The sequence below is a fragment of the Microplitis demolitor genome, chromosome 4, assembly GCF_026212275.2.
Source record: "Microplitis demolitor isolate Queensland-Clemson2020A chromosome 4, iyMicDemo2.1a, whole genome shotgun sequence".
In the NCBI taxonomy this organism is placed as follows: domain Eukaryota; kingdom Metazoa; phylum Arthropoda; class Insecta; order Hymenoptera; family Braconidae; genus Microplitis; species Microplitis demolitor.
In genome coordinates, this window is record NC_068548.1 from 23,499,789 (window position 1) to 23,639,513 (window position 139,725).

A 139,725-nucleotide genomic window follows, 5' to 3' on the forward strand; every position below is an offset into this window, starting at 1 on the left:
GACATTACACGTCGTCTCGTCGATGTATTTAAAGTCCTCGAGTTTCTTCCGTTTCTCATTCCTGGCATGTTTATATACGCTACCTTTTTTTTATGCTTCTCATATATATATATATGTATAAATATATACCAGCCTGAGTACTCTCGTACTTTCTATCCGAGTAAATAACAATGAGGATACCGTATAAACACGCCTCACTTTTGGTTATCGCGGGTACATTACATTTTTTTTCCCTCTTTATTTCATGTTGACAGAATATCATTAAACTTTTTTTCTACCCACGTTAATGTCAGCAGTTTTTAATATTTTCAGACACACACATAACAGGAACTTTTTTTTTATTTCTAAATTTTTCTAACGAAATTTAATTAAACATTTACATTTTCCGATAACTCGCGAGCGGAACGCGAAAAAAAATTTTTTATTAAAACCAGGCTACGTCACTGTTAATAACACTCGATATTTAAAATTCTTGGAGGCTGTACAGAGATTTTTTAATTTGAAAAAATAGAGTGGGGGGGGGGGGAAGAAAAATATTAATAGGAAAATCTTAGCCTTGACATTTATATCAATAGTGTCTTGAATGTCGGCCGAAAACTCCGATAATTAAAAAAAGTATGAGAAACGAGCTGGGGTTTATTAATAACAATAAGTGAAGTAAGTAAATAAAAAAAGTTGATATCGAAGTACGTCACATGCAGACATTTGGTTGATTTATTTTTGTTTAGGCGGAACTGATAGAAAACCGATAATCGACTGTAAAAAATTGGAGAAAAAATAAATATCCAGTAAATAGGTGGAGTTTTTTTTTGTAAAAGAAATTTAATAATTCTGGGAAAAATTGACGTGAGAAAAATAGTCCAGATTTACGTAGATCGGATTTTTTTATGATCTAGAAAAAAAAGTAAACTTTCGAAGGGTAAAAATTCGAAAATTCAGGTTTTGAAAAAATTTCAGGACTCAGTAAAAGTAAAAATTTTAAAAATTTTAAATTTCAGATCTATGTAGATCTGAAAAAAAATAGATCTACACAGATCTTTAGAAAGATCTATTTTTTTCTGGTACCGAAAAAAAAATTGAGATCTATAATTTAAAAAAAAGATCTTAACGTTTATCTAAATCAGATCTGGTTGAAATGAAATTTTTTATTCTCGAAAAATGTAAATGTAAATGAAATAAAATCGTGAGAGAAATATTTAAGTCGAATAATATTATTTTGAAATGTAATAAAGCATGTAAATGTCAGGAAAGCAAAATAGTGATGATAATCGTGAGATTTGAAGCATTTGGTTAGCAAAATTCGTCGAGGGGCAACCACATTCTCAGTGGCATTGCAACTAAGATAAATATCAAAAGAAGAAACAGGGATTGAGGGTGAGGAGGAAGAGGAAGAGGAGGAAGAAATGAAGGAAAAGAATAAGATAAAGACGGAGAGGAAAACACTATTTTGATACAAACCCTTGGGTAAACTAATTCTGATTGGTCTGGGAGGAACACGCCCGTTGCTCGCCCACGTGGTTTCCCACCCCGAGAGTGCAAGCTAGTAGGCCACGCCCACGGGGTAAAACCACCCCCGCCGCTGGGACGGGAAACGGAAACTGGGTCAATGCGAGTGTATCCCGGCCGCCGAGTCAACCCGAGACTCGAGATCGCCGAGGCTTGAGTCGCTGCTCGCAGTCCCGTCGAAAACACCCCCAAAGCCCGTCCGTCGTCACCCACGCAATATTTGCCAAAGCTTGCTTACTGCTCACTTGGTACTTTTAACTTGCCATTTAATATTTAACAAACGTTGCTGCCGACACTTTTGATTGGACCGTCACCGCGACCGTTTCTAAATTACTTTTGGTAAGTCCTTCCAATTTATTAATATAGAAAATTATTACAATCGTTATTTAGTTTTTTTTAATAGAGTAGAAGTTGACTATTTATTTTAGTAGAAAAATCATCACATGGTCAGACAAACACAGACTAATATCGACTTGTACTACTTGGAGTAAACAAAATTATTGTCAAATTAATTAAATAATTACTGAAAATTTTTTTATGAAAATTCAAGTGCACAAAAATTTTAATTTTAATTTTTACTCCAAATTATTTAGTTCCATGGCAATAATTTTAAAAATAAATTTTATGTCATTTAATTTTCATAAATCATTTCCACTTTTTCATAAAATGACTAAATGCAGTGTATCGATAATGAGTATTTTAATTGGGCGATAATTAGTATTGAGGGAAAAAGTAAAATAAAAAAACAATGTCCATGTTTCTTTGACCGTGCGCTCTTGCTGGTGAATTTGAGGGCAACACCGAGAATAACTGAGCACATTGTTATTGTTGATTGTTGTAGGGACTCAAAGCGAGGGGCACTACGACAGAGACATGGACAATGTGCAAATGATCGGCACTAAAATCACTGCCCTCAAGGATTACTTATATGTAAGAACCATCATCATCATTTCCCCATCATTATCATCAAAAAAATATCAATTGATTTCCAAAAAAAAAAAAAATCTTAAAGTAAAACTTTTCTTTTTAATTTCCATTGCAGAATTTCGCCCGAACGCATTCACCGACGAGACTAATGGGTTCCGAAAACGCATACGCCCTCAGTAAGGAGACTGCTAATCTAAAGTACTCTGGTGAGTCATAAAAATTGAAGCCAAAAAATTTTAATTTGTGACTGGGCAGGTGCATAATTACTTTTTTTTTTATTTTCAATCTGTGAATCTTGAAGCCACAATATTGTCGTGATTTAACACTAGAGAAATGAATACCCGGGATGAGGACGAAGTTGTCATAGGGGTGCATAATAATAGAGGATTTTGGGTTAGCTCGAGGCACGTCGCGACCGAGTACCCGACGAGTGGCTCAGGACAGATTACACGCCGCAGGGGACTTTGTAACGCCAGTTGGAAGGGTTTTATTTTATGCTATACACAGAGCAGCTCTTGGTGTCCTGGGCCCTTGCTTCAGTTATTTGCTTTTTCACAAGTGTCAGCCCGCTGATAACGGCCCGCGCACCGTCGAAGCTCACCGTCGCTTACATTTACACTCTTTGCTATTCAAATCAACTTAAATCAATCACTGACTGCCGGAAAAATAAACATTTTCTTTTCAATTCATTTTACAAAAATGCCGACAGAAATTTTTCATTATTTTTTTTACAATAAAATCCTAGAGCAGATTTTTATTAGACTGAGCAGAGCTTGAGACGCATCTGGCATTTACAAGATGGGCTGATTTATTAAATTCACTGACGGATGTCCAGCTACTAGAGTATTTTTAATTAAACTCTTACATTTATTTTTTTTTTCTTTGTAATAAAAAAAATTTAATTTAAAAGAAATGTTGAGAGTTTATTTGACTATAAGAAGTTTATGGATGATAAAGATAATTTACTATTTGGATTCCCCGAGGATTGAATGACGCAAAAAAAAAAAAAAAAAACAAGAGCTGGAGCATCAGAAAATCCCTAGACAACGCGGTCGCTACGTGGTTGCTTATCCATGGGATCGCGGTAATGGAAAGGAAGTCGAGCTCGAAGGGTGCTGCCAGCTCACGAGGTACTTTATAGTTGGGCTGTGAAAAAGGGACAACTTAATCTACGGTGGATTTACCAGAATCTGGATCAAGACACAGCCGAGCTGGTTCTCAGATATTTTGTCTTCATCTTATCTTGCCACTCAATCATCTTTATTATTTCCATCTGGCATTACTACTTTTTTTTCTTCATATTATTTTATCTACCGTTTATCTAATCGACATTGACGGAGTGAGAGACCAGGAACGTCTTCAAGTTGATGGTGTCGCCCCACCAAACAAGTGAGAGTGTGTCAATTTAGGTCTATACTTTCAATTGTTTGATGAGGTGAAATCATTCTAATTAATTCTCTCTAATCTACTGGATTTTTTTTCCTACAAACTTCATCAACGAGCTAAGTATGTAAGAAAAAATCAATAATTAGCCTACGAATTAAATTTCCAAAAAAATCACATTAGAAATTAATAATTAATTTAATTAGTCATTATTTTAATTAGCTACCAAAATTATGAAAATTAAATAAATTTAATACAAAAATTCTAATTGATTAAAAAATCAGTGACGTGCCTAAAGAACGTGGTCCGAATCCAGGCGGCGGCATTTTTAAAATTTTTCCTTTTTTTTTTTTAAATTAAAATATATATAAAATATATGAAGGAAGAATTTTTATGTCAAATAGAGGAGAAGATTAAAAAAAAAAAATTGGGTTTAATTTGCAGACATAATTCCTATCAATGCTGAAGGCTATCCAGCAACGAAGGAATTTTTGACAAAAGTGGTAGACATTTTATTGGACTACGTTAAAACGCAAAATGACCGTAATTCAAAAGTCCTGGATTTCCATCACCCAGCTGACCTGATGCGGATTTTAGACCTCGAGATACCGGACAACGGGCTGACACTCCAGCAGCTTCTTATCGATTGCTCTACTACTCTCAAGTACCAGGTCAAAACTGGTGAGTTTCTGCCCTAAAAATTTAATTAGCATAATATTCTTGTAATTATTTTAAATAATGAGGTGATAATTATTATGGTTAAATTTCTTTTTTTTTTTTTTTGAAAAATTAATTGCTGATGTGGCGAAAATAATTTCTGTAAACTCAGATGTAGCGAGGGTGAGCCGACGATAAGCCGCATAATTTCATATTCAATTTAGCATACGCCCGCACAGAGTTTCACCGGAGATAAGGTACAGCAGCTCGAGATAACTGGACTAGTTTCCCGTCCCACTCGAGTCCCACCCCAGTCTCTTCAACCCCCTCGAGCTATATACACACGCGTTATGGGTGTGATAAATAGTCCATACGGGATTAGAGGAGTCAAATAAATAATAAAAGACACAAGCAAAAAATAAATATATGGATTCTTGTTACACATCCAGTTTCAGACACTTCATAATACTCCTGGGAGATAGATAACTATTCAATACTTAAAAAAAAAAATTATTTTAACCCTTGTCAGTCTCTTCGAATCCACAAGACCCCAAATTCAAAATTTATCAATCATTGAAATTTTTAACTTGAAATATCTCAATAGCTATTTATTTTATGGAAAATTTATATGATACATTTTTTATAGAAAATTTAACGCCCTACAAAAAAGGTTTCTTATAATTTTTTCAAAAACTCAATATTTACAGAGATATTTGCAAAAAACCAATCACACTTTTTTTTCGGGAACTTTGAAATTTCCATGAAAAATTTTTCACTTAATTTGTTAAAATAAATATACTTTTTGTAAGTTTAATTTTTTTTTAATCGACCCTGTATCTAAGTATATTCACTACCCAATAATTCGCCACGAAATATTTAAAGTTAACGTAATATTTTATTAGTTATCGTTTAATTAAGTTTGTAGTAGCGGTGTAGTGATTTTCGACGTATAAGTACGGCCGGAAGTCAACCACAAATCCCCCAACGGTGGGTAGCCGGTATATCGTCGATTCGATTACCAGCCTGAATGGATGCTAATGCACAATAGCGTCACACCGAGTCATGGGGCAAACATACTACTGAGTAAGAGTATAAGAGCACTCGATACTGTCTCATAAAAGTGAGGAGACAGCGAGATGACAACAATGCATATGTATATGTGGAATTGAATGATACGAAAAGACTACCCTCGCGAGTATACAGCAACAAAAACTCGTTATTAGATTATGTACCCCGAGAATTTCGGTACGGAACCCCCTTTGAGTTCTATTCAGAGCAGACGTATCGATCTTGAGATACAATCCCTGGTTATGTGTACGGGGTATTTTGTGTACAGGGAGAATCTTAAATTATTTCAACTACTTTTTTTTTTTTTTGATGTGCAAGGGTACTGTTTTGTGCGCTCACACGAACCCACGATGACCGAAGATTGCGGTAGGGACAATGAGACTATTGGGGGAGTGATAAAAAGATGATTGACAGTTTATCTTAACACAAAAATTTTTGGGGTAGATAGTGTTTAGTCAATTTTTTTTTTTTTTTGAAATTATTTTTTACGTTCTTTGATCCGTCGGTTGATGGATTTGTTTTTTTTTTTTTTTGGTAATTTTTTGAGTTTCCGATTTTGAAAATAATTTTCGGTCATACTCTCATAAGAAAATATTAAATTTTACTTTTGAAAAAAAAATTTTTGTAGGAATTTTTGAGCTGATATTTTTTAAAAAAAATTTGGACTAATAAAAAAGTTAATTAAAATTAAGAATAAAAATTAGTGGTGTGAATTACAAAATAAAAAAATAAAAAATGAAAAAACACTTTGGGACACTCGTGCAAGTAAAATGATAGGGGACAGCCAATTGAATGGGATCGGTGTAATTAAGAGCCATTTCTACACGATTTTGTAACCCCAGTAACCGAGAGAGCTGAAGAGCGAGAGGGTGAGTCGACGAAACAGCAAATAGGGGCTGTAGAATATGGGGTAGTTAAAGTTGCCGTACCGCCGTCTTTTTCTACTTTCTATTCTCTATTTTCTATCCTATTGAATTCTGCTCCGTTGTAAAATACTGCATAGCTCACGAATGGAACCGAGACGAATGAGATAGCCCGGAATTTAAATTGCCAGCCGAGTTTCGCGTCCACTTGTTTCTGGAATCCTTCGATATTTTGACGTGTCACGACTCCGATTATATACCACCGTCTCCGAGGACCCTCACTTTCGAATTCCAGAGCCAACTAATTTTTACTCAGTAGCGACCCGAAGAATTTCATGTATTTAGCTGCCTTTTTTTATTGTTCTACACCCCGAAGCAAAATGACAAGCAAAAATATTCACCAACATTTTTTTGCTTTCAGTCGAAAAAAAAATTCCTCATTTTTTTTTTACTCAAATACTTGACAAATTTTATGAAAATTATTTTTTTCTCCAGCGGCCCATTTTTCCCCAACCCTCCTGTCTACTCGAGAGCTCAAATCAAGAGCTCGATTAATTTTTATTTATCGCTCACACTAGAATGATCTAATCGCAGTAATTACGGTCTTTATAAACCGGAAATAAAACCATCAGAGCTCTTGGTGTAGAATAACTAAAAGGAAAGAATTCATTTATAAACCAATTGGCTTTTGAAATTTGTGTGAAATAAATTCCTCTTTACTTGATATGATTGATGACCAAGTATTAACATTAAGCCTGGGTTACACACTTCTCTTGATACTAAATCCAGAGTCCCCTAATTTATCACAACATGCGGGGTCTGCTTGCGACAGGTCTCCCCAAGTCCTACACTTTACTACTTGCCATTCTTTCTTATGCCCTCTCTTTTATTTTATTTACATTTCTATACTTTTAATTCCGCCTCAACTACTCACTAACTTATTTTCCCCAAAATTACTCTTTTATAAATTATAAATAATCACTCTTATTTACCAGCCTACAGACTTTAAACTCACCCAAGCAACAAAACCCGACATTAAACTGAGTCCAGTCGCTGAATTTTTCTCTCTTTTAAAAAAAAATCAAGTCCATGTTTTTCCATTAATTAATTTAAGAATTTTTATAAAATTTAAATAATAAATACATCAAAGGGGGGGGGGGGATTAATTGTAAAAAAATTCTGTAGAATGAAGTCGCGGGAAAATTTTGAATACAAAATTTGCGGAGACTCGCAAGTGATTTTTTTTAACTCCCGAACTCCGAGTGACGGATTGAAATAAAATCCGTCTTTACTCCCGATTTATCAGTGTAAATAAATTATGTAAAATATTTTAACGATTCGTCATGTGCAAGTGTTGGATTTGAGAGCCTCTGCAAACAATCTAGTCGGGCAGCGACGCGTATGACGCGCAAAATGCGGGCTCTTCGGATCATCGACCCTCAACCAACTAACCACCCTTCTCTTTGCATCTACCCCCTGTAAATATATATATACAGATGTCTCTCGTGTATCGAAAGACAGAATGAGAGGAAAACACGTAAAAGAAAAAATATAAGAAAAATTGCATGGAGACAGCATGATCTGAGGTAGATACAAGAACCCCTCGGATACATTCTTACAGACTGGGTCTAGTCCTCCACCGGACGCATGCCTCGACTCACAAACCACTGTAATTGCGGATATAACTGTACACGACAAACGACTTGGAGATACGTTCTTTTGAACGGACCATTTCCGACATTTATTGATATATTTGTTCTTTATTAAATTCTACGGCTTTCTTTTTATAAAAATATAAATTTTTATTATTTTTAAAGACGTTTTGAGACATTAAGGTTTATTACTTCTGATAGAAAATCAATTTGTACAAGATTTTAATAAAAATAAATATTCAAATTTAAAAAGAAAATTTTTTTTGATTGAATTGAAAAAAATAAAAAGTTATTAAAAGAAAAATAAGAAGGAGAGAATTGTAAATTTATATAAAATAATTGAGTAATTTTAAAAAATAATTCAAGTGTAAAAATACTTCAGATACAAAAGAAGGAATTCCACTCGAATCTCCAATGTTTGAATTCCAAATGAATAAATCGGGGACCTAATAATGACAAATGGAACCAAAAATGATATTTATTTCCCCAATTACGCCAAAACTGGGGAATTAACATTACTAATGTAGCAATAAATACGTGAGCCCGATTATATTGATCTGGAGCAATCTAAAGATGATCTAAAATCACGCGGTTCAGTGGGTGTGCCTGCTGCATGCTCCCGAACAAATCCCACATTCGGTCCGGCAATATCTAGGGGAAAATACACGAGGAACCCTAAAGACTACTAGCGTCACACGTCAATCAGCCCAGTAATTCCGGGAGATTAAAACGCTTTGTACTTATACGAACATTCACTCTCGTCTGGCTCCGTCCATCTGTGTTGCGATTTTCATTTAATGCCGCTCTCTACCCGATACCCAGCTGCTGGTTTCTCACTTTCAACATTTATTACACAAAAAATAAATTAATGCCTCTACTAATTCTCAACCTCATATCTAATACTCTACAACTTAATGCCATTTCAAGCGAAGTCCAAAAGTTTTCATTTCCCAAAATTTTGAATAGAATTTTTTACGCAACGCGAACGAGATCTCAGAGAAAAAATCCAAAATTAAAATTTTCGAACCCAATAAAAATGAACCCATGGACTTAAAAAATAAAATTTGCTATCAAAATTTATACAAATGACCAAAAAAAAAAAATTACTGAATTTTTAACTCAGAAAAGTAAAAATAAAAATTAAAAAATAAATCCATCAATTTTTAGTATAAAAAAAAGTGATATTTTAATGCCTAAGAAATATATATATACAAGGTATAGAAATATAGTGACATAAGCCTTCCGAGTGTTCGTATGACCTAAAAGAAGGGTGGGATCCATCAAACAAAAGCATTAGGTTTGATCCGAGCGCGATGTTCAGCCAACTGGATGACAACATACTCAGAGAGAAGCTTTAAGCTGCTGCTGTTACTGCTGCTGTTACTCCATCTTTTTCCTTCATGTTTCCCATCATCAGCAGTAGCAGCAGTAGCAAGTGCTGAAACTAAACTTTTAAAGCTCACCCGTACCCTACACTACTCATAGATATATAGAATATCTATATATATTTATGTGAGTACTATTCTCCACTCGACGTCACAAGTCACTTGCAAAGACGATGTCATGATGTAAATTATTCTCGCGCGTGCAAGTGATTAATTGTCATGTTAATTAATCTCCCATTCCGTGTCATGAATCTCAGTTTATGTGAAAGTGATTAATGGAACAATTTTTAGAATTGACGATTTAACTGTCACAGTATTTAAAATTAAAACTCTGTCTGCATGGACTGCAAATAAAAACAGTGAAAAAATTTTTTGCTAACTAGGCCACCCGCATTTTTTCAACCAATTGTCATGTGGCCTGGACGTGGTGTCGATGGCGGGCGAGTGGCTAACGGCGACAGCAAATACCAACATGTTTACCTACGAGATAGCCCCCGTGTTCATTCTGATGGAGCATGTGGTGTTGAAAAAAATGCGGGAACTCATCGGATGGAACACCGGGGATTCTATTTTAGCACCCGGTGGATCAATTAGTAATTTATACGCATTTCTGGCAGCTCGACACAAAATGTTTCCGCAGTACAAAGAACGCGGGTTGGCTGCCGTTGGTGGTCAGCTTGTCATGTTTACTTCTGACCAGGTATTTTCGATTAATTAGTTTTGTATCAATAACCGATGCGCAGTGCTAACAATTTTTTTATTTTTTGAACCAAGTGTCACTATTCAGTCAAATCGTGTGCATCAGTCTGTGGTCTGGGCACTGACAACTGTGTTATGGTACCAAGTGATGAACGTGGACGCATAATACCATCAAAGCTGGAAGAATTGATCCTGGAACGCAAAGCCCGAGGTCACATTCCATTCTTTGTCAACGCTACCGCCGGTACAACTGTAATCGGGGCATTTGATCCCATTTCACAAATTGCTGATATTTGTGAGAAATACAAACTCTGGCTTCATGTTGACGTAAGTCACCCATTTATTAATTTTTCCAACCAAACAATTTTATCCAAAGTGGCCTAAATTTGGCTGAAATTACGCCAAAATCGTAGAATTTTATTTGAAAAGGCCGAAAATGCATCGAAATTTTTTTTACCTAAACAAAATTATTTTCAAATCCACCCGAATTTCCATTTAAATTGTGCTTGAACCTATATAAAATTATGTAGAGAGCATTTTATTGCTACTAAAAAGCATCTAGAAGCTGAAAGCCCATTGGCAAAAATTCCTGATTGTAAAAAAATTTAGGGAACGTTCTAGACATCGACTCTCTAGATAGTTGGCTATCAAATTTTTACAGCAGCTGATAATTTTTATTCATGGAGGCGTAGCTTCTAAATAGTCTATAAAATAAAAAAAACGCACGAGGAACTATACCATCACTGAATAGTGATTTAAAATTATTCAAATACCTCAGGTTTACGTGAAGTAAATCCGCTGAAGAGATTTACGGCGCAAATGCCAAGTGCCTAAGCAGTCTTATCTTAAATAATAAATGTGGGAGCTTCCAAATAGCTTTAACTGCTGTATCACGACAAACTGCCGGAAAATTTCGAGAAAACCCGAGTATCGACTCCAATTAAAATGAATTAGCCCTCAATTAGACGAGACAATAAAAGTAAAAACTTTTTTTTAAGGCTGCCTGGGGAGGCGGACTGTTGCTGTCACGAAAATACCGTCATCCCCGACTGACTGGAATCGAGCGGTAAGTCGATAAATTTCAAAAATTAACTAATTTATTTTTTTTATAACCCACGAGTATGAGTACTGAGAAAATTCGGGCATTCAATATCGATAGAAGCTGCGATTTGACACAAGGATTTGCCGTAAAAGCTCTTGCATGCGAGCACACATGAGCCAAAAATAACGACTCCAGATGATGCACGAGCTCGGGATTCTCCACCGGGACTTGGGAAATAGACTATCGACTCTGGACTCTGAACTATAGACACAGACTCTAGACTATAGACTGGGGATCCCACACTACCAGGGAGAGTTAATCCTCAAGTTTTATAGTTTATTGGGGCTTAGTTTGATGGAGTCCTTCAGAAAAAACACACACACACACACACACACACACACACACTGTTCCCTAGTCGAAGCAGCAGCTTTTACTGGGCTTATCGCCACCGAAATCGATAAATTGACGCGTTTTAGTACTTAAATGTATTTTCGTATAAAAATTACTTAGCATTACTATTCACTTTCAACATAATCCTTAATACAATCACTTTGAACCATAAACACAATATTTTTTAAAGTCTAAGTCTAAATTATAAAGTTGGGATGTTACTTTTTTTAAGAATAGAATTAGGGGATTTTGCGAAAATGTTTTGCTAAAGTAATTGGAGGAAGTGAAAGAAAATGAGTATTGTAATTTTTATGTAGGAGTACAGAGTACAGAGTAGTGTAAAGAGTAAAATAAAAATGAGTGACTGTTGGCAGACGAGTGCCGACACTGGCAACCCTTGAGCACATAGCACGGGGGTCACATTTACTATCTTATGGCACTACAACATGTTTAATGTACATTGTGCATTGTGGAGCTTGATGTAGGGTGCAAAATGTAGATGTTTAGAGACACGGGGGTGGTTTGTCTCGTCTGCTTCCCGGGGACTGCGGAGATTAATCCACGATTTGCATCCAAGCGCATCTGTTCACTGGCCTTACATGGAATTCTACATACACAGACACTTGGGTAAAGAAAAGTGTATGATTACTCCCACGAGAACTATTTCTAATAGACTATGCTGAGATTTTTTTTTTTTATTGAGAATTGTTTAAATCATAATTTAAAATTTAATTCAAACTATTTTAATACAAGGCGTAAAAACTGATCGTGTGTAGTTATTCGAAAGTAGTCAAAATTTTTCTCATTAATCGTTTTTGTAAAAAAAAAAATTTCAACTCGAATTGTAAATAAATAAAAAACTTTATAAATTCATAATAAAATATCGACGAGTCTTGTCCATAAAAAAGTCTAAACTTTCTGTGAATTTTGATTAAAATGGGAAACCGAGGAAACAGCGCGATAAGAATGAGTGAAAAAATGTAAAATGAGAGACAGCAGGGGAGTCGGATAAAGATAAAGTTGAAATATCCGCGGGCAGGAGCAACAGCTGGATCGGTTCCCCGAAGCGCATTTGCAGAACAGGAATCTCCTCTTATTGACGCTCTGGCCGTCCTGTGGAGCCGGTGAAGTACCGAGTAGTGAGTAGTGAGCTTGAAATAAAGCCCTGGTCCCCGACAACGCTGGATTAAACTCCGACAAAGGACACGTCAAGCTCTCCTTCCTACTTCCTTCTTCCTCCTCTCTTTCTCCCACAGATATATTTACAGACATCACACATACACACACAAACAGCTTTTATGCTCGTATTTTTCATTACGTTTTTTATTTTACGATCATACTCTGTACTCTGCATACTCACGATAAAGTCGAGCGATGATTATTACACGAGACGCCAGTTAAAAGCGCAAAGAAAATTTTTATATAAATCTAAAAGTTCAAGGTTCGCTTTCTTTTATTATCATTTATTTTATCCTTCCTCTTACTGCACCAATTGTCCTCAAAATAATAGAGCTCATTCTCTATTATCTTCATTCCTCCGTACTACTCTGTGTACTTTTCTTTACAAACTCTTTTATTGTCTAAGAAAACCATGTCACAAATAAAAACTTTTCAAAAAACAAACATTAATCATTTTTTTTTTTTTTTTACAATAATTTTTATATTCTCTATTATTATTCAAAAAAAAAATTTATCCATATTCGATCAAAGTAGAACCGAGTCAAAACCACCCCTTCAAGTTTTTTCTACTTTTCAAAATTTTTTTACTTTTTCGATTATTGAGAAAATTGAATAAAAAAAAATGTCGAATAATTTATCTATTCTGCGACAAAAAATTACGAATTCTCTCTAATCTAAAAATTTTCTAATTTCACACTAGAAAATTAATTTTAATAATTTATTTCAAGTTTTTTTTATTAGCGAAGTCTGGGAAAATTTTGACACGGTTGCAGCTTTTTCTTAATCCCCCAAATTTTTTTTACAAAACTTTCCAAACAATAAAATCTACTTTTTTTCAATTTCTATAAATTTTATTTTCCTAACCATGACTTGAAAAAAAATTTTAAATTATTTACGGACATTTATTGTTACGATAATATTTGATATGATGAATGATGATAAATATAATTGATTTATGGCAAGTGACAAGGATGTCCAATCGCTGGCCCTTTAACGCCGTTCACTGGCAGATATAACATGAGTAGCTATAATATAGCAGAGCAGAGTACACACAACTGCACGAGACTTCAAGTGGCTCGTTCAACTTTTACGTCATTTCCAGTCACATACCATTAGTTACTCTTCGGCATCCTCATTTAAAAAACCCAACTATTAATGTCACACACACTCCATGCTCATCCCATTATCCTCTAATCCCGAACCTGGCCCATTTTCGTCTGATTAAAATTTAGCCATTTTAATAATTGAAATAAATCATAGTTACTTTTAATAACTATCCCTCGAAATCACGTGCGCCATAAATCGGAGCCTTAAGCGAAAAATTTTAAATGCTCGAATAAATTTAAACGTCATTTAATACAACAGCCGAGCGGGAGAAATGATTAATGTTATACGTAGAGCTGAATCTGACGCATTTAGTTGTTCTTACCCTCGACCTCGGCCTATTACCTCATGCAGCAGTGGCATTCAGAATCGAATATAGGTGTCAACCCCAAAGGCCGCACTGCTAATATATATCACCCACACCCATACGGATGCTAATTACCTATCGCTAATTGATTCAATAATTCAATAATGCCCATAATCAAATCATTAATTTTTTCTATTATTACAGGGCTGACTCTGTAACCTGGAATCCTCACAAATTGATGGGTGCTCTACTACAATGCTCATCAATCCACTTCAAAGAAGACGTAAGTTCAGAATTATTTAAAACCGTTATCAAGATTTTTTTAATTTCTGAAGCTAATGATTTTTTATTTTATAAAAATAAAAAACCCTGACCAGGAATCGAACCGCTGACCTTTCGCTAAGTGGGCGAGTAATTAATAGACTACCACAGCAAATTTTGATGTATGAAAACTAAATGATGTTTATAAATAATAAATATTATTTAAATATCTTGATAAATCTATTTTGTGGCAAGGGGTTGATGACGTAAACACGATGGACTTCAAGTATCGCGAAGGAAGGTCGTAAACTACACAGGGTACGGGACACTACAGTGGAATTTAATTAAACTAAGAGATAACATATGTTACCGAGAATACTGACTGACTGGAGCTATGGATGCTTTAGAGGGTTACATTCGACCCTATGCTATGGCACGTCGTAGTTATTGCTAACTCACCCCCAGCAGACTCGCACACACACACACTCACACCTACGCGCCTCGAAGATATTAAAATTCCACTCGCCGGCTGTTACACAAACCCCAAAAAATATTTTTTTCTTTCACAAGAAATTACGGGGGCGAGTCGTTTATTGCGATACGCAATTTTTTACACTACACTATTTTTCGCATCATTGTCATGAAAAAAAGGCAAGTCATCAATAACAAGAGAAATAACAATAATAAATATCTGGTGTATATATATATATATATATATATATATATATATATATATATATATATATATATATATATATATATATATATATATACGTAAAATATTAACAATTAATTCAGCAAATAATTTATTGATTAATAGATTGCGAGTGTAGGTATTCCAAAATGGCGGAAATTCGATAAACAAAACGCGCCATTATGAATACTGATAATAATAATAAACTTGTATAAATATATATACAGTGAAAGTAGTTAGTGAGGAGGACCCTCCGTGGGTGTGCATGTATTTATGCATATATATATAGATATTTATCTTTGGTTCTATTTCCGGTGCGCATGTGTCAAAGTTGGGATAACTAAACACGAGGACGTGCGATATCGACCGGAACTCAGACAACATTTCCGCGATGCGCAAGCGAATCGCAGAACTTCACTTTAGCCTATTATATATCACTTTGACACACGGCCCACCCTTTTAGCTATTCAATCATGTCCGGATCCATATATAACACCTATCTATTTCAGACTGGACTATCAACGGATGATACCGAGCTCTATCACCGTCATCATTTTTTATTCTTCCATCTATCTTGTATTTTAGACACCTTGGTTTCAATCTAGCCGCTCAAATAGACTAGCTTCGGTCAATTTTACCCCTCCTTCACAAAATATTAGCAGATAAATTTTAAACTTAGATCAAACATATCCTTATTCGCGGTTTTGTGACTGTTCTGTATCTCGAAATCAATGCAGTGAAAAATTATAGGTTTTAATAAAATTTACGTACTTTTTACACAACTTTGCTGTTAATTTACTAAATGATGACAATAATTATCTCATTAAAGGGTCTTTTGATCAGCTGTAACCAAATGTCTGCTGAATATTTATTCATGACAGACAAACTCTATGATGTTAGATACGACACTGGTGACAAAGTAATTCAATGCGGTCGTCACAATGACATTTTTAAATTGTGGTTGCAATGGCGTGCCAAGGTACCTTCAGTTTTAAATCCCAACCCAAGAAACGACAAACCGAAATTTTTATAAAAACAAATAATATTGTAGGGTACCGAGGGCTTCGAAAAACTTATCGACAGACTGATGGAACTGAGTGAATATATGGTCAAGCGCATTAAACAAATGTCTGATAAATTCTACCTAATCCTAGAACCAGAACTGGTCAATGTCTGTTTCTGGTACTTGCCAACACGGGTACGAAACATGCCACACAGTCCCGAAAGGGAAAAAATTCTCGGCGAGGTTTGGATTTATTTTTTCAGTCTCCGATCACTTCAAGTGACAGCCGAAAAAAATTTAACTGGGTGATTTATTATTTTTCTGTAGATCTGTCCCATTCTAAAGAACAGAATGATGGAATCTGGTACATTGATGGTTGGCTACCAGCCAGACGACCGCAGACCAAATTTCTTCCGTAACATAATTTCGAGTGCTGCAGTAACGGAAGCTGACATCGATTTCCTACTCGCCGAAATGGATCGACTTGGCCACGATCTCTAAGCTGTCACCTCAGAACTTATTATTTTATTATTACTATCATTTAAAATCACATATAATTTTAAATTACAATCTGACTATTGATACCACGAGGCAACCATGAATATTGAATCAAGACATATGAATCTCTCGTAAGGTGTCCAAGTGTACCGACGGTCTTATAAACTTAAACTGCTTCGCCAAAGACTATCAATGCACTTGCCACTTTACCAAATTTAGTAACTATTTAAAAAAAATTGTTAAATTATAACCAAATCATATAAAAAATATTTAATTTATCGATAAACGTTGGTCTTAATTGAAAGTGGACATGACTAGATTTTTAAGCAACTCAGCATATCCAAATATAAGTAAATAAATAAAATATATATTAAAGAATATGGAGATTAATGCAAAGTATTTAACTATTTAATTATAAATCACGACGGAATTGTTTATGAATTGAAATAATGCAAGGAATTGTACGCGAGCTGGCTCGGAAAATAAATATTTTATGTCAAATATCAAGATAAATATTTTAAAGATAAAGGGGATGTGTAAAAAATGTATTAGATGGGACTGTAAGAATCGTGGCTTTTATTACTCTTCGTTTAATTTTTTTTTCTTTTCTTTTTTTAGAAATAACGCAAATAGCTTGAAGCCATATTTTATTTTTGAAATTAATATTATTAATTAATTGCCCCAGCAGATCCGAATTACGGTAAATTGCCGTATTTTACCGCAAAATTCCATAATTTATTGCAAATTTGCCCTAAAATACCGTATTTTGCGGTGATTGTTCTACATATTGTGAATTACGAGATTTTACGTTAATATACTGCAGTATTACCGCAAATTTTACGTTGAGTTACCGAAGTTTTACGGGAAATTTGCTGTGAATGCGGTAATTTATGGTAATTCTTGTAAATGCGGTAATTTACGGTTAATTGCAGGATTTTATGGTAAGTTGCAGTAATTTGTCGTAATTCTGATCTGCTAGGCTGAAATATTAAAAGAAAAAAAAATTAATTAACTAACGAAAAATATATTTAGCATGAAAATTATAAAATTAAAAAAAAACATATACAAAACCATGAAAGTACATGCTTTTTAACTTAAAATCAATTATTTTATTTAATTAATAATAATTAGCAAAAAAAAACAGTCAATATTTTAATAAACACTAAATTAATTTATGTTTTTTTTTCTTTTTCGTAAATTTTGAAAAAAAGATTCAAAAATTTTAAATTCAAAAATATATAGGTTTTACTCGTCATTATTTAATGACCATCAGCAAATAATGACTAAGTTGAATAAAATTTATTTATAGATGTAATGAAGAAAAAAAAAATATATATATATATATATTATATAAATTATAAATACAAATGAATATGTATTTATGTATTATACATTTGCGTATAAGCAGTATATACCCTTTAGAAAAAAATAAATAAATAATTAAAAAAAAACGCGCATGTGTAGAAGGGCAATAAAAATATCGGCGTCAATTCAGATCTGATAGATAATTAAAATAAATATGAGAATAAAAAAAACTATGCAGTATTTACAGTTGAGAAAATGTACGTCCAGTGTAGAAAATGCAACGCATTATTTAAATAATAAAAAAATATATATATTTAAAAATATAATTTATTAAAATGAACGTGGTGTATTTTTAGATTGACAATTAATAAAATTAACTGACAAAGGTATAACAATAATGACAAACAAAATAATATCTCCCGTTGAATTGTGAAAACTATTTTATTGACTAATGATCGATTCATTAGTCAGATGCGTTACTATTTTTCCCAAACTAGTTTATGTCTATCAACTTAAAATAAATCTGTATAAAGTTATTGTTATTGAAAATATATTTTAAAAATGTTTATATTATTATTTATAATTAAAGATTATTATTATATTATTTAAGAGTATTCTTAGACAATGTCTCCTATTTTTCAAAAATATTTAATGATCAATGTTGTGACAATTGGAAGTCATGAATATTTTAAAAAAATAGAGGACAGTGTCTGAGGTTGCCCTTAATTGAAATTTCATCTTGTATATACACTAACATCTTTCGTTAAATCATTGTCATTGTAATTTATGGTAGGAATAAAATATAATATTCAAAGCGGTGAGCGTTAATATTAGTGAGCTTGCTAATTTAATTTAACAAAAATGTTATTAATTAAATAAAACGACAAAATCATACGTCTTCCACCCGCTGATAATTAAATGTTAGTGCCGTTCAATTAATTGTTTAGTAATTTTAAATTTTTTTCCGTCACAAGTGCAACGAGATTACAAAATGTATAAGGCGGACTTTTTAAATTTCGTTGATTGATTGTTAATTTTAATTGATATATTTATTATCATTGTTGTAGTAATTATAATCGTTTAAATTGCCTAAATATTATCCTGTATGTGAATATTCAAATAAAATGCTGTTATCCTAATAAAAAATATTTCCTCTTGTATTTTTATATTTATTTCGAAAACCCTTTGCCATTTTTAAAATATAATTTTTATAAAATTTATTAAAAATATTTTTTGTTGTTTAATTTCCTAAATTTTGGTAAAAAGTTTTTCAGTATTTTCTATTATTTTTCATCGGAAAAGCCTAAATTTAAACAAAAATAACCGATCGACCCATAGAGGAGATGCCCAGACTAAATTTTTTTACTTCAGAACTTTATATAATTTTTATCAGCATCTAAGAAAGAATAATTGAAATTTTAATTTGCAATTAATTAAAAAAAATATTAATTTTTGTTTTTTTAAAAAACAACCAGTTTAACGGTAAAACACGTTTTGATAATTTAAAAACTCATAAACGTGAATAATCAACGAGCTAGTCGACCTCGATAGCGCCGGGATCACTGGTAACTTTTCAGCGGCTTGTGGATTCATTTTAATCTACGCCGCGATATTGTACGCGACGGTGCTGCAACTAAGTAATAAACAATGAAGTCTTTTATAAATTATTCCCGAGACTGCGAGTTTCCCATTGAAAATTTGCCGTACGGAGTTTTTTCTACATCTGAACAGGTAATGATTTTTCTACTTGTTCAAAAATTATATATTTTTATAATTATGCATTTATATTTATCCGATAACATATCCTTGAATCATTCAAGACAGAGGTTATGGCTAATTATATATTCATGTATGTTAGTAATTTTTCTATTTAAAAAATAATCAAATCGTAATTGATAAATTTTTTTTTATCAAACTGTTGCCTCTAATTCAAAAAATAAAAAAAAAGTTCTAACAGCTGAGCTGTCCTTAATGATAAAGGATATGGAATCGTGTGATGGTAAAAAGTATTTCGCCGGTAAAAATTTAACCGCGGGAATTTCAAATTATTTTTTTTTGTGTTAATTTATTTCAGACACAAAAACATGTGGGAGTAGCGATCGGTGATCAAATCCTCGATTTGTTTGCGATATCCCATTTATTTACCGGACCTCTGTTATCTGGGAAGCAACAAGTCTTTCAACAGGATTGTCTCAATGAGTTTATGTCACTTGGAAGACCCGCGTGGCTTGAAGCAAGATCGACTATTCAAAATTTGTTATCTCCCTCAAACACGAAACTTCAAGAAGAGCCTCTGAGATCCAAGTAAATTTTTTTTTACCTCTCAATTAATAATCCAAAGCCTATAATTTATTATTGGCCTCAACTAGCCCCTGAGATTCAAAAAACGCCAATTAGTCTGTTTCAACCAACGGTAATTATAAGAAAAAAAAAAATACGTTGTGATTTTAAATTTATTTTTAGAGCTTTTGTGAAACAAGAATCAGCAACGATGCATTTGCCAGCAAAAATAGGAGATTACACAGACTTTTATTCATCAATTCATCATGCTACTAATGTTGGAATCATGTTCCGGGGGAAAGAAAACGCTTTGATGCCAAACTGGTACCCGAATAATAAACTGGAAATTTTTTCTTTTAAATTAATAAATTACTGATAATTAAATTTTTTGATAGGAAATATTTGCCAGTGGGTTATCACGGTCGTGCAAGTTCAGTAGTGATATCAGGAACTCCACTGCGTCGTCCTCGAGGACAAACGGCTCCCGTGGAAGGTCAGGCCCCAGTCTACGGAACCTCGAAGCTGATGGACTTCGAACTAGAAGTTGCGTTTTTTGTCGGTGGACCTCCGACTAATCTCGGAGATTCAATCCCCGCTACGAAAGCTTACGACCATATTTTTGGAATGGTTTTGATGAATGACTGGAGCGGTAAGTCAACAACTATTCAACTGACTGACTGTTCACTTGCATAAAATTTAGATAATTTATTCAAAAATTCCAGCGAGAGACATCCAGAAGTGGGAGTACGTGCCCTTGGGTCCATTCGGTGCAAAAAATTTCGGGACAACTATTTCACCGTGGGTCGTAACTATGGAAGCTCTTGAACCTTTCAAAGTTCCTAACATGGACCAGGATCCAAAACCTTTTGAATATCTCCAGCACAAAAATTTCTGTAACTTTGATATAAAACTTGAAGTCGACATCAAAAGTACTGACATTTCCAACTATTCAAATAATTCTAACAATTAATTATTTAATTAATTAATTAATTAATTTCTCAATGGCCTTAAATTCCAGCACCTAAAGGAGTTGTCACAACAGTGTCGCGTAGTAACTACAAATACATGTACTGGACACCTCAGCAGCAACTTGCTCATCACACGGTAACCGGGTGTAATATCAACCCTGGAGATCTGATGGCATCCGGTACAATAAGCGGCGAAGTAAGTTCATAAAATCGACTCTTATGAAAGCTAATTGTAAATTATTGACTGTAATTAATTATTAATTATTACTATAGACTGCTGATTCATTTGGATCCATGCTGGAATTGTCATGGAAAGGAACCATGCCCGTATCAATGCAAGACGGAAGTACCAGAAAATTTCTTCAAGACAATGACGAAGTTATAATTCGCGGATATTGCGTTGGAGATGATTACAAAGTTGGATTTGGAGAGTGCGCGGGAAAATTATTACCTGCCTACTCTGAATAATTATTTTTATATGGAATATATATATTTTTGTAATGCATTTAAATAAAAATTCATTCTGGATTTTTAAATAATAAAATTTTATCGGTTTGAACCTTCAATTATTTGAACTTCAGCCCTAATTAATTTGATATATAAGATTATATATTTAATATTTATCAAAATTAATCAGTGCTGACACTAAAAAAAAATGTCAGACTTTTTAAAAATTGACACACTCGTTAAATTTAATAAATTTTTTTTAATAAATCTCGATTATTTATAAATATATGATCGCTAGAATGTATAATGACTTGATAAAATTTAAAATAATCGACTTACCGACCGGTGAAATTCAAAATTCAAACTCCCGCTCAAAATGGCCGCTGCTCAACACTCACTGATCACGATAAAAAAATAAAATAATCACTTTACACATTTAATTAACCACTATTATCACTCGCGCACTTTTCTTATCACACAATTAACCACTTGAGACAATAATTTATAAATAATAACTTTTTTTAAAGGCAATAAAAACTTTATGAACTTCCACGGATGCCGAGCCGACCGTTTGCGAGAACTTTCTGAAATGAACTGCGTCAGTCCAGCAAAACGTATAAGTGCTGCCATCTTGCCGCGAAAAAAAAATTCAAAATTAAATAACTTACGATGTGAATGTAGCTGACATTAGACAAATTTAACATTATAAATAAATAGAATAAATATTTTAAAAAATAAAACTTAAAAAAAGTGCGCATTTAAAAAATTTTAAAATTACTAAGTGTATTTTTTAAATTATTTCCTCCATTTATAAATTTAAATTTCTCTGTCTACTACACTTATACTCATAATTGTCTGCTTACTTCAGGATCATTTTGAATTCCGAGTTCGAGACATTTTCAGACAATTAATTAAACATGATCCGGAAAATTTATGAGAATTACGACATGCGCAAAAAAATCTAATCGCGAATGATTTAGAGAATCTGAGTCAACTTTCTCTGCTTCCGTCCCAAATCTCAAATACTAAATATTTAAATTTGAAAATTTATCATTCACTAGAATATTCTACAAAAATTCTATAAAACACCGAAATTTTTTTTATCTCCAAACTTAATCAATAAATTTAATTTTTAAAAATCATGTCATTGCTGCCACAGTAAATAGTTAACAAAAAATCAATAAATACAATAAATTTCTGGCCCATTGTTCCATTCTATGACTTGGACCGCCACTATTCAAATTCAATCAATTGATTAGTTAACTAATAAATCGAACGAATTAACATTTAGTCATATTACAGTAATAAAAAAATCTATAAAAATTTTCCCATAATTTAAACTGAATATTAAAACCCAGCAATCAGAGATAATTAAATGAAATTAATAAATTATTTTATGGTAATTATTATCATTTATTCATATAAATTTTAAAAATTAATTCGAGTTGTTATAAATTTAATTACAATAAACTTAAAACTTGATCAAGTCTTTTAAATTCGCAACTTAATAATGAAAAAAAAATAAAATAAAATACATTTACCGCTTTATTTACACAATAAGCTAAACAATAATCAGTAGACACAAAAAATTTAGCTGGAAAAAAATGACGAATAAAAAAAGAAGTTACTTAAACATCATCGGTAATTTGAATTATTACCTATAGGCAAAAGTAACCATCAGCAATTATGTATTTACAAAAAATAACCTGCGTATAAAATTTAATGAAATAATATAAAAATTATTAAGTCCATTGGTAAATACTTAGTCACTCTTTAAATTAACTATAAGATTTACTTATCATAGTATTAATTATTAACTTTTAAAATTTAATCATCAGATTGTAGTCAGCGGACTTAATCGCTCGCCACGAACATTTCATTATTGCAACTATTAATTAATAGTAATTACTATAATTAATCAATTTAGTTATTCAAGTAAACATATGTGGAGTAATTTGATTGATTGATTAATTAATTAACGCGACATATGTTTACTTAATTAAGATTTACAAAATCAAGTGTTCGTAGTAGCAAGTAAAGTACTGGCATAATTGTAGATGTTACTTAATTATAAATAGAAATCATTGATATAATAATTTATAATATTATTTTTATTAATTAATTAATTAATAAATTAAATTTTATGAGTTTGTCCAGCCTTGGAGCTGCTTTACTATCAAGGATTAGTTGACTCCTTCTTCGTCTCCTCGTTCATAATATTATTTTTTTCATCCTTCTCATCTGTAAAAGTTTTAATTTCATTCATTATACAAACTACTAATTAATAATTAATTAATTAACTAAAAATAAATTACCTTTAGCTTCATTCTTAATATCATCCTCTTTTTTGATATCAGTCTCCATGGGTTCCTGCCCTTTTTCGAGCCTTGGCCTCTTCCTTGCACCCTTAAAAGATCTGTTGTCTCTGCGTCCACCCTCTCCTTCATCTTCACTATCACTGTACTCATTCTCATGCTGGATCCTCTTGTCGATATCCCGCTGAGGCAGTCTCTCATCAGGATTAACCTTCTCTTCAGCTTCGGAGTCTTCAATAGTGGCGCCGTCTTCGGGAATCGCCTGGACTTGGACACCAGGAGCGTGCGGAAGCATCCGTAGATTTTCAAACAAACGAGTCTTTATTTTCTCCAAGTACTCAATTGTATTTTGGTTGCCCATATTGGACGGACTGATGTGGAGTTTAAAATCGGGTCCAAAATATTCAAAGTAGTCGTTGTAAGGAAGTTCATTCGCGATTTCGCATCCGAGAGCAACCGAAGTCTCGTATGTCCAGCATCTTGACACATTTCTGATGGTATATCCGCCTCCGCCGACCATCAAGAATGGGAGGTTGTATTTCTTGACAAATTCAACGCATTTACCATGACCACGGACTGTGAGGTTGAAGCAACCTAGCCGGTCACCGGTTAAAGAGTCGGCTCCGCATTGCAAGACCACCGCCGAGGGTTGGAAGGTTTCCATGACTTTTGAAATTATTGGAACAAAGATGGACTCGTAGCTGTCGTCATCCATGCCGTCACGAAGGGGAATATTGACGGCGTAGTATTTACCTTTACCAGCTCCGATGTCTCTCAGGTCACCGGTGCCGGGGAAGTACTCGCCGTACTTGTGGAAAGACACCGTCATCACTCGGTCAGTTGTGTAGAAAGCTTCTTCTACTCCATCTCCATGATGGACATCGATATCAATGTACAGAACACGCTGGTGGTACTTCAGAAGCTCCAGGATACCCAAGACGATGTCGTTGACGTAACAGAACCCGGAGGCTTCGCTCTTCTTGGCGTGATGCAGACCTCCGCCCCAGTTGATACAAATTTCTGACGCCATTTTGTTCAACTTGACGGCCGCGGCCACTGACCCACCGGCGGACAACTGACAGAACTCATAGAGACCATCGAAGACTGGACAATCTTCACCCACATTGAACCTCTGCATCTGTTTGTTGTACTCCGACATATTGTCGGGGCGAATCGACCGTAAAAATCGTATGTACTCGTCACTGTGAAATTTGGTCATCTCGTCAGCGGTCGCTTTATGCGGTCGGTAGATCTCCATTTTCCTGTAGAGCCCATAGTTCAACAGCAAGTTGTGGGTCATGCGTATTCTGTGCGGCTTCATCGGGTGACCTTGCCCGTAATAATAATTTCCAATGTCACCTATAATTAAATTAAATTTCTTTTTAATATTTTACGCGCGAAAATATTCAATTACAAACTATTAAATAAATAAATGAATAAAAAAATTAAAATAACTCCAAATTTATCAATTATAAATATTAATTACTAACTATTAAATTAACTTATTAATTAATTAGTATAATTTACTCCAATTTTTTAAGTAAATTTATACGAGTCTGAATGTAGCAGACAATAGACAAATTTTAAATTATAAATAAATAGAGTAAATAATTAAAAAAAAAAATATTAAAAAAAAATGCACTTATTAATTTTGAAGTTTTTTAAATGCGCATTTTTTCAAAATTTTATTTTACTAATTATTTACTCCACTTATTAATTTTAAATTAGTCTGATGTCTGCTACACTCAAACTCATAAATTAATTTATTATTAAATAAAAAAAAAAAAAAAAAAAAAACAACAAATTGGAGGTTATTTTAATTTCGGTAGAATTTATAGAATAATGTGAGTGAGGACGCGATTTTTTTTTAAATAAATAATAATGACGGCAGACAAAAAAAATAAAAATAATAATAAATAAATACTGAATCTTATGAAAATAACATAATAAGATCAAGTAATAAAAAATATAAATATAATTTATCATAAAATATATTGTTTTTGTAAAGTTAACGCGAGAGATTCAATTTATCACTACGGTCACGTACTCATGGCGTCTTTTACAAACTACGGACGCGCTTTTTAAATAAATCGACGAATCTCTCGACTTAACGACAACAAAACAGTATCACTGGATGAAAGTATCACTTTATTTAAATTATTGTACTACTTTTATATTAAACATGAGTATTTGATGACGTAGTGAAACTGTGGATGATTTAAAATAATAAGTAAAGTAAAAATACGAGGAGTAAAAAAAACTAGTGCGGGATAAAGCGTCACGTTGTTGGGTTAAGATTTGGAGGTGAAATTTAAATAAAAAAACACTCACTGTCATAGTAATAGCAAACACGTTTTTTGCTATGCGGCTGAATAGACATATTGACTAATTTATTAACTTAAATTCGATTATTAATTAATTTAAATAATTTTATTTAAGACAAAATACGCGGCAACTTTGGAGAGTTCAGGATCTGACTGAAAACTGAAGCCAAAAGCCAAAGCCAACTGGAATGAGTGAGATCAAGAGAGAGACATAACCCGAGAACTGATGGTAGAAGAGTGACATTACTCAAGTGTTCTACGTGACGTGAGGGTTCTTGTAGTTGCTAAAAGATGGCGCGCAAATGCCGGGTAATTATGAGTAAATTCAAATTATATAAATAATAATAATTACAGAGTACTCTTACAAAGTAGAATAAATATCAGTCAAGAATTAATATATACATCTTTTTTTAGAAATTTTATGATACATATTATCTGGTACTTGACACGTGTCCATTTAAAATTTTCACCGCAAATAAAAATAAGACATCACAAAAACTAAAAAAATGTTATTTTTCTGGAGTCTGAAGTTAGTATTGAAAATTTCAAATTTGTCTTAAGAAAAAAAAAAAAAACCAAAAATATGCACTTGTAGAAAATTGAATAAATTATCAGTGCATTTTTTCAAATACTTTGTTTTATAATTTGTCGCTTTGGAAAACAAATTCAAAATTTATTAGATATCGGCTTCAGTATCATAGTTTTTCCAGGAAAAAAAAATGAAAACTCTTTTTAAATAAATTTTGTTCCTCTACAGACATCTTTGTAATTTTTTTCATTCAAAAAAAAAATTTGACAGCTTCTCTTCTAGACTGAATTTAAAAAATTTGAATTAAATTTTCTACTGAGCGCGTCGAAAGACTTTCTCTCATTCCAGAAGGATTTAAGTAACAGTAAAAATAAATCGCAAATAGAAACTTAAACTTGACCTCACCTCGACCCCCAAATCTCGATAACTTTATTATTTTCCAAAAACGTTTATAATTCGTTTTAAAATTGGCGCCCGCGCACGCGCAAATATATTTCCCTCTCTTTCCACGCGCGCCTTCTCCTTTTAAATTCCGTTCAATTTTACCACCTACTTAACGCCATCTTAAACCTTCTTGTGTATACATACATATACATATTCACATATACATCCCATAGAAATTATAAACTTGTAGTAGTCGATCATACGACCCAGTATTACTCATCCAAGAGTGCGATTTTATAATAATAATAATAATAACATTTAATATTAATAATAATAACAATAAAAGTAACACCGATCAGTAACCTCAACCCTGTGTGTGGCCAATTGCCAATATGTAATTGCAATATATATACATATATATTTACAAATATATACATATATATTTACAAATATATATCTATATTTTTAAAAACATAATTGTCTATGTCTAAGAAATAGTGAGGTTGGTATTACGTATAGTGTACGAATATATACATATATACATATATAATATATATATGTATATGTATATGTATAATATAGGTGTGTATATAAATTGATTGCCATGAAGTAAAGGACTCATATCAATATTATACATAACGATTTACAATTTGTATATATGTATATATATATAGATGTATACTAAAAATCTAAACATAAAAAAATGTAAAGTATAATATATAATAATATAAATACTAATGTTGTTAAATTTCAGTGAAACAGTATTTGGATTAACCGATAGTAAAAAAAAAAATATTCCATGCGTTGTCAGGCCGAAAAATTACTACGATGTAATTGATTGATAAGACAAGAGGACGATATGAAAGTGATTTTAAAATGATAATTGATTATTACTTTAATAATTATTATTATAATGATTAAGTTGTTATAAATATAGGTGTTGTGCTCGTGTGTCCAATAGCATAACCGAGTTGGAGAAATCGTTGACAGAAGGACTGTTTGATTGTTATTATATAAAATATATATATGCTGATTATTTGCGTACAAGTGGAGGAATAATACTAAAGTTTTTAAAAAAATGTCAACGGCATTACTAGCTGTCATTGCTGTTATTCTGTGTATTCTTTTTAGAATTTTAAATGTCAACAGTGCACCCAAAAAACCGGTACTTGTTTGCCAAGACACCGTTTTTTTATCTACAATTCTTAAAATTGCTCCAGTAATTGGTGAGCCGTAAGTTCAATTTTTTGTCTGTCCATTTTATTTTTCTTGATAAATGATAATTATTAATTATTAATTTGATGACAATTTGGCAGCTACAAGCCAACAAGACTCTGGGGATTTAGCGGTCATGTGCAGACGATTGTCCACAGTATCATTGGTCGTGTCCGATGCCCATGGCCCATTGGCGAACGAGTTTATATAATTCTTGTTGATGGAACTACTTTAACTTATGATTTATATCAACCGCTGAGTAACGGTCACGAAGGTCAGCTATTTATCGCCAACTTTTATTACTCATTTTCAAATAAATAAATAATAAATCAATTACTTTACTAATTTAAATAAACTAGATGACATCACTGTAGCAATTGCTCCAGGAATTGGCAATACTTCCGAGAGTGTTTATATCAGGACATTTGTTCATTTTGCTCAGTGTCATGGGTACAGATGCGCGGTGCTCAATCATGTTGGAGCACTTTCAAGTGTCAAGGTCACCGCACCAAGAATATTTTCTTATGGTAAAATTATTATTTTTTACTGATCGAGTCAGTAGACAATTTAAAATTTTTGGTAATGGTCTAAAAGTGGGACACCGCCGACTTTTGGCCATAAAAATACTTGTATCAAGAATTTTTTAATTCTTTTACTCTTCGGCGGATTGATGATGAATTTTTTTTTCTACTAATTAATTACAAAAAAAAAAAAAAAAAAAAAAAAAAAATGCTCATGTAGAAAATTAAAAAAACTATAGATTAATTATTTCAAATATTGTTTTTTTCATAATTTGCCGTTTTCTAAGAACTTAAACAAAAATTAGTAGACATCGACCAAATTCAGTATCATTTTTAAATTTAATCTCTAGAAGACAGAATTTAAAACATTAAAAAATTTAAATTAATTGCAGGCCACACTGATGATTATCATGTCATGCTATCAAGTCTGCTTGACAAGCACCCCAGCACAAAAATAGTCTGCGTAGGATTTAGTTTAGGTGGTAATCTCGTCACCAAGTACATGGGCGAGAGAGCAACCACTAAATCGCCTCAGATAATAGGCGGAATTTCTATTTGCCAAGGCTACAATGCTATCGAGTATGTAATGACTAATGACTAATAATAGCAGCTGTTATTGAGCAAATAAAAGTGATTTAATAAACAATAATAAATACTTTTTATTTCAGAGGCACTAATTATTTACTCAACTGGCAGAACTTCCGTCGGTTCTACCTCTACATAATGACTGAGTCGGTTAAAAATATTATTTTGAAGCACAAAAATGTTTTACTGTCAGAAGATGTTAAAAAACGTCACAATCTTAATGAAAGAGAAATTATTTCTGCCGCGACACTGCCGGAACTTGATGAGGCCTACACGAAACGAGTTAGTATCAGCTTTTAATTTGTTCAATACATAAATAATTCAATAATTATTTTATTTTATTATATTTCAGATACATAATTTTAGATCAGTTGCTGAATTATACAAATGGAGTAGTAGTATTAATTATTTAAAAGACATAACAACACCAATGGTATTTATAAACGCTCTTGATGATCCAATTGTTCCCGAGATGTTACTGGTACCAATAAAACAACATGCTGGTAAATTTATTTATTTAAATAAATTACCATTTATTTATTCTTTAAATTCAAATAAATTTTCCCCGGAGTGAATTTAATTTCGATAAAATTTAATAATTAAAAAATCATTTTTTCCGCACTCCGGATTTAACCCGCGAATTTTTAAAAGTAAAATTTTAATATAAATAAATCTAAACAAAATACTTGACCCAGTAGTCAACCTCCCGCTTTAAATTTTTTATTAAAATAATTAAATTAATAACTGAATTCCAAAATAATTTTATTTATTTTAATTATTTCAGAAAGTTATAACAATACTTTGTACATAGAAGTAGCTCACGGTGGTCATCTCGGATTCTACGAAGGAGGACTTTTGTATCCAAATCCCATAACTTGGCTTGACCGTACTCTTGTCTCACTCGTTGGCTCTCTAACGCTAGTTCACGCCGACCGGGTAAAAATTTCCTAAGCGCACAATTTTAAATTATTTAATACACACAAAATTTCATTGTTTTAAATTATACTTTATTTTTATAATTACTAAAATTTAAACTATGAGTTCAATTACAAGAACACAAAAATTTATTTCTTTTGTTACCGTTTTGCATTTCCGTTGGTAGCACAAATTTATAAACATCCAACAGTTATTATTTAAAAGCATTTATTACAACAAACACTCGTGCAATTTTGTACGTTAAAAATTATTATTAAAAATTTATAACCATTTAAATATAAATATTTATATACATATATATTATATTGGCTTACTGTAATTATTATTAGTAAGATATATTTATTTTTTGTCTATTAAAGTACTTAGTCAAAAAACAGAAAACAAAGCTTTCAAACAAACGTACTATTAAAATAAATATGAAATAATATGATAAACGTATAATATGTATTATATAATAATACATACATATATATGCCAGCATAATAAAACAGTGTATATTTAAAATATAAATAAAAATTTATAATTAATGTATTAGTAGACAATAAATATGTTTCAAATTATACGTAAAACTTGGCACAGATATTGTAAATAATTTTAAATAATGCAGTGTACATGCCAAGTACATACTTTTTCATATTTTATATATATTTATATATATATTATTTATTAAAATTTTTGTTAATTTTTTTCACAATTAAATTAACTATTTTTTGTTTCCGTTGCGTATTTTAGAATGTATAAAGCCAAATAAATATTATTATTAAAACATATTTTACTTATTCAAAGTTTATGTTTTTTTCATATATTTTTTGTATGTATTAACTTTTTTATCGGACGAATTGCTGTCATCTAGTTTTCCAACTAACGGGCCTTCGAATGCGTAATACAATTTTAGTAAATTTGAATACGCACTTTCGTTGCCGGAATTTAAATATTTTCTGTAATTACTCCCGGTATTCATATTCTTATAATTTGAAGTACTTGTATTTTTTTGGGTCACTTTTTTCTGTTCTAATTGTTGGGTTTTTTCTGTAAATAAATTAGTGGCTTTTATTGTTGGCACGGATTTCATTCTTGGTTCAGTTAAATCTGAGATTTCTAATGACGATCTTGTTGAAGTTGATGTTAATGATAATGATGGTGGTAAAAAATGAGGTGTAATAAGAAATGAAGTTGATGTTGACGTTCCTGTTGTTGTTGGAGAAAGTATTGAGTCCGATAATAAAAAAGAATAATTACTGGGTTTATTTACTGAAACTGGTGCAGTAGTGAATATTTTATTATTATTATTATTTAAAAATTTATTAACTATTGAAGAAGAAAAATTTTCTCTGATATTATTATTAAATTCTTGAGAGAAATTATATTTATTTTGACATATTATTTGACGTCTTCGTTGACATAAAGACTCCATAATAGCAACTTGATCAATATGACAATCAAAAAATATACAAATATTTTTAAAATCATCAGATGTCAACTTATTCTTCCTATAAGACGATAAGAATACATGGACTCCATTTTTATCATGAGCATCAGTAAAATCATTTAATTCAATTTTTTTACCAGTTGACAGCCATCTCCAAGACATTCCATCAGTAGACTCGTTAAAATACCCAGCGATCCAAGCACTTTCAATAGCTATTAAATAATTTATGTACTTAAATAGTATCAATAATCACAATCAATAAAATAAAACCGGTACCTGGTCGATGTTTGAACATAGCGCGGGCTAGAGCTCTAGCTTCGGGTATAGAATTTATTTCAGCAAGCTCCGAATCCCTGGTGCCGCATTCCGCGACCGCTTGGACCCAACTTTTTTTTAGAAATAAAATACTGAATAATTTGCCAGCCACTTTTACTTGGAGAGTTTTATTTTTTAAGCCGGAAGTATTTGAACTTTCATTGATTCCTCGACACTCAGATACGGGAAAAATTTCAAAACTTATCAACGCTATTAAAAATTTATAATAATAATTTAAATACGACATTTGTGCATTAATTATTTTTACAATCAACACAAGAGTTTATAGCTCCGTGATATTGCCGATAACTTTTGCAATAAACTGTTATTTATTTGATTTCTGTTACCGATTAGGATGCAGGGGAAATGAGAGAGAGAGAGAGAGAGTCGAGTTTTAAAAATTAAATATAATTATCGCTAAGTATAAGCGTCATTAAATTTACATTCATGTACATGTACACTATAAGTACTTGCTGTAATTAATAAATATCCCAGACAGATAAAAAGTTACGGTAAAGTATGAACTAAGAATCCATAAGAAAGTCATCCAAAGGGTCCCTAGGTGGTCAAAATGGCCAAAAATTCTGATTACGGCTAATTTTCATTTCTAGCCAACTATTTTTCTGAATTTATTTAACATGACATGAATTTGAATTCAGAAATCTCGCGCAAAAAAAAACCACAAGGCTGATGCGCAGGTGCGACGATACGCACATGCGTATAATATTCAAATTACCAAAATTAAATCACCCATCATTTCACTGTCTAATTCTGAACCACAGATGGCCACCGGTTTGTCATACGAGGCCAGCCTACAAAGGCAGAATAAAAAAAAATCACTGTTTAATGTAAACATAACCTCAAGACTTACTATCCATATTCATGTGGACCATGTGGATACACGATATAGTTTTCCATAAAGTTATCATGATAAATATGTAAATTCAGTTATTTATACAAAATAGAAAATAATAAAAGCAATGGGTGATTTTGCAAAGTCACAATTAGAAAAATTTGGTTGGAGCGAAGGTTAGATTGATTTCAATACATATTTTATTATTATTAATTACTAATTAAATTTGTCAAAAATTATTTTTCCACAAAATTCAAACTAAGGAAGGTTTCTATCCTCGTTTACGTTTTTTTTTTTCTCGAAAACAAATTCTATTTTCAAAATCCTTGCCAGTGTTTTGATTTCTGATTTATCACAACATAAAAATTTTAAAAACTAGATTGATGACCTGATATCATATTGTTGACATGTTGGTTTTAGTTGATCCCATGTCCTTGTAAATTTAAATTTTCCATGAAAACATATAAATAATAATAATATGTGTGATAATTATGACAGGTAAAGGTCTAGGAAAAAACGAAGACGGAATCGTAGAAGCACTCAGACCTAAGCTAAAGTTCGACACTACTGGTATCGGGCACCGAGACACATCAGGAAATCAGTGGTGGAACACAGTCTTCAATAAAGCTGCCAGCAACATCTCCGTTGACTCATCAGCTTCCAGTAAACCAGTTTTCAAAGTAAACAGCAGCATCGCCCTCGACATCGCTGCTGCCAAATTAAATATAAACATCGGCGAGGTCAAGAGCAAAGACAGCAGTTTGGTGTACGGTAACTTTGTAAAAACCTGCACACTCCAAGGGGATAAGGAAACCAAAAGCGCCGCCCAGGAAAAGCGAACCGTCGACGACGACAAATTGTTGTTTAAAAATTTCATTGTTGATGATGAGAAACTTTTCAAGGCTTGCAAAGGCAGAACTGCCCACAAGGGAGCCAGACATGGGCTGAAGCTCAGTGGTAAATTGGCGAGGATCCAGCAGCAGGAGCAGGAACTCGTCGAGCAGATGAATTTGCTGGGTGACCTGAGCGATGAGTGGACTAAAGTCAAGTCCAAGAAACACAAGTGCCATAAAGAGAAAGCAGACTGTGATACGTCAGTGGGTCTGGATGATAAGTCCAGAGTTGAACCAGTCGTTGAAAACACCGTGACTGATCTTCTAGCTCAGATCGATGCGCAACAGGACCAGGACCTGGAACTGGATTCGGATCGCAAAGGCTCGAAGAAAACCCGGAGGAAGATGAAGCGCAAGTTTGATGAGCTGACGGAACAATTGTCGAGTTCGCTCAGTTTAGCTGATGACTCACCAACGCAGTCTAGAAAAGTCAAGAAGAAAAATGATTCCGATTCTCCTAGAGAAATCGCTGACACGAATGCTGATGACTGTAAAGTTAAGAGTAAAAAGAGAAAAGTTAAAAAACACAGGAAGGTAACGACGGACAGCAATATTTTGAATTGTAAAATAAATAAGAAGAAGAAAAAAAAACATGAAAAAAAAGAGAAAGCTAAGCTGCAATTTATTTCGGATAATTTTACGAACCTAGGTCTTGAGAAAATGGCCGATGACGTTTCTGAAAGTCTTGTAAAGTCGGCTAAGAAAAAGAAGAAGAAAAAGTCGAAAAAATAGTGAACAGGTAAATTTAATAATTAAATAAATTAAAAATGTTTTTTGTCAATATAAATAAAGGATATTTTTTATTTAACAACAAATATTATTATTGTACAAGAGACACCTCAATATATTTATACAGTTTGTATTTATTTTTAATGATAATTAAAATATAAAATAAAGTTAACAAACGATGTATCGTTGGATGGAAGCGTAATTAACTATCTACTTTTAATAACCTTATCTATATTTATTTAAAATACGCAGCGTTGTCCATTCAAATAATAGGAATTGTTAGAAACGAGCTCATAAAAATATTATTTTCATACTATCACTTAAATTTCAATGGATTTGTTGTTTTTAATCATTGGCACACACTAAAATTTAATGAAATTAATCAATTACAGCCGACTACCTGTCATAAGGTATTACCATAATTAATAGGAGTACTATTCCTGTAATCAATATTTAAAAAAAAAAACCTGTTACCATACGATATGAGAAGCATTTTCAGAAGATTATAATTGTCGCCGTAAATTTATCCCCGCAGGGGCAGTAGACTGTTTACGTTTCGTTACAAAAATCTCTGCGAATCATAGATAGTAAATTTTCATAATTCATTTTCTCATTATTTCCAATTCTTAATTCACAACTTTTACAATTTTATCGGATGCTAATAACGGAATGTCTAGTACGAAACTCAAAAAAGTCATTAAGTGAAGGAAGTTTTCCGTACAGCAACTGTCAATTGAGGGAGAGACTTATGACGGGTAGTTGACTATTATTATTTTTATTTATACTCGTACTTGCATATTATATAACAGACTTATTGATAAAAATATTTATTTGTACCCAATCGAAAGAATAGCTGCCGGTCCGGACAATTGTTATGTACATTAAAAAATTATAAAATAATTTATTTGGTTTTTCAGCTGCACCTGTTGTTGATACGTTTTTTCATTAAGTAATAATTAATATGTCTGCCATGTCTGTTCAATATCGATGATGATTTTTTATTACTATTATCACTGGTAGCGGTGGAACTGGGACAAGTGACATTCGAACTTTGTAATTTGTTCCAAATTTCGTACATACCGGAAGAGTCGACTTTGTGCGCGGTAATTGAATTTTTAAGTACACAGTAATCAAATTTACGCGGTATGTAACTGAACCCGGGATGATTTACGGGACGTAGTTTAGCCTTTTTCGCGCATAAACCCGTCAAATAAACGTCTTCTAAATGTAACAGAGGAGTTTTCAACGCGGTCTTGTATAATTTTGATGCGACATCTAAACTCATAACGTAACCGGTACCTGACAAGTAATTTGGATATGTTTTTTCTGAGAACATGTATTTTGGAGTGTACCTGTTAACACAAAAAATAATTATTTAATAAATTATAAATTTAATTTTCGTAAAAAAATATCCGCGGAAAAAATGATATTTTAATTTTTTACGCAATTTATTTAAAATTATTTAGCCGCGTAAAGAATAAAAATTTCTATCAAATACTTACCACTTATTTTTAGGATCAGATATTGGACGGGCATTGCAAATAAGTGACCCCATTAACGTCCCAGCACTAGTGGGCCTCGACTTGATGACTTTAACTAACGCCGGAACATTAACATACATGTCGTCATCAGTTTTCATGAGATAGGTCGCCTGTGGGCAGGTCGTGGTGACCCACTTCAGCATCATCACCGACTTAAGAGTCAAATTATTGTACGTGTCAATGAATTTTTCCTGAATGATGTCTCCATACTCATAATTTTCGTCCAGTATCTGGGCATTGAGCGTGTCATTGGTGCTTTCCCCCAGTAAAAAAACCACCTTGACAGTCGTATTCGCGGACGAGGACGACGTCGACAGGTAATACAAGTTCTGTTCGCTGCCCCAGGTGCTCCTGATGGCGGTTCTCGCCTTCTGGTTCCCCACCGCCGAGCAAACGATTATCAGCAGATACGGCGGCGAGCTTCCGCAGGACAACTCCGGGCTCGTTATCGCCGTGTTGTTGTCTGGGTTTATATACAAATTTACATTCCTAGAAGTATTAAACGTCCATCCCGATATTTGTACTGAAATCACAACGATCTCCATTATCCCCTGCTATTATTATTAATTATCCTAATCAATACACAGACCTCATGCTCATTACTATACTCAGCAGTCCAGATATTTTAAAAAAATAATCTACATACAGTTAATTAAAGCCTTGAAAAAAAAAATGGTCAGTAGCTACAGCAAAAATAAAGCGAGTGATCATCACAGAAAAAATAAATCAAAAATAATTATCGGCGATAACATCAAGTGCTGATTAGACTATGGAGTATATTAGTTAGCATTATTGTATGCATACCTACAGTAGAGTCTAGGTAGTTTGAACCTCCCCCTAATGATTCAGCAGGGGGTGAAACCTCACCTATTCCAAAGAGCGGACCTTGTGCCGAGTGATAAGCGGGAACGTAAAGAAGACCAAGAGCTGCTAGGATGATACATCCGACTCCAAGTCGACGGATGAATGACATTCGTCCTCTTCCATTATTACTATTGTTATTGTTATTTATATACACCTGCTGCAGCGGAGACGTCGGCAGCAACCGTACTTTGTCCATCTGATTATCATATTAATTAATTATTTTTTTTTATTTATGTATTTGGAGTTATTGTTTGTACCTTTTGTATCTATTGCCTTTGATAACGACCCCCATTTACTTGCTGTCATTGAAGAGACATAACACTTGTGACAAACAAAAATTATTAATTTAAAGTGGTGATGACAGTAGCAGTCATTTAAAAAATTTATTTATTTTTAATAAACGAAGTAAATGCTGACACAAAAATTTATGAAATCCATAAAAAAAATTATTAAAAAATTGAAAGTAAAGCAGCAGACATCAGACAAATTTAAAATTATACAGAGAGTAAATAATTAGAAAAAAAATATTTATAAAAAGTGCACTTATGAATTTTAAAATTTTTTAAATACCCATTTTTAAAAAATTTTATTTTATTAATTACTTACTGTATTAATTAATAATTTTAAATTTGATGTCTGCTACATTCCCGCTCATAGAGATTGTATTGCATATTTTTTTTAAATTTTGCAGATGACAATTAACTTGGCGATTAAAAACAATAAAAATTTTTCTAAGTCGACTACTGTCAGCGTCATTAATTACTAGTAATTAATTTAGCAATAAAATACTTACTAGTATCTTGATAATCCTTAGCTCCAGGACAGGTTCCAAATGTATCAGATTACCTGGGGATTATGACTGACGTTAAATACGATAAATATTGAATATTAAAAAAATACCCAGTGGAAGAGTTTTATCTTTAATTAAATATTTATACAGCCTATAATATATCAGTTATGTGTTACAATAAAAGTTACAGGCGAGTGCATTTTTAGCAATCGCCAGATAAAAAACAAATAAAAAACACTACATAAGGGTGTGTTTTCAAAACAAAGATTACCTTTACTATTATAATTATTGCAGTTACTGTTCTCAAGTTTAAATTTTTAAAATAAAATTTCGAGTTTCAAAATTTAAATACTAGTTTTTAAATAATTTGTCACAAATTTTACTACCTTTTAGTTGAAAAGAATTTTGAACTTGACCAAAAACTCCAATCACAATTTGTAAAGTAATCAGTATTTTTGTTATTAAATCTACAGTATGTGCAAACTATAGTTGTAGTCATAAAATATATATAAAAACATATTTATCTTGATAAGTTTTTTTAGTTGTTTATCATGAGTCTATCAGATTAAAAATTTGTAAGTATTGTTATGATTTATTATTTTTAAATTACACATATATTTATGTATGTGTAAACACATGTATATATATTTTTATATTTTATTTAATTAAATGTAAGTACTTGAATTTAACCTGTCAGTGTCATACATGTCGTATATTTTATAATGTAATTATAATTATAATTGTAATTGCAAATTATATTTTTATTTACAGATTTTATTTTGAAGAAGTTGTAACTAAAATGATTAAAGCTATTTTGGTATTTAATAATCATGGCAAGCCGAGATTATCGAAATTTTATCATTATTTTGTAAGTGAGTTAATTATTTATTATTATCATTATTATTATTATTATTTTAATTACATTAATAATGAATGTAGCAGATATCAGACAAATTAAAAATTATTAATAAATAGAGTAAATAATTAGGAAATTTAAATTTTTAAAAAATGCACATTTGAAAAATTTTTAAATTAATAAGTGCATTTTTAAAAAAATTTTTTTTTTTTAATTATTCACTCTATTTATTTATAATTTTAAATATGAGTGTGTTTGTAGCAGAAATCAGACGAATTTTAAATTATTAATTAATAGAGTAAATAATTAATAAAATAAAATTTGAAAAAAAAATGCACATTTAAAATATTTTGAAATTTATAAGTGCATTTTTTAAAAATATTTTTTTTTTAATTATTTACTCTATTAATTTAAAATTTTAACTTTCGCTGATGTTTGCTACATTTACACTTATTAACTTTATTATCATTATTATTATTTTAATTTCCTGACCTAAATTTTAAAAAAAATATTAAATGACCTCAACCTGTATAAGAATTTTACAGTAAATTTAAAAAAAAAATTAAAGGTCAGTTTTATTTTACTTGGGATTAAATTCAAACTTAAAATTAAATAAAAATTGGGAAATAATCTAATCCTGGAATGAAAAACTGATTCCCAATAATTAATCCCACGACTATTTGAATGACATCTACTTTCACTGATTAAAATAACATTTATTTGTATCTATTATTATATATTAGCATATATCAAGGGATCAGTTGCCGCGGGATTAGATGACAGGGATCAGTACGCCAGTAAAACAAAAAACAATAAATTTTTTTCATTAATTTGATAGAATGAAGACATGCAGCAGCAGATAATAAAAGAAACGTTCCAACTGGTGTCTAAAAGAGACGACAACGTCTGCAATTTTTTAGAAGGTGGAAGTTTGATTGGTGGATCTGATTATAAACTTATTTATAGGCACTATGCAACTCTTTATTTTGTATTTTGCGTCGACAGTTCGGAGTCCGAGCTGGGGATACTTGACTTGATTCAGGTGTTTGTCGAGACACTGGACAAGTGCTTCGAAAATGTCTGTGAGCTAGACCTGATATTTCATGTCGACAAAGTCCATTACATTCTCAACGAGCTGGTGATGGGCGGGATGGTTCTGGAGACCAACATGACTGAGATTCTCACGAGAATCGAGGACCAGAACAAGCTCGAAAAGCAAGAGGTAAATTCAATCATTATTTTTATTATCAATATTCAAAATTATTATTTTAATTGCAATTATCAGGCGGGAATAACAGCAGCACCTGCACGAGCTGTTTCAGCGGTTAAAAATATGAACATTCCTCAGCAAATAAAAGATATGAAACTTCCTGATCTACCGCAAGCTATCAAAGATCTTAAATTTTGACATCTGTTATCACTAATTATCATTATCATTGTATGCATTTATTTTTAGATTAATAAAATATATAAATCATGTTTTATTATTAAACCCCTTATATTTATTTATCAGATAAATATATAATGTATGTACAACAAATAATACTTATTACTTTTTATAAATAGTCGTAGTTTCATTACTAAGTGATGTCCATATATACCCACCAGTCGCGCTTTCTATAAGCGGTGGCGGGTATGGAGTATTTTTGAGTCTGTAATAATCCGAGGGCGCGTGCATTATAAATTCCATACACTCTAGTCTTCGAGGTAAATCTTCTTCAGGGCCAATTATATAAGTCTCTGGACTGAAACCTTCTTCCGGTGGTGGACTGGAAGAATTAATTATTAGTATCATTGTAAAAATTATTGTTTTTAAATTTTATAAAAACCTGGTGACAGTTGGCAGCAGCCACGTTATCGCGGCACTTTTTTCACAGTACTGATCAGTGATGAATCCCCGTATTTGAGCGTAGTAAATTCCCCCGTCATCAATGTCCTGGACTGAGACAACGTCGCCTACTTGAAAATACGAGCCCTTGTAAAATACGAAGTTGCTGGTGACTGGGGTCGCTACCGACGAAGGAGCTTTAGTTGGCTAATTATTTTTTAAATTAAAAAGTATAATTAATATTTTTTGAATTTGAATAGAAGTAAATAAATATTTTCAACTCACGGGTTTTTTAAAAATGTGGCGGCGGCCTTTGCCTTTGGGGACAGTTCTCAGAGTTGATGGCAATGACGGCTCATTGGTCTTGGTGGGTTTGCACCAGCGTGTTATCCTGGTGCTCTTGCGTGAGGGTTTGGACGCTTGATCTTCATCGTCATTTTTTTTTGATAAATTCGATGCGTTTCTCTCATCCTCCAGACATTTGTTGCACAGACTTCCAAGTTCTGTCGAATGCCACAGAGGAGTTTCTGTTGCTCCGCATTTTATACACACGGGTTTTGTAACTCCTAGTGGCATTTTTGTCTACATATATTTATATATTTATGTAAATATATATATTTATTTATATTTTATTATATATTTATATTTACCACTCATAACCTCATTCAATTTCTCATATTTATTTTATTAACAAAAAAACAATTCAATCAAAAAAATATTTTTTTAAATTTATGTCACAAATTTGAATTTTTATTATTTTTATATTTAATATTTGATATATTTTTATTTAAAAACTCATTTGGTATCAACTTCTTTCAGAATGTACACAAATATCGATACCCGAAGTAAAAATACAAAAATACTTAAAATCTAAAATGGCGCGAAATTTAAATCTGACAGCTGAGTTTTTAAACTTCAAATGAATTATTAATTAATGCAATTTAAATTTATTAATAATTAAATTTAATTAGCAATCGTGACATCTGAATCCGAGAAGACATTTAGATAAATAATAAATATGACTTGTGATATATATTTTCTACGTTCGCTAATTATATACAATTATAATATTGCATTAACGATTTGATTTTTTGGCGGTATAGGTATCGCTAAAAATAATTTATAACAAGACTTACACAGTTAGATTATCGATCGAAATATATAACAAACATATATATTTAACTAGACACGCGCTTCCCTTTATATATTGTCACATATATTCATGTATATGTGCAGGACTCTAGTTAAAGTTGACGATCCTCAAGTAGTTTAGTTTCGCGCGCGGTAACAGTAACGTTCATTTTATTGTTATCTATTATATTATATTTTTATTTTTATATAAATATAAGGTAAATATTATTTATATCAATCATCTATAAATATATATACATTTATATCCTTCATTATCTGCACTTTTAAAAATAATTAAAAAAAAAAAAAGTTTTTTCCAAATGTCAGTTATTACATTAAATTTGAAATTTAATATATATAACATATACATAAATTAATTCATATATATTTATAATAATAATAATTATTACTATTACTAATTTCAAAAATAAAAATTTGAATTTTTAAAATGAAAGGAAGCTATAATAATTTTTAAAACGTTTTGAAATGACAGGTACTTAATAAAAAAAAAAAAGAAAATAGTAAAATTATTAATACATTACAATGAAATATGATCGATATTTTCGCGTGGTAGTCGGCACATGACACGTCAGTTTTAAGTTTATAAGTATTGTATATTTTATTAATTTGTGGCCTTTGCGCAGCATTGGCCTACAGAATATTAATATAAATATAAACATAGTAACAATAATAATGATAGTACATGATATGATGCATGCTCATATCACATATATCTATATTTCTTTAGCATGTAAAAGTTTTATTAGTCCGGCATCAGAACTGTCCATTATCACTCATAACATGTAACATAAGTAATGCATGAATTCAAATAAAATTTTATGTACAAGCTAATATGTTTTTTTAGACAAGTAGTAATCAGTATTAATAAATGGATTCATCAATTGAGGATGCACATATTTTACAAACACTATCCGTCCACAGGAATGATGTCAATAGTGTAGATTTTGCGGCTGATTGCACCCTCGTAACTGGCTCAGGGTACGGGATCTTAATTTTATACAAAAAAAAATAATAACTTCTTGGCGCTGAAAATTTTTTGAATTTTGAATTCAAAACAAAAATTTTTGGCGGGAAAAAATTTATCTATTTATTTTTTTAAAATATATATAATAGGGATAAAAGCGTAAGAGTATGGAAGTGGCATCAAGGATCAGGATATGAACAAGTATCCTGGTCTCCCTTGATGGGTCACAAGTATGGAGTTACTTGTGTTAAAGTAAGTCCGCAGTCGACGATGTTGGCAAGTGCGAGCATCGACGGGACAACGCAACTTTGGAATTTAAGAGTATAATTAATACTACTATTTATAATACGTAATTAATAATTGTATATATATATATATGGATGGTAATGATAGCGATATTTAATAGACTGGTTCAAAAATCCATACGTTAGTTCAAACCGGAGGCGAAGCTGTTCGAGTCTGCCGATTCGCTCCAGACTCAACTTTGCTGGTGACCGCGGGCGATAATGGACAAATTTGTCTTTGGGATCTTATACGTAGAAATTTGATAAGGTATTGATGAATATTTGTGAATCAAGATAAATAATGATGAGGGTTTGCTATCAATTTTTTTGTTAGGTCTCTTCAAGCACACGAAGGAGCTGTTCAGGGTGTCGCATTTTCTCCGGATTCAAATTGGCTTATAACCACGTGCACTCTGGGAGTTTTGAAATTATTTTCGTCATTTGAAATAGTCGATTCAAGTGGCAGTCACAGTTTTGACCAATCGATAAATGTATTTGCTACTGTTGACGACGCACATGATCTTGGAGTTGTTTGCTGTGATTTTTCAACTTGTCAAACAATAACAAGTAAATAATTTACGCTCCGCATACAGAGTAAAAAAAGAATTTTTTTTAGCTCCGTATTCACTCCGGGTTTAATTCGCATTATAAATAATATATTTATATTATACAGATGATAGAATAATTGAAAAAACTTATCAATTGGTAACTTGTGGAAATGATCACGATGTTAAATTGTGGGACGTCAGAGTTGCCGAGGGAAAAACTCAAACTCAGCCAATAACTGCGTCCATTAGTCTTGTAAGAGTATTTGAAAAGCATAGCAGCGCGTTAACTTGCGTAAAATTCAGTTCAAATGGTACTTATATTGTCAGCAGTGGTCTTGACAAAATAGCTGTGATATGGGAAACAGTAAAAATTTTTATTTTTATCATTACTAATTTTTTTTCTAAATAAAAGTATAAAAATTTATTTATATATTTATAGAATACAGGAAAAATAGTATCAGTACTTCGAGCTCACAAACGTTACCTGGCATGCTGTGCATTCTCTAGGGACGGCAACGTCTTGGCCACCGGCTCCAACGACCGCAGTGTCATCGTCTGGGACCTCACGGGCAACAATCTGACCCTCGACTCAAAGTTAGTCCGTCAACCTGCGGCTCTGTCGCAATCAGCGATCGATAACCAAGACAATGATCCAGCAAATCAGGAACAAAAGTTTGTTAATTACGCCGAAAATTCTGGTAATGACGTCACGTTGATCGCGACCCTAGACGATCATGGTGGTGCTGTCAATAGTGTTGCTTTCTATGGTAACAATTTACTAGCCTCAGGATCTGGGTAATTTCCTATTTTTATCCACTAAAAATAATAATTATATTCATTAATAATTTGAAAATTATCACAGAGACAAACTCGTGAGATTATGGACCGGAGAAAGAGAAGAAGAAATAGTTGATACCGAAGACGGGGAGCAGATAACGCATGTTGAATTAAAATTTCTTGATAAGAGTTTCAGTCCAATAGACGGTCACAAGTACAGCGTAAATTACGTCGAGTTCAGTCCTTGCGGGACGATGTTGGCTTCTTGCTCTTTGGACGGTACCACCATGATCTGGTGCACTGAGGTATCAACTATAAATTTATCATAATTATTTATTTATTTATAAATATAATGAACACAACAGAATGGCGAAGAAGCACGAGGATCATTTGTAAATTCCGGCACGGGGATTCGTGTCTGTCGCTGGTCCCCAGACGGCACCAAAATAGCGACTGCTGGAGATGATGAAAAGACAACGATCTGGGACATAAATACCATGGAGGAATTACAGTATAAATATAAAAATATATATTTAAATATCTATATGCATATACGTACACTTTGTTTAGTTGATTTTGTGTAATTCTACAATGTAAATATTAATGATAAATAATATCAGGAATTTTGAATGCAGAATTTTTGAAGGCCACGCGGATGCTGTGACAGCGGTAGCATTTACTCCGGATTCAAGTTACATTATCACGGCATGCAGTGAAGGAACGTGGAGAATATTTGAGATCTTCGGAGATTCAAACGCACTGACTGTATGCGACGCTCACGACCTCGGGGTTCAGGGATGCGACTTTAGTCCAGCGACTTCTTCGCCATTTACAGCAGGTGTTGGTATGCGATTTTATTATAAATAAATTATTTCATACTAATAAAAAATTATTAAAAGGTTCCCACCAGCCGCCAACGAATGAGGACGGCTGCAAAAGCTATACCTTAGCCAGCTGTGGAAACGACTCGCTGGTAAAATTGTGGCAGATTAAAGTCCTGAAGAAAGATAAGAGTGATAATAATGAGTCTGAAGATGAAGAAGGATCCAATGCCAATCCATTGGTGACTTTTAGAGAAAAGCGAGTGCTTACTGGTCACGGTGGGAATGTTATGGATGTCAAGTTCGCGCCTTTTCATGGTGAAATTATTGGTAGTGTTGCTACTGATCGAACCGCTCGCATATGGAGTGTAGTAAGTATCCGCCTATTTATTATTATTGTCATTATAACTTCCTGGTAAATTATTTAATGGATTTATCATAAAGAATTCAGGGATGTGTCTGTTTGTACTGGAATACCACGAAAGTTTAGTTACTTGTTGTGCCTTTTCCGGTGACACAGCATTATTTGCTACAGGTAAACCTTTTATTTTATTAAATTACCCCTGATAGTAAATAATAAATAAATTGTAGGGGCTCTGGATAAAACAGTAGCAATATGGCGGCTTCCACAGCAACTTATATCTCAAAGTATTCTAATAGACCAATTACGAAACAATAGGAAAAATATAATTGATTGGAAAACTGAGGATATTGTGAAATGGTTAATTGAAATTGACTTGGGGGTGTTGGAGTCTCGTTTCGCTGCATCACGTCTCAATGGAAGACTTCTGCTGACTTTGCCTGACGAAGTTATCATCGCGCGGCTCGGGCTCATAGACTACCCAAATGTTACTATTTAAATTTATAATTTATCATTTATCTTTGAACCCTAATCATAATTTTAATCTGCGCTCTTTTATCCAGGTGCTTAAATCATTTAGGAACCAGCTGTACTGGCTAAAGCAGCAGGACATCAACACCTCCAATAGCATTGACGAGGACACTGAGGTTCCTGATGAATATCTGTGTCCGATAACTCACGAAATAATGCGGGAACCAGTTAAGTGCTCCGACGGTTTTGTCTACGAGAAGGCGGCTATCAACGAGTGGTTCCTCTGCGGCAAGTACACCAGCCCCATGACGAACGAGTCTCTGAATGACACGTCAATTACTCCAGCAATTGCTTTGAGAAATGCCATTTGTACTTTTCTTCACGGCGAGCGTTCCGATGATTAATTTATTTTTTATATTTTATTACTATAGGGGTGTGCGAATCGTGTTCGAATCGAATATAATCGATAAATTTAAAACTTTTTGAATTGTTCGTAAATTTGCCTTTTTGACATCTATAAGATATCAGTTTTTAGGCTGTTCTTTTACATATCGATAAGGCACCAAAATGTTGACAAAATGATTAGAAATTTATGTCACCGGAAAAATATCTACTTAAAAGACTTGACACGAGATCCGAAGTTTAAATCGAAAATTCAAATTTTCAAACTATTCGCATACTTCTATACTATTGTTATTGTCACATATTTTCCGAATTCATTTTTATATTGTGATAATTATAAATTTATTGTATTACACATATTTATACATATATTAAATCAATGATTTATTTTTAGCACTAAATTTAAAAAATATATTTACTGGTACTCCTAAAGATGGCGATTCTAGTTACTTCTGTACCTTAATTCCCATTCCCATTTTTTATTGCCCGATACTTTATCGGCAGTCATACGTGTCCACACACATGAACATTTTTTTTCAACATACATTTACATATATATAAACATATACATATATATACCACGCCCGTTGCATCCGTGTGAGACATTGCTCTCTTCTTTATTAAATGTAAGCATTTCCATTAAAAAATTTCGTTGGTTCGCTCGAGCTCAAGTATTGGATCCTAACTATCATTATTATTATTTTCACTCAAAAAATTGTCTGAACAAAAACAATGGTAAGCGCAATTATAAATTATATTATCAAAGGGCCAGACAAATTTAATGATTTATTTATTTTTTAAAATTGCAGGCGTCTTACTCAGAGGATCAACTTGCAGGTAAAACATTTTTCATGGCGGAGTTTTGTTTAGTGTTTTTTTTTTTAAATACATAAGAAATATTTTAAAAAATTACAAGAGAATGGAGCGAGGCGATGGCTGATGAGCTGGTTAACGTTGATCACTTTCGATGATGTTTAAATGGGGTCAAGAGTAAATAATCTCCGTCTTTAAACGAACCCCTACTCTGGTGATCCCTTAAATGCGTTATTGAGACTAAATAACCTTTTATAGACAAACATTTAGCAGAAACGGTTATGGAGGTGGTCATATTGTCTCAACACTGCTATAATTTAGCTTTTAACTGGTGTAGTGGTAGCACCGGTTAAATATTTTATTTTTTTATCATTCGTCATCGAATAACTGAGCGGTCAACTTGCTGTCTGCGTTTTTTTTTTAAATTTGTAAATTTAACTTTTAAAATGTACGGGTTTAGTTATCAGGAGCTAACTCACAGAATGCTGTCATCAATTGACGGTCTGATTCGTTGACATTGTGCTAATTTTTTTTTTTTTTTTAATTATATTTTATTTATTATTTATTATTTTTGTTTAGAATTCCAAGAAGCATTCCAGTTGTTTGACAGCCGCGGAGATGGGAAAATCCACGTCTCTCAGATAGGCGATGCCCTGCGGGCTTTGGGACAGAACCCTACGGAGTCTGATGTCAAAAAATTTACGCACCAGCACAAACCAGATGAGCGCATAAGTTTTGAAGTATTTCTGCCAATCTATCAAGCCATTAGCAAATCACGCACTTCTGACACTGCTGATGATTTCATCGAAGGATTACGTCACTTTGACAAAGATGGAAATGGAATAATTTCCTCAGCTGAGTTGAGACACCTGCTGACTACACTCGGTACACTTATTTCTTTTTTTTTAAGTATAGCTACACGTTTTTGTTTTACAAATATTTCTTATCTTTTGGTTTGACAGGTGAAAAATTGAGCGATGAAGAAGTCGAAACTCTGCTTGCTGGGCATGAAGATTCCCAAGGAAATATTAATTACGAAGAATTCGTTCGTCAAATTATGTGCGGCTAATTAATATATTAATTTAAAGTTAAGCAATTATTCCTAATGCATTTATTTAAATTTTTTTTCTTATTTTATCATTTAATAAAATTATATTATTATTATTACTATGTATTAATTTTATAAATAATTTACACTTTTAATTACATATTATTTTTTAATTACTATGCTATTAAAATTCGCCATAAATTTTTTTTTATAAATTAATCGGGTATAAATAAAAATATTAGAATAAATTTCTACTAGCGGTAATTAGTAAATCTAAGACAATTATAAATATTTAAATAGAATAAAAAAATTTTTAATTTAAATCTTGAGTAAGAATAGTATCATAGACTAGTAAGTAAAATTATCAATTTTTTGTTACGGAAAAAATAGGAGGGTAAAATGGACACTACTAAACAAATTTAATGACATGACCTAGTAATAATTTTTTTTTAAATTTTTGACAGAAGAAGTTTCTAAAAAAATCAACTTTTCAAATAAATTTCTACATCCGTCATGTTGCTCTTTTATTTAAAAAAAAACCACATCCCATTTTGCCCCGGTTTAGTCTACAGCTGAGACCGAACTATAGCAAAAAATTGTCAGTGTCAGTACTGTCAGTACTATAGCTAGAGCACGATGTGACAGCTCCCTTAAGTTGGCGGGGGGAATTCGATTTTTGGCAAATTTTTTTTAGCAATTCGTTTGTTCGTCGATTGTTCGTCAATGTTCGCTATAAATAATTATTTGTTCGTTCTTTATTTTTTTTTAAATAAATTTTTAAAAATTTATTTGAAGTTAGCGGTGACTATACTCATTTTCTATCTTTTTTAATTTTTTTTCCATTTATCTTGATTTGTTTGTTAATACCCCACCAAAAATAGCGTTTGTTTGTTTGTTTTTATATTTATAATTAATTATTAAAATTTTAATTATGCCCGTTGATCTAATAGTAGTTGTGCGCATGCGCAAGTGTCTGCTCTAGGTTTAAAATTTTTTATTGTTTTCATTATTATTTATGTTTTAATTAAATTAGTAATCTTATCAAGTAATTATCAAATCCTGTTGATCATCTAGCACATCGTAAGAGTATCCAGGTATTTATCGGAGAGAAATGTCAATAAGCCACAATAAAATATGAAACGAAAGAGTCCTCAAAGAATCTTAGAAAACCACTTTTAATATTATTATTATTATCTTTATTTATTTAATATTTAATACACTCGACTAATTATTTTGTTTTATCAATATTAATTATGTATTAAAAATACTGAAAACATTTTAATGTTATTTTCATTTACTCTTTTATAATTTACCGCTCTGTTTTGTAACTTACGTGGTGTGTCACCTATTATCAAGTATTTTAACTTGCCGTTCAACTAGTATTTTTGTGTTACACAGTTGGTCTCATAAATAGTTGGTAAACCAATTACTAAATTACAAGTATCATCGAAGTCAATAATAAATAAATATAATATTGGAGCAGGTTTGTAAAATTAAACTAATAATTAATTATTTATTTAATATTAGAGTAGACTTATACAATTGAAGTTATTAATTATTCATTTGCGCAATTTTTATAAATTTATATTTTGCGTCTACATTGAGACTCAAAATAACTTAGCCTAAGAAATTTGATGAAAATTTTAATTAATATTTATTATTAAACATCATTTTATAATTAAAGATGTTTTTCTAATTTTTTTTTTTTTTTTTTTTTTTTTTTTTTCCAAATATTAAAATTTTTTTTATTTTTCAGTTTTGAAAACAATATTTTTATACCACTTATCAAAATGGAGCTCAACTCTATAATGTTTCACCAATCGGATGTGATTCTTTCATCTAATCTCCAACATTATTTGTCCTTCATTTATATGTAAGTATATTACCATTAATTATTAGTACTGCTATTAATAATTTTTACATCATTTTATTTTTTAATTATAAATGTGTAAGTATTTATGATCTTGGCGATTCTTGGAGTAGTTCAAATGTTATTATAGAAGTCACAGTTTATTGAATTGTTAATTATTTCAAGCTGAAATTTATATTTATAATTTTACTAGCCGACCTGATAATAACAGATACAACAAAAAAAGAATTAGCGAAATCGGCCCAGCCGTTTACGCCCGATGCTGTAAACGAGGGAAATCAGGATTTATTTGCATATATAAAGATATGCATTAAGAATATTCAAACTTATGTTTGCGTATTGTTTGATTGCGATTTTTATGTATGGAAAGCGCCCAATTTTAAGTAATAAATAAAAATTTCTCTTTAAAATTACATCGTTTTTAATTTTATGATCGGAACGTTTTAATTCCGTTTTAGGCATCGTGGGAACTGATTAATTATTTTATTGTTATTAATTTCAGATTTTTTTATTTATTCGAACACCTTTTTAAGATGAATTTTCCCAGTGACAACAAGGAAAAGTTCAGCAAAATTATTAATTGGAGTTTATTGGTAAGTAGCTAGTTTTGCAAACAGTAAAAAAATTATCATTAATAATTTTTTTTTTTTTTTTGCACATAGTAAAATTAAATATTTAAATCAAATCATTTCCTAAAGGTCGTCTCAAAAATAAAAGTATTTAATGGTAAGCAATTACCGATTTTGACAAATCATCATAAATAATGAAGACATGTTTGCCGTTGTCACAAAAAAAAAGTTCTGCCATGGCACATGGCAAAAAAGTGTAAGAAAAGAGCAGCATCAGACACGGTATCGAATACGATGATAGAATAGTTAATAGCAGTGCCGTCACTATTTTCACGATCCAAGTTACTGTAGATCTCATTTGACCGATAGCAATGTAGATACAGAACTTTTTCTTCTCCGCACCAGCATAATCGAAACGCTCTTAATTAATAATAGTCTCAATAGCCAAAAAACTCTTTCCGATCGGTCCATCATCAACGATCAACTTATATTATCTACTGTACCAATTATCACCAGTGACTCAGTGAGTCTACATCCCGGATTCCAGTTTGCATAGCCTCTCTAGTCAACTCTGTATAGAAAAAATAATCGATATAATAATATAATCATAAAATATAACTGTTACCCTGATCAACAAAAATAATTTGGAATGATTCAAAACAATTTGAATCGACTAATATATAGATATACACTCAACATCAAGCAAATCATTTTTCTTAATCAGGGTACTGATCAAAAAATTTTCAGAGTTCAAAAACTTATTGATAATAATACTAATAATTAATGGTAATATACTTACATATAAATGAAGGACAAATAATGTTGGAGATTAGATGAAAGAATCACATCCGATTGGTGAAACATTATAGAGTTGAGCTCCATTTTGATAAGTGGTATAAAAATATTGTTTTCAAAACTGAAAAATAAAAAAAATTTTAATATTTGGAAAAAAAAAAAAAAAAAAAAAAAAAAAAAAATTAGAAAAACATCTTTAATTATAAAATGATGTTTAATAATAAATATTAATTAAAATTTTCATCAAATTTCTTAGGCTAAGTTATTTTGAGTCTCAATGTAGACGCAAAATATAAATTTATAAAAATTGCGCAAATGAATAATTAATAACTTCAATTGTATAAGTCTACTCTAATATTAAATAAATAATTAATTATTAGTTTAATTTTACAAACCTGCTCCAATATTATATTTATTTATTATTGACTTCGATGATACTTGTAATTTAGTAATTGGTTTACCAACTATTTATGAGACCAACTGTGTAACACAAAAATACTAGTTGAACGGCAAGTTAAAATACTTGATAATAGGTGACACACCACGTAAGTTACAAAACAGAGCGGTAAATTATAAAAGAGTAAATGAAAATAACATTAAAATGTTTTCAGTATTTTTAATACATAATTAATATTGATAAAACAAAATAATTAGTCGAGTGTATTAAATATTAAATAAATAAAGATAATAATAATAATATTAAAAGTGGTTTTCTAAGATTCTTTGAGGACTCTTTCGTTTCATATTTTATTGTGGCTTATTGACATTTCTCTCCGATAAATACCTGGATACTCTTACGATGTGCTAGATGATCAACAGGATTTGATAATTACTTGATAAGATTACTAATTTAATTAAAACATAAATAATAATGAAAACAATAAAAAATTTTAAACCTAGAGCAGACACTTGCGCATGCGCACAACTACTATTAGATCAACGGGCATAATTAAAATTTTAATAATTAATTATAAATATAAAAACAAACAAACAAACGCTATTTTTGGTGGGGTATTAACAAACAAATCAAGATAAATGGAAAAAAAATTAAAAAAGATAGAAAATGAGTATAGTCACCGCTAACTTCAAATAAATTTTTAAAAATTTATTTAAAAAAAAATAAAGAACGAACAAATAATTATTTATAGCGAACATTGACGAACAATCGACGAACAAACGAATTGCTAAAAAAAATTTGCCAAAAATCGAATTCCCCCCGCCAACTTAAGGGAGCTCGATGTGACTCACATTGATCTACCACGTGATCTGTATGGATATACGTATACGCGCCCCCTTTCCACCCACGAGGGCCACGAAACACGAACACGGAGCAGGAGCACGAGACACTAGCGAGATCTTTACTTAGCACACCACTACCAGGAACCAGAGCAACAGCAACTACGCTAAGGCGACCATTTTGATTGTTGGAACTGCGACATCCCACATCCTCAATAAAATACGCATTATCATTTAATGTATATCTCTGTTGAGTAGTTTATCTCGTGAGTATTTACAATTGATTACAGGTGTTATTAAACTTATCAGTTATTTTAATTATTTAACAACTAAAGATCATATTTATTTGTATCACCATTTAGCTAAAAAACGTTAACTGCGTACAAAATATATATAAAACGTGTCCATTGTTCGTTTCTGAACGACACCATTCACGCCTACCAGTCATTTAAACAATCAAGATTTTACGAAAAAAAAAGTATGAATTTTAGTTCTTATTTTTCGTTAATTAATTGGGAAAGTAATCAAGACGAAATAATGCCTAGTTTAATTTCAAATAATAATTGGTAAGTTTTTTTATTATTTTACTTTTTTTTATTTCAATTATTATTTTTATTTCTCCCATATTTCATTGTTTTATTTTTTTATCAATCCAATGTCGCCATTTTGTTTTTAAAATTTATATACATAAATATATATGAACAATATCCCAAAATAAATTGTCAATTTTAAAAAAAGTAATTTACAAATTATATATTTAAACTACATATTTATATTTACTAAATCAATACATAAATTTTCAAATATATATCACATATTTTTTATTTAATTCCAATAAATTATATAATGCATTTGAAAGTACATTTATTATTATTATTAAAATAACAAGTATTAACGTCATCAAAAATATATATGAAGAAAAGCTGAAAAATAATCTTATTTATATAAATTCTTAGAGGTAACTGATATGTTATCAGTAGCTCGTTATCAATAAGATTAGACAAAAAAAAATAATAAAACCTACTAGTTGTCAGAAGTTTTATTAAATAGAAGTTTAAATTTAAAATTTTAAATATTTGTTGAGCGGCTAGAAAATATATTTGATATATAAAATATAACGTGATATTGAGACATAAATTGGCTTTATTGTTATTGATGACGATGATCTAGACTCGTGTATCAAGTAGTCAATTGTCTATTGACTCTATTTTAAGATACGGTCTCGCAGCGTCGAAAATAAATCAGCTGATTAATTTATATTTTTTTTTTTGTTTCATCAATAAGTGAATCTTCGATTAAGAGTATGGAGGATAGTTTAGAAGAGAACAATGGACAGCAGCAATATTATTCCATAACGCTGGGAGTGGGGCCTCTGTGGTGGTCCTGATGCGCCCCATGCCGCATTGTCTGTATCTGCAGTCAACACAGAGAGCCGCGGTGTGGGGATTAAGCAGAGTCAGCTCTCTGTGAGCTCACACATTGTATCAGTCAGTTGTTTGTTTTTATTATTATTATTATCGGTAATTGCTATTGATCATTTAATTTTTACTGATTAATGTGGCGGTTGTAGGAGGAAGAATTGTTGAAAGCAGTAAAAAGAAACGAGTCACTTCGCCTCGCCTTTACTCTACATTTGACAGAAACAACTTCTGTGGAATGGGAAACAATAATATGGCGTGGAACACTTTATATTCGGGTTCCAAGTTGTCTTCTTCCAGAGGGTTCGAAAGAGGGATTCGTTTCTCTTCTTGAATACGCTGAAGAAACACTAAATTGCAAAAATGTTGTCATTTGTCTACGTAAAGATCGTACGGATCGAGGTAATTTACTTTATTTTTATTTTATTGTTTACTTTGAGAAAAGAAAATATTTATGAGTGAATATAACAGACATCAGGTAAATTCAAAATTATTAATAGAGTAGATAATTAATAAAACAAAATTAAAAAAAAACGCACATTTAAAAAATTTTTAAATTAATATGTGCATTTTTTATAAATGTTTTTTTTAAAAATTATTTACTCTATTTCACTCATAAATATTTATATTATTGAGTAAATATGATACTGAAATTATCTGACGTCTAATAATTTCTTTAAAAACGATGAGTTATAAAAAAAAAAAATATTTAAGAAATTGCGCTTGTAGTTTTTTTAATTTTCTACATGTGCATTTTTTTTTCTTATTAATGAAAGACTACTAAAATTTTTTTAAAAATAGATTTTTTTCAGTATTTATAATTATTATAATATTGATTAATTAATTAATTAATTAATTAATTAATAAAAAATGAAAAAATGTAGACGTGTAGAAAATTAAAAAATCTATAAGTGCAATTTCTCAAATATTTTTTTGTACAATTAATCGTTTTTAAAAATAAATTTTTCTAACTATTTGTAATTAATATAATATAAATAATTATTATTTACAGCAATGCTGGTTCGTACCTTCATGTTCTTGGGCTTTACAGTTTTGCCACCAAACCATTCACTAGTACCACCAAATTGCGATCCGGGTAATCTTTACATGCTTTACACAGTCGACGAGTAATTACCTTAAGTACTTTCTCAAGTTTATTGTCACCATTAAATTATAATTTAAAATTACAATATTCCTAATCAAGATATAAACTTTAGTCGATAATTGCAACCAATAAACTTGAGAAAATATTTTTTGTCGTCAGCAAGCATTTGTGTTAATTAAAAAAAAAAAAAATTAGAAAATTGGTAAACAAATGACAACTAATTAAGTAAATTAAAGTAAAGGGTTTCTAGTTATAAATGTAGTAAAACATATAAGCATAACAAGTTTTAACAATTCTTCTCGATGATACATGAAAGATGTGATTTGTTTAATCAAGCTCACAGAAACATCATTATTATTATTAAATCTCACACTAAATGGCTTAAGCGATTCCGAAGGTGCCTCTTGTGACTTACTTAATCATCCGCCACCACGACGCCAAGATATCACGCGCCAATAATAATAATTACAGCTATTTATTTATTGTTTATTAGTGGTAAATCTCATTATTAATTTCGTGGCATATTGGGACACTTCTTCAATTCGTTTATAACTTTTATATTACGTTACAAAATTTAAAGACAATTTTTTCTCCGGACAGATTTAAATTATAATTTGATATCACAATAATATATTTGATGGTAGAATAACCGCGCACATATATGTTATATATGTGACATATATGTTATATGTATGGCATATGTTGAGTATGTAGCATATATTTTATATGTAAAATATGTTATATATGTAACACATACATGTTCCCCTATTTAATGTCGACATTTACAATTTCAATTTCCTATAATTTTGTTGTGAATATTTCGTCGTTAAATATTTTGTTACGAGTCATAAAAATTAAAATTAATTAATTAATTAATTACTTGCTTTTAGTGAATCCCAATAAATTAATTACTGAGAATTAGCATTAATAAAGGCGGTTTCTGTGTTGACTCATGCAGATACTTGAAGTAATGATAAAAATATGATATATATATATGATAAAAAATTTTAAAAATCTAAAAAAAAAAATTAAAATTAAAATTACAAAAAAAAATTTTGTGTTAGTAGATTATGAATTTTTAGTGTAGATTTAGAATCCAATTTGAATAATTGGTTAAATATTCAGCATAAACAATTTAAATATTAATGTTTAATGTAACACTAATTACATGTATGTTTTACTTATTATTATTATTATTTTTTTTTCTCATTATTTTACTGTTCCAATTTAATTTGTAATAACTATACATTCAATCATAATAAATAATTTAGATATATAAAGACAAATGCTTATTATATTCTTTATTATGAATTATCGATTATCATTATCTTAATGGCTATAAAAATGTACGCCCATTATGTTGATTATTATTTATAGGTAATGAGGGAATGAATATATTATTGCTAAATAAAAAAACTTGATAGTTTTAAAATGTTTCTGTTATTTATCAATAGTTACACAAAAAATTAATTAAATCCGATTTAAATGTAATTATTAATATTTATTATGATAAAAGTAAGCACTGAATGGAGTGTGCGTATGAATATGAGTGATACACAAATTTATTTTTATTGACATCATTTATGAAATGTCATAATTCGAGAAATCCCTTTTTAGTTTTTTTAGTTTTTTAAATTAGGGAGTGGACTTGGGTATGAGGCCCAGACTATCCAGCATCACTGGAGATTCTTTATTAGCTTCGGCTGTGTCTGGTACTGCGGTTACTGTTGACTGTGGCGAGGATCTCCGACATTTAACGAGATGCGTTGCTGGAAATATTTATATATTTATTTTCTGTGGTGACTAGAATTTTTTTTTTCAAATATGAAGACGAAAGTAGAATTTTTAAAAATTAATTTTAATTATGAGTATGAATGTAGCAGACATCAAATTTAAAATGATAAATAAATCGAATAAATAATTAATAAAATGAAATTTTTAAAAAATGCATATTTAGAAAATTTTTAAATTAATAAGTGCATTTTTTCAAATTTTATTTTATTAATTATTTACTCTATTTATTTATAATTTTAAATTTTGATGTCTGATATTCACACTCATTTTTAATTTTGAAATTACAAAAGTTTAAAAAAAAGCGCGATAGCAGAAGTTGCTTATAACGAACTTGAACTGTAATATATAAGTCCTGGTATATACATATAAATATAACATATTTACCTAATAAATTTCCATCAAGAGTCGTATAGCCACAAGAACAAGTCATTTTCTTGTCAAGAGGAATGTCAATGAGAGGTGAAGGAACAATTAAACTAGTCATGGGCCGTTCGTTGTGAATCTGCTGCTGATGTTCTTTAAAAGCCCGCCAGCAGCAGGTGACATAGCGGCACTGCAAGCAGTTCTGTTCCCCGGGGAAGTGTTCCTCCTCATCAATGTCCTCCTCGCATTCCTTGCAGGACATCGGCGTTATCGCCCGAGTAGGGACTTGGTTGTACAGATTGAGTTTTATCGGGCCATTGATCCATTTCCTGATGTTGTCGTCCTCCGGAAGCTCCGGAGAAGGACTGCGTACAATAATACGTTTCAACTGGTGCTGAGATTTCGAAATAATTATGATGTTGCTCTTGTCAGAGTCCGAGGGCGGATGTTTGAAAGGATGGAAATTGCTCGAGTCCTTGGGGCAGTAGTAAGACTGATGCAGAGACCGCTGGTGTCTCTTCAGTAGACTCTTTTGGTTGAACCACAAGCAGCATCTGCTGCACTTGTTTCCTCGTCCCTGTTCCCGTCTCACCACGTGCCGCTGCAGGTGGACCAGGTAGGCGTAGACATTGCAAGTGTTCGTCTTGCCGTCGATATTCAGCCGCATCAGTTTAAGGCAGTAAGGACACTGCAGTGAGTCGCCCATGTCGTGGACGTCATAGTAGTGGTCGATGATGTCTTTGTGACTGGAGGTGCGGTACCGGCAACTCTCGCACCGGTAGGGCATCTCCGAGGGCAAGTGCATGCAAGACATGTGATTGATAAGAAGCTGAGTGTTGGCGAATTTCTGCTCGCAAATTCCACACACGACCATCACTCCGTCGTCGCTTTTACCGAATACGCTGTGGGCTTCGTCAATGTGCGTCGTCATTTGATGCTTCGACGAGAAAGCTGCGCAGCAATAACGACAAACGGAGTAATTGTTACGGTTGCTTTGATTTTTGTTATTGTTGACGCTGTTGTCATCATTGTCATTGTCAGTGGAGGTGTCATTCGAAGTGACAAACTGTCCGGGAGCCCGCGGAGGCACATGATTGATCATGTGCTCCATCACTTGAGTATTTGATTTCAGTATACTATTGCACAAGAAGCATTTAAAGTTTATCGCATGCTTGTCTTCCTTAGCAACCAGCAGAGGGTTCCCGTCAACAGTCGCGTAGTAGAATTCGCTCAGCGGAATCTGGTCGTTTTTCAAACTATCGATTCCTTTTGACTGAATTATTTTGTAGTCTAAATTAGGTCTTTTGGATTCGGGTCCTAAGTCCGACGTATTGGCAGCCGGTGACTGTCGCTTGCGTTTTCGCTTCGGTCCGGGTTTCAACTGAACCGGCAAGTCATTGACTGCCGGCTGAGTACGACTATTATTTTCTTTCTTGTGATTGCTCGACAGTCCTCCTTTACAGGAGTCACAGGGTGCCGCGATACTGGGTGCAGGCGCGACGTTGCCTGAAGAATAAGACCAATCGGTGAACGGGTTTGCTGAAATCCTGGCCAGCCGGTCTAGCAACGACTCCGTGGTGCAGAGTCGCGTTTGCTCAGCAAGATGCTGGATGATGTTGTTGAAGGCCCGGGCTGCGGTGCTCCCGAACATCTCACGCCAGACAAGTTCATCAAGAAACTGCTGTATCATCTGTCTACTAAGCAGACTCAGGGTGTTCTGGAACATCCTAGGTACTATTTTACGTAAATACTCCATTATTTGATAATTACTGCGCGTGTTCCGTGGGTTCTGGTCACTGAATGACGTCTGGTAGACCTGGGAGAAACCCATTTCCTGTAGAGTTGATTTGTCAACAGTAAAATCCGTCAGAATTTTCGATTCTTTGTGGACCCAGTCCTGAAGCGGGTGCAGAATGTTGTTGAATCTCCGTTTGAATGAGCGATCAGCATCATGAATAGGGTCGCAAGCTCTAAGTCTCAGTTGCCCGGTTTCGGCATCCAGGATCCCGAGGACTTCGACTTTTACTTGACGCATATTCCCGTCTTGGGATGTCGTTCCCAGACTTATGACACCCACCTGAATGTTTATATTTTTACCACCCATGAGCAAACTTTTATCCCAAATCGCCGCAGTGCAAACGCTTCTTAAATTGGTGTAAAAATTCTTGACATAGACATTGGATACTTTGACCCAGGACACGACGTTCTGGACATTTGTCTGACATGCCCAGTGGTAGATTAATTTAAGTAACACCGATGGCGGGTGCGGCGCTCCTTGGAATATAGACCCTGAGAAGACTGAGACGAAGCGATTCGAGCAGCAGTTGGCAATCCACACATACCCACCAGAGTACGGGAATGTTCCAGCGTCGCTGTACATCCCGAGTTTTAGTTTTTTACAATTAGAATTACCCGAGGCAGCGACGACTCCAGATGTGTGCCGGTTGCAAAACTGTTCGGAGCGAATCAGTCCTTTCTGTATCAACCACTCGGCGAATTTCGTGGGCGTGTAGACTAGGACACTCTTGACGGTGATGTCCAACTCACTTCTCTCCTGGGTCGCCGTCGCCGTTGTTATTTTTTTAGTACTGAGATGGGGCCGCGCGATGACGACCAACGACGGGAATGTTCTCGTCCCGTTTATTTTATTGAAGGCTATTTCTTTACCGTCAGGTAAATTTTTCTTCGCCTCATCAATTGAATCATTGGCTGCATTCTTGACTCCCACGCGGATTCCGCCGATGCTCGTCTGCTCGGTGGGTCTTAGGACAGTTATCGACCCAGATGTCGTCATCTTGGACTTAGTTACATGAGAATTCAAAGAAGCTGTAGCCGTTGTCGTCGTTGCTGCCGTCGTCACCGCTTTGTTGCGAAGTCTTAGAACTGGAGCCGGGGTCTCCTGCTCTTCCTGTAGCTGCTGCAGTGGAATTACTTTGGCTCTCCTCATTTGCGTCGGCGTCGTCGACGAGGTGGTATTTGTCGTCGAAACCGACCCCGCTCCGGCTGTCCTGTTAAGATTATTACTATTTTCACTGGTGCTCGTAAGAGATTTCTGCGACGCACTCGACAAAGTCGTGCCCGCAGTTCCCGCAGCCGCGGCAGTGAGTGTCGTCGTCACAGCAGAGTTAGACGATGACTGACTCGACACAACCGTACCCAGCAGCACTCCCATTCTCGGATCAACCACCAGCTGCATGTTGCTCTGAGTTGTAGTTGCCGTCGTAGCCGCGCCAGAATTCGAATTGTCCACGACGTTGAGTTTTATAGACTTGTTTTGATTGACGACATTCAGCTGATTGGATTTTAAAATAGTTTGGGGATTACCTGGACCTGGTAATTTGTACTGATAAGCACTCACGCCACCAACTTGAGTTATCAGCTGCCCGCTGTGTTCTTTTATTATCTCGTCGAGGGTTGAAGCAACTCGGTCGTAATTTTCTTTCAGTTTTGTCCTCATCGCCAACTGGGCCTCGCTCAGGGGCTCCTCCGAACATTCAAGATTTAGTGTCATGTCAATGGGCCTAGTTTTAGAAACCGACCTATTTATCACTCGTCCTTTGGCCATAACTAAAGACTCTGAAAAGAATAATAAAAATGATGTTTACTATTAATAAAAAAAAATTGTTTTTATTTTTAAAATTATTTTCACTCAATACCACATACATTTTTTTTCATAAAATAAGAAAATTGTAGGTTATGATTGTTAATATTTTACTGATACCTGAATTTCCCGCCATATAATTAAATTTATTATCGTTACACTAAAAAGTAAGTCATATTTTAAATTTATTTAGTAATTTTATATTAACATATATATAAATATATTATTATTTATTGAATTGTTTGAGTTTCTGGAAATGTGTAAGCGGAGAGAACCAAACGTTGAATTTTTTTTTTAATATCGGCTTCTGCTGACTGCTGTTGAAGTATACTATAGCTATATATTTATATGTATATATATTATGTTATGTAAAATTGTCCCCAGCAAGAGAGCGGATCTCGGGTGTATTCGGTTTTTACTCCCACTCTGATAGGTATTCTTTGAACTAAATATTTTATGAGTGTTAACGTGGATCCAGAAGTTTGCAGACAATTAGTAACTTTCGGATTTTTTTTCTTCGAATCAATTACAAAAAAACAAAAACTAAAAACATGCACATGTAGAAAATTTAAAAAACTACAGGTGCAATTTTTTCAAATATTTATTTTTTAAAAAGTAGTTCAAAAATTATTGAACGTCAGCTAACTTTAGTATCATGAATGTGGCAGACCGGACAAATTTAAAATTATAAATAAATAACTACAAAAAAAATATTTTTAAAAAATGCACTTATTAATTTCAAAATTTTATAAATGCCCATTTTTTAAAAATTTAATTTTATTAATTATTTACTCAATTTATTAATAATTTAAAATTTGTCATATCTGCTACTTCCCACTTTTTCTTGCGCATGCGCAGATTTGAAATAAGACTAGTAGGAGTAGTGGGGGTAATTTCCGAAGTTCATTATCTTTCTGGGACAAGTTTACAAATATGAATTCTACTACTACACTCTCTTAAATAAAATATATATAAAATCTGGTTTTCGTAAGAAAGCGAGGACAAATGTATAAAAAAGTTATATATTTAAGTAAATATATAAAAGAGAAAGAGAAACAAAGTGATAGCAGGTACTTTTGATGATTATATATATCTGTATTTAAAAGTAGCAGACATTAAAAAAATTTCATTTAAATAAAAAAATAAAACTTTCTAAAATTGCGCAAAAAAAATTTCAAATATTTTCGCGCACTTTTTAAAAATTTTATTTTTTGTTTATAAAAATTAAAAATTTTCTGACGTCTGCTTTGTATCATTTTTTCTCTCATGGTTTTTTAAAAACTCCAGCACATACTATAGATTATTATTGTAAATTAAAGCTGGATGTATATAAATATATGACATATAAACAAGAATGATTCACTGGTGATCAGAGGTCCGAGGTCTTGTGAATTTCCAATGTAAATATCATAGATAATTTAAAGTATGTCAAAGTATGAACTGAAAGATGATGAAGATTATTGGAACAGCAGCGAAGGACATTCGTTTAGCTTTGATCAGAATAATGAGGTTAATATTTCATATATTATTTAAATAATAATCATTATAATAATAGTAATGATGATATGGCGTAGCCGGACAACTTGTTTGGAATTTCAAAAAATGGCACCGCTCAGCTCAGAGCTGGAATTTCCAACATAAATTCGCCGACTGATCCTGCTCCTTCTTATCTAACTCCAGAAAGTGCTGATTCAACATTTAAACCCTTGCTGGCGATTATATCTGAGCCGGTTTTGATGACAAGTAATTTTTATCATCAGGTAAAAGTCCCAATTATTGACACTGACGTAAACTTTTTTTTTGTGAATGAGCAACAACTAGGGCTAATTGTCAGTAATTGGATCTTTTACTTCAAGAAATTATAATTTTATTTTCTATAAATGAATTTTTTTCAGTCCTGAATGCTGATAACAGACATCTGATATCGGACAATAAATTAAATGTCAATCCTTCAGTTACTGTGAGAAGAATATTGTTGGGACAAACTTATTCCCTGGAGAATTACAAGTCGCTGAGTAATAAAACGGCATTACTTGATGCTGCAATTGCAAGTGGCAGTGGCAATGTGATATTAATAGTTACATTATTTATTATCAAGACTCTGAAATCGGGACTGAGTCAAAAGATTTTTATGGAGAGACTTGATGCCATTAATGTTTACGTTCATTATTTGTCGACAAGACTCCAAGTCAATGAAGTCACGGATCTTTTAATGTAAAAAATTATTTCTTATTTTATTTACAATATATACTTATATATTATATAGATCATATTTTTTAGGATGCAGGGTAGATTAGTAGACGCAGCAGTAAGTATTTAAATTTTTAAAATAGCCGGAAAAAGTTTGTAATTTTTTTACTGTTTTTAGTTTAAGAACTTGGCGATAACAATTAAGAATACTCGGGATGACGGGAGGCTGCTGCAGAAGTTGATTAAATGCTACAAAACTCAGTTTGTTAATTTTACTGAGTACAAGGAGAGTTTATTTGTCAATAATTATATAAAGTTGTTGGAATGGAAAATAGCCTTGAATAGTGGAGGCAATAAAAATTTAGCAAACAACAACGTGCTTGATTGCTTGAAATATATTTGCGAGAACAATTGGAATAGTTCTCAGGATGCGTCTGTTTCGCCGGCTAGGATTTTTGCGAACCAGCATGACATCACTCCAAGGCAGTATCAGAAGACGGTGCTGAAAACTCGGGTTTCTGTTCAAGCTTGGGATGATGTTAATAATATACTCTTATCAAAGGTTTATTATTATTATTATTAAGGTAAAAGACCTAGTATCTGATCAGGGAACTAGTGCTGGGTCTTTTACCTTATTACAAATTTTTTTTTTTTTACAATTAAATTATTAATTAAATTTAAACTAGGGATGGCTAGGAAGCGAAAAGTTACAATCGAATTTACCAATTGAAGATATTTTAAAAATTTTACATCAGGGCCAGGCACCTACGAGTGTAATTGAGAAGTATCTAAAGTATGTTGATAATATGAGAAATAGATTGCAGCTCGCTAAAAATTATGGATGTGCCAAAGCAGTTGTAGAAGTATGCTTAATATTATTTATTAAAAAGTGTGCGAAGAGTAGATTAATTAAATTTCTATAATTTTTGTCTAGATACTCGGACTACTGGGCGACCGGACAGCTCTCTTAGAATACAAAGACACTTTGACGCTCCAATCTGAAGCCCATTTTTTAGCTGAAAAAACCTTAGCCTCGGTAACAATAAGATGGAAATCTTAAAAAGTAATTTTAAACTGTCTGCTGATCACCAACATGATCAGCGATACTGGACACCGGTAACTGGCTATGCTGAAGATCCGGAAGTTAGTATCCATGAACTCAAGTTTGAAGTCAGTGGAATTTTATTACAGATGATTGACAGTTCCCTTGTGCACTAATTTTTTTAGTAGGGATTCCTGCTGATTTTTAGCTGCCTGTGAATTTTCTTGGCACTTATGCGCGCGCATTTTAAAAATTCACTTTTATAATTTTTTCATAACGCGCCAAAAGAAGTATAATTCAAATAACTTGAAAAAATGATTTATTTTAATTATCTTTTAAATGTTTACAAAAAAATATACATATAAAAAATTTATACATATATATTTTGTCAATATGAGCTGATATAAAAAAGTAGAAAAGAGTATTTTAGTTGTGATATGAAAAAGTTAAATAAATAGGACCAGCCTTGTTTCCTTCGCTAATCTAAAGATCTTCAAATTACTTTTTAATTTGAGGCTGAGTCAGAGGCAAGGATTCGCTGGTCTGTGATGTAGGATACGGGTACGGAACACAATTGGGTTGGCCAGGTACGCACCAGTCTGGCTGAGAGTTTTGACCCGGCATCCCCTGGAATATCGGGGTCAAGTGTGGCAAGAGAGGAGGCCCCGGAGGGTACATCATCTGAGAATAAATCGGCGGCATCTGCTGATGAAAATTTCCCGAAGTGTACATGACAGCTCCCGAAAAGTTGTTGGGTTCCGGTAACTCGGAAGTATGAGGGCCATAAATCGGGTACATGTTTGTGTGAGGCGGAGAATAGACGTTATTATTTTCTTGCTCGTTAGGATAATACGGAATGTTAGCAAAAGTCATTTGCTGTGACATCGTACAGTTGTTTTGCGGTGACTGATTTTGTGGAGCATCAGTTGGCACTAATTGGGTCTTTTGTTGCTGCTGTTGTGCTGCTGACTGTTGTTGGTAATCATAAGTATTCTTCTTTTCAAATTTCTTCTTGTAATTATCGTCAGGAGAGCAACTGGTGTATGATTTCTGCTGATAGTCATTTTGATAACTCGTTTTACTGCAAGTACGATTTTGATATCCTGAAAAATTAATTAATTAATTAATTATTTATTTAAAAATAAAAGCAACTGCTTTATTAATAAAATAATTAATCAATACCTTGATTAGTCTTTTTAAATTTTCCTAACTGATTTTTCCGCGGGGGACTGCCTCCATTTTCTTTTATATTTTCATTGTATCCTTGTATATATTTAGGTTTACTAAAATTGTACGCGTCGGTCGGTTCATTTTTATATTTCATCAAATATTTATTATTATTATTATTATTATTATTATTATTATTATTATTGTTATTATTAGAACTAATCGGAGACTTTTTTCTGAAGTTCTTAAATGCTGAGGAATTATTTTCGCTAGTCTGATTGTCATTGGGGCAGACGGGATTAATGTACCGACGCTGCGGATTTGGTGGCTGGGAATAATTGATCTGAGCATCAGCTGCGTTATCGTACTGCGGTATCATGTCACTTTGTACCTGGACGGGTTCAACCACGAGACCTGGAGGGCTGTCTGGAGTAAAATTGTGCGCATGAGGTGAAGGTGGTGGTGACAGCGGAGTGTTTGGCGGCGCTGCTGGATACGGGACCTCGCCCTGTGGCCACCACATTTGATTCACATGAAAATACTAGAAAAAATATATTAATTAATCAACTGTTCATCTCTCAGATATGTTAATTGAAAGTAACGACGTACTTCTAGTCCCAAGTTGAAGAAATATCTCAAGGTAGTGATGTCTGTAATTAAATTTATTTATAATTAAGATAAATAAATAATGAGGGAACCTCCTAAAGCCAAAAGGGCTTAAAAAAATATGTGATTTCGGAATAAGTAACGTGATATTTTGTAATTATTACCAGAGTACGGCAGGTCATTGCCATTTATATCAAGACTAGGCGAAACCCGGAAGTTGACTTGATGCGAGTAGTTTATGAAACCCGCGGGAGGCAAAGTCACTTGGGATTCACTGAAATTTTTATCTTCGCAGTAAATTTGATTTTGGTTTGGATATATTTCATCTGACTGTGGTATGCATACGGAATTTACTTCATTGTAAGGATGGAATTCGCCTGAAACTACAAATATATCAGATAATTATCAATTACATTCAATATTTTTGCTTTAATAATTACCGGGTATAGGAAAATTTTCAGGAAGTGAATTACAAGGAGGACTAGAGTCCTTGTCATCATGAGCTTGAAAATTATTTTGAATTTTATTTGTAGTTATATATTTGTCTTCAATCAAAGAATTTTTTCTTTCAAACTCTCGAACATCTGGCGGCAAATTTGAATTTGGGTTCGCGCTTTCGAGTGAAGGTGACTTTGGTAAAATTGACTGAGACTGAGAATTCTGAAGTGAAATATATATGTATATATTAAGACAAATAAATATATAAATAAATATATAAAGTAACTTACTGCGAATGTTTTCTTGTGTGAGTAATCCGCGTTTGAATTATTTTTGACCTTATTGCTGAAAAATATAGCTTTGATGATATATTATTACATTAATAAATAAATATATAAATATATAAAATAATAATAATTACTTGAAATTATTAGAATAATTTATTTTGTTAGGCGAGGTCTTGTAAGATGGGTTACGATTATTATTATTCTCATCATCATTTGAATTAAAGCGCGGGCTTGTCACAGGACTTCTGGAGTCTTTGGCTTTACGGTAACCATTAAATTGTTGTTTTTTAAATTTATTATCTATAAAATAAATAATTAGTAATTAATAATTCATTCACATCTTTTTTATAAATAACTCTAGCAAAATTACAATTTATTTTTAAAAATATAATAATAGAATTGTAATTTAGTAGACTTATTTATAATAAAAATTTTAAACCATTCTCAGACAATGCCCCCTACTTTTTAAAAATTTTCAATTTTTAAATTTTGATGGCTAAAATATAAAAAAATTTCGTTCAACTCCCAACTGATGTCAATTGTAAAGTCAAATTTTTAAAAAGTGGGGGGCACTATCTTAGAATGCTGATAAAAAAAAAAATTACTTGTACTATCATCAGTTGACTTATTTTTTGGACTGACAGGTGACAGCATCGCGGATGCTGGTAAATAATTATTACGTGAATGTAATGGAACAAGTGCCTTGAACGGTACAGTTTTTTTTTCACCAAGTTCTTCAATGAACACAACAACCGGGCCCTCATTTTGGGCCATTTCTTGAATGTGACCAATCAGCATCAAATTTTTTTTCACGTAACCATTATTATTATATTTAATATTATTAAGGTACTCATGGCCAATGTCAAGGTCATCATTAACTCTAACGAGACATTTACCCCCAACTTGCAGCCGATAATTATTCCAGCGCACCAGCCCAGCAGAGCGGACCTGACGTTTCAGTTCCCACCAGATATCAAAGTCAGTATTGCGATAAATATTTGGATCAAGAGCTTTCGCGACCCTGTAGGGAAACGGCGGGGTGACAGTCAAGTTACCATTTGTTTTATTGAGCAAAGTCACTGATGACTGCTGATTGTCATGGCCATTGCCGTCATCGTGCAACATTTTTTCCACAATAGCGTCAACGTCGGGCATCTTGAAGACGTTTTTATAAAGAATTTTGTACACAATAGACTGACAAAATGCCGCGGTAGCGATAATGTGATTTTTGTATACTGTCTCGTAGTGTCGTGGCGGAGTGAAGCAGAGATAAATATTTTTATCGAACCCATTGTTCGTCACTTCTTTCTTCTTCAGCGCCGTACTTTGCCCGGCATAGAAAACAACAAATTCTCTTCTGTACAACAGAGACATCGCTTCTATTTCAATCATTCCTCCCCACTCACTAACACTAGACATTTGTTCCAAGTAATTGTCTATCTTTCCGATACCCTGCATTCATTTTTAATGAATAAATAATTATAATTGTCATCCCTTTCAAAAATTATCATCCAGTCTCGTAAAAAAAATGTTTTTCAATTGTCTGCAGTCACTTTTTTTTACAAAACTGAATAACTTTTGAATAAAAATTTGTAATTTTTACCTTGTGGTGTTTAAATAAATGCTTGTGTTTTCTTATAAACTCAACACATTCTTTCCTCACTCTTGTGTGATAAAATTGAGTCATATAAATTTGCTCACTTACTGCTCGGAACAAACAACCGGGATCTTTTGGTGCAGCTTTACGAAAATATCCTTCATTTTTTAGCCACTCGTCTACTGCCAAAGGCTCCACGTTCTTTTTGTTCATATTTCGGCGATATAAATTATCCATACCTAATATAAAATACAGACAGAATAAAATTATATTTAAAAAAAAAAATAACAACTTACAGAAAAAAATAAAAAGTAAATAAATTATTAATATTCAATACTGCGAATCCTTTGTTCTTATCTCGAGTTCTCGAGGCTCAACGCTCCGGCGACCATCAGCACGTGTCGTGCTCGTTTATTTTATTTTTTTCAATAGTATGTGTACACATATATGTATATATATATATCGTCAAGTCTATATATAACTTACGGAATGCACTATAATACTGTGAAATCACGTCACCGCACAATACCGTCAATTTTTATACCCCGTGTTCACATAAAAATTTTAAGAATTGAAATTTTAATAATTAAATTAAATTCCTTACCTTTAATTACTGTACTTGTAATTAATTAGACTTAAACTAATTAAGTATTGTCTTATATATGCTTATAAATAATTAGCGAAAATATATGTGATGTGTTGCTGCACACTCGGTAGACTAGAACATATAAATTCTTATTGCGTATTTATTATTTTTAATCCGCGGGAAATTTGAATTTAAATAAAGTAATTAAGTATTGTCTTGTATATATTTATAAATTAGTGACAATATATGTGATATTTTTGTTGTTGCACCCACGGTAAACTGTAAAATATAAATTTTTATTGCGTATATTTATTATTTATAATCCGCGGGAAATTTGAATTTAAATAAAATAAAATAAAAAACAATTAAGTATAAAGAGATTTTTATTTACTGAAATTACTTTAGCATAGGACATGTGTATATAAATGTTGATAAAAAAGTACAATAGCCTGTTATATATATTTATAAAATATCATTCTTACAAAAGTATCTTGAGGTTTTAAATCTATACCACACAGATCGTATACGTCTGCAATATGTGTAAAAAATATTTACGTGTCACTTTAGCTTACAAAAGTTATAAAAAACCAAGTAAATTATGATATTTAAAGGTAATAAACGTTGACAGCTTTATAGTTTCGTTAAATTAATATAACTCTATATATATTGGTAATGAAAATTCCGCGGCTATCACATGCAAATATACGATAGTTTTTTTTCTGATTTAATTGCACCAACTCATTGGAATAAATACTGGCCCAATGGTAGCTCAGTAATATAATAAGCCTACCCCATTATATATGAGTGTGTTTATATTATTATTATTATTTATAATTTTAATTTATAAGCAAATTTTATGAAATTTTAATTCTCGCAGACATGTTTTCATTTTTTTTAAATTATTACACACTTCATTGCAAAGTAACACATGTAATATTATTAATATTAATATTATTATTATTATTGTTATTAATATTTATATTTAATAATAAATTTAAAAGAATAGTTGAGATTTGCCGATTCGATGCCGATGTACTGGGCATCATTTAGGCCGAAACTTTTTCAGCGTCGATAGCTGGAATAAATTAAATTTATAATTAATTATTTATCAATTTCAATAAGATTTTTAATTATTTTACTTACTCTCTTTGGTTGGTAATACATTTTTCTCCGTAGTTTCGGCGTGTTTCAATTTACTTGGGTCAAAGTTCTCGATCCCGGAAATAAATTGCTGCTTTCCTTTTTCTTGCTCGATTGCTAATTAGTAAAAAAAATTCATTAATTATTAATAATAATAATTACAGACTTCATAAGAGCGTAAAAAGTTTTTTACTACATCCGATATAAAAATTTTAAAATAAGAATTTAATCTTGAATTTTTTTTTACGCCCTTATAGTTTGTGGAGTAGGTACCGGTTACCATAAGGGCGTTTTTTTACGTTCTTATAATTCTCTAGCGTGAAAAGGGCGTAAAATTGTCTGTGAAATCTGTCACCAGTAACGCGATATTGTGGGTTGTGTTAATAGTTACCGGTTTTATCAGGAAGTGGATTTTTTTCATTGGTCTCAGTGTGCTTCAACTTCGTAGGATCGAATTTCTCGATACCAGCGATTAGAGTCTGCTGATTTTTCTCCGCAGCAACATCTAGATGACAAAAACACTAGATAAGTTTTTTAAAAAATGGCAAAAATTAAAAACCCAAAGCCAATGTTGCCGATTAACCAAGCCACCATAAAAACCATCACCATGGACTGATCTAGTATGAACTAAATACCATTAGATTAACAATCTGTACCTATAGCATTGGGCAAAATAATTTTTTCTTTAGTATCAGCGTGCTTGAGTTTGTTGGTTTCAAAATTTTCCACGCCGTGGATTAAATCCGAATGTTGACGTTCTTGTCTCACATCTGTCATATTTGTTTAGCCGTTTAATTAAAATGATTATCCAGGATCATCAATAATAATTATTTAAATTAAAGTTAGTAATCAACAAACCTTCAGCAGAGGGTAAGACATTCTTGATAAAAGTCTCAGCCTTTTTCATGCAATCGTGTTTGAATCCTTCGAGCTCGCTCTTCAAATCCATCGAGACCTTCGGCAAGTCTTTCAATGATGGGCTGACTGCGTTCGACATTTTAATTACTCTGCAATTATAATTAAAAAATAATAAATGTAAAATATAAAGAGGAAATAACGGAGCACTAGACTGTTCCGTGTCTGCCGATTCTATGTCATGTCCAAGATTTTAGCTCCGTTCTACAGATCGCCTCTGCTCATTATCCTTCACTATCCTACACACTATATATCTATATTTGTACATATATATATATGAACAAATACATATTTATCTCCACACGTTTCAAAGTAACGGGTACGGAGTAAATTAATTTATTTATTAAGACTTTATATAGACTTTTAAAAATTATAATATCCTATTTATATATTTATATAATTTCATATATATTATATCATTTATAAATATACTATCGAATAAGTTATATATTTTTATATTACATAGAGCGGGGATTTATCATCGGGCCTTATATGTTTGAAACTGTATGCCTTTATATGGACAATTCGAATGAGGTCGACGTGTATATATATATAAATATATATATATACAGTAACTGTTGAATGTAAATACAGTAGGCTTCAATAAAATAATGAATGTACTTGAACTAGTGTAAGAAAGATTTTTTTAACCGGCACCAGAACCGGAGATCAAGAGACTGGAGATAAATTTTCATTAATAAAATGAATTGTTTATTTATATGTATATGTATAATGAATAAGAGCACATAGCAAGGTTTTGAGTTTGGATATTATTATCGACGCGTGTGACCATGACGGTTAACGAACTTTTGTGTGCGGAGATCCGCCAGTTTTATGTTTTGTTACAGAGAATTTAATCGACCGGTTGTGTTAAATTCAACACACGCTTGTAGATTCCTTTATTTGTTGTCTGATTCGATGAATCAACATCTATATAAATTTATATACCAAGTATTGTATTGTATTGTGGAGAATAAAGTATTGAAAACTTTGAAAATCGTTTATTGATTTTACGATTATTTTTTATTGCAATTGATTTTGAAGATGATACACTAAAAAAAAAATATTTTGAAAAATTGCACTTATAGTTTTTTCAATTTCCTACATGTGCATTTTTTTAGATTTTTTTTCTTTAAATATTTTATTTGTAAAAAAAAATCCAAAAATTTGTAATTGTCAGCGAACTTTAGAATCATAAAAAAATATCAAGTTTTTTGCTCTTTAATTTAAAATGTTTACTATAATTATGTAATAAAAATAATTATCGATAAGTGAATTAAATAATATGTGTAAGTATTGTCAGTTGACCCTAAAATATCAATACAAGGGGAATATATATTGTATTGTATTATATATTATATATAACGTATCAGTAAATGTAATGCGTATTACTCCGAGCAGTTCATCTTGTAGCTATGCGTCATCGCAATATCCTATATATTTTACTGTTATAAAATAATTCCCATACAATTTGCCATCAAGCAATTTTAAATTTAAAAAAAACAAATAAAAGTCATTTGCAATTTTTTTTTAGACCGTGAAAATTTGCAACGGCAGCAGTTTTACAGAGGAATAAAAGCGTAACGATAAAAAATGAGCTGTTGTTTAATTCATTAAATATAATGAAATTTTTGCTGAACAAGTTGTTTTTTTGTTTTAAATAAAATATCATATTTTATTTATATATTTATTATATTTGTAACTGAGTTTCCTGTGGTGGTGCATCGTTTTCAACCACGCCCTTGTCTCCAGACCGATATTTTTTCGACAAAACGGAGCCGAGTCAAACATCTGCCATAAAAATATATATACATATATATATATATATATATACATACATATTTATAAATTTTTAAATAAATTATCGCAACAAATTATATGTTGCAATTGTAATTGATAAATTTATTACGATTCATTGAACTCTGCATATGTCAAGTAATTAGTTTAAATAAATTTGAATTTAAATTCAAAATTCAAAATTTTTAATTTTAAATTTTTACCACTAAAATTAATTAACAATTTCCTGCAACTAAATAAATTTTTTTTAATTTCCAAAAAAAAATACTGACCTGTCAAAAATTAACAATTCAAAAATTTATTACAATTTACTTTTTTATCGATTTTAAAGTTCGATAATTTATTTACTATTTTTTTTTTTTTTTTTTTTTTTTTTATATATAAAAGTATAAATTTATAAAATTTATATTAACACTTTTTAACTCTGAGCTGTACACAGGATGGGAAAACACTGAATGTATTTGGGGTCTTTGGTACACTCGGCGACTCTCTACTCTGTACAATGGATGTGTCAGTGATGTTATATATATGTAAATATATATGTTTGTGTCTGTGTGGTAGCTGTAAATGTCTGCTTAGTTCACTTGGATACCATGGAGCCACATATATATGAAGTATGGGTTGGTTTGCTTCAGTACATCCTCCCCCCACGTATTCCGAATGTGCAGCTGCCAATTGGAGTGCGAGCTGGCCCCCACCTCACACAAAATTTCATATATTTTTTTAAAATTAAACATCCCTCCTTTGCTATTTCGTACTTCCCATACTATTCTGCTTCTGCCCCATAAAAAAAAGACCGACGTCTGATGTGTCACTACCCTAGTCATATCCTGTGCCCTGTGCGCAGTTGCCCTCGTCCTTTTTTTGCTTTCGCAAATTCTCTTCTATAAATACAAATTGTTAAATTACCCGAGGCCTGACACCCGCCTGCGCAGTTAAATTATTGTTGTTTTTTATACTTCTTTTATTACTCATACTCTATTATATTTAAATGTTAAGATAAGAATGGACGTATGCTGATAAAATAAATATTTAAATAATAATCATATTATTTATTTTACGGAAATAATTCAATGACTCATTCTCGTTGGATTTAAATGTTTATTATTTACGAAATATATCATACTGACTTTGCTGCCTAATTTTTATAAATTTAATTAATTAATCAAGTTTTGGATTTTTTTATGCGTCCTTGTGACTTCCGGTACCAATCCCAGGTCACGAGAGCGTAAAAAAAATTCAAATTTAATAGAATTTGTATTTTTAAATTTCTGAATAAAAAAAATCATAAGCCTGCGGCGCAATATGAATATTTAAAAATAATAAACATGTTATTTATGACTGTCATATTTTTAAAGTGGGAAGTAATAAAATTTAAATTAAAAAAAAAATTAAATACAATTGATTTTTATTGATAAATTTAACTTTTAATTAAATACAGATATTACGTATTACTTAATTAATGTTAATCAAGAGTATATACAAAAAAAATTGGTCGTTTAAATGATCAAGTTTTTTCTCCCAAATTAAAGTATGAAAAAACGGACAAATATAAAACTTTTAAATGCCTATACAATACTTAATTATTGTATTATTATCATTATTTTTTATTAATTATAAATCTTTGTCAAATTGAACTCTAGTCGAAAAAAAAAAATAAATTATTTATAGTGATTGAAAAAAAAATCTAAGGAAAAGTAATAGCCATTTGTTTAGTAAACTCGTAGATGTAATTAATTACAAGTTTTATAATGAATTCCTGTTAGCCAGATTACATCAGTACACTCATCACAACAATAATTATTTATTGATAAACAAAAATATATTGTAATAGGCTTAATTCTAGTGTGTAATTTTAAATGATCCTGTTTTAAATTTATATTTTAATTATTTTAATGTTTTACTTTTTAGTTATCAGAATATAAAAATTTTAAGTTCAATCTTCTTTGTCTTTATTACTTTGAGGTGACTTGTCACCGTTCATTGGAGATCGTGAGCGGCTATGACTCTTGCTGTGTTTGCTTTCTGATCGGGATCTGGATCTGTCACCTCGTGAACGCTCGCGGCTTGAACGTTCTCTGGAAAAAATAATATTTTTGTAAAATGAATATCTACAGGCAGAAAGTATGATAATATATATGATAAGACAGAGTTAACGTACTTGGAAGGTGATTTGGCTTTTGATTTAGACTGTGATCGTGATTTAGACCTCTCAGTTTTAGATCTAGAGCGTGATCTAGACTTTGACTTCGACTTTGAACGATCTCTTGATCTAGAAAAAATAATTTGATGTTAAGAAAAAAATAATAAAATAAAAAAGAAAAAGCAATTAATAAATACTCACTTGGACTTGGAATGTGAACGGCTGCGTTCAGGAGATTTAGACTTGGATTTTGATTTTGATTTAGAGTGCGCTCTTGACTTGGAACGGCTGCTACGACGGCTGCGGCTACGAGAGCTACGACGGCTTCTGCAATAGTAATTATTATTGTTATTAATACTAACAATTGGAAAAAAAGTAGTTTGTGGAAATAATGGGAAGATAAATTACCGTGAGCGAGAGCGTGAACGGCGACGTGAACGAGAACGTGATCGAGAACGGGATCTAGAGCTTGACGACCGGGAACGACGTCCTCTCCTCTTATCTTCAATCAGATGAATTCTTCGGCCATTTAATTCAGTGTCATCCAGCTTGTCGATGGCATTCTTTAGGTCTGAGTATGTTGCGAATTCCACAACTCTGTAATAAATTCAAATGTTAATTTACATTTGCAATTTATATTTATAAAAAACTTTAAAAAAAAATTACAGGATTTTTAGAAAATCAAATACTTTTTTATTATTAAAAAAAAAAAAATAAATAATTACCCTTCATTTCGACGTTGCTTGTGGGCGTCAGCGTATGTAACTTCACCAGCTTGTCTCATATAATCTTTCAAATCCTGAGCATGACGTAAAAAAAAAAAAAAAGTAATTAATCAGCAATGTACATAAGTAATTATAAAAATATAAATAAATAATTATTTGATATTGAACTATAAATTTGTAGTACTAATCTACTTGTTCCGAGGATTTGATAACGAATGTGCACTTAGATATTTGGCTCTCTTGATTCTTCAATTTAATATTGAGTTTCATTATCTCATTAATATTAATTATTATTATTATTATTATTTTTAATAAACATAAAAATATGTCGTGCAATGTGCCCGAATTTAGTTATAATACGCAATTCAACTTTTCTTTAAATGCAAACCAATCCAATAGAAAAAGTAAACAGATTTTGATTTAAAAAAAAAGAAAAAAAAAAAAAATAATTAATTTACGAATATATTTAACATGCAATAGAACTTTAGTCTACATTACAAAATTAACAAAATATATTTTAAATAAATAATAAATAACCCAGCAATGAAAGAACTTAAGAGTAGAGATAAAGATCAAGAGATTCCATGTAATGCCAGTGGATTGGTAATTAATCCAGAGCGATGTCCATAAGCCGCGTTGTCCAGTAAAAATTATCAATAATTATTTAATCCCTTGATAAATTTTCTCATATCCGAAACGCCTCTTGGCTCTATCGTTATCCTTTAAATCCTCCATCGTATCAATCAATCAGACTTGGATATTTATGGGTCATGTTTGTGTGGGTACCAGGTACGGCTTTATTCCAGAGCACTTGTAATTGATTGTTTGATTAATCATTTCTTCATTTTTCATCTTCATCATCATCATCCATAGATCATCAAGTCCTGATTGCAATTCTGCAGTTTAATTAAATCCTTTGTCATTTTGAAATTAAAATTCATTCGTTGTTTCATTTTTTTAAATTTCACTGTCGAAAAATAACATTTCCCGATAGGCGTAAAGTAATTGCTCAAGGTCTTGCATTGTCAAGAAAAGTTGATTTTAATCACGAATTATAAAAAAATAATTAAATCTATTATTATTAGACAAATTGTTGAGGAGAGTTTGCACCCGAGTGAACAAATTTAATTGTAAGAGACCCAGTACCTGATCAGGGAATTAGTTTCCTCTCTGATCAGGTACTGAGACTTCTTCCGTACAGTATACAAAGAAATTGTAAAAATGTTTATTATAACCGAATATAAATTTTAAAGCTGCTAAAAAATAATCAGCAAACTCTTCTCAATAAATAAAAACTCCTAATTTCGAGCACAGTATATACATATATGTATAAGATATTAGTTTTCTACAAAAGTATTACGCAGATAAGAAGTGGATTAATTGTTTATTTAAATATTTCAATATTTTCAGATGTGTGTATCGTTGTCAATATTTAATAGTAAGGATAATCACCATAATAAATCACCATTGCTAAACAATAAAAAACAAATACCTGTTAAAAAATGATTGTGCACAGTAATAATTATTGTTAATAGTATAGTTTATATGTATACTTATATTTATATATATCTATATGTTTAAAGATATAGATATAACAATAATAATAATGATGATTAAAACCTATATCTAAAAGAACACTCGGTTAAGGTGACGCATTTACCTTAGGCCCAGGCACCACCTTGTTTACAGACACAGAGAGAAAGGCCAGACACACGACGTTTGGTCAGTGGGGGTCGAACGGATCGGATCTGAGGCACCTCAAGCGGATGCTCAAGACTTTGCACCACCGGTTTCCCTTCTCATGGGGATGCCTCGCTGTTTGGTTTGCTTTCATTTAATAGACGATGATACCGCACACTAGCAGCCGTGTAGTAGTTGATAATGATAACAATTACAACAACAACAACAACAACAACATCAACAATAATTGCGATGTCGGTTCAATATTTTATTATTTTCTTCTTTCAATTACGATATATTTTTATATATATGTATATATTATCGTTAATAAAGGTACTGGTTTAATTACATGGGTAATTATAAGGGAAAATGATTGATGTGGTGACGGTGCAGATGATTAGTGAGGAGTGATTGGAAATGTGAGTGATGATGTAATGGCTGGAGTTAAGAGTTATCAAGGTGATGAGATGATAATGACAAATATAATAATAATATATTGTTGTGATGGATTTAAATGAAGCAGCGTTTGACAAGAACTCGTGGACTGTTATTGACATCCAGTAGGATGTCAACTATGGAGAGACAATAATGATCGTCTCTATCCCTGGGACAGGTGGCGAAGCTGCGGTGCGGGTGGTATACCTGGTGCCAGTATGCCTTGGTCTTTATTTAATATTTAAATATATATTCTGATAATCTTTGATCCTTCGTGATGCGGTACCCTGGTTGTTTATATTAACTCTGGCACCACTTGATCACAAGCTCGGGCCCGCCTCATCTCACGTGAATCTCGTCATCTCTTAATCGAACATCATCAGTATATTGGCCCTACCGTCCCGGTCACACCTCCACGGCGAAGAGGACATGGCTCTTCGGAAAGAACATGAATTTTATTGTTTTTTTTTAAATTCCCAACTGCTGACCGAACGTAAATAAAATTTAAAACAAGTTAATAGTAATAATTATTAAAACAAAGAGATAACGGTTGCTACGACAAATTTAACTAACGTTTCAACAAATTATATGACTTTCAAATAAATTGCGAGATATATACGAGTATATACTGAGCAACAAAAAAGAAATTTTAAAACTGCAACGACATACATTTAATGTAAATTGATCAAGTAAGACTTGGCTACCAAATACATTTATTCCCAGTGGTCATTTCTCTCAATGGAACTCTTGGGTTATTTATTCTGGGACCTGTCCAATCAGTGTCTGAGTTTAATACTCCGTTAATTGAAACTCGGGCGGTCATAGTGCTGCGTCCTGGTATTTCCCACAATCTCCATGGCTCCATGGCTTTTGGATCTCCACAAGTCATCTGGACCACATCTCTGATGGTAATTGTCAACATCTTTATCTCTGTATTCAATAAATCGACTGTTCAATCAGTATCGAGTTAACCTTCGATGGATCATCGGTTCCATGTCCTGGCATGGCTCAGGTTATCATTTATTCTTTAGATAAATTTATTTTCTCCGGTCTTGTGCACTCTGACACAGACTTTCATAGTTTTCAAGTATCATCCAATCTCAATTTACTTTAAAATAGTCTAGAAAAAAATGTATTTTACTTTTTTATTCCAGGATCTTACTTGATCAAAATGTACATCGATTATCATTGCGGTGATAAGGGAGCTAATCTTATAAATTAACTGAGGAAAAAACAATTTATTTAATTTAAAAATAAAATTTTTATGTTGATTTAATTTATGAAATCACGGTTAAATAAATAATTTATTTCTTTTACTTTTTATCGTCATCGTGCATTGCTGTCTTTTTTTTTTTTCAACAATTTTATAGTTACCCGACACGAATTTACAAGAGATAAATAAATGAAAAGTATTTAAAAATATAAATTTAAAATTTATGACTGTGACTTACCTGCCAGCTTACGCGGCTTGAAAGATTTTCCACTGTCAGACGGTACTCGGTTCGGGTCGGTGGTCCATATCTGTACAAAAAAATAATTATTAATAATATTGAAATTTAATTGATTTATTTGATAAGAAAGAAAATTTAAAAGCTGATAGAGATTTTGATTTTAATGAAGTGAAGAAAAAAAATTTAATTTAGAGATTAAAATTGACAGTGAATTTAAATTGATAGAAGAAAATGTATAGCAGTAGAAAGAAATAGATAATGTTGATTAATATTTATATACCTGGGCAATGATTGCTTGTAGCTAGATGCAGTCCTTGTGTTTCTGTTCACACTATCTCTGCAAAAAGGGATTTTATGTGAACAGAAATAACGGATAGATGGCTAAACCTCCGGCAAATAACTACAGACCAGCACTCATTGCTCAAGCACACAATCATCAATCATCTATTCAACCAAATCAAATCTACTCATTTAATAAATTAATCCAGCTATTGATCATACCTGTCGTGCCGCATATCGTCTCGGCTGCAACAAACAAGACCAATTTTTCTATTAGAAACTTTTACATCTTTGATTGCCTAGCTTCTAATCTTTCAGACTCTAATTCATTTTAGATTTCAATTACAGCAAAAGTAACACGATACTCAAGTTAGCCGTTTAAACGATAAATTATCAAAAAAAAAAATATTTAAAAAAAATTCCAAAAATTATACGTCAGCCAACTTCAGGATCTTAAAGTAATTAGACCAAGACTGATTTTATTTTGTTCATTAAAAAAAAAAAAAAAAAAAAAAAATAAATAAATAAAAATAAAAATAAAAAAAATATGGACATAGAATTTAATTACAACCCTGACTCTACTAATTATTCAATGATTGAGACCCATAATAAATGCCAAAGGTTTGCACATCGTCGCTCCAGTTATTTATGCCATTAGCACACAATAATCATCAGTTACTTAAATAAATACTGATATGTCTATCAATAAGTATATAAATAAAAAAAAAAAAAATAAAAAAAAAAAAAAAAAAAAATTGCTTGTCTTACGCAGATCGTCTCGAGTCCCCATAACCACCACGGGAGTCACCATAGCGCCACTGGTCACTACCCCTAGGTGTTCCCCGGGCCCTCTCTACAGTAATTCTGTAACAAGACACATTGGATATGCTTACTTGTCTCTCCAGGAGCGTGAGCGTCCGTAGCCACGGTCGCCTCGCCTCCCTGAAACACCCCGTGCTATCTCGACCGCCACTCTGAAACACACCCAACAAAACCCCGCCTAAGTCCTCGACTGTTTTTACTAAAATATTTTCTTATTTGCTTTTTTTTCCCATTACTCCACTCTCGCCTCATACGCTTACGTTTACTTTATTAATTTTTATTATCGACATTATACCCAAAATCCACGTTTTTTTTTTAATTTTAAATTTACAATAACAATTAAAATAAAAAAAAAATGTGTTAATTATAATAAAAATAAAATCCGTGAGTATTATTATTTATAAATTAAAAATAAAAATAAAGTTAATGAAAAAAAAAAAAATAATAAATAAATAATAACACGAATACATTCGGGGAATTGATGGTAGTCGTTCAAAATGGCGGTAAAGTTTATGGATGTCAAAAAATATTGTATATTCGTCAAGCACGTTAATTTATAAAAAAAAAATCATGCCTACGTTATACACGTATGTCAATAATAATAACAATAATAATACATTTATATCTCATTAATAAATATAAATACATACATACATACAAACAGCATATGTATATATATTATTAATTGAAATAAAAATGTATGTACACGTACCTTTCGCCTAGTAATTCTTTACCATTCAGCTCGTAGACTGCGTCGTCAGCATCTCTGTAGTCATCGAATTCCTGTAACAATAATAATAAACATTAACCAGGTGATTCAGGCTCGTTAAAACAATCATTAAATTTATAATTATAATATATAATATATAAATATATGTATATATTAGTGGTGCTATCGGTGGCATTTAAATTTCCCGCGTTTTTACCAGACCCCAATTTCGTTCGTTTTTTTTTTTTAACTTCAAATACTCACGACAAAGCCATAGCCGTTCTTGATGAGAACATCACGGAAACGGCCGTATCCTCTGAAAAATCTCTCAAGGTCTCTTTCCCTTGTCCCGTATGGAAGGCCACCGACATAGACCCTTGTCCCTACCATGCTGTAAAAAAAAAAAGAAACAATTGAACGATTTTACAACTTACCACAAAAGCATATCCATTCTTCATAGCGACCTCCTTGATTCTACCATATTTCCGGAAGAACTTCTCAAGGTCGCGCTCTCGCACCCGGTATGTTAAGCCGCCAACGAATACTCGGGTGTTCATTCTTAAAGGAAAATATAAAAAACACCTTACATAACAGGCCTAACAACCTGCCCTTTGTTTATTTTTATTTTATCATATCAATTACTATTATCATTGTGATAACAGTAATCAATTATAAACTAATACTATTTAATATCAAGTCAGTACCACTTTGTTTGGGTACCGGCAGATGTTTACAGTTATCATTACCCTGATTTCAAAAATTTTATCTAATCATCGACGTTATCAGTTTAATTTTATCACAATCAATAAGTTCTGGGTTTTACACAGATACAATCTATCGATTTTTTAAATCAGGGTATTGGATTCCTTTGATTAAATTCAAATACTATTAATATTTATTGTTAATTTTAAAAATTTAAATTGATGCCTGTATACATCTGACGGTAAAGCTTTTAATCAATGGTCTTTAGTCTAATGAAATTAAATACGATAATTTTTTTTTTACTATTCAAATTAACCACGTGAGCTATTAACAGCTATTGTCAGTCATTAGTACTCAGCGACTTTAATTTCAAAATAAAATTTAATTACTTTATTAATTATTTAAGGAAATCCTCAACTCAATGCGCTATTGCTACGGCTATTGTTATCATTTGTTATCACGGTGGAATAATAATTACCTTGCATTTATTCAATGGAAATATTAATTATTTATGATCCTAAAGTCAGCAGACAATCAACTATTTTTTAATTTTTAAAGATAAAAAAAAAAAAAGAAAAATATGCACATGTAGAAAATTTTAAAAACTACAGGTGCATTTTTTTGATATATTGAAAAAAAAAAAAATAAATAAATAAATAAAATTAGTCGGCTAATTTCAATAACGTAAATTATTATACTGGAGTTAGCCGGCGTCTAATAACTTTTGGATTTTTTTTTTGAACAATAAATTATAAAAAAAAATATTTGAAAAAATTGCACCTACAGTTTATTAAATTTTCTATATGAGCATATTTTTATATCTATTTTTTTTTTTTTTAAATTAAGTCGTTGAAGAAAAAAATTCAAAAATTTTGAAGTGTGCTAACTTCAGGATCATAAATTATTTACCAGAAAAACAAGATGAGAAATAATTAATAAAATAATAATTATTGCGGAGTAAAAAACTTTGAATTTTATTTTTATCAAAATAAGGAGATTAAAAAAAAATTATTTTTTGTTTCTTTATCAATGAAATTTGATTTCGTAATAAATTATCAACTGATAGAAGTTACTGGACGCTTGAAAAAAATAATGGATGCTAATGAGTGTGTGGATGACAATTAGCAATTTTTTCAATTTCAGAAATAAATAAAATGTAAGCAGAGTAAAAATTTAAAAATGCGTATTTGAATTTTCAAAAAATCAGTACGCGCATTTTTATAAATTTAATTATTTATTTAAAATTTAAAAATTGTTTCATGTCTAATACACGCACTCACTCGATGCCAATGATTTTAATGATAATTATAAACAGCAAAAATTAGCTGTCTAGCCACGGGTATTTATTTATATATTTATTCATCTTCATTTTTGGTAAATTATTATTTAAATAATTAATTGTAAATAATTAATGCTTACCTGGTTGTTTATTGATCAGTCTCTGTAACTTTTAACGCCGAAAATAAAATTTTTTAGTTAAATAAAAAAAAAATATACTTGTTTACGTGACGGTAAAAGTAAATTGTTACAAATTTAAACAATAATAAGTAATAGCAAAGTAACTATTGCTACAAGACACGTATGAGTACAGTTGATTATGATAAACGAGGCTTATGCAAAATGGCTATCGCATCACCATGTAATCCCAATGGTAATAACGGAAATATACGGGGTCAACATGACTAAATTCATGGCCCGCAAACTCGAACCCGGACGTGATGAGTGCTCACAGCGCCACGATGCCTCCCATCAACGTGTCAGACTTTCGTTGGTATTCAAATTTACCGCCAAAATTTTATTTGCGACTGATAGGGTTTCTGTTGGTTTTATTGGTTTTGTAGATGCATTAGATGGTCTCTAGTTCAAGTGACATTAATTTTATTTTATTGATAAGTTTCGTATTTGTATTTTTAAAAGTAGCTGTCAAATGGAGTAATGGAAAATTTTGCCGGCTTCGTCTGGGCTCGAGTCTTGATCTGACATGCGCATGATTGAAAAATAAAAAAATGGATCCGAAACCTATGTCCTGGAGTCAGAGATCAAGTTTCTGAGGATTGATTCAAAAATACTCTAGCTCTATCTCTCACTATATGGCAGCGCTTGGCTAAAGCTAGAGCTAGAGCATTTTCAAATGCACCCACAAATAAATTTTAATAAAATTATTCAATTTCAATTTTGAAATTTCGCGCCAAGTTGGCGCTACTGTCGTCGCTGCAGTCATATGCAACGTTCAATTTTTTCTAAAGTGGGGGGCATATGGAAATAAACCCTATAATGATAACCATTCCTATATAATATATGTGAAATATTCCCATAATGCCAAAAGATTTTGTTTAAAGTAAATTTGGATATTTGAATTTTTAGGAAATTTTATGAGGGATTAGGTTATTAATAACACAATATTATTCAAAAATTTATTAACATCACAGTAATGAATCAAAATACTAAATCAAAAATATTAAATATTGTCACAATGTAGTATTGCATTTACAATATAAGCATCGAAACAGGCATTTGTCACTCTGAATATATCTAACCAGGAACAGCACACCAGGTTGGGTGCAATCTAATAGCGAGCACTGAACTACTTCCGCTGCTGCTGCCTAGTACTACAACTTCCTCTCCTCCATATTTATCTTTTCTCCCAAAAAATTTTTCTCTTATAAATAAAAAGACAATAATAATAATCATAATATTAATAATAATAATAATAATAATTAATAAATTGATTACTGGCCAAAAATTTTTATAAATTTAAATAAATGGCGGCTAAATTTAAATTATCGTAGAATTTTAAATAAATAAATTTTACTAAATCATTTTTTATTTTTTAACGAGTCATTTTACACGTTAATTATTATAAGTTAGTACATTATAATTAGATGTCATAAAAATAATAATTATGAAATGAATAATGATAATTGGGCACTATTTTTTACCCTTTTTCTTTTTCTTCTTTTGGGCTTCTGGCCATGGGAATCCGCGACATTTCAAAACGTCCATTATATTATGACAAGTATAGTACGCATTTTCCATCACCTCTTCATTGAAAATGTCCATTGTAAATCTCGATTTACCTCCACTTCGTTTAGTTTTTTTCGAACCTTTTCCTCCATTATTATTAGCTGCCGTAGTAGCTGCTGCTCCAGGTTTAGCTGTTGTACTGCCATTGTTACTGCCATTTCTTTTTTTACTTTTTCCCTGACCTGGCATTTGTGATATTTATTCCATACCTCAATAAATAATAACATGACAGCTTAATAAAAGAATTATCAAATAATTAGTATTTGAAAATACTTACGGTATTTTTGTTTTTAATCTCTCAGAAATAAAATTCGTCAATATATATTCATATATATTATATCAATATGTAAAAGTTTGTATTATTGTTACATCGATAATTTTTAAATCAGTAAAATAAATAATCTGGAACTTGCGTAAATGAAACTCCATGGCGCGAAAATTTAAAATCAAACTAAAAAATTTTTCGTGAAATATCTGAAGTGATTGCGCACCATTGACTTTTTTTGAAATTTCAAACTAAAAAAATCACCCAAAATAATTTAAACTGATGATAAAAACGTAAAACTAAAAGCATTTATTTAAAAATTTTTAAAATTTTGAATTTCGCGCTATTAGTTTCCTCAATAATGTCGGGGGCGCTGTCGAGATATCGTCCCAGCAAAAGTCTGGGATTGGCTCCTACTACAATTTTTTCCCCACCACCGCAATGTTTAGAGTTGCGCATGCGCAGTCCATCTTTTTTTAAATATTGTAACTATCGGAGAAGGGATTACAGGGGGAGAGGAATTTCAAATTTTCACTGGGAGAACTGTAGGACGGAGCCGACAATACACGAACGTTTCTCTCGGCTCCACTAAATATATCACTCATATTCATTTATACCACATAAAATTAGCGGGAAAAAAATATCGTCAACTAAAAAACAGTTTTATTAGAAATAGTGTAAAATAATTAATAATTACAATCAAGGCAATAAATCGATACTCGAAAATTAAAAATCCTAGATCATCAGTCAACATGTCAAGTAAGAATTATATTTTATTTATTTTAACCTCAAACCTACAAGTAATTAATTTGTAAAAATAAAATAATAAATTAAATATTTCCAGACATCAGAGACTGGACAGTAGAGTACTATGTGCAGAGTAAAGAGTTATGTGACTCTATCCTGGAATCAAATGATGATGTCCTTCGAGAAATTCCTTCTTTGAACTATTTACCAGTCCACAGTCTCCAAGATGGTCAGCTGGTGCGTTTTTCCGGCATGATCCAGGACATGTACAACCCGGAGTTGTATTTCGAGAGCTACCAGGTTAAAAATCTGGACACCGGTGCCACCAGCATGAGGTCCGGGATGTACAGAGACACTGTCAAGTGTCTAGTAAGTAAATCTTTTTTCTACAACTTCCTTAGCTTCTTTTGAAAAAAAAAAAAAGAAAAAAAAAAAAAAAAATTCTCAAGCCTTACAGGGAATATCATTACAGTCCATGTTAGATCAATGACATCCAGACTCGATATGGGGCTTAAATAAAATAATTAAAAGCAGTCCAAGGTGTGATAAGCTTAAAGAATTGTTTTATCATGTATGCTACTGCTTACAAACTCTGAAAATATTAAATTTCATCAATATTTATTTCTAAATAAATTATTTCACAGGCCAACGAGGATGTAGATTTGCATTCCAGCAAAAATACGAGCTCAGAACGTCAAACCTGCGTAATGATATCGATTCCTGGTTTGAACGAGTGGGCGAGAGAGTCGGGACCTAAATTAGAACCAACTGGAGACGGTTCTTTGTCAGCTAAAGCTGCTCCAGTCTCGTCAACGAACAAACGAGCTCTGGATGACGGAGTTGGTGGAGGCGAGGACGAGCCGATGGATACAACGGAGCCTGTTTTAAAAAAAGAAAAGCCATCAGAGTCTTCAGAACCAGTAGCAGGTGCCAGTGATGCTGCTGATCAACTCCGGCCCAAGGTAATTGTTTCCAAGGATCATTTGCTTAATTTTCCGGTTCCGATAGTCGATGGCAAAGCATGTATTGTCAAATTCTACGATGATAATCCTTACAAACTCAATCAAGTCTTGGACATAATTGGATTCGTGTCCTTGGATCCTATGCTAAGTGCGCTGACAGTCGATGAGTCGATGGATGAGGTAGAAGTCGCTGAGGCTCAGACCCATAATCCACCAGCATCAATGGTTCCACGTCTCCATGCTATCAAAATACGCAAAGTAGTCCCTAAAATACCAAATGGTCCATCAATTATATCAAAAGCCAGCCTCATAAGGAGTGATTTGCATCTGGTGCTCAGTCAGCTTCTATTTGGAGACAGCCTGGCCGCTGATTACGTTATCTGTCACTTGATATCACGAATTTACACCCGCAAAGACTATCTGTGCTTAGGAAACTTTCCCCTCAACATCACTGGGTTCTCTGTCGATAAGTTCAATAATTTTACCAGGGATTTTTACGACATCTTGACCTCATTTGTCACCAAAACTCATTTATTCGAATGCACACTCGATAATTTGAATAGTTTAAGTTTAGTGCCGCGCAAAGACTACGATTGTAATAGACTGACCAGTGGAATTTTGCAACTGAGTGACAGCACTCATTTGATAATCGATGAGACGAAATTAATTGCTGGTAAAATTTCACCGAGTGGCAAACAAAATTACCAGGCGATAACTGATTTAATTAAATTTCAAAAAATAAGTTATGACTTTAAATACTACACCATGGAGTACGAAACAGATATCCCGGTGTTGATACTGTCGGAGGCTAAGTCTTTCGTTCCTTGTGTGATGCAAGTGCCGATAAAAGTTGACGAGGAAACCGAGAAAACTTATCCCCAAGTAGTCGAAGCGGCGAAACAGTTTCTGAAAGACGACCAGAGACTGGCCAATTTCCAAGGGTATCTAGAGTTGATGCGCGGAAAAGAGTTCAAGTTGGGAGATGACATCTCTGATGTAATCCAGCAGGACTTTGTCGCTCTGAGACGCACTGACAGCAAGCTGGTCAACGCTGACAGCTTACATGGACTCATAGTCTTCGCCAGGTTGATGTCTCTCAGCTACGGCGAAGACTCTCTGTCGTATGACCGGTGGAAACAGACCTTTGAAATCGAGAACGAGAGACTTGGCCGTCTCTCCCAACGGAAATAGTTGTGTAAATTGTGCTATAGGGTTACGAAAATTGTTCTTGTCTTTGATCATTCAAATAAATTTACTTTTTTACTTCTTAATAACAATTTTTATTCCTACTACATATTTACAGTCATTTTTACAGGGCTAAATTTCATTTCTTTTATTAATTAAGAAATGGAAATAGCAATTCATTTTTTTTATCTCGTAAATATTTCCGGAGAAATATTTTGAGATTTTGGACGGAATTTTTTTATAGGGTAGGGGGAGGGGGTTTACTCATATTCAAAGATTAGAAAAAATTTTATAAAATTTTCGCGGTACTCCATTTTGCCCCCCACTCCCCAATCTTTGGAGGTTTTTTTTTTAGTGAGAGTTTTGAGTAAAAAAATTTAAATATATAAATAAAATATAAATAGGATTTGAGAAACTGGTTGATAAAAAAATATGTGTTAGTTTTTGTGATACTCGAGTCAGCCGACGTCTAATAATTTTATGATTTTTTTTAAGACGTCAAATTATAAAAAAAAAACAAATATTTTAAAAAATTGCACCTGTAGTTTTTTTAATTTTCTACATGTGCATTTTTTTTTTTGTAATTGATTTAAAAAAAAAAAAATTCAAAAATTTTTAATTGTCTGCTAACTTCAGACTTATTAATTTTTTTATGCTCTAGTGTGACCAGTATCGTCAAGATAATTTGTGTCTAAAACTCTTTGTATAGTTTCCGAGTCATTAATTGAGTCTAGTCGATTTTTTCGTTGCTCGTGCAGCGATTGCAGGCCTTTTCTCGCAGCCTGCGCGTACCTTCTCGACAAAGATATTTCACTTTTAGCCCCGGGAATGTGTCCAGTGTACCCGACAATCGGTGGCCTGTCTGCTGTCACTTGATTGTCTGAAAAAAAATTAGTTATTATATTTATCTATATATATATAAAATAATGATAAATTACCAAAAAATGATTTATCACGATCGAACCCATGATCAATTTCAACATCAACATTATCAGTTCTTGCTCGTGACAATAAATTACGTGGATTTGTCCTCTCAACATGGGCGCGCATTGCGTCACGTCGAGCGCGTAATTTATTTTGCACTTCCCGCCACTCTTTCCCACCCTCTTCAACAGCGCGCATGAATGGAAGACCATAAATGTTATTAAATCCTGGAATGTAACCCGTGTAGCCCAATATAAATGGGGGTGTTTTATACATATGCGCGTTGTTCTTCCAGTCTCTTCTTATGTCACGTTCACGTGCTATTGGCAGTAGTACGTCTTTTCCTGAATTGGGTCTGTATGGCCCAGTCTTGAGAATTTTTTTCTCCAACAATTCCTGTCAATTATTCCAATCATTAATAATTATTATTCTTAGACTTGTACACAAAAAAAATATTCTTGCTTCTAATTAATTAATTAATTAATTATTAATAAGCTATTGATTTAGTGCAACACTTATACTAGTGAGGAAAATACTCCCGATAAAGACTCACGTGTCTCTTTTGACGGCCTTCCTCGTTATTTCTAATCATCTTGTAAATTTTTTATAATTAAACAATTAAAATTTTTTAAATTTATTTTATTGAGGGCGGGTTCAATTCAAAATTTTGTAGAAATTTTTTAAAAACCACGGGCACGTTTTTATATTTTTCTACTGATCTATTTTAGTAAATTGATCGGTTTTTTTTTTTTTAGGGAAAGTGACTACTGACCTTCATTATTTCCTCTGTACTAGCGCCGAATCGCTTTCCTACTCGAAATTTCAAGGTGGGACAGTGTCCAGTGTATCTAAATAATTTAAAAATTTATAATTTATTAATTAAAAATATAAATAAACCCTTGAATTATTTTATCAGTTGACAAAAAAGTAAATACACATTTAAATATTTATTTTAGAAATTTGAAATTTTAATTTCTGATGACCTGACATAACAATATGAGTAATTGCTGTCACAGAGTAGCCTCGACAACTGATAAAATAAAAATCGATCGCCCTTATCACATCGTTTTATCAGATTGATGCAATTAATTAGCAACAAATAAAGACTAGATGTCTTTATAAATACATATACACATAAATATAAGTACTCATAGTAATGAACCATTAAATTATTATTTTACGGCATGCATCGTCAATAAGAAGCAACCAGCGCGCACCAGTGAACCGCTTCACCTTGATAACTGAAACATCATCTTAGAACACTCTCTATTTTTTTTTTGTCTATCATTCATTCATTTCCTTTTTTTCATAATTAAATAAACTCATTTTCTTCGAACACCAATCGATTCGCTCTGCATTGCAGATGGAATATTTTTTATGACAGCACTGTCATAAAAATCGATAGAGTGTTGATTAAGAGCGAGGAAAGGCTGCGAATAAGAATTACTGAGGGCCGTAAGATATGGACTTATATTTATAGTATGTGGTATGCTTTTAAATAGTTTTTATTCGAGGAAAATTGCATCGAGGAGGGTAAAGTTCTTTGGGGTAGTTTTGTGCGTGATAAGAGCTTGCGTGGTAGCCGGTTCGCTTTTATTTATACATATATATGGAGTTATTTGGTACCAGGCATCGTACAAGTCTCAATTTCAGAAATTGTGTTATCGTACTTTCAATTTTATTTTAAATTTCATTTGAACATGAATTTTTTTTTAATTATGAGTTTATTCTACAAATCAAAAAATCAAATTTTTGACACCCGAGTCGAAATTTAAATCGTAGATTCAATCTTTCAAGACGTAAATAGCCGTGAAAGTATATTTTAGACGTAGTGACGTACAAAAACGTAAAGAAGACTTTGGTAATCGTAAATACATTAAAAAAAAAAAAAAACATCCAGCAGCTAAAAGACGAGAAATGAAAATTTTCAGCAGCTTTTGGAAAATATTTTTAAACTGCAGTTAGTTTGAAAAGAGAACCGATAAAGTAAAAAAAAAAAAGATTTGTTTATTTTTTGTCGAGCAAATACGAAACTTTCGATGTGAACGATAATGACGTTACTAATTGAATTAGTACCGGCTACTAGTGAACGAATTGAATTAACAAACGTTAACTTGTCGTTAGATTACACGGAAAGTAACAAAATTTTTTAAAAACAATTTTATATTTTTTTTTTTTATTTCTTATAAAAAAAAAAAATAATGAAAGTATTTAATTACCAAATAATTATAAATTAAAATAATTTTACCCAGGTACGTGAGCCCCATATCCTTGTCTATAAAATTGTTTTCTCTGTTCACTAGTAACTGGATCAAAAACCATTTTTTACTTTTTGTTTTCCCAAAAAAAAGTTTCAAATTTTTTTCAAAATTTGTGATGACAAAATTAGTGTTGAAGTTTCACATTTTAGGTACTTGTGTATAGATTTGAATGAGGAAAAATAAATAATATATTTTAAAAATCGTGCCGAATGCCGAGGCGAGTAGAACACGAGGCAATGAATTATCGCTCGCTTCAGTGAAACAGAGCCGTATAAAGTCTGACTATGACTATGACTATCATTCAAAATACATAGTCCACAAGCCGACGTTCTACTAAAGTGTACTAAAGTGAACCAAAGTGTACAAAACTGCACCCCCACCGCACTCTAAACTCAACGGAAACCGCGCCTCACTTTTAAGCTTTTTTATAAAACAATTTTAATCCTCATTGGTCATCAATTGTAATTAGACATACTTCTATTCCACTCTACGCTTGATTACTCAAAAAAAAATGTGATAATAAATGACCGTAGTTTCTTAGGAACACGTAAATATCGCGTTGTTACTCCAAGGAAAATCAATATCTTAAGGAAAGGTGAATGTCCTCGATCGAGTCTCCTTCATAGTCTTCGGGAAAAAATTTTTTTTTAAACTTTTTATTCAAATAATAGCAATAATATTTCAATTCATTATCTAGTGGAATCTTATCTCTGTCCTAAATTTGAATTTAAATGCAATAAATCCGATCAATATTTTTTGTTCTTCTTTACCGTTAATCGATAAGAGCAATTTCTGTGTCTTATCATTCGTCGACAAGATAAATGTCGGCTTGAATTTTTCAAAATTATTAATTTTTTTGAATTTATTATCTCTATTGATTTATGTTAATATTGATAATGGATATCAATTTATAGGTATCGATTAATTTTATTTGATTGAAACAATAAGTAAATATGGAAATGAAATTTAAAAATATTTAGGGAATCATAAATTACAAGATAATGGATTTTATTAATTTTTTTTTTTTTTTTTTCAATTACGCCTTAGTATAAATTACTATTAAATTGAAGTCATAAAAATACTCATTAGATAAGTAACAGAAATTTTAAGTGATGACCTTGACTTATAAATTTCAAATAAAAATCCATTAATTTAATTTTGAAATATTTTCTCGCCCAAAAATTTCAAAATAAAAAAAACGTAGATTTTTTTTCTAGACAGTTTTCACTTGACCCAGAAATAAAGTCGCAATTTCTAGTAATAGAATAAAAAAAAAAAATTTCTGTGTACCCGCGCCAAAAAAATTTTTCAAATTTCGGTCTTTTCAAATTTTTCTAATTTCTGTGCAAAAAATCATTAAAATTTCGAAATTATAAATAAGTGCGTAGTAAATTCCGGCCACGTGTATTCTTACATGTCAGTATAAGTAAAAAATTTTAAAAAATGAGTTTAGAGGTTCGTCAATAAGAAGGCCGTTTTTTATGATTATATAACAAGACTAATATGTAAAACCATATGGAATAATAATACAATATAATATATATAATGTATGAGCATGAGATGGGCAAATAGTATGAGTGTAACGTGACATCGACTCGCAGCTCGCAGTAAGAATAAAATCAATGGTGATATAGTGACGTAAGAGTCCCGCCTTAGGTTTGGCCAATAGGACAAGTGGGATCCCCACCCTGGGTTAAAATTAAAACAGAGTGCCTAGAGAGCAGTGGGCTTAGGATCGATGTACGCCGCTGCCGCCAAGCGTACTCATTCTGAAACAGGCTCCCGTGGTGAATACACAAAGTACGCGAAAATACTATATTTACGACAATACACAAATCAAAAACGAACGGGTTGGAAAAGCAGAGTACCAATATTAACGTACTTCGATCGATCAACCTGAAACTCACTATTCAACTATTTTTTCAAAAAACCAAACCCGCGTTTTTATTTTATTTTATACTTTTGTAATTTAAATAGTGCGCGTTGCGGTTTTCACACAACTGTGACCCGTTAATTTATTTATTTATTTATTTTCTGCTATAAACTGTTTTACATATCGGTAATTGTTTATTGTTAAGTATTTACTAGCAATAACAATAACTTTATTCAAAAATTAGTGAATAATCAAACCGAGTGCCTGTGAAATTTGAATACAAATCGTTATAAAAAGTATAAAAAAAGGCTTGAGTGCATTACGGATTATCGAGATGGCGTTTATGATGCCCGTTGTCAAAAATGAGTGGGATATTTACAAGACCAACCGGAGTAGAAGGTCCTCTGAATGTTCTAATCCTCAGGCATGTCGTAGTCGGAAGGTAAGTCTAATTATATTTTCATCATATATTTATCGTACACTTAATTATAATTTAAGTAACAGTAAATTATTTTCATTTTATTCAAATTACTAAATTTTGAAACCTCATAAGAATTGTCAGCGTTTTCTAGAATCTTCCTTTACGAAACGGTTTTTATTTATTCGGCATCTTCATAAAAAACCGTGAATGCTAGATTTTTTAAACTAAAACAATTATTTGTTCAAATTCATAATGACTAAAAATGCGGGAAATTTAAAATTTTCAAAAAGCGGAAATTTAATAATTAATAATTGCTTATGAGTGTGTGTGTGTGTGTGAGAGAGAGAGAGAGAGAGAGAGATTTACTTCCACTAGTGCGACAAAGAGGGTAGTCACGTTTCACCTCGTTCATTTTTTTTAATGACTACTTTTGAATAAACAAAACGTTTATGTCTATTTTTAACTTTTATTAATTCATTATTCAAAGGTATTAATTTTTTGAAATAAATTATACCGGTATAACTATTGCGCAAGTCATATTCCTCAAATCAAATTTATGTATATATACATATATTTACTCAATAACAAACATATCTATTACGTTTCAGCTTTACCTCAACTTTAACGTCTACTACAATGAACTCAAAAGTTTTAACTTAAAGTTGATATCGATGATGAAATTCACTTAAGAAAGTGATAAAATTCTTCATTATATTTCGTCATCCAAACTTATTTTTGAATAGTTAACTTTTCTAAGAGGGAAAGGTACGGGTTTAGTCTATTGTATATTTATAAATCGTTAGACTTGATACCCGGACATTTAAATGCTTTGAAGACTTATTTTTGAAGAATAATTTAAACTCGCACGTGTCGTACGCAAACAAAAACATCAACAAAAAAAAAAAGTTAATAACATATCTTACATTATTAGTAAATACTCTGAACAAATATTGTTGAGTTTCTGGATGATAAAGTCAGTGCGTACTTATCCTTGTTATTTGCTACTATCATTACATCAGATGGTTGTAAAAACAGTCTTAATCTAAGAAAAATATTAACGGATGTGTTGGTGATTAAATATTGTTTATTTGAAATAAATTTTTAGTGTCAAGCTTATAATTGATATTAATAAATATAAATCGTTTTATAATGGTGTGAAAATTTTATCGTCATATCAAACGAGCAAGTGTCAATTGAATCCAAGTGCACACACACTTAAATAATCAATCACACTGTTACTGCTCAGTTGACTACTTAAATTAATCAATTAATAATGATAAAAAAACTGTGATCTTTAAATAGATAATAAATTCAAATACATATAAATGTATCTATGTATATATTTCTGAGGTTGAGACGTAATGAGATATCACAATCGCGTTAACGAAGTGCGTGTCGCTGGCCAATTCGTGTCTTTTGTGATATTGCGCAATCGCTAGTTGCTCTTTAATGTTTAAAAAACATATATGTACTAGCCAAAAATAACTTTAATATATATGTGAGGTAAGCAGAACAGTATAATTTTATAGTAAAAATTGTCCATAAATTTTGGTACTGCGAGACATCAGTGACTAAATTTTTACTGTTTGAAATCGCACTTCCGGGTCGAAAAATTTGATCTCTTTAGTCTAACTATATTATATTTGGACTAATTGGTCTGTTTTTAAATTTTTATAAAAATTTTGAGCTGTTTTTGATCAAAGACGATCAAAAACAGGCTAATAAAAATAATTGGCAGTAAAAAGTCTGATTTTGGTCTAGAGGTGACCAAAATGAGACTAAAAATTATTGAAAACAAGTCTGAAAATAGTCAAAATAATGAAAAGGTCAAAACTTGATTAAATTTTACATGTTAGCTAAATACAAATAAAAAGTAAAATTCAATAGAAATAACTTGAAATTCTTATTTGCTTGCATATTTTGCAATGTGCAAAGGACAAATTTAGATATTTACTATACGTCTTTACAGTATCAAATTTTTTGAGTGATTTTTATTAAAAAATAATCTGCATAGTTCAAGATGGAGATTAGAAGCAATGAATGAAAAAGTTTAAAAGTTAAATTGAGTAATTTTCGCGATCTGTATAACAACACTAACTCGATTTATTTTTCACTTATCGTGCTTTACGACGTATATATTCGTATATATATAGATTTCAATAAAGTCAATTAAATTAGCCATTCAATGTTGAAGAAACTAATCTGATTAGATTAAATAACTGCGACCACAGATATCACGCTGATTAAGTATTTTTTACTCCTTAACATTCATAGGCTTTCTATTATAAATTTGCGTATATTTACATATCTTCAAAACATATCTCAATTGTTAATTGCGTGGAAATTTTCCATTGACTTGAGATTTATTCATTGAAAGGAATATTCTGGCAAAATTTGAGGATTCTTATAAAAATAAAATATTATTATTAAATAAAAAATAATAATAGTAATTATTGAAATTTGATTATTCTAAAGGTATCGGAATGTTCAAAATCCGAAGGGCCATCGCTCTCGACATCACCTGGATCAGACTTTCTGACGTCACCAGCCCACCGTTCGGTAGCAATGTCGCGTCATTTTTCACGGACATCTTCACGAACATCTCAGAGTTCTCTGCAGAGTCCATGTAAAAGTACCGGGTCTTCGCCGCCTAAAACCGGTAGTTCAAACTCGCTCAACAAATTTCACAATCGACTGGTCGACAAGCTTAAAAGGTCACTAAAGAAAGCTGACGACAGTTCCGAAGACCAGCGTAATTTGTCGTGAAACAGTCAAGGGGTTTTGGGCCGCCCGCCAATATGCGCTAGCAGCTCAAACCCTATAGAGATAACAACGAGATGCATTTCAACACCCCTGATTTTAAGGAACTCCCTTGTAGTTGATGACGAAAAGGTGGTACGGTCATGTCCGGATCGATCTGCGGCATGGTGAATTTAGTTACATGATTATTAGTACTACTAGTACACAACAACAACAAAATGTCTGATCCGAGCAACAACCGGCTCTTTCTGTACACTCAATGTTATCACTCTATAGTTTCAACATCTGCCGCATACGTAATGCTCATGGTATATGAGATCATGTGGATGTATAGCCAACAGTATTGGCGACAGTAGTGCCACCTTCATCATCGCCGCCATTACTTATCTGTACTTTTGTATTAATCACGATCGTTAATTCAAATAGCCACAGATCTAGGCTACGAGACGACTACGGCGACTTTGACTACGACCACTACCAAGTTTATATGACCATTTGATATCAGCAATGGCTTATAATTTACTTTTAGTCTCTATTATAAAATTATTTACCTTTTTTTGTTGACAAACATCTTTTATAACATTAAGTACATATAGTATTTTTAAAAACAACCAACTTAATGCAACGACTATTTCAATAATGACGGCTATATATATCGGGGTTGTAGAAGTTACTCTTATTTTTATTTATAAAACTCATGTTTTTCACGTTACTATAATAAAATATTGACGCAAACATGTGGAGACTAGTCGATTCAAGGTTAGTGTTATCTGTAATAATGTCGCGATATTATTATTATTATTATTATTATTATTATTATTATTATTATTATTATTATTGTTATTATTATTGTTATTATTATTATTATTATTATTGTAATTTTTCTATATTTCTTCCACACGCGAGCAATCACAGAGTTCTGATATGCTTTATTGGTTTCTGCTCCCAATACTTTCCTCACTGCGGAAAAGACAATCGATTTTTTTTAGACTGGGGCGAAACGGAGTACAGATAAATTATTATTTCTAATTTTTAAAATTTACTAGTCATATTTAAATTATGCGATTGGTTCATCGATTAATCAATCCATTAGTGATACAGTTTAATTAATTATAATTAACTTGAACAGAAAATTTAGCGTTTAATTGAAATGCTCGCAATTAAATAAATTACCTCGGAAACTTATTTAGTATCAATTACGTGAATTCGTTGGGAAATTAACGCGGGTCAATATTAATTAGAGGTAATTTTAGAATTGAACGTTCGAAATTAGAACCAATTTTATTTTAATATCGTTTGTACTCTTTTAATATTGATAAAAAAATTCAAATTCAAATTTGGCATTTCGATATTCGATCAAAAAAAATTATTCCATCTTGCCCCAGTCCGATGAAGTAGAAAAAAAATCCCAATTTGGATTGAAATATTATTATTTTAAATACTAAAGAGTTTTTATAGTCAAAATTTATTTATTGTTATCCTATTCAAAAATTTATGAAGAATTTAAAAATTTTGAAATTTATTCAAATTTTAAAAAGTTTACAATGATATTCTAGTAGAATAGATCAACCTCTCACCTTTTTTATTTGGATAAAAATACAACTTATGACTTACATCATTAAAATCAATGACGTGATACTGAGGAATTTATGTATTCGCATAAAAATGTATTTTGAAAAATAAATTTTTGAGTAGGGATACACGACTTAAGTTTCTTAATATAGAACTGTCAGGCTGTAATATATTTAATAAATTTATTTTTTTTATTCTTTTATATAACTCTACAATGACGTCTTTTCCTAGTTGGTAATATATATTTATACATATATAATAAATTAAAATTATATTATCTGTACAAATTAAATTTATTAATTGTGATGAAAAAAATTTATGACGGAAGGTTTAAGGGAGCGATTTATATAATAGTATAAAAAAAACTAAAAGAAAAAAATAATATACATTTCGTGTATTATATTTTATCGTTATACGATATTGATTATCAATATTTTTTAGACGGCTTTCGCGATAAGAGAAAACGGAATATAAATAATAATTAATAATAGTGTGTTATTAAAATTATATTTTGATATATTGAAATTTATAAATAAATTATTTTCTTTAAATAAATTATAAATGGGTATTCCGTTTTTCATTTCACTAAATTATTTAATCGCTTGTAAATTATCGATTATCAACAACGATGGTTATTTAATTGTATCAATAGGTTTTCTTTTAATTTTTAAAAATTAACTGTTTTAAATAATTTATTTTTTCATAAAAAATTGTTTCAAGTCCGAATCGGATAATTTTTAAATTTCAATTATTTGATTCGAACTTTGAATCAAAAAATAATATTTGATTTGATTAAATTCCAACTATTATCGATAAGCTGAAAATGACTAAATTATCAAAATTACCGGTCAGATAAAAAAAAAATAATTTAAACAATAATAGTAGTATTCATTTTAAATTTTTATCGAAAAAATGAAACTTCAGACTTAGCCTTGAAGCAAACACAATATATTATTTGAATCAGTTAATTTATTATTTATTTTCATCGCGGTCTTACCGGGAACAATTAAAAAGTATGATCTATATATATTGTATGTACCGTATGTAACTCTGTGATACAGTATGCTGTAAGAATAGATTTATTTTGCAAAGATGAAAGTGATGGGAGAAAGTAAAATTAATTGATATTTAATAAATAAACGAATAAATAATAATCAAGTTGATAAATTTTTTTTTATTCATCGGCAAGTCCGATAGTGAGAGTCGATCTCTCATTTAGTTTTCTTAATTGTTCCAATTAAATAATAATAAAGTCGTCTCGAAACAAAAATAAAACGTGAGTTTATTGTACGCCGTAATAACCCTAAGACTATATTAATTGTAACTTACATTAGTGAACAGATAATACAATATTAGCCTGCAAGTAATTCATAAAATACACATGGAGAAATTCCTCTTGTTTGAAATGATAGTGTCATAGTAAAAACGGTCAATTTTGGTCACCTGACGGAAGTTGAAAGAAACACATGCGGAAATTATACTATGGCCATAGGAAAATTTACAAAAATCAGAGTCATGTAGAGCAAGTGTGCGCAAACTCATTTATTTTGGACTGAAATGCATGAGTTTGCGCACACTTGCTTCACATGGCTACAGTAGTTTGTGACGAAATCGTCAATTTTACTATGGCCATAGTAATTCTGGCGAGTGCTTATTTAAACTTCCGTCAGATGGCCAACATGGGCAAGCCACAGTATTTCAAAGAAGAATAATTTATCCGTGCACAAAAAAGTCGCCTATACAAATTGCATTTGGTGTACGAGTTTTGAAACAAATAATCTGAGTAAATGACTGTGTGGATGTGTAATGTAATGAGTGATAAAAGTATACATATATAAAATATAAAATTTTTTATTGGTAAATAATATAATAGTATACATGTATAATGTATAATTATTTAATATTGTAATAAAAAATGTGAATAAGTAAAGAGTTGCCGCTTTACGTAAGACTGCTTTAATGAGAGATGATGATTACAATAATTTAAGATCGTTATTTACTGGTGCTGGTTTTTACGGATAAATAGTTTAGATTAAACATTAAGTTTTATGTAATTAGTATATTATTATTTTCACTTGATGTTTAATTTATTTATTCGTGGATGCCTTATGACCTGAACTGATTAGACTGTGAATTAGATATTTAATATATTAATTACTGATTCATGGATATGGAAGCGTTAATTATACATTATTGGTGTAGTGAGATAACGATCTATTTATTGCTGCGATCTTGAGCCTAGTAATAATGCATTTTTTTTCTTTTCTAATTTGATATTTTAAATTATAATCATTTTTTTCTGGCTTCAGATTTTTTTCTTAATTGATTTAATTATTTATTACCCGGCACAAGATCGCGACGTTACAAAAATTAATAATTTATTCAGAGATCGCAATATATATATATATATATTTATATATATTGTATTATTGTAATTATTAGTAATAGTTTGGGATTTTTGGAGCGGATTTTTTTACACACGGATAAGATTAAATTAGAACAGTTTTATTTATTTATTTATTATATTTTAAATAATTTAAAATTTACAAAAATTATTTTTATTATTTTTGAGACTACCGTCGAAATTTGAATTTATTGCTGTTATTTAAACGTCACAAAAAATTATTCTACTGACGTATTATTTGTTTTTATTTTTAAAATAAATTTTACTGTTTATAAATTTTACCTTATCCATGATTGAACATCACTGCCAAAAAAACCCAGGTTAATTATTAAATAGATCAATTTAAGATGTGGAAAAAATTTTTTTATATAAATGTATAAAAAAAAATTTTTTTTACTTTTGCGCCAATTATTTTTATTATGTAATTTCATACAGTGTTTTTTTTAAAATATATATTATTATTTATTATTAATAGTATAGTGTTTTTCATCCCTCGCAACCTTGGATTTTATTATTTAATTATTTAACATCAGAGTATCATTAAATGTTATGGTTATTTTATTATTTAATTAGTGTGCGATTTATTGTAATCAATTAAAATTCTGCATGCTCAGGGTTCTGCGAGGTGGTAGTTACACATTCCAGTGTATTCGTATTATAAATTCATTATTTAAACGATTCGATATATATATTATTAAATTATAGTTGGGAAATAATTGTAATTGTATTGGCGAAATAAATTTATTGAAGCAATTAAAATATTATTTTAAAACAAACCATAATAAATCTGTTTCAAATGCTTAAATTATTGAATTAACATAAATTATTAAATTATAATGTATCGCGATTTTTATGTCATGTTCAATAAAGTTTAAAATACATACCTACTTTCTTAGTTTTATTCTACTTATAAAATCCCAATTAATAATTAATATTAAGATTACTTTTTAAGGTCACTTGTCTTTTATTGATAACATTTATCATTAATTGATTTATTTCGTGTCATTAATTCCATTTCATATTTAAGAATTCAATTAAAATTGAAATAATACTGAATATTCGCTTACGCGAGTTTTTAAAAATTTTTGAATATTGGGACCGAGTCTCGGACTCGAACACTGAACCTTCAAATTGCAATTAAAGCTTTAACCCGCGCGGCTACGGCAGATCTTTCCTTCGGCAGATTTTTGCCTACCTAAAAAATAATTAGTATTCTTTTTCAAATATCCTAATACGTACTCAGTAAAAAATGGAAAGTATATTCATTTTTACTCCAAATCAATTTGAATTCTTTAGTTTAAAAAAACTCCGCGTTCGAAGTAAGCAGACTTATAATGTTAAAATGAATTTATATTTATGTTGCTCTAAAATTTCGAAAAATCCGATCTACTTTTATTCAAGAAAATCTCTTTAGATTTACATTATTTTTTTCCTCTCCATTTCACTTGGCATTTAATCCTCATTCATTCCGCGATTTTTTACAGACTTCCATATATGTATTTTTGTAAAAAGGAGTGGCTTACATTTTATATCATTCATTGTAAACTACCGTTGACTACTTAAATAAAAGTCGCGTCTAAAACTATTAAGGAAAGTCATTACATTCTATTCGTGTACTTTTTCTATCTACATTCATACATATATACATATGTAGCATGTGTCTGCGTGAAAGTACATGATAAATTTATCTACGTTGTGACGATGTGTCTTCATCCCCTGACAGAAATAACTTTTGCCGAGTATTTCGTAACATAGGAGTCACACTCAATTTTTTTTAAATTTCAAATAAAAATGACCATTGTTAATTTAAAAATATGTAACATGTAAAATGTTACTATTGATTGTAGATTTTTATGAATAAATAGCGTCTTTACACCAGCATTCAATATCAATCAGTAAATTCTGACATTTTTAAATTATTTACCGAATTAATAATTTGAACATTTGAAAAATTAAATAAATTTTCTATAACTTTTAATTTTAAGTAACAATAGATGGCGTTAAAAATAAAATATTTATATATTTATACGTAGTTACGCCAATGGGATCGACGAATGGAAATTTCCACTATTGAGTTAGAGCCCGCCGTGAGATTAAGTTCCCAAGAGTTTGACTCATTGCTAAAAAAATTAAATTCCTTTCAATTTCTTTAAATTTCACCGGTTCTGAATCTCCATATCAAACTTTTCCATACAAAAAAAAAAAAAAAATAATAATAATAAAAATTGAATTATCAAATTCTTATTCTCATCATTATCCACTAATTTTTTTTTTATCAGAGGTATTTTTGATAAGAAATAAAATGTTATCACAAATATAATTAAGGAAACATGAATATGTTCCTCGTATTACGTATCAGAAATCGAGAATGTCAAGGCCGCAGGATCAATAGTCCGTTGAATGTGACAGTAAAATAAATTCAATAAAAAAAGAAAACAATTATTAACTTAATTTGACCTCGTAAAGTAAATTAATAGTCAACTCCCTCTAATAAACTCTCTGTATAATCGTGTACTCCCATATAACAGCGTTATCTTTTTATAGTCTAGACAGTAGCAATTTTGTTGCTAATCTCGTACATACTCCCTATTATTCACTACTGCTACGCAGCTACAACTACAACTACTTGTTTGTTCGAACTACTAGTCCGCGACATTTATAAATTAAATATAATAAAATTCGGGTAAAGGTTAAATATTTGTATACAAGGTGCACTCTACTGATATGATATATGTACAAAGTAGTTTACGACAGGAATTCAGGTCGATGCCCTTATTCTCTAGCTATGTGGAAAAGGGACGGCACTACCAGCAGACAATCAATAAACATATGCGTCGTACTCAAAAATTATGTGTTATCAGTTTTAACACCTCGACTTAATCCTGATGACTAAATTTATATCGCAAATATTTTCCGCCAATACTTAGCATATATGTATTTTAATCTTAAGCTATTTATCTTTTAATTTTCCCGGTTGTTTTTTAAAAATAAACGCGATAATTATTTATTATTGGAAGTACATAAATAGATATGTATTTTTTTTTAGAATCGTGTTAATCATTTAAGATGTTAGAATTTTTTTAAAATTTAAAATATTTAAATGGAAAGTTCAAGACCGCGTCAGCAGAAGACTCAAGTCACGGACAAATTATTTGTTAATCGATTAGATAAATTAAATAGAGTGTGTCAATTAAATCGTACAGTGAAAATAAATAATTCTTGTTATTGTCATTATTATGATCGAACAAAAAGTTATATGTAGTATATATCGAGAATAACATTTTCCAAGCAAAAAAAAATTTTTTTTCTAGTCTTAAGAAATGAATTTGCATACATTTGCAAAAACATGTCATAATGCAAAACTTTCGCGCCAATTCTCTTTTTTGTCTTTTCTTTCCAATCTTTCATTAGTACTAACAAAAAATAATCTTTATTTTGGTAATAAAAGATGACCATTAGTGGAAAATACTAAAAACATCTAAATGTGTGCTGACAATATATATATGTCAGTTGGTAGATAAAAAAAAAATCAGACAGTGTGAAATATGACTTGGCTACGACATAAACGAGAAGTGACATGTATCCATCGATCGCGAGTATTTTTCCGCGGCGCAATATATTTTTTATTTTATTTATTTTACCAGCCAGGCTAAATGAAATTTGACCTTACTGATCAAGGATTTCCTATGTTAGATTTATGTTTATAATAGTTAATTATATATAACAGACAATAATACATATACTTGAGCACTTAACTAGTACACTTTAGTGCTTACTGCATGTGATGGCAGTTCTAATGCGTTATTACTAGTATTATAAATCTGGGATTTCTTGGATTATACTAGAGTAGATTGAAAAGTATAGAGCCCGCTTATATTATTATTTTTGCCGCTGACTTTAATAAATTATTTTTTTTGAGTCAACAAAAATGAGTACACATTTATTACCTGTAATTTTAAAAACAATCTTTTAACAATAACAAAAAAATTAAGTTGTTTGTTTGTGAACTAGAAATGATTTAAAAAGAGATATATTTTTAATACAAAGTGGGAATCGAGTCCTTGAAATTTATTTTTGTTTATAATTTAACGTCGTGTGAATATTTTCTTGGTATGTTGAGCAACATTTCAAGAATAATTACTAAAAAAGATAAGATGTTAAGCTGAATAACGAGATTGGCTGCTCCAAGTAATTGGACACCTGCCGAAATTTTTTTAAAAATTGTAGCACGTGGGGAGAACGTGAGTTTCGTGTAGAGTTTACAACTACTAGTTTCTTGTGTACTAGTAGTTTTATTTGTTATATATTTAATTCTTTGTCGCGACAGTCCACATTAGTTATTTTTGAACACAGCCGCGTAATCAGTGGCGCTTAGTACGCTGCGTTGCACTAAAGGTGAATAGTTTTATGTCTCGACGCCTACTACATACTCCAACATTTTTTGACGTTGCCAAGTGCGTTACTCTTGGAAAAAATAAAATAAATAAATTTTATTTACAGTTAATTATATAAGTTGTTTTTAGGAACAAAGACAGTATAAAAATTTTTTACTTGCGACAGTAAAAATTACTAATCATTTATAATTTTTAATTATGGTATAGTAGTTTTTACCTACAAAGTAAAAATTACTCTATTCCCATGGCGATTCCAATTATTTTTCTACACAGTAATTATTACTTTAACCCGAGATCTATTTTTTTTCCGTGATTGTTTTGAATTCAAAACACCGCACTACTATGCGCGAAAAAGTTCAGTTTTAAGTATTTTGAGGCACTTTTTATTCAAAACTAGAAGAAATTGAATTATCAGAAGTCAATTTTACCATAGCAGATCCGAATTACCGTAAATTTCCGTATTTTACCAAAATTTACGGTAAGTTGCCGCAAATGACTGCATTTTTACCGCAAAATGGTGTATTTACGGCAATTCTTCTAAATACTGTGAATTGCAGTAATTTGCCACAGATTTTTCAGGAATTGCCGCAATTTACCTTAAATTTCCCACACTTTACGGCAAATGCCGCAATTACGGTAAAATACCGCATTTTATGGTAATTTACGGTAATTCTTCTGAATACCGTAAATTCTGGTTATTCGTTTTTGCTACAGTTCAAAATTCATTTTTTGCTCAGTAGTTTATAAAATCCTAAAATTGCTATCAGAACGGTAATTTTTCGTTCAAAGCGCCGCGTTACCCTATAAAACCGTATTTTATCTTGTTTTCTTTGTTCCGTGTCTTATGAAAAATCTCATATTAATTACATACTTTAATATTATGGCTACTTGCCGAGAAAATATCATGCAATACAAATATAAATACAATTTTCGCGAAATTAATAGATTCCGGCTCGGTGATAAATGTAACAAGTTTAACTTCAGCATACAATATACATATAAATATATACTCAAACCTACGACCCAAGTTAATGCTACATAATAATCTAGTTTGTATAGTCGGAAGTGACGCCCACACTCTCCTACGCGTTTTCAAGATGAGTAGTATGACGTTATTGATTAGATTCGCAATAATCCATTAGGGATCATAAATATACAATGTCTCATGCTTACAGTACATATCCCCAGATTATACGACAGTCATTGTCGATGTGAAATGCGTTGGCGCATTATTCAGCTTATTATTTATAGAACATTGTAAAAAATTCGAATTACATCCGAGTTATCATACCGTCGATAAAGCTGCTGATGTTTTTTCTTCAACAAATTGACCGAACAAAATATCGTTATTACGCGCGGTAATATCGTTAGTTTATCTTATCGGAAATGTTATTTACTATTTTTGCCACTGTCTTCCTTGTTACGTATCGAATGACGTATTCAAAGAGTTAAAAGGAAAAAATGTCATCGATGTCTAAAAATGTTGGCTTATTTAAAGAGGATTTAACATCTTTCGAGAGTCACGATTACTTGTAAAGATTTTGCACGTGCGTCATGACGTTAATACTTGAAATGCATGTATACAGATATAATCATACATTTGTATAATTTTGATTTGCGTGTTTTTATGCCTTCGCTTCAATGAATCATTAGCTATCATGTTTTATTAATTCATTTGATGTCAATGTCTATATATACACAGAGAAATTCTTGTTTGAACTTATATGGTGTCATAGTAAATACGGACTGTTGGCCACCTGACGGAAATTCGAATAAACGCATGGAAAAATTACTGTGTCCATAGGAAAATTTACAAAGGTTACAGTAATTTGTGACGCACTCTATTTTACTATGAGTATAGTAATTTTGGCAAGTGTTTATTTAAAATTCTGTCAGATGGCCAACATGCTCCGGCTTTAACACCATATTAGAATTTCAAACGAGAATGATTTTTCCGTTTGTGTATAATTTTTTGTTCTATTATCAACACTACTCGAATTATTGATATTAAAAAAGTAAATTAAAGTGCGTAATATATGTGAAAAGTATTTACATATTTATGTTACAGAAATAACTGATATATTATATATATTGTAGTATTGTTTAATCTTTTGAATCTTTTTTAATAACAACTCTACCGCATTACCACAATTGAGGTCATATGACAAATGTATAACAAAAATATAAATATTTAAAAAATATTACATGAAATAAAGACATTTGTTGACAGGAAGTCAGGCATAATGTAAATAAACTTTTGCAATATTCTGGCGCCAGTTAATTGTATTATTGCTCTTACCACTACTATTGCTCTGTACGTCATTGCGGGTTTATCATTACTTTTTTTTTTTTTTTTTTTTTTTTTATTATTATTGCCAAAGGTATGGAGAAATTTCTCGAAGGAAAATACAATTTTTCTTGACTTTAGTTTTTATAATAACGTTTTAGTTTCAATCGCGTGTTATTTATATTAGAAACAGTAAAAAAAACGGGCGTATATCGCAACTGGGTCATTGTGACGATGAACTCTTTGACATTTTACTTATTGTTTATTTAATTATTTTCCTCACTTTACTTGAGCAAATAAAAAATAATGAAATTCAAGTATAAAACTATTATTAGAGCACATCGGATTAAAATTATTGACTCGAAACAATGAACCAGGGGTCAGTGTGACCTTGACATGTTTCGGTCTCAAGTTCCCTATCTGTCATTATAATATATTATTAACATCAACAACAAGATAGATAAAATATTAATTACAAATCTATTTATATATGATATTCCGCAATAATTGCATGTTACATATCTTTGTGTCATTAAATCTCACAGGTAAATTTAAAAGGCATGAATAAGATTTAACAGTAGATAAAATGACGTCACGTGTGAGATAATATATATTTTTTATTTCGAGTTTATCGGTTTGAGAATAAAAAAGTAGGATACGTCGATGGGATAGTTAAGAGTCAGTGGCCTGGTAGTGATATAGATAAATATCTGCGATATAATGTGTAATGTATTACATATACATATATTATTAATGAAGATGAAGGCGCGGCCTCGATGACGTCTTGGATTCTCCGCAAGGACGGAGACAACGACCAACGAGAAACATTTCCCGTGCTACACATTTTTCGCACAAATACAATTTATGTATCTATTATACATACATAACATACCATGTATGTGGAAATGTATGGGTGTATATATGTATATGGTTATACATTAGTACATCCATATTTCGCGCGATTCAAGGGAAACCAGTCTTAACCGGACTCGTATACGTCTATTGGTATGTGCTCGGCATTGGCGTAGTCATTAATTATTCTATATTTATAAATTATTAACGAAAATTTTTTTTTTTATAAATTATGTCTATTGAATCCGATGTCGATAACTGACCTACCCGTTGCCTCAACTGGTGGATTTATGTTAATAAAACGCAAATAAATAAATAAATAGACAATTCTAATGCGAGCCTGAATGTATGAATGAATTAAGTTTTATACGGGAGTCGGGTGAGATAATCATATGGCTTTGTGGAGCCTGGTGACATCTGTCGGGCGGGATGGATGTCATTTTTAGGAACCGCGATCCATATGGTTGCGGGCTGAAGGTAGGGAAGGGCGCATGTGTACTAATACTTGGGAAAGTAGGAAAATGTATTAACGATTGGTGGTTTTGAAAATCTATTCATCCAGCAGTCGGTTCGTCTTGGATGTCAAATTGCTCAGAAACTTGACATCAAACTGTAGTCACTAATTCATGTCAAATTGAGATGGAAAAAAAATTTTCTGAGCTTGTTGTCAGTAATTTGTCGTCAATTAGTTGCGGTCAACTTGTCAATAATTTGATGGCAATTCCGGACTCAGTAACTGTTGGCTACAGTTTGGCTTCAACTTTTCTAGAAAGTTGACCTCAACTTACTGTATTTTACTTGGTGATCTAACGATTTTTTGTATGAGAGTAAGAAAGATTTAAAAAATTGATGTCAAGCCCATTTGAAGTCAAAAGTTTTCATTTTATTTTGATGTCAAGTTTCAGTAAAATGTCATCACAAATTGAAATCGATTGTCATTAATAAAATTGTTTATTATTTCTATTGATACATTCGTTTTCTATTAGAAATATACACAAAATTTCATTTGAATAGCAATGACAATATTGACAAAAAAATTAGTTCAAATATATACACACATATTTAATTTATATGACATAGACATTTTGCAGTATCCATAACTATCAAGTACATCCTTGTGGACATGGTATATATTCCATTTTCTTAAATACTGTCGGTTTTTCATTTTCGCTTTTTATTGTGATTTGTCCAGGTTCCGGAACAAGACACATTTTGTCTGTAAAGTTAAAAAATTTTTTTCATTATTTTAAAACACAAGACTACAAAAAGTATCGCGTGAAAAATTTTCCAAAAACCCTCATCGCAGTAAGCTTCTGAGTTTAATATAATTAAGAACAAACTTTCAGATAAACTTTCTGTACCCGTGTTTTAAATTTTATACAAACTTCAGAAAGTTCAGATTAATAATGAAAAGGTCATGAAAATTTGATATTTTTTTCACAAACGGACAAAAACTGAAAAATCTAATTTTTGAGAACTAACTTAGTAAAATTATTTTCGAAAATAAAAAAAAAAAACTCACTTAACTTAGTATCGATGTTTCTTGCAGAAATGGTACCAATAACGAGAGTAATAGTGCATAGCATAGCAGATACTTTAACGTACATATTTTTGAACATATAACTTATGAGACTATTAGATAAAACTAAGCAAATAGCAGAGTGTGAAGCAAACTTGTAGCTCGAAGCACTCACGGTAAACTAATAACAGCCTATGGTCAACGTTGAAGTTACCGTAGCTAACCCAAAAATTTACTTCCCCTCATAGCTTTGTTTACCAGAAAATTATTTTTTCCCTTCCTTCCACAATTTCCGCTTGCGTCATAAATTTTACCTGCAGTAAGGGAGATAAAAATTATCTTGATGATAATTATAAACACATTTTAGTGAGTCACTATATTGATGTTTATTTCGAAAAGGAAAAAAAATTACGCGTTTATCTGCTTACTGTTAAGTTTAAAAAACTGTGATCCATTGATAGGCGTACGCATTAACCCCTTTTACTAAATTTCTTAATTAAGGCAAAGCCTGCCATTATTTATCATAAATTTATGTCCCTAAATTTATCATAATTTGTCCATTAAATATACCCTCTAAATCTGAAACACTGAAAACCACTGAAAAATAGTGTATTCTCGTAAATTTGAAAAAGTGAAAGTAATGGCTATTTACTGTTTACTAGTGAAAAGTATGTCACTAATTAGTAAAAGTATGTTAATAAGTGATTATTTACTGCCAAATATAGTGATTGTTAAGTGATTTTCACTAATCCGTTTTTAAAGTATATATACTATTTCATCACGGTATGCTTTCAGCTGGGAAACAGTGAATAGTAACTATTTCAGATTTAGATATTGTTTGAAATTTATTACTGCTTAGGTACAAATGCTTAGCCGAAAATACGCCGTAACCTTAGAATCCTATTAAAAGAGGCATAAATTCGACCGAAATCACGCCATAGAATTTTATTGGAAGAGATTGAAAATTGGCCGACAAATTGAATCGGCCTATTTTCGACCATAATACTATATATTTTTTTTTTTAGAATAAAACTATAGAACTTGGAAAAATTTCAAGTTTTCGCTCATTTTTTCTGGGCCTTTTGTCGCCTGCATTTTGGCCGATAAGAAATTTAATTTTTTTTTTGGCTTGATATTTTTTTACTTGGATGTCCTATAAGATAGAGAGTATGCTAAGATAGGTTTTAGCTGATGGTTAACTAATTAATTATGAAATTGGCTCCATACACAATAAATGAGGTTTAATGTACACATAAAGATATAGCTCGGAAATAAATCCGCTTGGTGGTCTTTCCGGATATTTATAACCGAGGATTAGTGAGGACATCAAATTAACGTGCGCATATAAACCGTAATCATAGAGTGTACGTTTTATTAGTACAACCCACGTAAATCCGATTACAAATAGTCTATCAACGACTTGTAGAAAAAAAAAAAATATAAATGGAAAAATTCTACAGGAGTTTTCGAAGCACACAGTGGTGTAATTTATCAAGAGACTGCATGCACATCCGATGCACTTGCGGTGTTTTGCATGTCTTAAGCTTGATTTCAGATATTCGAGTCGTGTATCAGTGGGCTGATCCAGTAGACGTTCTTTTCCGTTCACCCCAGCTGACTTTACTCATCCCTATATATACATTCATATGTACTTGATTCAATACCCAAACACTTTCATACATATATAAACATACGTTTTATATACTCGGCGAATTGATTCACCACTCAGTTTCCCGCCCGAAATACGGGAAAAAAAGAAGAAAAAATATTCAAGTCAACTTTGGAGCTCGTAAATTTCTTACTCCGCGACTGAATGCATAATGCAGCGAATCGATTTCTCGGACCGGATACGTCTCGTTATTCCGTCTTATTTTGCTTTGTTTTTTTTAAATTTCAAACAAAATTAAACTCTTTAAACAAAGTCTAACTTCTGTTAATTAAAATTTCGAAACAAGTTATCGCTCAGTAGAATGCATTATTTTAGGACTTAGCAAGAGTTCATTTCGGTAAATTTGACGATTTTAGCCGGAAAAAAGACCTCGAATCCCAACAATTGATGGTCAACAAGTTATCTCGCGGTTTTATCTACGTTACCATTCTCCCGAGACAATTCAGTCTTTCTGTCTCACTGCGTAACTATAAACATATTTCTTATTTTATTTCTCGGGCATTTTTCTCCTTAATACGCCCCGATTTATCGCAGATTGCTTTGTTTCAATAAATCAGCTCAAACAGAAAAATGCTGGTGAACTAGTTTCTTTTTTTTTTTTTTTTTTTTTTTTGTTTTCAAATGAAAATTCACGATAAATGTGTTTTATAATTTTAATTTAAAGTTTCATAGCGCTTTGTCTTAATCACCATCCGCAAAATTTCACATGCATATTTTAGCGTAATACACTTACTTGGGTAATGGCGCCAAGTGATTATATATGAATATCTATATATATATATTTATTCGTATGGATGTTATACTATATTTTAGAGTCTAGCTACCGTACCCGGTGAACCTTGAGTCGAGATTCCCACAGGGATTACCTGATTGGATTTCCTGATATTGGAATAAAGAGAGAGAAGCTCCGATTACTTGGGTAAAAAAAATTGTAATTGCAGTCGGCTGATTCCTAATCGAAACTTTTTATACATTTGCATTTTTAAAATAATAAATCCCGCTCAATTTTAATAATAACCCTTTTTACGTTTTTTTCTACCTCATACTCTAAAGGGGTAATTTCGAATACTTCACTAGCTGATACAGCCAGCGCTGAATTGGTGTTAATGACACAAAGCGCTTGATATGAAGCGTAGAAATTATGCAGGATATTGAATTTCTGATGTGCCGTCACTGTTAAAGTGTTATTTTATTACTAGTATCATTGTACATCCTCGAATATTCTTCAAAATGGTCCGTGGAATTTGTAATTTTCATGGCAGCATATATTTTGCTACTATTACTCCCAAGTACATCGTAGTCGAAATTAATGCTGAAAATATGGGTAGCATGTCATATTGAAAACCGATTCCACAATAACTTGTTTAAGCTACAATCAAGTTAAGCACTCAGTGTAATTATATGCAGATCCTTTCGAAGGAAGATCATAATAGCATCAAAATATTTACACCCATAAAAACAAGAAAAAATCGGATTTGATGCACAAATTTCTATTTTCGGTGATGCATTTTTTTATTACTTTTTTATATTTAGATTCAGCTCTTTTATGGATATTCTCTTTTATTTTTTTTCCACGCGTATATTTATATAAATATAAAAAGGGTAAAGGCCAAATCGTCGACCTAAATCTCAACGCGTCAATTTGTCTTTCATCGTGAGCTGTAGACATTTTTATCTGAACTAGGATCGTTGGATTGCGGTCGTATAACCGCTTTTACACAATGTTTGTATATATATGTATATCACATCTCTCTCTCAAGGTATGTATCTCTTTTAGATGAATAGAAAGCATCAGTAACAGCAACATCATCATTCGGCTGTAATGTTCACGGACGTTATCAGTTGGTAAACAAACCCACAAGCAAATACTTGCTCGATGTGTGTTATGAGCTTATAAATACCAACATACTTTATAGTGTGGTCGAGTGAGCCGATTCCATGTTTTGTATAAAATTTATAAGGATGAGGGTCGCAGGCTGCTACAAAAGGTTCTAACTAAAGTGTAGTAGGAGTATACACTAGTATATAGATGCATATATATTTAGAAGGGAAATTTTGATTGAATGCACTATGGCATGGATCAATGGTCTGATGAGATCGATCCATTATTTCACATCAGGCGTTGATTGGTGGCGTTAAAATAAGCCGATGATGTTGTATCGATCAGTACGAATGTGATGTAGGGGGTTTTGATGATGCTTTGCATCACTGTTCATCATCTGAACAATTCTATTGGTAGTTTTGCGTGATGGTTAACGAGCGTGCATGTTTGCGGTGAGAAACTGTTTTGTTCCAATCCAGGTTATTTGTTTCGTCCAAATGATTTTGTTTGTAGAAATTACAGATAGTAGAGATTTTGTTTTTTTAAACATGGAGTTGTAAGCTACTCTTTCCTGAATACCGAACCTTTCACTCAGTAGACATCTTGAGGTCCGTAGCCTCTGACGTCAGGAGGTATTTCCAGCCTGTGACAAGGTTCATCCCCATTAGAAAAGGGCGAAAAGGATATTGAAGCGGACGAACAAAAGGCGTTCCAACCGTTTTATATGATTAGTTGTCGGGTCTAGTAAAGTTTAATTGTTAAATAAACATTTGGTTCTATCTACTAGCAAGTGAAATAAATCAAAGTGCCCTTCCTATAGAAACATAAAAAGAGTCATTGTTTGAGGTGACTGAACATTCAATATCTCTACTAGTCAGAACAATGTGACTATTTTATCGGTTCGTTGTCCCTTTTGTCTAGTCTATCAGCCCGAGTGGTTACTTATCTCTTACTGTTTTTGGTGTCACTGACCAGCAGTGGTTTCAGTGACAGAAACATTGTTGGAGTCTAATACCTCTCCGCCCGTAAAAGTTAATTTGATAGCTTCAGTGGAATTATTCCAGCCTCGTACAAAGTTAAAAGGTCTACTTTTAATATTGAATGACAGATCTTCTTGACCACGTCCGTTTAAAACCTTTTCGATTAAGCTTTTAGGTAATTAGCTAGGATCCACTATAAAAAGAACGGCGGCAAAGCTTCTGTGCTTTGAATTCCATCGCAGAGTGTCCTCTTATAATCATTTTCACTTTTATCAGCATTTTTACTTTTGAAATAAAAAATTCCGCTAGAAAAATGAGTTTTCATGTTCGCAGGAAATTATTGACACAAAAAAATTTCCGGACACGGTTTGATAGCAGATCACATTGTCTTGTCGGTTGTATATGATCGATTGTTAAATAACGGGCATTTTTTTCTCTCTCTCTTACTCTTTTTCGAGCTATATCTATTTCCCACTCTTTTACTCTTGATCGTTTTGATAATTACGCTAACGAGAAAACATTTTCTAGGTCGCGGTTAATCCATTAGCCCGTGCTACAGTTAATCCAACGAATTTTTTACAGTTATCGTAAAATAAAATATAAAAACAATAACTTATGCAGACTTTTCTACGTTACAACGCAGGACATAATGTGAGTCAAAAAATCTGTCGGCTGCTGAATGTATTTTTTTATTTTCATTATTTTAGTTTCCGTTAATTCGTTTAAACCCTCGTCACAAATAATTTCGATTTCTATAAAAAACAAAAAAAAAACGTATGCTGAAATTTATTAAACTTATATTTGAATAGATTTACTCAAATATATATTTGAAAAAAAAAAAAAAAAAAAAAAAAAAAAAAAAAAAAAAAAAAAAAAAATTAAGGGTAATCGAAATTTAATCGGAATCACGATAACGTTTTTTTGGAATTTCTTTTTTAGATAAAATTTAGGATTTCGTGTGGAATTAAGTAAATAGGTCACCCCAAGTCCCCTTGGGGTTGCAGCCACTGAATTATTTTCTCGAAACGGACGCGAGTTGGTTACAAAGTGAAGATGCCAGGAGAAGAGTACTGTTGAAAAAATCTTTGGCAAAAAAAGTAATAAAAGAGAGGGCGCATTTCCACTTGGTGCACTTTATAATTTCTTAGCGACGGTAAAAGTAAGAAATTTACCATAGTCAGATGAAATTGAATAGCTCAATGGCAGAGGAAAAAGAATCAGTCAAGGAAGTTTGAGCTTGCTGGGCGGAAACGGCAAGTTCTTGTCCACGGCCCCATCTTCTATTCGACAGGATGAGAGTATTCTCGTAATACTAGTGTAGGAATAAAGATCGCGATGGCTACTGCATCAGCTACACTGCTCTATACCCTGATAGACTTGAATAAAAAGTAGTTTACTGGATTCACCAGCAGAGACGAAATTTTTGTATAGAAAGCGCTCTTAAAAGTGCAAACTTCTCAAGGCGATTTATTTCTTCACCCGAGAAAATCGACTTCTTTATCTCTATTTTATTTTCTTTTACAAAACTATCACTCTGCTTTATTTATGTATGTACTTGTTGTTTCCGTATTTGTTATTTTTGTCCCTTTGCATGTATACATAAAATATATATACGTAACCTATTATTTTTCAAAACAGTTGGTCATTTCCGGCTGAAAATTACAATAGAACTTTGAAAAGATAAATTTTAGCACCAGAATATTATTTAAAATATATTTTTTACTAACTTTACAATGTTCCCTAACTCTTGTACAGAATAAATTTCTACGAAATTCAAATTTTATTATTCAAGAGGAAAATTATTGAGCCTTTTAAGGTAAAAAATTTCGAGCAAAGTAAGCAACAGAATATTTTTTCAGCCGAAAAGTGCACGGCTCAATTTATTCAGCCTTTTTCAAAAAAAATTTTCGCCTTCGCTGTCTTTTCAATCAAATTTAAGACTCTTTAAATAGAATTGTATGCCTTTTGCGTAATTTCGGGCAGATTGAACTTTTTCAGCAAAACATTTTAACTCAAGTTACTTCTAACCGCCCGAAAAGAATAGTTTTCCAAAATTATTCAATTTCGAGAGGCTTATAGTGAATAGTTGAAGTCCAAACCAGATTACATTTAACATCTCTTCAATAGCACTTTATATTTATAATATAAAGCATAATTAAATGATAATAAAAATATATAATCCATAAATAAAACGCTTTGAAGCTTTGGAGCATATACCGTATTATAAATATTTAATAATAGAAATAACAGCTCGCGTTTTACGCTACATTTATACATAAAAACCGTCTATCTCATGGATCACGAATAACGTGCTTTTACATAATTGAATATTCTGTATAGAGTGATAACAATGAAAATAAAAAAGTTTAACGAGCGAATAAGTTGGCGTTTCTGTATAAACGGTTATAGAACTCGAAGATCTCACTTATACTGCGTGTCTCACATTAAACTAAACGATGTCTCAAGCGCCACTTGCAGGAATAATGTTTAATTTAACAATTTAACTTGATAATAAACATTTTTATTCCGTTTCGTTAATTTATTTTTTTGTTCCCCTCAAACGAACGTCTTTTTTTGTAAAACGGCTTAATGATTTCGATTAGACGCAGATAACTGGGCTCCCGGTCCTCACTTCTTTCGCAATATCGATTCGCAATGTAATTGCGATTCCTCGGGGTTATTGCAAGAACGACGTCTAGACTCTAGATTACACTGTAGTATACAGACGGATAGATAGTGGAATAATTCCGAGCGAAGAATAGAAATGTACAGAAGTCGAGAAAAAATGCGTGCTATTTTTTTTATCTATTAGTATTTTTTGTATTTTCATTTTTTAGCTTCTGAACACGTCGATTGTTAATCCCAATAGTAACATTCCAGATTAATACGTATTTTCCATTGTCAAGCTTTATCCGATGCTCCCCCGATACGATCGCTAAATTTTTCATTTATATTTTTTATATTGAAGTTCTCTCAACTGACCCAGTATTGACTCATGTTTGCATGCGTGTGTTAAAATGTTTTTCACGAATTTCGAAGAAAAAAGTTATTTGTTCAACATCAATGCTTTAACTAATTCCTTTTTACTGGAAATGTGCAAATAGTGTTGGAATGGAATTCGATTTACAAAAATTATATAAGAATACATGGGCAGCATGTAATCCTTATCCATCTCCATTTATCATCATTTATCCTCGTATGGATCTCAACTCAAGAAATAAATTATTCCCAGGACTTTTTATGGCTTTTCCTACTAGAGGGCATCATAATGAATAAAAAACGTTTATGGTATGATGGGTTATTCCCAACAGGAGCAAAGTTACGGGCTACTCTTCATAGAGAATAGCACATACCCATGTCCACCCAACGCTTATATGGGTCTCGACTCAAGAAATAAATTATTCCCAGGACTTTTTATGGCTTTTTCTACTAGAGGGCATCATAACGAACAAAAAACGTTTATGGTATGATGGGTTATTCCCAACAGGAGCAAAGTTACGGGCTACTCTTCATAGAGAATAGCAAATACCCATGTCCACCCAACGCTTATATGGGTCTCGACTCAAGAAATAAATTATTCCCAGGACTTTTTATGGCTTTTCCTACTAGAGAGCATCATAATGAACAAAAAACGTTTATGGTATGATGGGTTATTCCCAACAGGAGCAAAGTTACGGGCTACTCTTCATAGAGAATAGCACATACCCATGTCCACCAACGCTTATATGGGTCTCAACTCAAGAAATAAATTATTCCCAGGACTTTTTATGGCTTTTCCTACTAGAGGGCATCATAATGAACAAAAAACGTTTATGGTATGATGGGTTATTCCCAACAGGAGCAAAGTTACGGGCTACTCTTCATAGAGAATAGCATATACCCATGTCCACCAACGCTTATATGGGTCTCAACTCAAGAAATAAATTATTCCCAGGACTTTTTATGGCTTTTCCTACTAGAGGGCATCATAACGAACAAAAAACGTTTATGGTATGATGGGTTATTCCCAACAGGAGCAGAGTTACGGGCTACTCTTCATAGGAAAACATTGACATCCGCATCCTCACCTATCTTCCTCGGCCATATATGGATCTTAACTAAAAAAATAAATTTATCTTAGGACTTTTTATGGTTTCTCCTACTGGGACGTGATCATGCACAAAGATCGTTATATTTTTCTCTGTCTCTACATTTATCGCATTTTATAGCCGTCGTATCTATCCATTGTGTAAATATAAACACTAAGGGCGCAGTGGAGATTTAAAATTAAATCGGCTAGAAAACCCGCGCCTCTTTGTACGTATTCTAACGGTAGTTGTTTGCGTAATTAGAAAGCTTTTGTTATTCCCGCGGGTAAGTTAGAGTCTGAGTGCGGAGTCCCGAGCTACTCACCTAGTCATAACAGCTTACGCTATGTCCCCATCTCTTTCTCACTCACTTGCTCCCACTATATCCGTTCACAATTTATCTTAATTAATACATTAAGATTTAACTTACGTCTCAGTAAATGTTCTACAATCTCATTGCTCTTAATGCATCCTCGTGTAAATGGGTATTAATTCAAGAGTAATCCTTACAAAAATGTATAATAAATACATTAACCGTCTCGGATTCCCAAGAGTCTATTTAAGCAAAAGTATCAGTGTTGAAAAGGCACGAGGACGTGTAAAAATTTTTGGAAGTTAACAAATACAAGTTTCACTCGTTCTGAATATTATTCACACGCTCACAGTTCCAGGGATCGGTATCGGGAACCATAAGGGCGTATAGAATTTTTATTTCCATATATATACAGATGAACAATAGGTCGGCTTGTATGAAAATTTTTTATGTGCCTTCATGGGATTTGTATTTCGATTCGTTCTATCCGATAGCTTCTTTTCATCGTTTTATTTATTTTTTCTACTAAATATTAAAAAAAATTCAGTTATGGGTACATTAGATTTTTATTATCATTATTGTTTTTTTGAGTTCTTATTTCCCTCGAGATCTCCAACGAAAAATATTCTTAAATTTCATCAATATAGAATGAAGTATTTCTCAAATTTATCTGAAGTAAAAATATACTTCGTAAATTAATAATTCACAAATTACGACCGTTGTTAAATTACACATGTTATTGATAACTAAGAATATGAAAAACGAATATAAATAATTTATTATTCATTAATAATAAAATATCAAATATAAATACAACAATGTAATCTCGGGTAACCACATGAACATTTTTCATTTCCGTTGACACTCGACAATAATAATAATCACTATTTATAGCTCTCATCTGGCATACCTTTTAATTAAACATTTATTACTACGTGTTACACGATCTGGTCATAGTAATAATTATTAATTATTATAATACCACTGCTGTTTTATTTATTTTTTCTGAAAACTGCTGTTTTCATTATTTTAATTATTTTCCCGCTGAGAAAACTGAAACTTTTTATACTTTATACCTTATACTTTAAATACTGAGCCCTTTACTCTAAAACTAAGTGTGTTACATATGTATTATTTCAACACATTAAATGTGTTCTATGTTCAAAGTCATAAGCGAAACTAGTTTTTTGTAGTCAAATCCCCACTCAATTTTAATTATTTTCATTAAACATACTTACTGATTACACAATTTTTCATTTATATCTTCTGCAAATAAATATTCCATTAAAAAATAATTATTATCAGTACTAAAGTTTATCTTCCCTTTTAACTTCAACGTCTTCGTATTTTTTAAATTAAAATTATTTGTCCATGTAAATTAAACTCTACGAAATGAATTTAATTCCAGAACTAAGAAAAATATTTTTAATCAGCCCTTGAGATTTTTTAGCAGCAGAAAAAAAATCGTATTTTTTTAACTTCCATATAAACACAAGTAGTAACATTAATATCTAGCCAGACAAATGTTAGACACACAGAGCCAGCGATGTTAGTGCATTTACAACATCCCTTAAAACAACTAATGTATATAAACACCAAAAGTTATATTTTTTTTTATTGTTGTTCCGAGTTTTCATAAGCACCTGCTTCCATTTTGTACATCTATATTTTCTCTCACTTCGCAATCCGGTACTTGAAACCGTCGTTATTTTATTTAATAAAAATTACTCGCAATATCAGAGAATAAAGGAAATAAAAATAAAAATTATATTGTTTATAGTCAGACAATATTAAACAATACTCTCGTGGCCATAATTTATCGACAATGTAATAGAGGATAAGCTCAAGTGGACAGACGATCTAGTCGTTCACGAAGTGGTCATTGAGAGGTCAATTGTACAAATTGGACAGTCGGCCCGATTTGGTGTGTCGCGAGTCGTGAGAGAAGCACGGAAGTAAGGATGCTGGTAGATGTCACATGCGGATAGACAAGAGAATCCGAGGAGAATTTCAGTGAATTAATCCTAGTCACGTCAGTTCGCTTGCTCATCGTTCCACTCATGAGAATTGCCCTCCAGCGAGTAAGTTGTTGGGAGGACTAGGGGGGCCCTGATTGATTAGTCACGTGAATCACGTCTTATTCTCTACCTGATACCTGGTATTGCTACCTTGCTGTGACATCCTAAGAAGACCCTAGAGTAACATAAGCATCCACTCATTGGCATGTTGGGACATGATTTTTGCTGGTACCTCTAGCATCCATGGTGTTTGATCTTTGCTGCTCTGGTCTAATGATTGGTACGGAAAAAGAAGATGCCTGGGATATTTTTGGCCAGAGGCTGGAGCCAGGCACAGTCATCTCTTTGATGTCGGGCTCAAGAGAAACATGGGATGCTATCATACGTTTCACCGAGGCGGCCATAATTGCAAAAGCTGCACAAACAGGGCCAGACTGATGTAATGCGAAAACGATTTCCGATCTTGCCTCTTTTCTTACACCTGAAGAGACGGAGGAGAAGAAATTTTTTAGTGATAAAAATCTCACTACCGACCGCCGTCTTTACTTAACTCGTCGGTCTGAGCTGAAGATTTTTTCTTCTCCGACGATAAAAAAAAAGGCTAATGATTGTTAATTCCATTAATTTCAGTCAGAAGTTTATTTTGTTTTTCCTGCAGAAGCCTTCTGTCGCGATGATAAATAAAATTTAGGATAAAAAAAGTCTAATGGAAAAAAATGAGTTGTGATAACATGAATCATAGAGGAAAGACTTGCTCTGGGCAAGTTAGGTCTTGTCTGCAGTGGAGTAGAGCTATAATTCCTGGCGACGACCTTGACTCCTGAGGCAACCTCAGAGTCGTAATTTATAATGCGTGACTGGCGATAGCACAACTAAAAACACTGGAATTTCGGTGGCTCGGAGCTGGCAGGAGGCGCAAGTCTGAGCCCTGCTTGACATGTAGATTCGCAGCTCCAGCGTACGGTATAACTGAGTACGCTTCTCTTATCACCGGTTTTACATATCTGTGCGGCTCCAGCAGCTTTCCTCCGAATCATTTTAACATTTTTTAATAAATAAACGGAACGTCGTAAGAAAAAAATTCCTTGCGATCTGGATAAATTATTGAAATATTCATAACGATAGATATTTTTAAAAATAACACACACACATTTGGTGACACGTTTAAAAATAATAGCCCATTTTCCAATTTCCTTTTGCCATTTACTAAAAAATATTTTCTCAGTTACTAGGTTTTCTTTCAACTCACGTACTCCGGCTAATTTTTTTTTTTACCACAATAATTTATCAACTCATCTAGTATTAAATTTTTCTAACACCAATTTTACAATTTTTATAAAATTTCGACATTTTTTAAAAAAAATCGATTACTGGATCATGAAATTTCGTGTGAATTTTTTTTCATTACATAAATAATGAAATATTTAAATTTCAAAATTTTGATGTTTATTTAATTTGAATTTTTAGTCCACCCGTGTAGATTTAGTCGGGTTTAAAGCTCCGCAAGCTGAATAAACATTGAAACACCCATGAGTCTAAAATCAATAGAAAATTTCGTACTGAGCCAACCGCCACCTCGACCTGCTTCCGTACATACACACATATATATATATATATGTATTTCATATATATCTAGGCACTAGGCTGGAATATATGCAGCAGGGTAGTGAATGTGCTTAACTCTGATCTCCAACTGCGTTTCGCCAATCACGATTCCTCTGCGTGTTTCAATGATATAAAATTCAAACCGTTTGTTCATACTCTACTCTTTTGTGTAACACATCGATATGGGTCAAAAAATTATTATTCCTGTATTATATATGAGTGGCCTGAAACTTGAATTTTATCACTTTTGTTTCGTTTAAATTTTTCTTGGTCGTAAGATTGAAAGTACTGTTTTTACCTTAAAGCTGATATTTCTGCAAAAAGGTTTCATAAATCGTGAAAGCTCGGGGATATATACATAGATTTTTAAAACCTCTTTAAATTTCTCAGTTTAACAATAGAGTTGTGTCAACGATACTCGCGGACGTTTAAGCTCCGGCATTAAAAAAAAAATATATATATATTTACACATAAAAAGTCAATGCTTTTAATTTTATGCATCTCGGGAAATAAAATAAATAGAGAAAGTAAAATTACACAACAGAAAAATAAGAATATTATTTTCATCTGGTGTGTAGTAGTTTATTTATATAACCTAGTAATTTTTTTTAGAACTTTTAGTAGAATAAAACTTACAATTGGATAAATAAAAATAGTAATAACGATTTATAAATAATGTTGATGTTGATCTTGATGATAAAATAAATCATTTTGTAAATCGTGAGCGTGAATAATTATTTATAAATAAATCATGAAAAGCATTTATTTATTTTGAATATTTACATTTAAAGTTGTATCAGCACAAATGCATTTATTTGTATATAATGTTATGAGTGAGCAGAATAAAATCGGAAATGGATTTTGTTTAAATTTAACTACATGACAGTCGTTGTAGAGAATAATTAAATCTAGTAATTTGTCAATACGTCGGGTGATATCTGTATATTTGATTCGAAAGAGTTTACTAATATATTACTAGCAATTTTTTTTTTTATGTGAATATGGGGTAAGAGGGAAAGTACGGAAGTGTTTTAGTCAACTGCAATTTATGGATGACAAAAAAAAATTTATTTTATTAAGTTAGGAAGACGTGTCCAGTTTTGAGCTTGGGACAAATTTACGATCGGCGAGCCACGTATGCTCCACACCTCTTTTACGTTATGATGCTCCTTACAGCATCAACTTGCTCATCAAACACTCCGCCTTTTACGAGTTTACTTTATTATTATTAATTATTAGACTAATATATTATTATTTTAAGAGAAAGAAATTACCTAGTACAGCTAGCCAACGCATTAATTTTTTTTGAGCATTGGCTAAAGTGAAAAAGAAATTAAATTCAGAAAAAAATAGCAATTAAATTTGAAACGCAATTTTGATCCCTGAAGTCCGCACATATTAATTGACATCTTTAGTTTTTTTTATTAAATAAATTTATAAAAAATGAATGGAATTCTGAGTGGACTTAAATTTTGTCAGGATTATTTTTAATAAATTTTCTTTACGATTGTACATTTTAATCTACTTGAGTGCGCTATTAAAAGTAGCGCTAGGTCAAAGTGAATAAAATACTCAACAATTTTAAAGGGATTGCAAATCACAGAATATCTGTGATTTTCCCAGGACTCAGGACCTTGACGTCAAATGAAAGTTCAATTTTAAAAAATTGGACTGCGGACAATTTTAAAATTTTTTAAAATTTCCAATTTTACCGGCAAATTTAAAACTTTGTATAGATGTACTAAAAATAATATTTGGATAATAATAAAGGGTTATAAGACATACAATAGGGAAGGGGGGTCTAGATCGATAACAGAATCGCCTGAGGGTGTATCAGAGACATTGAACGATTTGAGCGAGTCGCGTGGTCGCGCAATTTTCACGGGTAGTCAGCCGGGTCTATAGTACGCGCATCAACCGTGACGCTGATCGTCGCTCCATAAAATTTCACCGATTGTACCGAAGCTAAAAAAGCCATAAAACAGATGACGGATACAAGAAAATCCATCGTTTCGCAACGATAGACATTGCGCGCGAATTCGTATCTGGAATTTCCCGCAAAGAATAACGATCTGAAGCCAAGCGTCACAATCTTATACATTCAAATGCCAAAGTTCAAATATGACATTCCGACCAATGCACGCATTCTTCTCAATTCAAAGGAACCTATAGCTTCAAACGATTTATTATCAATCGAAAAGATATTTCTGCAGCTCACAATAGATAACACAGTTACACACCGGGAAAATGATAATAAATTTTTTAACGGTTAAATGAGTATTATTTATCGTATCACAAATATCCTTTATTTATAAAAATTCCATAGATAAAAAATAATCAAAGCCACGTTCAAAGTAAGCGCATAAATAAATAAAATAAAGGGTTAATTTAAATCCGTGTAATTTACTGAACAGATAAAAATTAACTGATCTATTATTTTCCTCTCGCTTCAAGTGCAGTATTAATTCCTCGTTTTATCCTACAATTTGTTGCTGCTCATGCTCTATTGCTAAAAATAAAAGTAACAATCTGCGCCTAAAAAAAAGTATGCATTTAAATAGCAATTATAGGTCTCAAAAAAAACAAATTGCAATACAATTTTTTTCTCCAGTAAAAAAAAGTGTTTTGATGATTTAACCCTCATCCTATAATTTGAATAGTGTCCTATGAGCAAATGTTCATAACGGGAGTGCTGACGGGTTAATAGTAGGGTGTTTTAGTTCTTTTGATAATTTTTCCGTGACATTCTGAGAAATTTTGATTTTTAAATTCAGGTATGGCCTAAATCGGGTGTCGACAAACCACATGACCTGGTCGCGAATTATTAAATTCGAAGGAATGAATTTCCTGGGTCGTTTATTTGATTTAGTTATCCTGTTGAATGATTTCTTCTTCATCAGTGACCAAAGTTTTTTTTATACATTACTCGAAAAATTAGTTACAATTTTTTTTTTTTAATTAGAAATTTGACTAGAGCGCCACAATAGCAATTTCACGCAATAATCAATACAAGTATAATGGTAACGTCATAGTTGTTATTGATAATCAGTATGACCACTTTATGTGTTATCGGAATAATCTATTTTGAAAGTACATTCTGGGCTATAAATACATTAACTCAGTAGTCTCGTTGCATGTTGTTGGGCACTGTTGTAGACACTCATGTTTCTAACCTAATGAAATTCGATTTCAACAGCTTATACTCGACAGTCTAGTTCCCTGAATCCCGTTCTAGAGTACTGCGGGTCCTGTAGAGTACACTATAGATCTATTGAGCGTAGGATAATAATGTGACGACGGCCAGCGAATAACATTTCCAATACCTCAATCATGTGTGCAATTATCTTGGTTCTGCATTTACTATAAATATGTATATACATATATATATATAAGTAAATATCAATTAAACTACCGATTGTTTATCATCCGGAATTGTCTTAACGAGCTTACATTCTCTTGGGCTATTGATATGTAATAATTACATATATCTTCCTGATGTATTGACTCTACATGAGTAAATATGACGGAGATAATCGATGTTATGATTACACTAGTCAGTAATTATTTTGCGAACGCAAGAATAATTTTTTTATTTAAATTTTAAAAACACTAATTTTAGCTAAAGTTGTGTATAGGAATTAAAATAAAAAAAAATTTATGCTTGAACAAACACTACGAAGAATAGGAGAATAGAATTTAATAATGGGCGACAATAAGCTTGAAATGGGTGCAATTAACTGGTGTATCAAAGGCAGCAACGCCTATTTTTAGTCCTTCTATTAAACGATAGCAAAACAAAACAGAGATAGTGTAAGTTTGGTATTATCCTCGCTGGCTAGTATCTCGATCACACTTTTCTCTTGTTCTCAGATTCGGAATACTTGACCCATACAATTGCAAATACTTTTTCTGTTAAAACTGGCTTTTAAATTTATAATTAAAGTAAAAAAAAAATTTTCATGATACACTAACTTATACATATATACAAACTGGGTAAAATTAAACGTATATATGTACAATATATTGTCAAAATTTAGAATCAGCTGAATGTGGAAATGGAATTGTAACTTGCAATTTTCTTCGCGTCACGGTTCTGAATCTGATGGGAATTTGAAAGCCGAGCGGAAAGTTATGCTTGTTACGTTTGCTATCACTCTTCTGACTGGTTGTACTGCCATATATGTGACCTGCAACTCTACACACATGCACACACACATACTTACACATTCATCACCCGAATTTGCAATCGGATTAGCACGAGAATAATTTGCATTTATTTATTCTCCACCCGAAATCCACGTATCGTGCGTCACAACTCCAGCAGCCCATTCGATCCACCGAACCCAACATTTATTAAAAACTTTCTCCAGAAAAAGTGAAGCCTACAAAAGGTGTCACCCCAATTCTGTCCCCAATAAATAACTCGAAACACGTCTCTCCATTTAGGTTACCACGTAATATATATGTATAAGAACATTATATACTACTGTTATGTATTATTCACGTCTTCAATATATCGGTTGTAACCATTGCTGATGATGTTATATTGTTAATACGAGCGCACCGGGATTTCCGTAGCCCAGCTATCACTGTAACCCTCAGGCAAATGCTGCTATTGCTCCTACTATTATTATCATTGTGATTGTTATTATCATAACTCGCGGAAGTTATGTGGCAAACATGTGTGGGAAGTCTCGGTGGCCGGACGTCGTCATCGTAAACCTGAATGAGCGTTTAGTTCCGGTTATATGTGTATCTGCCCTTTATACATGGCTAGTACTAAACTGCACACGAGTATTCTGAGTATTAGAACAAGTTGTACATGGACCGCAGCTGGGCTAATGGATAAATTTTGTTTATACCCTACCATCACTGCTGATAACGTCAGTCATATTGTTTGTTCGCTTATACGACCGTTGTTCGGCACGTTGTTGATAATTACTTTTTTATTCGAGCCATATTCGTATATGTTCCATTTAGCAAAAATGTCGATACACATGAGATATTGTATTGCAAAAAGGCAGCGGAATGCGCGCGGATTTACTGCGGAGCGAATTATTTTTGAATACAAAAAATTTGAAAAGTCGCTCGCCTTCAATGCTGATTAATGAATTCTAGAGATTATTCTAAAATGTGTTTAAAAGTATGATAATCAAAACGAGAGATGTATTTTAATGAGTTAAAGTTTTGAGATGTAAAGTAACATTACGGAGCCTTGAAGACTACTCGAGATAGGAATACATTTTAGAGTTAGAGAACTAGGAGTCTGACAACTAGAGCTAGCAGCTGATTATTCATTTACCGTTCCAACAGTGTCAGAACGTGCTTTGCGATCCACAGCAGAGTAATGTTTGCCACCGTAGTGCTCGTCGTAACCCGTACCAACCTCACACCACGGCTCTGTGTGCGGATGCTTTGTGGGAACTGTTTGGCTGCCGAGATAGATCGGCTGTGAGCATACAGACACACCACCCGTCTACGGAGTATGGTTTTCTGAGCATGCACTGGCTCTGCCTATAGACACTTCGGGAATTCTCTATTCGTCACAGTATCCTGAGTACATACATTCATTTGGTACCAAGACGTTTTTAATTGGACCCACCATCCAGTCGATTTCTCAAGCGCTTTTCTCGCTTCTTAAAGATTTCTAAGAAATGTCATTACATTTGTCGTATTGTTTTCTGGGTATCTATAGATATATAATGCCCCATCAGAGTGTGTCTTGGCAATGATGCTTAAATGGGAATTTATTGAACGAGAAAATCCACTTTGGCTTATTGTGTTTATCGGTCGGCGAATTCCTGGTACATCAGTTATTTCACCCTGAATGATAGCAATAGGAGAAAGTTGAGAATCTCAAGTAAATTGAATCGAGAATTCTTCTGGTGGAAATCATTTTCAACAAGCACGTCTTTGTTTTTTTTCTTTTCTCTTTTACTCTGCAGAAAAGTTTTAGTTTTTGTCTGAGCACCAGAACAGAAAACTACAGAGTACATAAGTGGATTTTATGTCTGTATATGTATATAGGTGTGCAAATGTGTGTAAGTAAGCTTTCTCGATAATAACCAGCACGTAAAATTGGCTTATCCGAGTAACAAGTCTGGGACAAGGGGTGTTTCAAGCACTTGGGAAGCTTTCTCACCCTATTGCTGAGCATACAATCTTCATTTTCTGACTAATTCTACTCGAATTGATAAGGCTATAACGGAAATAATAATAATTTTGTGTATGGTAAAACAATAAATTTATTGAGGACGAAAGTTGTTTGAAGATCAATTGATGGAAGTTCTGAACAAAAGAATCTAATGCAGCGTAAATTGCATAAAGAAGGGGCAAAAAGTATTTGCAGTCAAGACTGACAAGCGACCTGTATTGGCAAAGTTCGGGTTGTTTAGTTGACAACTTTTTGACCTCACAATTTATTTGTTTTGTCGAGAGTTTCCTCTATCCAGTCGAGTCTATACTCAACTCTCTTCCTGACTACTCTTTCTTCTTATTCTGCGACGATGTACTCACGGTTCTTTTCTCGTCTGTCTTTGTAGCTCTCAGCAATTTCGAAATACAAGCTCATGTATGTACATCCCTACCTAGATTTCAACACTCACTCTCATCTATTTCTGTCCTCTCGAGTATTTATAGCTTCTTTTCTGAAAACTAATTGTATATAAAGCCGTATTTCCTTCGCTAGATCAAATCTCATCAAATGGTGTTCGTTTTTTTTTCTTATTCTTTGAAAAACTATTAAATCGATAATGACTGCACGAACTTTGAAGCCAACTTTACACTTGGGACTATCCAAGGAAGACGGTTGGTGGTTAGATGCTGTGGCTTGTGTGATGCCGGCACTTCTGATGCATTTTCCCTTCCACCATCAAATAGATACTGTCTAGCTGCTCTGGATTTAGGTCATCAGTAATTACCGGGGTTATTCACTCAACTATGCAGACGATGACGAAGATGACGGCGAGGCTATAGAGCACATGAACATAGAACATTGCATTGAAAACGAAGAGGAATTCAGATTTCACCGGGTGTTCATTTTCCCTTTAACATTACTGTACCTTCTCATGGGATTTTCAACAAAAGATGTTACATAATTTCCACAAGCAAACACAAGAAATTATTCTCTTATTATTTCCAACGAGTTGCGAGTTGCATAAATAATATATTATTGCAAATACACAAATTATTTATTCCGGAAGCTTTCCGTTTTTCATTACCAGTATTATTATTATTTTAAAGCTCTATTTATGTTAGTTTTTTTAAAAGATTTTTAAACTTTTTTGTCAGCAGTAATGACTATAAAGTTGATCTAGAAAGTTTGTAAAAGGCTTTTTGTTCCGAGATTTTACTTGAAATTAATTTTTCCAACTTGAATGAACCAAGTAATTTGTATCTTTTTGCACATTAACCAGGATTACGAGCAGCTTTTTCGGATATTATATCTGATCCTCATAATTTGCGGGATAATTTATGGCATTGATGCTCACGAGGCTTTGAGAGGCTCAAGTTAATTATTGCCTGAATAGACGACTTCGGAAAATAATCTTTTTTAGAAGAAATATAGTGCATAGATTTTGCATCTCAGTTAAGTTATTTTGGAAACTCTAAAATAAGTTTCTCATTAGCATAAAATATACTCTTCAGTACTTGGAAAATAAATCTTCAGCATTCGAGTATTTCCTTAGTAGGACATGCAACGCGGGTGATATGAAGCTGTTTTAGTCTGCAGTTGTCCTGCTTCAAAATTTCAGAATTTCATCGACGATAACCCACTCACGGCAACTGCCATCCAGAGACCAACAGTCGAACGTAACTTTGAAATTGGACTTGGAAAACTATCTTGCGCTATTTCGCAGCAAATCGATCGTTCAAGTATCTTGTTCAACAACCTTCAGATAATAAAATACGTATATTGAAAGTTTTATTTCAATACTGTTTTATATTATTGAAAAATTTTTCAAATCTAAATTTCGAGTGTATGTTTACTATTTTCTCGAAACTTTAATTTTCATTTCAAATTTATTGCATGTAAAGAAAAAGTGGAAGGGGGTGGGGGATCAGATAAATTAATGGTGCAAAATTGCTTCCAAAAAATATTTTCAAAAAGAATTTATTGGCATTGCATTTAGATTTTTTGTAGCTCATTACCAGAATAATTAACACGAATTTTCACTGACGAGTACCCTAGATATTGGGAACGAATGAGCGAACGAACAAGTGATTGAGAAAGTAGTCGAGGAAAATTGAAAGGATACGTCGAGTGAGTAGAGATCGGGTATTAACAGTACCAGCAACTGAAAGCTCTCAGTCATTCCGATGTCTCTCATTGATTTATTGCATTTCCCGCGAGGCTATTGATTAGTCCAGAAGTATCTCTAGAGCTTTCAATCTATAAACCTTCAACCTGTACAAAAATAGTTGATTATTAATCCATTCATTCCATATTTTTGAAAAGAGACAAAACCTCTTTTTATTTTATTCAATAGTAAAAATTTGTTTGAAAAGTTTCATGGGATTATTTGATCATTTTAACCTTTTCAATATTGCAAAAAAAAATAACTTTTACATTCGGGAATGTTTTGCTGCAGTGGTTGATTACAGCTGATTGTAGTCTGCCGACGAAATAAATTTTTCACTGACAATAAAATAAAATCAATGAACGAATGACATTATTAACGTGACGAAGTATGCAATTAAAAAACTGTCACTTGTGCGTGGAATAAATTTTCAATATGGCAAACATGTAGTAGATAGTTTTCAAACTATTTCCCATTACTTTTTTTTTTATTATTTATTTTCCTTTTTTTTTTTTTTTTTTTTAATATTTTCTACTATCTGTCTTTCATGATTAATGACACCTGCCAACATACTTGGATCCCCAATCGACGTTTCGTGTCTGCGATCACATGTAATTTCAAGTCAATTTGTATCCCATAGACATTTTGGATATTATATGACTCAATTCGCGGAAAAGTTGGATTTATGTCACGCAAGATGGAAATCTAAGTGAATTTCCACAAAATAACATACTTTGAGTTCAGAACGAGTGTTTGAATTTTCTGTAAATTTTATTCCGCCTAAATTTATTGAATTGGGCTCAAAAAAAAAAAAATTGAAAAATGTAATCCGTAGTGACAGCAAGAGATTAAATTGCGAAATTAGTTGTCACAAGTAGTTCTTTGTCAGGTCACACCAAGCTAATTGTGAGTGGAATTAGTTATTTACTTAGCCTCTGGCATCTCTATCTACATAACACGTGGAGCGAAAATGTAGGCGAGCTTAAAGTGTAACGAACCGTTAAAAAAATGAAATAAATGAGTAAACCGGAAAGTAAAAATAAAATAAGCCGAGGCAAATAAAAAGGTAAAAAAAAAAAACAAGTAACAATTTATCGTGATTACACTAACTAACGAAAGTTTACTCGTAGCAAAAAAAGCAAAAGGGTTAAAGTCGTCTGTTATTTACTCCGGCATTTCATTCCACTCATTCCTATTCTCCGTGGTTTTCATTTAGATTTTTTGCATTCCCACTGTTACTCACTATCTCCGTCAGTCGCGTTGCTGGGGTTCCAACTTAAATTTCTTCTATTTTCCCACAGCAACGACATTTGTCTGGCAGCACTTTTCGTTTGTTCGATGCTGGGTGTGTGGAATGCTGGTGTGCTGAGAACAATGGGAAACACGAATGCATCGCATTATTTTACCGTCCCAGAAAGCAGTTTGTCGTATAGCGGCAAGCATTGTCTTGGACTACATGCACGACTATCAGGTGGTTGAAAATCCAGCCAATTAGTTGAAGGCCTAGACGAGCATGGAAATGATAAAGATAAAGAGCTATAGAAACAAAATATAAATAGAAATAGAAATAGAAACTGGCTGATATGCCAATTCAGGGCTTGTTCATGCTGTCAAGTTTATAATGCCTATACTTGGGGGACTGTGCACGTACTATTCACTCACCACAAACTCGAACCACAATACGTCACGTGTGTTCGCAGAAACCTCAATACACACTAAGGCCATGAGCATATCCATCCAATTAGACAGCTATGCTGGGAATGTCTTATTCATACTCAGAGATCTCACTACCACTGCTACCGCTACCGCTACTTACCAACTACACAAGTAGTTTCAGTTGTTTTAAAGTCAGGTTTGTATACGCTTAGAGAATACTTGGGTTCGTTAAGTTGACTTGCTATATTATCCCCAATCATCAAAGCCGCCTTAGATTACTCAGACAATGCGCTGGGACAGAAAAATGAAAGCTTTATTTCAATGCAGATTAATAATGAACAAAAGTATTGTAATTTGAAAAGCAGCTGAATGCATCACGCTTGATAAATTAGTGCGCTGGGTATTCGGGTTTTCATCGAGAATAATCTTACGAATTGGCGCTCATCGGGTGAAAGAAGATTACGAATGAAACGCTGGTGCCGAGAATGCAGTATATAAGTGAGAAAACCATCAGCAGAAGAAGCAGAGGAGACAAAGAAGTCGTCTGGATTGTAAATTTTCCCAAGGTATGGGGTGTCTCAGTGTCCGGGATTTATATTCGAGGACAGCTGAAAGGAGAACAGAATTTAATTTAGTCAGCGTGACTAAAAAGAGGCGAGTGTCTGTTTTTCGAGATGGTTACACTATTCCAAGTGTTAGTTTCTCAGTTGTAAGCTTGCTGGAGATGGAATACAATGCTCCACTCAGAGCTATTTGGCAAATAAAAGTAAAGATAATTATTTTTCTCTAACAACAATTAATTGAGTGAGTTAATTATGAGAGAGCCGATGGTAATATTTCAAGCTAGAAGCTTTTAGCGATTCAATCGGAGTAGGGTTAGGTCATCGGAAGCTATCAGAAGATAGTACTGGGGTAGTTTGGTTGGTCCGTAAGTTGGTAGGTTGGTACTACAATAGCTGAGCTCATCGTGAATACGAATGAGGTCCTGGTTGATCGGGCTGAGGCTTTAATTGAGAAAGTTAGCTTCTAGACAATCTCAACTTCAATGACACGGCTCACAGCCTACGTTCTTCGTCCTACATTATAACATAACCTCTAACACGCCCTTCCCTTATGACTTTCTAGCACTCTGATTGTGATGCACCATTAAAGCTAATACTGCCGGGACTTGCCCATATACAAAATGATCTAGATGTTCTCCTCAAGAGATTATTCCCAAGTTGCTGGATTTCATACAGTTTCCACCGGCAGTATTTTATAAGCCAGGTCTCATGTGTGATATAGGACCGAACCGAAGTGAGATTCTCGACGAATTAAGTTTCTTCGAAGGCACTAAGTAAGATTAATGCCACTATTTTTCAAATAAAATATTTAATTCTATGAATAATGCTCAAGTCAATTACACTTTATTCAGCTAATTTAAGTAAACTTTATTTCAATTAGCTGATGTGATTCTTGAAGTAAGAGCAAGAACAAGGGCAAGAGCGATAATTGCGATGACAGCAACAGCGTCAGTAGCATCCAGGTCATTGTTGCTGTGAAATTTTTGTCCCGTTCAATCGAGTGTCTTCTCGAACGAAAATTAACTGTATCCAACTGTATAATGGATTTTAAATGAGTGAGTTTTCGTTTTTTAATGAAACGCGCACTGCGGTGGCTGTGTAGAGATGCGACGATAAATAATCCTTTATCTAGCATGACAAAACAAACGCGATAAATTTATAGTGTCGACGAAAATACCCACGGTGACCCTTATTGGCAACTACGTGGGCGTGTTAAATCTATCTGCCTTCTAGTTGTTGTAGTATTTCTCGTAATAATAGTAGTAGTAGTAGTCGTCCTTGCTAGTAGTGCTGGTACTGCTGCTGTTGCTTGTCTGTAGTTGGGTATATTTGCATCGCTTGGTAATCTCTAATTAATTTGCTGCGGAAATTTATTAATTCCCCACAAATGCCAACTAAACAAGACTACTTACATATGTGGGCTGCCTATAGAGAACCATAGCCACAAACTTTTTGATATCCATTAAAACTATTCAAGCTTGCTAAATACTTTGGTCCAAGTTTTAGTGAAAAGTTATTAAAATAACAGGGAAATACGAAGCCGGGATATTAATTCAGTAAGATATTTAATAAATTATTTGAATATTTGAAATTTTTCGGGGTGGTCAGTAATAGGGGCATGAAAATTTTTTTAATAATTGTAACAACAAGTAGATAGACAAATAGTAGGTCATAGAGGGTAATCTTGCCGGGGATATCGTGTGCCAGGAGGGTGCAATATTTAACCTCGAGCAACCGCGTACAGAGGGTTAGTGATTTATGAGCCCAACTTTGAATTATTGATCGTCTTGATATTAACGTTAATATACATACCGACGGACGTATTATAGGAGCAAACTCGGGGTCTTCTCACACATTCACACACACCCACACATACGGATACAGATATAATATATCCGGGCTGGTTACATGACGATGACTTTGAGGTTACGTGCCGGATGAGGGACTCGTGCCTATCACCCCAGTCTGCAAGCACTCGATCTAAAATACCTCGTGCCAATATGGATCCATCATACGATCCCGTCTATCAAAAGTTAGTGCTCGTAATTGCTTGCTGACATTATTACCCAAACATTTTGTTGGGCAAATTTTCTATTACAAAATCCTATTCACTGTTTGGTCAATGGCGATGTGGTGAAGGCATATGTGGTTAATATTTGGAGCAAATCAGAGGATTCATGATTTGTTGTTTGAGAGAGCTCTAAAGCACTTGAACACCCTTGTGCTTGGCGTCTGGTATGTTGCGGTTAGCTTTACCCTGAGTGTTGGTGAATGCTCTGTTTGGATTAGATCGAAAGGGACGTCGATTGTTTAATCTAACCGGCTTTACTCTACGGAATGGTACCCACTAGGTTTCTGACCACTTGGAATCCGACCTCCATTGACCTATCGGGTTGTCCAGCGCACAGTAGTCACATCTTGATTACTATATTCACCATATCTGACATACAAATTATATACTTTACCCTTGAATTTAAATTGCTCACTCGTGTTACAAAAAATCGTCTGGGTAATCCGGGTCGAAATTTCTGAATGACACTTTATGTCTTGGTTTAAAATAAATTATTTTATCTGCGGGCCAAGTGGTTTTCGTTTCGGAAAAAGATCACTTTTTTATCGGAAGAAAAATGAATTATTTTAATTGTTATGGAAAAATATGTATATATGTTTTTTTTTTTTTTTTGTTTTAACTTTGGCGAGCGAACGTCGTCGTTATTGTCAATGTGATCACGATTTTAAAGTGGCTTTGAGGCGAGAAGAAAAAAAGAAAAAGAGAGAGAGAGTAATTCTCGAGATAATTAAAAAGTTTTTTCTCGATAAAAAGTTTAGAACTTTTTTTTCCCTTGAGCGTTATTTATACGCTGGAGTACACGTTAAACAAATGGAATTTCGTGTGACTCAAGTTGATTTTATCTTGTGTTATTTCGGTTATTATTATTATCATGCGGTTACTCGTTTTAAGTTTTAAAAATTACGGTAAAAAATAATTTAATAAATAATGTCGTTTTATTATTGCCTCGGTTAGTCGGAAAATTTTATTAAGAATTATTAAACCAAATGCATTAGTAATAAAGAATAAGCTTATATACTTGGGTCGTTTAGTATGTAAGAATGCTATATATTTTTTCGAAATAAAAACACTTTTTATTCTTAACGTAAAATAATGGTTACTTTCTTACGTCGTCGCTTTACTTGGCAGACTCATAACTCGCGGATATCAGAGCAGACAGAGCTCATTACAGCCAACAATTTTAAGCATTATAAATTATTAGAATGTCTGAACACTTTTATTTCAAACTCATAATAGATAAATCGATAATTAAAAATAGTCATTTTTTGATATTTTTGAATTTGAAATTTCCCGCTAAAAAATTGAATTTTTAAAAAATAGGAAAGTTATTGGTTTTGAAAACAGGGGGAAGTTTCGGGGCTGGTTACGGGACCAATCAGTTTCCAGAATTTTTTTTTGGTGTAACCTGACATCAAATTGATGCAACGTTCGTCATTCAGAAATATTGCTGGTGACTTTTTGAGTAGAAAAAATTCTAGGTTAACTTTATTACGTCGCTCATAAAAGCAAAAGAAAAAATAATGAAATAAAAAGTTTGCGTCATTTGAAATCAAGTTATATTGGTGGTTGTGCCTGGGGTGAGGAGGATATTCGTGAGTGAGTAAATTTGTTCCCATATTGTCAGTTTCAATTTTCTACTGGCTGTCTCATAATACTAATGAAATTGTTCAACCAGAAATTCAACTCCGGCTCAATATTTTACATTCCTTTTTTAATTTATTTCTCATTACGAATTGGGAATAAATATTAAATGATACCTCAAGGTACTCATACTTCGAAACAATCCATGTGTTATTTTTTATTCAAACACATTCTTTGATGGAAATATATATTTTAATAATATACATAAATCTACATATTTTTTCCTGTTAAAGATTGCGGCAAGAAATTTATTATAATCCATAGTTACTAATATCTATAAATGCTATGATATATTTCAATTTGTTGCCGTGTGAAAAATAAATACAAGACAAGAAATAAAACAATTCGATTTCAGACAAGGGTAAAGTTGACTAGTCAAAATTTTCGCATTGAAATTTGGAGTTTCAATGCCTAGTAATGAATTTAAACGAATTTAAGGAATTTAAATCGGCAATTTCGTCCTGTACTAAGACAGTCAACTACACCTTTGTCTGGAATCGCCTTATTTTATGCTTTGCCACGCAATAACGGATCTATTTCAAAATTAAAAACTTGATATTAAAATTTTTCAAAGGATGGTTTTATGAAATATTTAATCATGAAGCAAACAATTTTTTAAAACCCTCCATCAAGGATCACTAACTTTAACAAAGTAAATATCCATTACCCACGATATGTAACTGCTCTGATAGCTTTTGCTCTTTATTTAAAATTCTCATAAAGTTTATGACACTTGAACCTTGACTAATGGCTGTTTCCCGCATTCGCTGGTCATTTCAGTGACCACGAGCCGGAGAGAAAATATAAAAATGTAGAGCATATCGAGGACATTTGCAGAATTGTCCATTAAATCGTGGATACAAAATTTTATAGAACCGACAGATAATTTGTCGCGGTGCGCCGACCACGGATAAATTGATTCGCAAGCATGTCAACTGGTTTTATTTTTATTTTTTCCACATACATGTACTCAATAAATGCAGTAGTTTATCGACAAGTATCGCACTTGCAATTTCGATCGAGTCGAGTCTGTCCAACCGAGACAAAATATTTGCTGAGGCGAACAATCCCAAGTGTATGGATCGAGTTTCCGAGAATGAATACGTCCGATGCTCGATATTCTCCAGATAATATATTGGTGTCTTTATGAAAATAATTTGTTGGCAAATACTTTCTCATCTTGTGTACTCACGAAATAATCTAACCCATATATATCACGTATTTTTATTTTTATACCAATAAAAGAACCATATGCCTATGTTTATTTTTCTCGTTATTTATTATTTATTTACCAAAATAACGGAAACACCAAATCTACCGAAAATATTTATTTCCGAAATAATAACCATGATATATCACATATATATTGACAACTGGGTCAATTAAAGTAACCGCCGAAAATTATGTATTTTTTTTTTTTTTCAATTAAAAAAAAGAATAGTGATTTGGAAAATTAGTGGGAAAGAGAGAAGAATAAAAAAAAAGTAGACCTTTTTAAAAGACATTAGAGTTTTAGAATTGAAATACACGATGTTCGCAAGCATGAGGAAAGAGCTGCTTGAAAATACCGAGAATTTTTCCGACGCCTCAAGACGTTGGATGAGAAATACGAGTCGTCGTTGATAGAGAGAGCTTGAGATAAACGGAAAAAAAAAATAGTCAAGGGTGTTGAAAAAAAATAAAAACGGATAGAAAGCCTTTTTTTGTTTAATTTCTCGAAATAATAAATTGTGCAAAATGCAGTTTAACGTTTCATTTCTTTTTTTCGAGATAAATTTTGTATAAAAGTTTTTTCGAGACCGAAATTGTCATTGCAATATAACTATTAGTATGTGGGAAGTCTTTTAACTGCACTTACTCTGCCCACGAAACTATTTGGTAACTTTACAGCATGATCTATATTCATTTTTAGGAAGAGATTAATAAAATATCCAACTCTGGAATTTCTGATTGCAATAAATTTGTTTTTAAAATTTCATTTGTCAGAAATTGAATTACGGAATTCGTTTGGAAGTCATTTTAATATTTGTGGAATCGATAACGTACTGAGGTAAATATTGAATAAATATAAAAGGTTAATATGTCGAAAAAATAAAAAAATTTTCGATATTGTTTTTTCGCAGATTTAATTTCACATAAAATTTTTCAGGTATTACATTTTTATTTGAGTTTAATAGAAATTAAATCGAATTCGCTCGAAGCGCATTTAGAGATTTTCGATAATTTTCCATAACAAAATTTTTCAAATTTTTTTTAATTTCCGCTAAGAAAATAGTGAATTTTCAGAAATTCGGCAAGGTATTGTTTTCACTCCGATTTTCGATAGTTCCGATGAATTTCGAAAATGGATTCCATATTAATAGAAAAGCAGTAAGAATATTTCCCACAATTTATGTCAATGGCTTCAATAAATTTCGGAAAAGGTTTCCATTACTCACTGAAAATTTACCGTTAATTTACTTACTATGGAGTTTAATTCGAAATTCGAGTAATTTATAGACAGCATTTTTTTATTTTTATCCTTCTTTATATAAAATATCGATAAATCTGCATCTGCTGTGAAGTTCGAATAAAAATTTAAAAATCGATTTATTCGAAATTCATGAAAAGAAAAAAATGATAATAGTAACAAGGAAGTTACGATTTGAATTTCCGTTCAATGACATAAGATGAAACTTTGAAAAAAGTTGGAAAAATGGGGAAACGTCATGTCGAGAGGCCGCGACTCTGTTGGCCACTAGTACGAATACTCTGCGGTTTTTCATTAGTTTTACGAAAAAGGATTGTCCAGTCACGAGGACGATCACGAGAATGAGAACAAGAGGAAGCTTAGTCTTTTGGTCGTTCTGCTGCTGCAGAATGTGAAAGGTGGAAAAGCTGATGCTTGAGGGGAAATGGGGGAGTTTCGAAGGTGCCCAGAAAGAAGTGGATTGTTGAGTTGAAGATAGTAAAGTTTCAGTAAAAAAATATAAAAGTAATAATAAAAGAAAGAGATTGAGTAGATTTCGGGCAGGCCAAAGGGGCGAGAAGAGATTACCAGACACGTCTGCATTTTATTCAAACTCTCTAAGGTTAAACTTGAAATGCACGGTTTTCGGTAGCAGTTCTTTTTTCTTTTTTTTTTACACTGACAAAAAAAGGCCAAGCTGCCTAGATGAAAGAATAGAAAAAGTATTCGAAGAGTAAAAAAAAATCAGCTGAGTGAGGTTTCATCGTTTTATTTTAGTTTTTTTTAAGCTCAAGTATTCCGCTGAGACTTTGAATATTATTTTTTACTCGTTATCTTGTTTTTGTAACATTTTTTATTTTTCTGTATTTACTAAGCTTCAGATTATTTTCGTTTTGTTTTTTTTCGTTAAATACTTTGGAGCTCTTGAGAAAATTTTTATATTTTTGTTATTTAATAACCTCAGCATTACATTAATTAATAAAAATAAATTCTATGACCCTTCCCTTCGAGAGCAAAAGGGAAAATTTTTACGTCTACTATTTTAGTGATGCAAATTTTTCAATACTCAGTACTGTTGAGGAAATAAAAACAACAGAGTTATTTATTGAAATATTTTTTTGCTAAAATAAACGCTGAGAAAAGTCGATTAACTGTTAATACACTTAAAAAAAAATTTTAATTGTTTTTCCAAAGGAAACTTTTAAAATCTCAACTCAGCCGGCCTCGGACTGAGAGAAAAAGTGGAAATTTAATGTCGCCGACGATGATAAGCTTATTGAGAACAAGTTTTGAGTTAATTGTGACACTGAAATTTAAATTGAAAAAGAGTTAAATTAATATAAAAATAAACAGCAAATAAAGGGAAGTTGAGTCGAGAAAAAGTTTTAAATTTTTTTAAAAGAGTTTTATAGCATCTTATACTATTTCTAAAAGGTTAGGCATTCGATGGATTGGAAACGATAAATGAATCGTGAAAATAATAATAACAGTAA

The 139,725-nt window shown here is 32.0% G+C and overlaps 20 protein-coding genes and 2 long non-coding RNA genes across 48 annotated transcripts; 12 read left to right on the plus strand and 10 right to left on the minus strand.

Annotated features, from left to right (window-relative positions):
* The first annotated feature begins 1,676 nt into the window (after positions 1-1,676).
* LOC103576362 (glutamate decarboxylase) lies at positions 1,677-17,683 on the plus strand. 2 transcript variants are annotated; one of them, XM_008556542.2, is made up of 11 exons: positions 1,677-1,845; positions 2,348-2,436; positions 2,549-2,639; positions 4,261-4,497; positions 9,825-10,141; positions 10,216-10,467; positions 11,139-11,206; positions 14,367-14,445; positions 15,947-16,096; positions 16,169-16,363; positions 16,448-17,683. In XM_008556542.2, the coding sequence occupies exons 2-11, from the start codon at positions 2,380-2,382 to the stop codon at positions 16,619-16,621; spliced, it is 1,620 nt and encodes a 539-aa protein (XP_008554764.1). In that variant the 5' UTR covers positions 1,677-1,845; positions 2,348-2,379; the 3' UTR covers positions 16,622-17,683. The 2 variants fall into 2 exon arrangements, with proteins under 2 accessions (XP_008554764.1, XP_008554765.1); XM_008556543.2 differs by lacking the exon at positions 2,348-2,436.
* Positions 17,684-19,521: 1,838 nt separating this feature from the next.
* Positions 19,522-21,737, plus strand: LOC103576363 (fumarylacetoacetase). The gene is made up of 7 exons (XM_008556544.2): positions 19,522-19,654; positions 19,998-20,227; positions 20,387-20,527; positions 20,599-20,852; positions 20,926-21,132; positions 21,222-21,367; positions 21,445-21,737. Exons 1-7 carry the CDS (start codon positions 19,571-19,573, stop codon positions 21,637-21,639), a joined length of 1,257 nt encoding a protein of 418 aa, XP_008554766.1. The 5' UTR covers positions 19,522-19,570; the 3' UTR covers positions 21,640-21,737.
* Positions 21,738-23,711: 1,974 nt separating this feature from the next.
* LOC103576364 (histone deacetylase HDAC1) lies at positions 23,712-26,476 on the minus strand. The gene is made up of 3 exons (XM_053738676.1): positions 26,265-26,476; positions 23,934-25,292; positions 23,712-23,859 (listed from the first exon to the last, which is right to left on the minus strand). The coding sequence occupies exons 1-3, from the start codon at positions 26,311-26,313 to the stop codon at positions 23,795-23,797; spliced, it is 1,473 nt and encodes a 490-aa protein (XP_053594651.1). The 5' UTR covers positions 26,314-26,476; the 3' UTR covers positions 23,712-23,794.
* Positions 26,477-27,365: 889 nt separating this feature from the next.
* Positions 27,366-30,908, plus strand: LOC103576365 (abhydrolase domain-containing protein 2). 4 transcript variants are annotated; one of them, XM_008556547.2, is made up of 9 exons: positions 27,366-27,672; positions 27,925-28,035; positions 28,108-28,403; positions 28,487-28,659; positions 28,745-28,912; positions 29,299-29,485; positions 29,575-29,773; positions 29,844-29,994; positions 30,276-30,908. In XM_008556547.2, exons 3-9 carry the CDS (start codon positions 28,249-28,251, stop codon positions 30,440-30,442), a joined length of 1,200 nt encoding a protein of 399 aa, XP_008554769.1. In that variant the 5' UTR covers positions 27,366-27,672; positions 27,925-28,035; positions 28,108-28,248; the 3' UTR covers positions 30,443-30,908. The 4 variants fall into 4 exon arrangements, with proteins under 4 accessions (XP_008554769.1, XP_014299642.1, XP_053594082.1 ...); XM_053738107.1 differs by lacking the exon at positions 27,366-27,672 and adding an exon at positions 27,765-27,846; XM_053738108.1 differs by lacking the exon at positions 27,366-27,672 and adding an exon at positions 27,789-27,830.
* Positions 30,909-32,956: 2,048 nt separating this feature from the next.
* Positions 32,957-34,825, plus strand: LOC103576366 (G patch domain-containing protein 4). The gene is made up of 2 exons (XM_008556549.2): positions 32,957-33,200; positions 33,523-34,825. Exons 1-2 carry the CDS (start codon positions 33,152-33,154, stop codon positions 34,647-34,649), a joined length of 1,176 nt encoding a protein of 391 aa, XP_008554771.1. The 5' UTR covers positions 32,957-33,151; the 3' UTR covers positions 34,650-34,825.
* A 102-nt stretch (positions 34,826-34,927) lies between these two features.
* LOC103576367 (beta-1,3-galactosyltransferase 1) lies at positions 34,928-38,312 on the minus strand. 3 transcript variants are annotated; one of them, XM_008556554.2, is made up of 6 exons: positions 38,228-38,312; positions 37,845-37,897; positions 37,309-37,372; positions 37,055-37,247; positions 36,149-36,710; positions 34,928-35,998 (listed from the first exon to the last, which is right to left on the minus strand). In XM_008556554.2, the coding sequence occupies exons 4-6, from the start codon at positions 37,245-37,247 to the stop codon at positions 35,560-35,562; spliced, it is 1,194 nt and encodes a 397-aa protein (XP_008554776.1). In that variant the 5' UTR covers positions 37,309-37,372; positions 37,845-37,897; positions 38,228-38,312; the 3' UTR covers positions 34,928-35,559. The 3 variants fall into 3 exon arrangements, with proteins under 3 accessions (XP_008554776.1, XP_008554772.1, XP_008554773.1); XM_008556550.2 differs by having other exon boundaries at positions 36,992-37,247; XM_008556551.2 differs by lacking the exon at positions 38,228-38,312 and adding an exon at positions 38,113-38,221 and having other exon boundaries at positions 36,992-37,247.
* A 5-nt stretch (positions 38,313-38,317) lies between these two features.
* Positions 38,318-40,176, plus strand: LOC103576369 (AP-3 complex subunit sigma-2). Its single transcript, XM_008556555.1, has 4 exons — positions 38,318-38,416; positions 38,613-38,709; positions 39,536-39,919; positions 39,983-40,176. The coding sequence occupies exons 2-4, from the start codon at positions 38,641-38,643 to the stop codon at positions 40,103-40,105; spliced, it is 576 nt and encodes a 191-aa protein (XP_008554777.1). The 5' UTR covers positions 38,318-38,416; positions 38,613-38,640; the 3' UTR covers positions 40,106-40,176.
* On the minus strand, positions 40,168-41,721 carry LOC103576370 (GATA zinc finger domain-containing protein 1). 3 transcript variants are annotated; one of them, XM_008556557.3, is made up of 4 exons: positions 41,662-41,721; positions 40,811-41,107; positions 40,527-40,732; positions 40,168-40,466 (listed from the first exon to the last, which is right to left on the minus strand). In XM_008556557.3, the coding sequence occupies exons 2-4, from the start codon at positions 41,099-41,101 to the stop codon at positions 40,247-40,249; spliced, it is 717 nt and encodes a 238-aa protein (XP_008554779.1). In that variant the 5' UTR covers positions 41,102-41,107; positions 41,662-41,721; the 3' UTR covers positions 40,168-40,246. The 3 variants fall into 3 exon arrangements, with proteins under 3 accessions (XP_008554779.1, XP_053594117.1, XP_008554778.1); XM_053738142.1 differs by lacking the exon at positions 41,662-41,721 and adding an exon at positions 41,176-41,371 and having other exon boundaries at positions 40,811-41,091; XM_008556556.3 differs by lacking the exon at positions 41,662-41,721 and adding an exon at positions 41,176-41,371.
* An 84-nt stretch (positions 41,722-41,805) lies between these two features.
* Positions 41,806-46,570, plus strand: LOC103576371 (WD repeat, SAM and U-box domain-containing protein 1). The gene is made up of 14 exons (XM_008556560.2): positions 41,806-41,874; positions 42,522-42,655; positions 42,791-42,962; positions 43,048-43,193; positions 43,260-43,492; positions 43,599-43,837; positions 43,913-44,268; positions 44,336-44,555; positions 44,616-44,761; positions 44,886-45,094; positions 45,150-45,442; positions 45,516-45,606; positions 45,663-45,919; positions 45,996-46,570. The coding sequence occupies exons 2-14, from the start codon at positions 42,546-42,548 to the stop codon at positions 46,305-46,307; spliced, it is 2,784 nt and encodes a 927-aa protein (XP_008554782.1). The 5' UTR covers positions 41,806-41,874; positions 42,522-42,545; the 3' UTR covers positions 46,308-46,570.
* A 299-nt stretch (positions 46,571-46,869) lies between these two features.
* LOC103576372 (myosin-2 essential light chain) lies at positions 46,870-48,282 on the plus strand. Of its 2 annotated transcripts, XM_008556562.3 has the most exons (4): positions 46,870-47,040; positions 47,115-47,142; positions 47,698-48,003; positions 48,081-48,282. In XM_008556562.3, the coding sequence occupies exons 1-4, from the start codon at positions 47,038-47,040 to the stop codon at positions 48,185-48,187; spliced, it is 444 nt and encodes a 147-aa protein (XP_008554784.1). In that variant the 5' UTR covers positions 46,870-47,037; the 3' UTR covers positions 48,188-48,282. The 2 variants fall into 2 exon arrangements, with proteins under 2 accessions (XP_008554784.1, XP_008554783.1); XM_008556561.3 differs by lacking the exons at positions 46,870-47,040; positions 47,115-47,142 and adding an exon at positions 47,226-47,619.
* A 963-nt stretch (positions 48,283-49,245) lies between these two features.
* On the plus strand, positions 49,246-50,789 carry LOC128667560 (uncharacterized). The gene is made up of 5 exons (XR_008403495.1): positions 49,246-49,260; positions 49,565-49,649; positions 49,923-50,039; positions 50,539-50,629; positions 50,699-50,789. It is a non-coding gene; the product is annotated as an uncharacterized LOC128667560 (long non-coding RNA).
* Positions 50,734-52,202, minus strand: LOC128667559 (uncharacterized). 2 transcript variants are annotated; one of them, XR_008403494.1, is made up of 4 exons: positions 52,185-52,202; positions 51,796-51,880; positions 51,405-51,521; positions 50,734-51,176 (listed from the first exon to the last, which is right to left on the minus strand). It is a non-coding gene; the product is annotated as an uncharacterized LOC128667559 (long non-coding RNA). The 2 variants fall into 2 exon arrangements; XR_008403493.1 differs by lacking the exon at positions 52,185-52,202 and having other exon boundaries at positions 51,796-51,899.
* A 528-nt stretch (positions 52,203-52,730) lies between these two features.
* On the plus strand, positions 52,731-56,479 carry LOC103576394 (ornithine decarboxylase antizyme 1). Its single transcript, XM_014444145.2, is given in 6 exon segments — positions 52,731-52,902; positions 52,999-53,202; positions 53,921-54,020; positions 54,022-54,123; positions 54,207-54,456; positions 55,067-56,479. Coding segments are annotated over 5 exon segments (657 nt in total). The 5' UTR covers positions 52,731-52,902; positions 52,999-53,116; the 3' UTR covers positions 55,186-56,479.
* Positions 56,480-56,580: 101 nt separating this feature from the next.
* On the minus strand, positions 56,581-61,251 carry LOC103576373 (uncharacterized). 2 transcript variants are annotated; one of them, XM_008556563.2, is made up of 3 exons: positions 61,038-61,251; positions 57,338-60,892; positions 56,581-56,928 (listed from the first exon to the last, which is right to left on the minus strand). In XM_008556563.2, exons 1-3 carry the CDS (start codon positions 61,051-61,053, stop codon positions 56,795-56,797), a joined length of 3,705 nt encoding a protein of 1,234 aa, XP_008554785.1. In that variant the 5' UTR covers positions 61,054-61,251; the 3' UTR covers positions 56,581-56,794. The 2 variants fall into 2 exon arrangements, with proteins under 2 accessions (XP_008554785.1, XP_008554786.1); XM_008556564.2 differs by having other exon boundaries at positions 60,980-61,251.
* A 570-nt stretch (positions 61,252-61,821) lies between these two features.
* On the plus strand, positions 61,822-64,433 carry LOC103576374 (spermatogenesis-defective protein 39 homolog). Of its 3 annotated transcripts, none has more exons than XM_008556565.2 (8): positions 61,822-61,987; positions 62,205-62,426; positions 62,492-62,660; positions 62,813-63,131; positions 63,198-63,225; positions 63,286-63,669; positions 63,794-63,970; positions 64,042-64,433. In XM_008556565.2, exons 2-8 carry the CDS (start codon positions 62,343-62,345, stop codon positions 64,165-64,167), a joined length of 1,287 nt encoding a protein of 428 aa, XP_008554787.1. In that variant the 5' UTR covers positions 61,822-61,987; positions 62,205-62,342; the 3' UTR covers positions 64,168-64,433. The 3 variants fall into 3 exon arrangements, with proteins under 3 accessions (XP_008554787.1, XP_008554789.1, XP_008554788.1); XM_008556567.2 differs by having other exon boundaries at positions 62,217-62,426; XM_008556566.2 differs by having other exon boundaries at positions 62,237-62,426.
* An 18-nt stretch (positions 64,434-64,451) lies between these two features.
* LOC103576376 (protein ovarian tumor locus) lies at positions 64,452-68,976 on the minus strand. Of its 4 annotated transcripts, none has more exons than XM_008556570.3 (10): positions 68,849-68,976; positions 68,251-68,483; positions 67,253-68,099; positions 66,782-66,947; positions 66,651-66,705; positions 66,363-66,582; positions 66,087-66,305; positions 65,926-65,966; positions 65,332-65,857; positions 64,452-65,252 (listed from the first exon to the last, which is right to left on the minus strand). In XM_008556570.3, the coding sequence occupies exons 2-10, from the start codon at positions 68,479-68,481 to the stop codon at positions 64,648-64,650; spliced, it is 2,910 nt and encodes a 969-aa protein (XP_008554792.1). In that variant the 5' UTR covers positions 68,482-68,483; positions 68,849-68,976; the 3' UTR covers positions 64,452-64,647. The 4 variants fall into 4 exon arrangements, with proteins under 4 accessions (XP_008554792.1, XP_008554791.1, XP_008554793.1 ...); XM_008556569.3 differs by lacking the exon at positions 68,849-68,976 and adding an exon at positions 68,582-68,781; XM_008556571.3 differs by lacking the exon at positions 68,849-68,976 and adding an exon at positions 68,541-68,781 and having other exon boundaries at positions 66,087-66,299.
* Positions 68,977-69,195: 219 nt separating this feature from the next.
* Positions 69,196-73,245, minus strand: LOC103576377 (thymosin beta). 2 transcript variants are annotated; one of them, XM_008556573.2, is made up of 6 exons: positions 72,955-73,245; positions 70,829-70,977; positions 70,627-70,740; positions 70,362-70,475; positions 69,974-70,087; positions 69,196-69,905 (listed from the first exon to the last, which is right to left on the minus strand). In XM_008556573.2, exons 2-6 carry the CDS (start codon positions 70,965-70,967, stop codon positions 69,877-69,879), a joined length of 510 nt encoding a protein of 169 aa, XP_008554795.2. In that variant the 5' UTR covers positions 70,968-70,977; positions 72,955-73,245; the 3' UTR covers positions 69,196-69,876. The 2 variants fall into 2 exon arrangements, with proteins under 2 accessions (XP_008554795.2, XP_014299646.2); XM_014444160.2 differs by lacking the exon at positions 70,627-70,740 and having other exon boundaries at positions 72,955-73,244.
* An 828-nt stretch (positions 73,246-74,073) lies between these two features.
* Positions 74,074-83,298, minus strand: LOC103576378 (serine-arginine protein 55). Of its 10 annotated transcripts, none has more exons than XM_014444164.2 (12): positions 83,048-83,298; positions 81,191-81,317; positions 80,930-81,000; positions 80,289-80,369; positions 79,618-79,641; positions 79,397-79,453; positions 79,117-79,186; positions 75,551-75,624; positions 75,234-75,422; positions 75,027-75,152; positions 74,844-74,954; positions 74,074-74,760 (listed from the first exon to the last, which is right to left on the minus strand). In XM_014444164.2, exons 2-12 carry the CDS (start codon positions 81,314-81,316, stop codon positions 74,619-74,621), a joined length of 1,071 nt encoding a protein of 356 aa, XP_014299650.1. In that variant the 5' UTR covers position 81,317; positions 83,048-83,298; the 3' UTR covers positions 74,074-74,618. The 10 variants fall into 10 exon arrangements, with proteins under 10 accessions (XP_014299650.1, XP_014299648.1, XP_014299651.1 ...); XM_014444162.2 differs by lacking the exon at positions 80,289-80,369 and adding an exon at positions 80,164-80,259 and having other exon boundaries at positions 83,048-83,296; XM_014444165.2 differs by lacking the exon at positions 81,191-81,317 and adding an exon at positions 81,361-81,484 and having other exon boundaries at positions 83,048-83,295.
* Positions 83,299-84,556: 1,258 nt separating this feature from the next.
* Positions 84,557-85,009, minus strand: LOC106694071 (small lysine-rich protein 1). The gene is made up of 2 exons (XM_014444146.2): positions 84,930-85,009; positions 84,557-84,861 (listed from the first exon to the last, which is right to left on the minus strand). The coding sequence occupies exon 2, from the start codon at positions 84,839-84,841 to the stop codon at positions 84,557-84,559; it is 285 nt and encodes a 94-aa protein (XP_014299632.1). The 5' UTR covers positions 84,842-84,861; positions 84,930-85,009.
* A 431-nt stretch (positions 85,010-85,440) lies between these two features.
* On the plus strand, positions 85,441-87,897 carry LOC103576379 (mini-chromosome maintenance complex-binding protein). Its single transcript, XM_008556575.3, has 3 exons — positions 85,441-85,676; positions 85,762-86,033; positions 86,309-87,897. The coding sequence occupies exons 1-3, from the start codon at positions 85,670-85,672 to the stop codon at positions 87,815-87,817; spliced, it is 1,788 nt and encodes a 595-aa protein (XP_008554797.1). The 5' UTR covers positions 85,441-85,669; the 3' UTR covers positions 87,818-87,897.
* A 519-nt stretch (positions 87,898-88,416) lies between these two features.
* LOC103576380 (protein FAM166B-like) lies at positions 88,417-91,296 on the minus strand. The gene is made up of 4 exons (XM_008556576.2): positions 90,984-91,296; positions 89,508-89,583; positions 88,750-89,131; positions 88,417-88,691 (listed from the first exon to the last, which is right to left on the minus strand). Exons 1-4 carry the CDS (start codon positions 91,055-91,057, stop codon positions 88,462-88,464), a joined length of 762 nt encoding a protein of 253 aa, XP_008554798.1. The 5' UTR covers positions 91,058-91,296; the 3' UTR covers positions 88,417-88,461.
* A 1,429-nt stretch (positions 91,297-92,725) lies between these two features.
* On the plus strand, positions 92,726-100,913 carry LOC103576381 (uncharacterized). Its single transcript, XM_008556577.3, has 2 exons — positions 92,726-93,311; positions 95,766-100,913. The coding sequence occupies exons 1-2, from the start codon at positions 93,204-93,206 to the stop codon at positions 96,054-96,056; spliced, it is 399 nt and encodes a 132-aa protein (XP_008554799.1). The 5' UTR covers positions 92,726-93,203; the 3' UTR covers positions 96,057-100,913.
* Positions 100,914-139,725: the final 38,812 nt, after the last annotated feature.

Coding starts and splice junctions, on each gene's coding strand:
- LOC103576367 (XM_008556550.2), bottom strand. CDS start 37,247: ATGGACAAAGTACGGTTGCTGCCGACGTCTCCGCTGCAGCAGGTGTAT. Junction 36,711..36,991: donor CTACCTAGACTCTACTGTAG/GTATGCATACAA, acceptor TTGTGATTTCAG/TACAAATATCGGGATGGACG. Junction 35,999..36,148: donor TCTGATCCTAAAAATAAGTG/GTAAGTATTTGA, acceptor TTGTGTTAACAG/GTACACTCCAAAATACATGT.
- LOC103576372 (XM_008556561.3), top strand. CDS start 47,565: ATGTACGGGTTTAGTTATCAGGAGCTAACTCACAGAATGCTGTCATCA. Junction 47,620..47,697: donor AATGCTGTCATCAATTGACG/GTCTGATTCGTT, acceptor ATTTTTGTTTAG/AATTCCAAGAAGCATTCCAG. Junction 48,004..48,080: donor ACACCTGCTGACTACACTCG/GTACACTTATTT, acceptor TTGGTTTGACAG/GTGAAAAATTGAGCGATGAA.
- LOC103576370 (XM_008556557.3), bottom strand. CDS start 41,101: ATGCCACTAGGAGTTACAAAACCCGTGTGTATAAAATGCGGAGCAACA. Junction 40,733..40,810: donor GCCACATTTTTAAAAAACCC/GTGAGTTGAAAA, acceptor AAAAATAATTAG/CCAACTAAAGCTCCTTCGTC. Junction 40,467..40,526: donor CTGCTGCCAACTGTCACCAG/GTTTTTATAAAA, acceptor TAATTCTTCCAG/TCCACCACCGGAAGAAGGTT.
- LOC103576379 (XM_008556575.3), top strand. Junction 86,034..86,308: donor GAGACACTGTCAAGTGTCTA/GTAAGTAAATCT, acceptor ATTATTTCACAG/GCCAACGAGGATGTAGATTT.
- LOC103576369 (XM_008556555.1), top strand. CDS start 38,641: ATGATTAAAGCTATTTTGGTATTTAATAATCATGGCAAGCCGAGATTA. Junction 38,710..39,535: donor CGAAATTTTATCATTATTTT/GTAAGTGAGTTA, acceptor TTAATTTGATAG/AATGAAGACATGCAGCAGCA. Junction 39,920..39,982: donor ACAAGCTCGAAAAGCAAGAG/GTAAATTCAATC, acceptor TGCAATTATCAG/GCGGGAATAACAGCAGCACC.
- LOC103576380 (XM_008556576.2), bottom strand. CDS start 91,057: ATGGTTTTTGATCCAGTTACTAGTGAACAGAGAAAACAATTTTATAGA. Junction 89,584..90,983: donor TATGGGGCTCACGTACCTGG/GTAAAATTATTT, acceptor TAAATTATTTAG/ATACACTGGACACTGTCCCA. Junction 88,692..88,749: donor TCGTGATAAATCATTTTTTG/GTAATTTATCAT, acceptor ATTTTTTTTCAG/ACAATCAAGTGACAGCAGAC.
- LOC103576364 (XM_053738676.1), bottom strand. CDS start 26,313: ATGTCTATTCAGCCGCATAGCAAAAAACGTGTTTGCTATTACTATGAC. Junction 25,293..26,264: donor TGTTTGCTATTACTATGACA/GTGAGTGTTTTT, acceptor ATTTAATTATAG/GTGACATTGGAAATTATTAT. Junction 23,860..23,933: donor TATTAAGAATGAAGCTAAAG/GTAATTTATTTT, acceptor AAACTTTTACAG/ATGAGAAGGATGAAAAAAAT.
- LOC103576381 (XM_008556577.3), top strand. CDS start 93,204: ATGGCGTTTATGATGCCCGTTGTCAAAAATGAGTGGGATATTTACAAG. Junction 93,312..95,765: donor AGGCATGTCGTAGTCGGAAG/GTAAGTCTAATT, acceptor ATTATTCTAAAG/GTATCGGAATGTTCAAAATC.
- LOC103576362 (XM_008556542.2), top strand. CDS start 2,380: ATGGACAATGTGCAAATGATCGGCACTAAAATCACTGCCCTCAAGGAT. Junction 4,498..9,824: donor CAAGTACCAGGTCAAAACTG/GTGAGTTTCTGC, acceptor TTTGCTAACTAG/GCCACCCGCATTTTTTCAAC. Junction 14,446..15,946: donor CAATCCACTTCAAAGAAGAC/GTAAGTTCAGAA, acceptor ATCTCATTAAAG/GGTCTTTTGATCAGCTGTAA.
- LOC106694071 (XM_014444146.2), bottom strand. CDS start 84,841: ATGCCAGGTCAGGGAAAAAGTAAAAAAAGAAATGGCAGTAACAATGGC.
- LOC103576378 (XM_014444162.2), bottom strand. CDS start 81,316: ATGGTAGGGACAAGGGTCTATGTCGGTGGCCTTCCATACGGGACAAGG. Junction 79,642..80,163: donor GGGGACTCGAGACGATCTGC/GTAAGACAAGCA, acceptor TGTTTGTTGCAG/CCGAGACGATATGCGGCACG. Junction 79,454..79,617: donor GACGATATGCGGCACGACAG/GTATGATCAATA, acceptor CCCTTTTTGCAG/AGATAGTGTGAACAGAAACA.
- LOC103576374 (XM_008556565.2), top strand. CDS start 62,343: ATGTCAAAGTATGAACTGAAAGATGATGAAGATTATTGGAACAGCAGC. Junction 62,427..62,491: donor GCTTTGATCAGAATAATGAG/GTTAATATTTCA, acceptor GATATGGCGTAG/CCGGACAACTTGTTTGGAAT. Junction 63,132..63,197: donor GAAGTCACGGATCTTTTAAT/GTAAAAAATTAT, acceptor CATATTTTTTAG/GATGCAGGGTAGATTAGTAG.
- LOC103576377 (XM_008556573.2), bottom strand. CDS start 70,967: ATGTCGAACGCAGTCAGCCCATCATTGAAAGACTTGCCGAAGGTCTCG. Junction 70,088..70,361: donor TCCACTTCCTGATAAAACCG/GTAACTATTAAC, acceptor TTTACTAATTAG/CAATCGAGCAAGAAAAAGGA. Junction 69,906..69,973: donor TGTATTACCAACCAAAGAGA/GTAAGTAAAATA, acceptor AATTTATTCCAG/CTATCGACGCTGAAAAAGTT.
- LOC103576371 (XM_008556560.2), top strand. CDS start 42,546: ATGGATTCATCAATTGAGGATGCACATATTTTACAAACACTATCCGTC. Junction 42,656..42,790: donor ACCCTCGTAACTGGCTCAGG/GTACGGGATCTT, acceptor TATATATAATAG/GGATAAAAGCGTAAGAGTAT. Junction 42,963..43,047: donor CGCAACTTTGGAATTTAAGA/GTATAATTAATA, acceptor GATATTTAATAG/ACTGGTTCAAAAATCCATAC.
- LOC103576363 (XM_008556544.2), top strand. CDS start 19,571: ATGAAGTCTTTTATAAATTATTCCCGAGACTGCGAGTTTCCCATTGAA. Junction 20,853..20,925: donor TTTGATGAATGACTGGAGCG/GTAAGTCAACAA, acceptor CAAAAATTCCAG/CGAGAGACATCCAGAAGTGG. Junction 21,133..21,221: donor ACTTGAAGTCGACATCAAAA/GTACTGACATTT, acceptor CTTAAATTCCAG/CACCTAAAGGAGTTGTCACA.
- LOC103576365 (XM_014444156.2), top strand. CDS start 28,249: ATGTCAACGGCATTACTAGCTGTCATTGCTGTTATTCTGTGTATTCTT. Junction 29,486..29,574: donor CAAGGCTACAATGCTATCGA/GTATGTAATGAC, acceptor TTTTTATTTCAG/AGGCACTAATTATTTACTCA. Junction 29,995..30,275: donor ACCAATAAAACAACATGCTG/GTAAATTTATTT, acceptor TAATTATTTCAG/AAAGTTATAACAATACTTTG.
- LOC103576373 (XM_008556563.2), bottom strand. Junction 56,929..57,337: donor TCTTGATGGAAATTTATTAG/GTAAATATGTTA, acceptor AAATATTTCCAG/CAACGCATCTCGTTAAATGT.
- LOC103576366 (XM_008556549.2), top strand. CDS start 33,152: ATGGGTGATTTTGCAAAGTCACAATTAGAAAAATTTGGTTGGAGCGAA. Junction 33,201..33,522: donor AAAATTTGGTTGGAGCGAAG/GTTAGATTGATT, acceptor TAATTATGACAG/GTAAAGGTCTAGGAAAAAAC.
- LOC103576376 (XM_008556570.3), bottom strand. CDS start 68,481: ATGGATAATTTATATCGCCGAAATATGAACAAAAAGAACGTGGAGCCT. Junction 66,948..67,252: donor GTCAACTGATGATAGTACAA/GTAATTTTTTTT, acceptor TTTATTTTATAG/ATAATAAATTTAAAAAACAA. Junction 66,583..66,650: donor CACACAAGAAAACATTCGCA/GTAAGTTACTTT, acceptor ATTTCACTTCAG/AATTCTCAGTCTCAGTCAAT.